General features: G+C 39.4%; 5 protein-coding genes and 2 long non-coding RNA genes across 17 annotated transcripts; 3 read left to right on the top strand and 4 right to left on the bottom strand.

The window, feature by feature from the left end:
• Positions 1-7,360: 7,360 nt before the first annotated feature.
• MSMO1 (methylsterol monooxygenase 1) lies at positions 7,361-14,916 on the bottom strand. Of its 3 annotated transcripts, none has more exons than XM_048076202.2 (6): positions 14,763-14,916; positions 13,906-14,215; positions 12,699-12,847; positions 11,737-11,863; positions 9,846-10,000; positions 7,361-8,362 (listed from the first exon to the last, which is right to left on the bottom strand). In XM_048076202.2, the coding sequence occupies exons 2-6, from the start codon at positions 14,158-14,160 to the stop codon at positions 8,158-8,160; spliced, it is 891 nt and encodes a 296-aa protein (XP_047932159.2). In that variant the 5' UTR covers positions 14,161-14,215; positions 14,763-14,916; the 3' UTR covers positions 7,361-8,157. The 3 variants fall into 3 exon arrangements, with proteins under 3 accessions (XP_047932159.2, XP_047932158.2, XP_047932160.2); XM_048076201.2 differs by having other exon boundaries at positions 14,708-14,854; XM_048076203.2 differs by having other exon boundaries at positions 14,726-14,814.
• Positions 14,917-15,537: 621 nt separating this feature from the next.
• Positions 15,538-73,255, bottom strand: KLHL2 (kelch like family member 2). Of its 5 annotated transcripts, XM_066996132.1 has the most exons (15): positions 73,123-73,255; positions 70,759-70,884; positions 66,196-66,302; positions 61,586-61,707; positions 38,495-38,657; positions 28,295-28,404; positions 26,762-26,878; positions 25,629-25,778; positions 24,830-24,947; positions 24,017-24,214; positions 23,160-23,261; positions 22,103-22,231; positions 17,669-17,809; positions 17,350-17,493; positions 15,538-16,659 (listed from the first exon to the last, which is right to left on the bottom strand). In XM_066996132.1, exons 1-15 carry the CDS (start codon positions 73,143-73,145, stop codon positions 16,631-16,633), a joined length of 1,779 nt encoding a protein of 592 aa, XP_066852233.1. In that variant the 5' UTR covers positions 73,146-73,255; the 3' UTR covers positions 15,538-16,630. The 5 variants fall into 5 exon arrangements, 4 of the variants coding, with proteins under 4 accessions (XP_066852233.1, XP_066852234.1, XP_013030703.1 ...); XM_066996133.1 differs by lacking the exons at positions 70,759-70,884; positions 73,123-73,255 and adding an exon at positions 69,813-69,831; XR_010831167.1 differs by lacking the exons at positions 15,538-16,659; positions 17,350-17,493 and adding an exon at positions 20,194-21,533 and having other exon boundaries at positions 17,673-17,809.
• Positions 72,264-75,863, top strand: LOC125184314 (cyclin-dependent kinase inhibitor 1C-like). Of its 2 annotated transcripts, none has more exons than XR_007168131.2 (2): positions 72,264-72,401; positions 75,775-75,863. XR_007168131.2 is itself a non-coding variant. In XM_066996134.1 (2 exons), exon 1 carries the CDS (start codon positions 73,067-73,069, stop codon positions 73,514-73,516), a length of 450 nt encoding a protein of 149 aa, XP_066852235.1. In that variant the 5' UTR covers positions 72,731-73,066; the 3' UTR covers positions 73,517-73,575; positions 75,775-75,863. The 2 variants fall into 2 exon arrangements, 1 of the variants encoding a protein (XP_066852235.1); XM_066996134.1 differs by lacking the exon at positions 72,264-72,401 and adding an exon at positions 72,731-73,575.
• A 446-nt stretch (positions 75,864-76,309) lies between these two features.
• LOC106032321 (uncharacterized) lies at positions 76,310-84,198 on the bottom strand. 3 transcript variants are annotated; one of them, XR_007168135.2, is made up of 5 exons: positions 83,515-84,198; positions 81,777-81,862; positions 81,367-81,452; positions 80,407-80,510; positions 76,310-77,528 (listed from the first exon to the last, which is right to left on the bottom strand). It is a non-coding gene; the product is annotated as an uncharacterized lncRNA (long non-coding RNA). The 3 variants fall into 3 exon arrangements; XR_001204787.3 differs by lacking the exon at positions 83,515-84,198 and having other exon boundaries at positions 76,311-76,908; positions 77,434-77,528; positions 81,777-82,515; XR_001204785.3 differs by lacking the exon at positions 83,515-84,198 and having other exon boundaries at positions 81,777-82,513.
• TMEM192 (transmembrane protein 192) lies at positions 83,696-102,019 on the top strand. The gene is made up of 6 exons (XM_048076204.2): positions 83,696-83,811; positions 87,127-87,273; positions 91,072-91,336; positions 94,148-94,282; positions 98,552-98,654; positions 100,382-102,019. The coding sequence occupies exons 1-6, from the start codon at positions 83,779-83,781 to the stop codon at positions 100,503-100,505; spliced, it is 807 nt and encodes a 268-aa protein (XP_047932161.1). The 5' UTR covers positions 83,696-83,778; the 3' UTR covers positions 100,506-102,019.
• Positions 102,020-105,785: 3,766 nt separating this feature from the next.
• Positions 105,786-110,926, bottom strand: APELA (apelin receptor early endogenous ligand). Its single transcript, XM_048076205.2, has 3 exons — positions 110,500-110,926; positions 110,149-110,261; positions 105,786-107,840 (listed from the first exon to the last, which is right to left on the bottom strand). Exons 1-2 carry the CDS (start codon positions 110,573-110,575, stop codon positions 110,173-110,175), a joined length of 165 nt encoding a protein of 54 aa, XP_047932162.1. The 5' UTR covers positions 110,576-110,926; the 3' UTR covers positions 105,786-107,840; positions 110,149-110,172.
• Positions 110,927-111,031: 105 nt separating this feature from the next.
• Positions 111,032-116,715, top strand: LOC106032318 (uncharacterized). Of its 2 annotated transcripts, none has more exons than XR_007168132.2 (4): positions 111,032-111,152; positions 112,060-112,173; positions 114,426-114,507; positions 115,074-116,714. It is a non-coding gene; the product is annotated as an uncharacterized lncRNA (long non-coding RNA). The 2 variants fall into 2 exon arrangements; XR_001204783.3 differs by having other exon boundaries at positions 111,085-111,222; positions 115,074-116,715.
• Positions 116,716-117,114: the final 399 nt, after the last annotated feature.

Here is a 117,114-nt window from a genome sequence, read left to right as displayed (position 1 = left end):
ACCGCAGAAAGCCGCGGGTAAGGCACGACCTGGTGCTGGAGGCTTCTCACACGGAGAAGACATCCTGGGTTGCTCCATGGGGCTCTGGGGGAGCCACTTGCAATGGAATCACGGAATCATTAGGGTTGGAAGAGACCTCCGAGATCATCTGGTCCAACCATCCCCCTACTACCAATGTCACCCACTAAACCATGTCCCCAAGCACCACGTCCAACCTTTCCCTGAACACCCCCAGGGATGGTGACTCCACCACCTCCATGGGCAACCCATCCCAATGCCTGACTGCTCTTTCTGAGAAGAAATGTCTCCTCATTTCCAACTGAAACCTCCCCTGGCGCAACTTGTGGCCTTTCCCTCTGGTCCTATCACTAGTTATCTGTGAGAAGAGGCCGACCCCCAGCTCCCCACACCTTCCTTTCAGGTAGTTACAGAGAGCCACCACCACCGCCACTGAGCTCTGATGCTGCAGGACAGCAGAAACCACCCATTTTTTCAACCTGCTTTTACCAGTGTAGCTGTTTAGACTACATCAAAACTGCCCCAAAACAACAACCCATAAAAGAAAAATGCTAAAGAGCAATTTCTGTAGCAGATTTTTTTTAAAGGACACAAAGCCTCACTTGAAAATTTTCAGAGGTTCAAAATACTGAAGAGTTTGAAAATCGCACATCCAACCCATCTCTACAAAGCGAACCTCGTCCCCAGTTTGACACCTCTTTTACCCCCATCTTCTAACTTAAATGGGTGAGCCTGTGTAACATCCTTTTCCGCTGAATCCATTCTCAGGCAGTTTTGGTAATAATCCTTTTTGACCCTATGGATATTTTCCTGAATTACGGGTTGTCTAGTTACAACCAAGAGGATAATGGAAATAATGTTTCTAGGAGAACATCTGCACGGCCACTTGGCGATACCAGCTTGGAAACTCAGCCAGCATCTGAAACTCACACCTGAAAATGCAATTACGATATATAAATACTTGAATATCTAAATGTGTATATTCATATGCACTCAGTATGTTTCAGTGTCCTGACTGTCAGCCCCGGGTTTTTCGATGTGTATCTTCATAGCAAGAACCAAAAATCACCTCACCCAGTCCTTACCATCTTTCAAAGCCAACATGTTCAACTTCCCTGCCCAGTTTAATTCCAGGAGCACAACTGTGTACAAAAACACCTTCTGAGCAGTCCTTGGAGCCTTCAGCTTTCCTTTCTTATTGCTGGAAAACTGTGTGAGATGCCCATCACATTCTATCATGTTAGCTCTGGGTTTGTGACAACACAAATTCAAGCCCACTTTAAGCGTTTTGCGGGATTTGGATGTAGAGACAACCCGGTATGTTGTTTCCTCATTCCACAATCTCTGTCTAGACCTAGAATCACTGAACAGCCATCCCTCTGACTTTCTCCTCCCAAGCAGCACGAATTGCCTTACAAATTTGTTTATGACTTCAGGCCACTTCAAAATTACATGCAAATGTGCAACACCCTCCAAGCTCCAAGATGAATTGCAAATAAAGGTAGCTGACAAAGCCTTCAAAAGATTTATATTCTTTATCTGTTTTGTGGGCTATGTATGCTGCAGGCTAAATATTCTTTTCTCTGCCATTTTCCTTTATGCCTTATACATAAAGTAAATAAATCTGCTGATGCTGTGATTTTAGACTTACAGTGTCATTTCCTGGAGAACTTTCTGATCAGTCAAACAGAACTTTGTGCAGTGTAGCAACTCCCATTGGCTTCCCTTTGGATTTGTTCCTCCAAAATGCAATGTCATTAAAAGATAGGAGTGGGCTCAGAAATCAGCTTTTTCTTCTAATCTATTCAAGCAGTGAATTCCACTACATGAAATTAGTATCACGACTAGACCTGAATGGGTTTACATTAATTTCCACATTTATTAACACTTCCCCTTCAAAAAACAAACAAATCAGAGAATGAGTACTTATAAAAACACATGCACATATATTTCTTTTGTAGAACAGGGCATTATATTCTATGAAATATGTCATTTTGAGTTCACATACAGAATTGAGTAGGAGGAATAAATTGATGTCTTCCACTCTATCCAACCCCTCCCCATATTTTCCAGTTCAGAGACAATGAGCATCTTCACAGCCAATGGCCAAATTTCTTTGTAGCGTGGAAAAAGGTTTTGCACTTGCTTTAGTCTTAGAGGAATACTCCAACCACAAAGGCATTCCCAGGCTGTACTCATAACCAGGCTCCTGGGTCTGGCCTTGGTAAGTTACTAATACTCATTAGAGCACGGAACAGATCTCAAGGGCTCCCTGCCCAGAAAATCAGCAGGTTTCAAATCAGTTTTACTTCTCCTTTATGCCTGTATATGACACCTACTGAATAGTAGATTATATTTCATTAACAGATGCAGCCTAAATAATTTGGTAATGGTGAAAAAACTTCATTGCCATATACATATATATCTGTATATAGACATATCCATTCTAAATGTTGGCTAAAACAAATTGGTGAATGTGATTCAAATTTTCAGATATTTTTGACTTGCCTGAATATGTCCTCTTCAACAAGTCATGACTCACCAGCAAGTATATAAATAAATGGTGCTAAAAAAGCTCCTCACGCTCACAGAGTTCTACTTACAAGACTTTAGCAACTGTGCTTTATTTCTGAGGCAAGATGAGAAGTCTGAGGCAATTATTTTCTTTTCTAAACCCAAAATAGAACCAGAAAGCTGTGTACAGTTTTTAAAGTATATTAGGAATAACAGAAAACCTAAAAACACCCTATGATGGAGATCAGATTTTTACATTATTAATACTGTTAATAATGATTTTGTGGAAACAATACTGTTATTAATGTTATTAAATAACAATACTGTTAATAATGATTTTGTGGAAATACTCAGTAAACTCCTCTGGTTTACATTTGGACAGAACTAAGAGGGTGCGTGAAGAAGACTTTTCTAGCATACAACTGAGTAGGATGCTCATAACATGTAAGGGAGAAGCATGTTTGGAGTGAGACTGAACCACTAGCTGGTCTTTGATGAGTTCTTTCTTAGAAGAGTTATCTGCTAATACTCAGTTATATCACATTTTGGATTCTTGAAAAAATTCTGAAAGACTCGTTAGAGTATTAACACTGCACAGCTATTCAGTAAGAACAGCAACAGGACATGTATGTCCTAAAAGATCAAGACAAATAACGAAAAGCTGCCAAGAGTTTCAATGAATCAAGACATTAATGATAGGACATTAGCACAGTTCCAATCATTTTTTTAAAATATTTCAGTCTTGATTACCAGGCAAATAGGTAGAGATAACTGAAGATGTAGGAAGCTTTTACAAAACCTCTTTGACAGCTGGCTGTATACACATATCATACCTGACAGCGCTGGTCACTTGAAGGTAAGCCTGCCTTCAAGACAGGAGCTTCTAGTACCAACCTCCAAATGCCTTGCACAACTCAGCTCGTCTGTCTCCTGGGTGTCTGCAAAACAGGGCTGAGAAATGGGACGTCATGGCTTCTGCAGTACTTTGAGAATGGTCTTAATACAAGGCAGGTCAACACAGATGTAAACACATATAGAAAGAATTTTTAAAAATCCAAACGTAGGAGTTACAGAGAGGGGAAAGGAAATAAAATCACCTTCAAGTTATGTATTCCAAGACTGACTCATTTACTGTGTCTCCACCTGTTAGGTGACTCACCCATACTACTGGAACTCAGCCCTATCAGTTATTTAAAAGCTTACCATGCTTGCTGGGGCACGGAGTTGAACGTGCTATACGTGTAACAATTCGGGGCTGAGCCTTTTTATAGACCACAACTTGAATTTCATACAAAACGGATCTGACACATACGTGGGGATACCTACACCAGTGGCAGTAGCTTATTACTGCCCCATTTTGGATCACAGCAACAGCCTGCTCCTGGGATGATGCTAGGTTTTGACCACAGAAGTCCTGAGCTGTCTCTGATAGATCACAGCTGTGCTGCCAAACACTAGTACAGAGAACCTGCCATGCAGCACCGTTTTGAGGGTACTCAGAACTGGCTGTCAGCTTTGTTAAAAAACAAACAACAAAAAAAACCAAAGTGGTGAGTCATCATCTAATGGAGTGTTCTTCCACAGGGAGCAGTATTTCAAGTCTGGGGTCTAATTTATTCAGTGGTTACATAAATATGAATCAAAAATGGTGAAATTTACAGATGGCCAAGGTCAGCAGAACAGGGAATAAGGATACAGTAGTGCTGGAAAGTGATTTAAATTACCTGGTAAGTCAAGCCTATTTAAATAAGCAATATTTCAGCACAGCAATTAGCAAATTACACTTCAGAACAAGAAATACAAAACACAGAGCAGTCTGGCAAATGGCATTGCTAGGAGCACACAGAGACCACAACAGGTGGGTAACTCACCTGCACTTCCCAGCGCAGTGCTGTGGAACAGCTAATTTTATCTCTGAATGTTTCGACAGAAGCCCAGTGGTTGAGAAGAAGGATGCAATTATACCATCGAGGTGGTATTAGTGAGAGTGGTCCAGGACCACTGCCAGCAGAACTGACAGGCACATTGGAATCAAGGTGTTGAAAACTCAGAGACAAAGCCACAGAAGCGATGTGAGAAATAAAGGAAACATCTCGCTGAGAAGGACGTGATGTAACTTGGTTAGTTGACGAAAAATACAATTGAAAAGCAATTTGATAAGTGTGTTTATTACCCTCAAGGACAGAAAACCACAGCAAGAGCCAATGGCAAGGAGTTGCCTCTTTCCTGGGCCTGCCAGTTACAGGCTTCAGTAGCTACGGTTTACCAGTAGGCTAAAACTGGCAGGGAGAGAGGAAGCAGCAATGGGACTGAGCTTTGGAGACAATGGACTATAATAACTAATAACTATATAACATCTATCTAATAACTATAATATCTAATAACTATAATAATATCTAATGCTATAGTTAGCAATAAATAGCTGTAGCCAACATGGAGATTTCACTGATACCGTTTTTCAATATAAATGAATGTTAAAATTCTATAAATATATCACATTTTGCTTTTCAATCATCTTGAAACACTCAGCAGTTATTAATTACAAACCAGGTGAGGAAAATGAAATCTAACATTTACAAATATCGTACCTTATGGCAAGATGTGCTGTAGCATAATGTAAGCTACCTTACTCCTATCAGCAGCCAAAGGGAGTTTATTGTTGTGCAGTCCCAATTTTAACAGTTTCTTCTCTCTAAGTTTCCAAAAACCAAGCAGTTACTTCTCATCACTCTCAGAGAAATCAATTATTTATCACAGCCCAGAGGACAGTACAAGCTGTTACTTCTCACAGATGAACCTTACTTAAACCAAGCTGGACTTCCATGAAAAGATTAGGTTTTGAAAAACGTTGCTACCCTGCTTATTCCCCTTTGCTATCACTTTTAAGAGTTAAATCTGTCTCCTTGCTAAAGAGGATAAAGGAGACAACAGATTGTGTAAGGCTTTGTCAAGCCTTGTGAAGAGCCAAAAACTGTTCCCTGTATGTTGCTTCAGTTTTTTTTCCTACTGCACAAACTGTTAGTTTTCAGAACTGCACATACTAGTCTCCCACACTACATATGCAGGGGAAAAAAAAATCAGCAAATTCTTATTAAATAAAGGCCTACACCCTCAAAAATTTGATTACCTAACACCATTCTTGATAATGCACAAAAGATAAATGAGTTCATTTACTGGCGAGCGTCATGTTCAGTACTAAATACAAGAAAGGTTCTGCATATGAAAAGGTGTGGTGGTAGAGGGAGAATGCAAGCCTATTTGAGTCCTGCAGCAAAACACACCCGTGGTTTTTGAGTGCAAATTCCTGTGTTGAGAGAGGTCCAGTAAGCACATTTTTTCCAATGATTTTTTTTTTAAAACACAAGTTGCATAGTTCTCTAGGAATTTGTTAAGGAAAGAGAATCCAAGTAATCATATGCTTAAAATAATCCAAAATATAACCTATCAATGGGTGTCAGAGAAAAATAGGGATCCCACTCATGAAAAACAAAACAAAACAAACAAAAACAAGACATACGCTGGCCAAACCTAAAGAGATTGTATAAGTAATGTTACTGATGCTTTCATTACTCTTAGAACTTTTTGAGGAATGGAATTTACATTACAACTTCACTTATCATCACAAATTTTTACTGCTGTGATTGAGCTCTCCAACAGTTGATGAGACAAGCTTTTACAAGTAACTTTACTGGAGTATTTAAGCAATTGGCTCATAGTCATACATAATGTGACAGCGTATGTACAGGCACCGACCAATGGGCTAAGAATCAATGAATAGAATCACGTATACAAGGAAAATCTGAAGCACTGAGAGCTCCTTGTATTTTTAGGCTAGGAGTTCAATACAGTAAGGCTAAGCATAGCTGCAGCTGCAGGATGAGAGTGGGAGTTGACAAAGGGGATAAAGGCAGTCTTTGAAACCGGATTAAAGAGGTTGCTTCCACCATGGAGATTTCAGGCTGGTAGTGCATATGGATTCAGGAAGTCTTAGGTCTGTGCTAAAAACTGAACAATACTGGGTTTTCAACTTCCACTCACCTGCCACAGCCAAGTATTTTTGCTTTCTTTCAGAGGAAAGGGGAGAAAGGGAGAACAACATATTTCAGCAGGGATAGAGACAGAAGTAAAAGGTTGCATGTTTTTTAGTAAAAGGTTCCACAGCACAACATCCAGAAGAGTAATCTGAACTACTCCTACACCTCAAGTATTATTTCAATCACTGTTTGAATATCATTAACATTTCTTTTTTTTTTTTGTTAGAAGCCTGATCTGATCTGCACTTCTATGGTTTTAACAACTTTACAGGATTACAGCAGACTGTATGTGAGGCAGCATCAAGATTCAGGTGGTCTTGAGCATGGAAAAAAACCTGCAAGCATCTCTAAAGAAGTTATAGAGTAAATGAAATGACATTTGAAATCTGAAAAGCATCAGACATTAAAATACAAAGTGCAAGATGTTTATAAGGCTTTAAGCCCTTCTTAAATGCTTCCACCATTGTTTCCTGTGCAACAGACACGTTTACAGAATAGATTCAACAATATTAGAATACTGTTTCTGTTACTAGTGCAACTCGAGTAGTAGATGTTAAGATACTGGTTTGTGAAAGCTATAGCTTAATTTGAAAATGCACTTGTCCCAGAAGTTGTGGCTACACTGAATAGGTCCAAGTATTCAAGTCCCTCAAAACACAAACCAGCAGATCTTACAAGATGCTCTGTTTCCATTTCTTATTGCTGTCTCCGTACAAGTTCTACCTGTAAACTATTTAGACGATAGAAATAATGCTTCCTTATTAGAGAGATCAACAAAGTAAAACACTATATCCTACGTGTTCTTCACCAGTTTTTATTAACATGAGAAGTATAATACACGTATCAAACCAAACCACATTTATTTCATCAGTCACAAGTGCAAATATAGCAACAAGTCAGTTCAGCAAATTACAACACAGAAAAGAATGTAATGTAAATGCTAAGTACACTGACAGAGCAACTTCAGAGAGCAGCAAAAACAGTTTGTTCAAATAAAAACTTCTATTCTTTTTATTTGTAATCTAAAAAAAAAACAGTAAGTCTAGATCAGGAATGTCTGCTAACTCACGTCTTGATAGGTATTCTCGTATATACAGTTCGCATTATCCAGTGTGCAAATGGCCTGTCCAAGCTTCTTATTAACAGATGTTTTGGTTTAAAGCAAATTGGACCCAATATTTAAATACAGTGCTGATACCAGTTAACGTTCTATTTGATATTACAAATTTAAGTATCTATATTTTAAAAAATTAAGTTCAATTTCAGAGTATGTGTACAGTTCTACCTGGAACCAAAGTGGGCAACTTTAAAGATAAAATTGAATAATTTTTGCAAAAAAAACGGACAGACACGAGTCATCTCAGTTTTTTTTGCATCTTCTTTAAATCTGTAGTTAAAATATATGCAGTACTTACATATAAAATAGAAAGCATTCCCATTAGGAAGATACTGCAATTTAATTAGCATTTTTTTCCCTACCACTTAGTAGCCAAGGAACATGATTTCTGCTTAATACCCGATCACTATTTTGCTTTAAAGAAAAGCAAAAGTTGACTACCAGTATTAGCATCAGAATTTTTACACTGGATTTTTAGTTAGCCTTCTTTGTCATGAGCTGCTGCTGCTTCTCTTTTTCTTTATAGGCAATGAATTGAGAGTCTGTGCCAAAGATTCTGTCCCACCACGTGAAGGTTGAAGCATAATTGCCAATAAAGTTCATGTGATGGAAATCATGAAAACGGGCCCCAGCATAGAAAGGCACCAAATGAAGAGGGTTCAGTGGAACATCATAGCCACTGTGGAGGGGAGAAAAAAAAAAGGCAGTTATAGTAAGGATTCTTCCCAGATATAAACCACATAATACAGACACTAACTTGTCCTTTTTAGAATATCAAAGAATTTTTATTTTATGAAGTCCTAAAGCAATCACTTGAACACTAGCTCAACAGGAAAACAAAATCCCCACCCATCTTAGGCAAATGCTTCTGTTAACTATCCCACAACAGCTTTGGCACTCAGTGACCTTTTTAGCTCAGCTTTCTAAGCAACACAAAAAATCTAACCAAGACACCTAGGAGATCAGTGACTGACTTCCCGCTGGCTTAGTGGATTTAACTGGCTCAAGAGTGATGTTAGGAAAGCAGAACAGAAACCAAAATCTTAGTGACAGCAAGCTATAAACACCAATCAGCTCATCTGCTCATCAAACAGCAGCTCAAATCATCTACAGTTGTAGTATTCCTGTTCTTAATCATTTTCTGCTTACTGCAAGTTCTTCAAGTGTTTAAAACTCAAAATACAAAATTAAAATAATATTAAAACCAGAAGAGTTTGCTTTACAGGGATTTCAGGTCTTGCTTAGGAGTAATGGAAAGCATCTTACCACCACCTAGTGGGGAGAGCACGAGGCAATTTGTTATGAACACCTCATATGTACAACAAACCACCATTATAATTGTCAAAGACTCATACTCTGCACGCGTTAATTTCGTATGTCACAACATACACTTCTCACTCTGCCCAACAGACCCCTAAATTGGCAATGATTTGTACAGTGAGCCAGTTATTAGCTCATGTTCCACAAAAACACTTGACACAGCTTACAATACGACACTATATGCTTCATAATGTATTTACAGGCACAAGGTCAAGTGTGATGCTAACATTTCAAAAGTGACCTCTTTCCCTTGGACACAAAAAAGAAAAGGTCATTCATTTGCAGATTAACCCAACTAAGCCTTCTTGGATTTGCATTACCATTTTGGAGCCAAATTTGAAAGAGGTCTATTTTACTACACAGATGAGTAGTCTTGTCCTTCACATCTACCATAAAGAAATAAAAGGAGTTGTTTTTTTTTTACTTTTAAGATGGTCAGTTGTATACCCTGAAGTTTCTCTTATCCAGCGACAAAGCACTAAAAAGCTCTTGGCTGGAGCATCATGTTCTGTAATTGATTTTTGACATTCTAATATGCCTAAGATCAACCAACTATACACCAAACATCTAGAGCCAGACAGCCTAATAAGACACCTAACTCCTGAAACCCTCCTCAGGATGATCTAACTAATGGTCTGTAGTACTCTTTTAATCAACAAGATTTGCAGACAATACTACCTCAAAAATAGAAGACAGTATAACTGTTCAGACTGTTATTCTTTGTACGATGCATAAAGGCATTTCAGTACAAAACAAACAGTAAAGCTCCATGACAGAGACAGTTAATCTTAAGACAGACATAGGGAAAAGTAAAACTATTTAAAAAGCAATGAGGATTTCACCTGTGTACATCAATGGTTTCCATCAAGCGGCATATTACCCATGCCCAGAGAAGAATCACATGGTTGCAGAAAACAACAATTCCAATGAAAAAGCCAGTTCCGAGGATAAGCGTTTCCAGAGGATGTGCATATTCTGCTTGCATTCCAAAAGGAGACTACAAAAAGATAACAGACAGGAAAACTGTCACCATTTTCAATTTTCTACACCCCCAAATCAGCATCACCATTCTGTGGTACTCTCCCCTTCCCCGCAGGACTCCAGAAGGAAAAGCAGAATAATGCTGTGGGAAAAGGACGTGGTCTGATTGAGCACAGGCCTTAACCCGAGTGCTCAGCTCCTCCTTGGCAAACCAGGAGAGCAGTATTCCAAGTTCGTAATGACTTCGATTCCAACGGTAGCAATTCCAAGCACTTCACTATTAAAGTCAAAAGCTTTTGTTTAGGCTTATCACAACCCCAGGCCAAAGAGTTATTTCAGGAATACTGAAGTGTTTGGCAAGCTCCCATCAGCTTTGCTATACATCCAGTCTTGGAAGCAGAACAAAGCAGAAGGGAGCCAAAATACTCTCAGCATCAGGATTCACTTGGAAGGTTATTTAAAATATAAAAAAATTTAAAAAAAATTCTTTTAAATAAACTCTTATCATAGAAAATGCTATTATGAAATCTAAAAAACTTTTTTTTATATATATACACCAGCCATTCCTATATTTGATTTACCAGGAAAGAAATTCCACAGAGAGTTTTCAACAGTGGAACTGTTATAGAAAGATAATTAAAAAAAAAAAAGCAAAAGTTACACCTTCAACATTAGGCTATTGGAAGAAAAAAAAAATAAAGTCCACCAAGTGGCTTAAGGATGGTTTAGAAGTAATCAGCTTTTATTATCAGGGAAAGTTTTTTAGTGAAACAGCCATCAGCCTACAGATCGCTTCTGTAGGAACTGCTGGATACACAAGAACACCAGCCAGAAGCTGCTCCTGCTAGAAACCTGAGGGGCTGCCAAGAGAAAGAGGAGAACAGTAGCTGCTGCAGCAGACGTATGTACACGGACACGTCTGCATGCACAAATCCATACCAAACTTCTTTACTATGAGCAGCCTGTACAAAGCACCCCAGACACAGCAGCCTGCAGTTTACCTCAAGCACGGTACAGCTTACGTGCTGAAACACAGCTCTAGGCAAACAGCAGCACTGAGCCCTGTACTCCAGAAACAGTGCCACCGAAACAGAGAGGTATTAACTAGGTATTACCTACACCGTGTAAGCTCAGCACAGTGCCACCTCCAGTCAAGCACGGCTCATTACCTTGTGCTCACTGTCAGCTTCAATGCCGATAAATGCAGAACCACCCAAATATTTCTGTACTGGGAGCACTGTGTTCCCAATGCAGTATCACACGAATACCTACACTGCTTCCAGAGCTACGATCCTCCCCCAAATCAAGTGCCCTGCCCGGGTGATGCGGGCACCCAGGCAGTGCAGGAGCAGCCTGTGTGGACAGCGTTCTGAGGGTTGCTGCGCTCTGAATGATGCCCAAGGGGTGGAGAACTGACAAAGCCAGAAACCTACCATTTCCTCCTCCCCTAACAAGCAGGCTTATAATAGGTTTTTAAAAGCTTGCTTTCCCCCACCTCAACAGATAGGACTAAACTTCAGCAAGAACTGAGTGCACCCTATCGTTCTCAGAAATGAAATGAAATAAATTTACAGGAGGTGATTTCAGAAACAAAATGGATGACTGTTTTGACAAAGAGCTCAGGAAAAGACATCAATCTCCCTGTCAGAAGGATGTAAAACTCTTAAGTCTGCAACATAAGCCCTTTAAACAAACTGTATGAGTCTGCATATACTAAAAACAAACAAAAAAAAAAAATCAAGAAATACGTACTACAAACTCATGATGAACTTTATGGATGTACTTGTATATTCTCTTGTGATGCAGCAATCTATGCAGGAAGTAGTGCCACGCATCCTCAATCACTGCACATCCGAAACACTGGGCAAGCAGAACGTACCTTTAACAAACAGAAAGAGGTATTAGCTGCAGAATATACTAGCAGATGCAGTCTTGAAACATGAAATAGTTTACACACTAATAGGGGTAAGAAATGTTTATGTATGTTTCTGACTGACTAACAGTGCATTGATGCTACCTTTTTATATAAAAATACACGTTAGTCCTCCTACCTATCAGCTCATCTGTTGGCATGCTGGAGGTAACGTGCAGCATAGCAAGCTGCCATTTCAATATTATACATACGGTCGGTAACAAAAATCCATAGTGTGTGTAAGACCTAGATATAGAAACCATATCAGCTATCTAAACCAGATAGAAAGTAACTCTAAGAAAGATGATCTTCTATTATAAAGAACTACTACTGGGGGGAAGGAGGGTATAACTTTTTTTTCTTTTCTTAAGTATCTCAACAGTTTAGGGCAAAAAAGGAGAATGTGGAACAGGTTCCTCTCCCTGGAAGAATACACTGCTGCTGTGAAATAAAACAAGGTGGGGGGAAAAAAACACTTAGGAGGAACCACTGAGAATCAAAAAAGAAAGATTTTTAAAAAGTCCAATATTTAACCCAAGCCATTATAAACCTTCCTTTGCTTCCATAAACTCCCTCCTAATTTCCTTTCTTCTCCAAACACCAGAACAATTTGGGGCCACTTAAAAAAAAAAAAAAAAAAATCTACTAAGCTGTACAGCAGATAAGCCTGTGGAGTGATTAGCAAACACAGTCTGTTAGCCAAAAAAGTTACGTTAGCATCATCAACTTTTTCACACAGTATTTGTTAAATATATAACTGTACTCCCCATTCAGCATGAACATAAGTGAAATATCTACCTACCATCTAGGCATCTGTTCCCATTCATATGGAATGTTAAAATACTCTGTGAAGTAATAGGTGCCACAAATTAGAGGAAGTTGAATGAAAAAGTGATTGAAGAGGAGCGTTTTGAAACACTTCCACTGTTTTTCCCATGTTTCTGGTTTATCCTAAGAAGAGAAAACGATCAGTTGTGTTAGGCGCTTCTATTGCGCATAACTGACGTGCTGCAAAAATTATTTCAGAGGCAGTTTCATTTCACCTTAACAGGTGAGTAGCAGGTCCTTCATGACACACATTAACGCAGGTAATACAAATTACATGGGATTACATTCAGTTTCATCGAAGGCTCTCATTTTTCTAAGCTAGCTTCTTGTAAAAAGTTTCTATTACCAGAAGCTGTCTTCGCCAGTCACCTCAAATTGTTTTTGTTAGTTCAGTATTTGTAGTTAGGAAGAACATTTCAGATTCAACAATTTAACACAAATATATGTTAACTATTCTTCTTCACGCCACACAGAGTTTTTCCATAGCTTAAAGAATACACAGATGAGTTGAAGATAAAAGCTTGTGAAGAAATACCCTGTCTTGAAAAAACAGTTTTTGCAGGGAGACGTTTTACCAATTATCACAGTAATTTCAGGAACGGGTATTATTTCCTTTCCAATTAATATTACAAAGAACCTGGGGAAGACAATCACCTTTAGATGCCAGATGCGCCTTTGCTTCTCATTAATAAGCAAAACCCAATTAAGAGCGTGCAGTCTGTTCTAGACTTTCTCCATCATTAAAATACTTCAAAATCATGAACATGTGCACCGACATATTTCAAAAGGAACACTTGCTAGCAAATAAGCACAACATACAATTCCTTCAAAATACCAAGGCTCATCTCTACCAACAGATATTGCAATCCCACTGTACCTTCCCCTGTTGAATTTACTTGTAGAAAATTTAACTTGGTAACCACACAGACTGACAGACCTTGTTCTCTCTATACCACCACAATGGACCAATCACCCTCCCTAAAAAAAACTCCTTTGCTTCTCCAAATCTCCTTATGTTCATCTCCTCACAAACGGCGTAATTTTTCTCTCTCATTTCCAGGTTGCCCATAGTGATAGAGACAAATGCGTTCACATAAACTGGAAGCTAACTGCAGCCCTGTGTCCTACTTTACACGTTCCATGACAAATCAGGCAACGTCAACATCACAACCCTGTCTCACCTGTTGAATTTTATACTTTTGCATGTACGGTATAAACTGAAAGACAAATCCGGGTACGCATAGCAAGAAGTACGAAGCTTCATGAACTATAAGCGACCCCCAGGTCGCAATCTGGAACTTGGTGTAGTTGTCCAGCATGTAGTTCCAAGCATTTTTAAACGGCTGCTGCAGGGGGTTGTCGGGCAGGAAAGAGTCTATGTATTCCACCGCCAGATAGGCAGAGTTCAAGATGTTAACGCTGTCGTTCGTTGCCATTGCTCAGGCACAGACCATCACAGTCACCCTTCCTCCACAGCTGTCGGCGAGCAACCTGAAAATTTTGAGGAGAAAGGAACAGATAGCAGTTAACCTTCGGAAAAATTGCTACCTCAGTTGTTAATCACCTTGAGGGTAACAGCAGGGAGGGGAGGGGAAAGGCCGATGTTATTTCTAGAGAATGGTGTAAGCGAACCAAGGTTGAGGTCAGTTTGGGAGGCGACTGTCCCTCAGACTTTGAGACTTAAGCAAAGAATGAAGACACATTTTCGTTGTTGTCACCCATAGTAAGTCACATTTAATTAAATACTGTACTACAGCAGCAACGAGAGGTCCAGACGAGGCTCACAAATAACGTTATCCCGGGCAACCCCGGCATGGCGGCTGGCCCCAGGCTGCAGGCACGGGGCTCCCTGCCACCCACCCACCCCAGCGGGATCCCCGCATGCGGTGCCCGGCCCCCGGCGCCCTCCGCCGCCCACCCGAGGCCCCGACTCAGACCCAGCCGCGGCCCCGCGCCGCACTCCCCCGCAGCGGCCCCGCTCACCCGCCGCGGGACTCGAACCTGGGTCCCTCGGTCCCGCAGCCCCCTAGCCCCTCACCTCGGTGCCTCCGGCAGCAATAACAAGCGCCGCGCCCGCCGGCTCCTCAAGCGCGCCCGCCCATTGGCCGCGGGGTAACCCCCGGCGCGGCGCCCATTGGCTGGCCGGCGGCAGCGGCGGAGAGTCAGGCGTGAGGAGGCACGGGAGGCGGCCGCCGCGCGCGGGCAGCGATTGGCTGAAGGCGTGGAGTGAGGATAGTGAGACCGCGGCGCGCGGCCAATGAGGCGGGGGGGACGGCGGGTGACGTCAACGACGTGATGGGGAGGAGACGGGGCCCGCTGCTGCGCAGAGGCGGGAGGGGCGGGGCGGGGCAGGAGAGGCCACGCCCCTTCGTGTCAGGCCCCGCCCCCTGTGTAATGGCGCCTGGGGAGGCAGCGCCAAGGGAGGCCGAGGGGAGGCCGCTGGGCCCCTGGTGCCGCTGCGGGGAGGCCGCGGGGCACGGGCGGGGCTCGGAGCCTCCCCCACGCCCCGCAGAGCAATGCAGGGGCAGTGGCTGCACCGCAACCCCCCGGGCGTAGGCGAGCAGCCGCTGAGCTCTGGCCTCAACCATGGTTCAGCCATGAGCCTGCTGGCACTGCGCACGTAGTTCCTCCACAGGAACTTCCACAGTCCCAAAAGTGGCACAGACACAGCTGTCAGCATCAAACAGCACCACACGTCCCAGCCCCAAGCCTTACTACTAATTCCCCTGAGGTGGTCTCTCCCCTGACCTCTCTTCGGTGATAGCAGAGTGCTTTTGAGGCTCGTGTTGACAAACAAAGCTTTAAGCAAAGTGTTAGCATTAGGAAACAAAATACAAATTTTTATTCGAAGAAAATATCTTGGATATGACAATAACTTTGGTCATGTTAAAAGGAGGCCATCCAGGAACAAATCAAAGTCAGCTGCTCTAAAGAGCGTGGCCACATAACAGTATATGCAGATATTAGGTTACAGAAGCTAAGGTTACACGCATAAATAGACCTTAGTACCATGCAAGTTTCAACTTAATTTCATACATTCATTATAAATTTTCAGTTATTTTCATGCCAAATTGCCTTTTGCATAAAAAGTTAAGAAAGAAGTTACATTTAAATGTGACCAAAATTGAACAGAAAAAAAAATCCTAAGTACAGACAACATTTTTATTAAAAAGATCTTGAAATTACACCTGTTCAAGAATCGATATGCCATCTCTGATCTCCTTCAGTGGGAATTAGTAGTGTTAAGCATTGTTAAATATCAAAAAATACAACTCTGTTTTACAACATAGTACCGGCATATTCAAAGTACTCTGCCAAATTTTAAATAATAAAATCAGGTTTTGAAGAACTTCAATAGAAAGCATCTTATGCTCACACATACATATGCACGTATTAGAATTATGTAACAAAAGTTTTATAAAAGGAAACAAGTTTACCCCATGCCAGCTTGAATTACTGAGGTGGGATTCGATACCTACTATGAAGACTGACGGTTCATTTCTTTAAATACATTTATTAGTCTCTGGAAAAAATGAGACAAAAATTTACTTTCACCAGAATACACACCATTCTTCACCAACGATCTGTTTCTCAGTCATGACTGACACAAGTCAATCCTTATGAAAGTGGCTTTTGTGTTTGAAGACCTTGCAATAAAAAAAAAAATGGTCCACTAGACTTCAAAAAATTCAATCAGCTCCTGTTCAACCGCAGAATAATCCTACGCATTGCTTCTACCTAGAGTAATCTTCATCATCCGTCATCTGTAATTGTAGACAGTCACGTCTTCCACTGTGACTCAAGGTGCAGCTACAAGTAGAGAAGTGCTTAGATACTCAGTCACTTCAAATACACTTGTTGAAGACTGCTTCTAGTGCATAATCAAGTTGAAAATCCCTTTACTGATCATAATGGTTTGTCAATAACTGTAACACCTAGAGTGAGGGAAAAAAAAGGCATAAATCTTTAGGTAGTATTTTCGTTGAAAAAAAAATTTAAGAATATCAAAGTCAATAATATACTGCAACTAGCATAGGACTGAAAAACAGCACATCAGCATCAATTTTTCATATTTTCCATAATTTATCTGACAGAAAGTTGTCTGAATCAATGAAGTGTTTTTGAAAGTTTCTATGATTTGAAAAAAAAAAATCAGCCATTGCTCAACTCTACTTACCCTTACAGTTAATATATCTTTTACATAAACTTAAATAACTCATTTGAGAGACTGCAGTTATTAAAGGAAAAGATTCCTCAAACAACTCTCATTTTCTAAATAGCAAATCCCCACAAAGAACTTCAGAATTGGACCCCCGCAGATTGAGACACAATTGCAAAGCTCTTGTTTTAAAAAAAAAAAAAAAAAAACTGGTCACACTACAATCTTCTTTCTGACTCATCACTTATATGCTAAATCCCTCTTGAATACAGCTTAATACCTTTTTCATTTTAGTGAATAGTTGTTTGAATTCATCATTCAAAATGAACCAGCAGATTCTTCATACCCATACTAGTATCTTAGGTTTTATTTTAGACAGTACTTGGTTTGAATATTTTGCCAAATATCGCAGCTACTCTTCAGCATATTGTAAAAAGCCCGTTTAAAAAAAAAAATTATACATTACCTGCATAGCTCCTTCCTGTACTCATACAAGATGACACAACTGTCCATTTATCAGTTGTTGGATTATAATATTCCACTGTTGATAAATTACAGGAACCATCATCTCCTCCAACTACATACAAGAGACCATTTACAGCACAAACACCTAAAGAATACAGGAAACCAATTGGGAAAATTAATATTTGGATTGTTCCCCTCATTAAATCATGATTTCTATGCTGTGACATCATCAAAGCAGCAGAAATCCATTTAAACGAAAAGGAACATGCCATTTGCACCAAATGATACCACTGGTATTTTGAAGTAATTGCTGCGTATACCTGCATTCCTTCTGCACATGTTCATATCCGCAACCTGCTTCCATGTACTGGTGACAGGATCAAACACTTCCACGCTTTTTCTTACCAAAGGACCATCATGACCACCTACCGCATACAATAAATTGTTTAACACACCAACACCTGTGAATATATGAAAATACTCAAAATTAACTGGAGCATGGTTTGACTGATACAAAGAAACAACAAATACATCCATTAACATAAAACCTTCACCCAATGTTAGGAACTATTTCAGAAGACATTTGAGTGAGGATACATTAAAGCAACTAAAGCAAGACACTGATAAAAATGTCCTGCATGCCCAATACAGTTGCAGCATTCAATGACCAGAGCTGCTCTGCAACACAACATTTAGAAAACTTTGGAGAAAAATAAATAAATTTGCAGGAAAATGAGGACTGTTGAAATTTAGGACTAATTAGAAATGACAGTAAATGACACAGTATGCTTGGGCAGCATATGGCAATTTGACAATATGATAAAGTGAAAGTGAATTTTTAGAAAATAAGAGCTATGCACTATGGAGGATAAAAACTGAATGCACAGACATTAAACAATAGGATTGTTTCCACTGAAGTGCTGGAATACCTTATAAACATATATGAAACATATGTGAACAATTACAGTGAGTACCTTCCTCTTCCAGATCTGGAAGACACCAAACTTCCTTGAACCAAGCTTCAATGATCAAAATACTCAAAAGTATATTTTGTGTCTCCTTTACTTTACAATAAAAGGGTTGGTTTTTTTTTGTTTAACCAATATATAAGCTTGGGATGAAGGAATAAATAAGGCTAGTCTAGATCTACTTGCCAGTTAGGCAGCACGTATGGACAAGATGGCAACGGGAAACAAAAAGGAAGGCCTGTTTATTTATTCCTCACTTTATAATGCGCTATTATAACCCAAGCATAACAGGCTTCAGAAGTGGAATATTTTGGTATTAAAACTGTGAGTGATGGACAACAAAGACAATTAAACATCACTCCTATGAAAGTACATTGGGAAATACTTGTCCATATTTAAGATTATGAAACTCAAAGCATGAGATACAGATTTGTTAATTATTTAATTACTTCTTAAAGGGCTCTGTGGAAAGGGCACTGCTTAAAATCTCTATTGAAAAGTAAGGGAAACAGCAAATATGAATACAAAACATCAGTTAAGACTTTCAGAGGAAAAAAAATGCTGTGTTAAAAAAAAAAAAAAGCTCTGAGACCTTAAAAGCCAGCTGAAACATCTCTGAAAATATATCACTTAGATTGTGTTTATGGGCCACTCCTATATGGGAAGAGAAATGACTCCTGATGAAATAATTAAATTATCTTACTAAAAGGACAGATTTCAATAATTAAAAGAAAAGGGGAAGTAAACATGGAAGAGTTAATTGGTACTACAAATCTGAAAAACAGCTTCTTAGTATGACACTGATTTATAAATCATGCTATCTAAAGCTTCATCAGTGACATTCAGTAGTGATATTTCCCTGTATCCATCCCAGTTAATTTAATTCCTCTGTGATTGCTATTATTTCTAGCTATCATGTCACAGAACAGTTTGACAGCTTTTCTTTCTCCCACTCTGATCTCACTTTATTCGACAGGATAATACAACATTCATCTTTTGTAGCATTAAACATTACAGAGATAGAAAGAGAGCTACGATTTTTAGTTTAAATGTGTGATGTGATATAAATCAAGTAGATAAGTAAAAGAATGTGCTTGTTATTTTTCCTCCCCACCTGTTTTTTGTGGTTTTGTATGGTTTTTTTTCCCCTGTATAATTACTGACCTTCCTATTTAGTGTATATAGTTTTCCTTCTGCTACATTGCCATTTTTTTATTTGGCAGATCCTTATTTTTAGTAACATTCTTCATTTCTTGGTTTCTTCATTCTCCCTTAATCCTACACCCAGGTTCCAAGCCCTACCTTATTTCTTGCTCCTTCCGTCTGTATCTTCTTGTTGCTGTCTGAGTTCTCCTCTGTTCCTTTTCTTTCCTGCCCATTTTTTAGGGCCCTGCCTTATCTGTCTCATCCCTCCCAAATGGCCTATATCTGGATCTGAGGTTCCTCATCCCAACACGTTGCTAGAAACAGATCTGTCTCCACTCTGATCAACTGAGATGCAATTGGTACTGGAGAAGAGTAACTGAGGGTTAACCTCTGAAGTTGCTTTTGAAAGAAGATGGAGCAGTAGGAACAGAATAGATGGGTCTAAGTTCCTGGAGATGACCAGAGATACATAGTTTTAATGCAGGAAGCTAAATTATCTTTAGTTGGTACCTACTAGTCCAACACCAGGACTGCTGCCAGGTGAAACAGCCCCAGTGTTTTGAGATATCTGGCGGCTACAGCCAAGCTCAGTCAACAGTCATGATTTTCACATTACCACCCCCTCCTCCCCCAAGTACAAGCAAAATGTTCCATGTATTTAACAGAGTGGCACTCTGAATATTGATTCTTTTCCTCAATTATATGAACCTGAAATAACTGACTAGATTTACCTTTTTCCTCTCCATTTCTTTTTTAAACAGCAGCAGAGCTGAGTAAACAGCCAAGGTCCTCAACTGTAGGGCAAGTGAATAGGGAAGAGCGGCAGAAAGATCCCTGTAGTTATTGTATCTAAGGCACTACATTTTAGGCTTGTAGAATTAACTCAACATCAAAAAAAAAAGAAAAAAGAAAAAAGTCAAATATCTAGTATAGGACCTTTTTTTTCATTTTTTTTTAAGAGAGAGAAAACAGGATTGCTGGCAGATTGCAAAATGAACCTTTGTCAGAACCAAACAACACTATTTGTCTTTACGATAATTCAAGTAATTTGCCCATTTTATGTAAACATTTTCCTCTAAACTTGCCAATATTAGACAACTGCCTTACTGCAACTCTGGCTGTTTTTTAATCCAGCATTTATTAACAAGATACACAAACTGAACTAGAAGTTTCACAAGACAACCCTGTTTTATCAAGATGCACCATATTGTGCTTCCTTTATTACTGGGATGTTTTTTGTTTAAAAACAATCAAAATGTTAATTTTTAGCAATAAGAGACCTATCAGCTTGCTGATTTGTAAGGATATTAACTGAAATTAAGTTACCAACTAAGTATTTTAATTTTAGTAATGAGGTTAATACTGTCACGTAAAACCTACTGAAATAATTTGGACTGACTTTAAACATTATTGTGCATATTAAAAACTACTCAGAGTTGATAAATAAAGAATAATGGGAGGCATTATAATAATGTAAAGCTGGGATAGCTATCAATCATGTACAGAGTGTCCTGGAAGTCCCTCCAGTTTTATTTGTAGCAACATCTCTTTCAATTTTGAAGCATGTGAACACAATCCGGTGATATTTGAAACGTGTTGCTAAAAAGCACCACTGAGTACTTGGCAAAGAAGTAATCTAAACAATTGAAAAAAAATAAATGTAGAAAAATAATATCATGCAACATGACTTGAAAAAGTTCGTGTGAATGCATCTAGAGAAATAAATTCAGCGAGTTGAAAAAACCTGAAATACCAAAAGACAAATAGAGGACAGTGAACAGTAAATAAGACTTGAATCCATAATAGATAATGAAAACGCTAGCTTCGATTTGGAGCTCTGGAAATAACATTTCATTAAACAAGAGCAGAATACCACAGGCACTTTTGATGTCTCTGAAGAGAAATATGCATACTCAGAATCCCAAGAGGGAAAAAAATATATAAAAATACAGAAGGGATTTTTAAGATTATAAAAGAAATGGATATACCTTGGCTAAACGATAAGGAAGGATAACATGCAGTAGCCTATACATATCCAAAGGATGTAAACATCAGGTGATGAGAAGAATTACTGAAGATGAAACAAAGGGTACATAAGTGGAAGTAATAAGATGAAACCAGTAATACAAACTTAAGAATGAACAAGGACAATATTTCCTGCAGTGAATCAGAATGCAAAACAAGTCCTCCAGGGAGCTGGAAATCTAGTCACAATTCACATGTAAAGTCCACCTGAAAACACTACTAGAAAAATCAGACCTATACTGGCAAAGAGACATCTTTGAAGACATAACATTGTCTCATCCTGAACATCTAGATTTTGATAATTCAGTATTTAGCAGATACTACATTGATTGTTACAAGCCATGCATATTCATGTATATGTTAACAACATCAGACAGTATGGGAAGAAAAGGAATATTGAAAGTATGGGAAAGCAAGGAAAGATATCTACTATCAGCAAACTGAATCTTACTCTGTAGGAAGTTTTGTAATTATAACCTACAATATGTCAGCCATTTAAGGCTAGCACATTCCATTAAGCCTCAGACTTTAGCTTACCTTTTACATTTTCAGATAAATTTTAAAACCACAAATCTGTTTCACTTTTACTATGATCACTGAGTCTCGTTCACCCACCTGCTCCACTCCGTCTAGTGCTCATTTCTGCAACATAGCTCCACTCATTTGTATTGGCATCATAGCATTCGACTGAACTAAGGCACTGACGCGATGCCCCATCGTAGCCCCCAACAGCATACAGTTTACCTAGAAGGGTAACCAACAGAAATCTGCAAATTTCTGATGCACACAGACTGTACTGTCACACATGTAGAGGGGAAATCATTGTTCTCTGAATTAGCTACTACTCAGTACCTGTCATCAATCAGTTATAGTGAGATTGTATTTTTGTCAGTTGTTTAGGATAGCACTCTATGGTTCTTGTCATTTTTAGGAGGCAAGAGGCAGACTATACCTTGCAAAAGCAACGTGAGTCAAAAGATTTTGAATTGCCTAGCTGAAATACAAAGGTACTTTATTCTGTTTATAATTTAGGAATTGTCCAAAGGCAAACTAATTCAAGTATGTCCAACATTGGAAGTTCACCGATAGGCTTCCTAGAAACATCAAAAAATTTCCTATGAAAATTAGCTGTACAGTTTGCATTTTCAGATGAGAAAGAGCAGTGGTTCCTATGCAGTTAAAAAAAAAAAAAAACTTGCCTAAAAACATTTCAGGAGCTATTAGCCAGCCCACGTCTGCATTGTGCAAGCAATATCCAAGCTATTCACCACCAAGTTGCCCTTGAAAGTCAGCAGTTTTCCTGGCACTGTCCTTGACATTGTTCTGGCATGTAACCAGCAAAGTCAGTCACAGATAACGTAACTGACAACAGTGCAGTGCTACATCACTATCAGGCTCTCTAGCTTTGCTGACATGCCTGCATGGTTAGCACAGTTTTTGTCAGCTGGCCTCTGACACACCTGATGCACAGTTCAAGCTCTGGAAAAAGTTAAAGCACCTATGCTAAAAGCTTGACAAAACAAAGTAGAATGATTATGTATTTCTCCTACCATTTGAATGTCAAGGTTGAGTAGAAACCTAAATCTGAAGTACATTTTCTAAAATGGGGAAAGATAATAAGGTAAAGGATTGCATTCCTCTTCCTCCTTTTTAATATAATTTGTCAACTTACCTCCAACAACACCTACTCCAACACTACTTCTTCTTGTGTTCATTGGAGCTACATGAAACCACTCATTAGTCTTTAAGTTGTAAACTTCAACTGATGATAAACCTGTGAAAACAATATAACATTATTTGCTCCACAAATCTAGGTGCAATGTACTGTCTACCTTCCAGAAAATTCATCATACCTGTAAATTCAAATTATTTTGATTTAAGAACTGTTAAATACTATGCAAAAGGCATAACAAGTATCCTTTAGATAGTCAAATACAGTCATCATATTCCTGGTGTCTGAAAATGGGCAAATTAGTAAAAACTTTTGGGGTACTCTGAAAAAATTCTTCTTTTTTTTTAGATTTTTAACTAAGTCACAGTGCTCTCTCACACATGCACATGCTCATCAATAATAATTATTAAGGAAAAGGGTCATCTCTGCACAAAAGGTTTAATGCATCTGTGAAGAGAATGAACTGTGTATGTACAACATCTTCCCACAATTCAAAGAACACTGTTCATAATCCTATTTACACTACATGAAAATGCAGAATTATACTTCACATGCAAACAGGACAAAAAAGACCAGAAAATTTTTCTGCTCTCATGTTCCTTGAGGTAGGAACTTGGACTACTGAAAGGGAACTTGTCAAAGATTCACCAGTCATGATGCCTGAAGTCTTAGATTGGAGAGAACAGCCCACTGTTCAGTACTGGGTGGAAGGATATGACAACTAATGCATGTTCCGCACCACAAGGTGCTAGGCTACCCTCATGCTTGGTTTTCTCACTGCTAAGAGTCATTCAAATTTGATGCATTTATGTCAAGAATAATGAAAAGTAATAGGCAGTGTATAAAGGCCAAAATACCTGTACTCCCATCAAATCCTCCCACAGCATAAAGAAGTCCATTTAATACGGCTGCTCCCAGGGTGCTTCTCCTGTCTTGCATATTAGCAACACTTGTCCACTGGTCCTTCACCGGATCATAGGAATCTACTGTGCGAACTCTCAAAGAACCATTGAAACCACCGACAGCATAAACCATGCCTCCCATGTACACCATTCCTAGAGAAGGAAAATGGTGAGGAAAGTTAAGCATTTTTTTTTCTCTTTGTCAATTATTTTATTCCGTACTATCTTAAACATGCAGATACTTGACACAATTTACAGTACTCACTACACAGGCTTTTGACAGTGTCAAAAAGCCACACTCCCTTCAGATTAAGTACTAGAAGTTCTGATGGTTTTTTTTGTTACTAATGTCTCATACTCCTGAAAATCATGCTTGCAGAATTTCTTCTTGATTAGGTATCTCAGCTATTTTAAGATTTTCACATTTTTAGTATCAGGTGGTCACCTCATATTCTTCATCTAATTTAATAATAAGGTATTTTAATAATAAAATTGCTCATTATTATAACACATTAATATTTTAGTACTTTTAGCCCCTGTATCTGTGGCAGGTGAAGAAGCAGTTTATTCTACAGATTACAAAACAAAACACAAATTAAGATTAAGTAAACAAACCTGTATAGATCCGGACTAGCAAATCTGTCATTCGAATTTGAAGGACAACCACTGAAGTCAACACTTAGCCCTTCTCAGATAAGTATCTTAATTACTGTTCCAAGGAACATAGGGTGCTTTATATTGACGCCTTAATTCTGAAGCATTACGTACCTGCTCTACATCTTCTGGAAGGCAACTCAGCCACCTGATGCCAGCGTTCTTCTTTAAAATCATAGCATTCGACACTGCGAATTGCCTTTGGTGCCTGTCCTCCAACTACCATCATCAACTGAAAGGGAGATAATATTTGTTAATTATTTCCGTATGTATGATAGCACCTGAAAGATCAAAAAAGTTTTAAAAAATAAAGGATGGTTCTCCTAAATAAGCAAGTTGAGTCTTGCAAAGTAGGAAACTTTTTTTTTTTTTTTGAAAAATACAAGCAATTTGAAATTATTGTGTCTAGATGAAATATTTGAGGTAGAAAAGCAGGAAGCAATCTAGGCAGACCTCCCATGAATGAAGCAGATTCTGCTATATCTTCACATCCTAGTACGACTGTAGATATGAGAATTCACTATCTATGATATTCAAAGGAAATGTGAAATTCTATCACAAAACAGCCTTCTTTGGTTCCTTTGAGGTAAATGTGCTAAATCTGCTGAATGAAGTCTCCTAGTCCATTACTATAGTTGCCACAATACTATGACAAAACTTCTTGATCATTGGAAAGAAGACGTTTGTTTTGTTTTCTTCTAAAATGAAGGAAAGATCATACTTAGCTAAAAAAAATAAAATAAAATGCCACAACTCAGAAGCATCTGTGCATTTTTTTTTTATTTTTATGTTTTTGTGACAAATAATTCCGATATGGAAATTTTTACTGGAATAAGTGATGGTAATGCTGTCATCAAATCTGTTAAAGTAGAGTTTAAAGAAATAAGTACATTGGAAAAAATAAGTGTCTTACTTTTGGAAGGCTAGCAGGCGTTCTCAATTTTGTTCGAGTGCTTTTCATCAATGCTCGTTGCTCAGTTGGCAGCAAGTGATACTTCATAGCTTCAATGAGGTAATCTTTACAAGCACTGCTGTTCTTAACCAATATTTCCTCTTCAACTCTCTGTTTGTTAATAGAAGTTTAACAAGGTCTGAGCATGTTAAGGAAGTAAAACACAAATCACAATCTGAAGTGTAATAAAGCCTTTATCACAGGAACAAATGCATATCACTGAATTTTTAGAATGTAGTTTAACCACATTTAGACATAAATTTATGTGATGACAATATGCAGTCATTGACAAGAAATCAGGAGATGTAGACTCTCTTAATTAGTATGTGGAAGAAACAGTGTTAGACAACAGTGAGACTGCTCACAATCAGACATGTTTCTTGACTTTTCAAATACAAGACTGTACAGAACACCTGCAGGTGGGGGTGGAGGGGAGATTTTAACAAACCACAACAACAACAAAAACAAAGTGGAAGAAATTCATATCACAAAGATAGATTTCTAAAACTAAACACCTACCAACCATTCAATGTTAATGGTGAGCTGATTTTTTTTTTAATCTTAAATATTTGATCTAACACTAAAATAGTCAAAATGATGTCACAGAACTTTAAAAATAAAAATAAATAACAACCATTATATCTGAACCAGGTAAAGAAATGTTTACGTTGTCATTTAAGTCCTAACCAACTTAATAGATACAATTCTGAAATTTAAGTGTTGTATCAAACATCGTGGTTGGACCAGATGATCCTGAAGGTCTTTTCCAACCTTAAAGATTCTATCCTATGATCATATTACAAATGAAATGTAACTTGACCTCAGCAAATTAGATCATTCAAATTACTAGTGTGCCATGACAAGGAGTCACCCGAACAAACAAATTACATGCATGTGGCTTCCCCTGTTTGACAATCCCCCATTTGACTGTAAGAATGCACGTGCACGCACATACAGTGGTGGTTTCTTGTTTATTTTTACCATCAGTAACACAATACATTACACTGTTTAAATTTAAAAATATTCACCTGGCATTAAAAAAAAATAAACAGAAATGTTCACATGCTCAAGAATCACTATTCCTTTTTGCTTACCTGAACTAAATATTCCCGGGAAAGCAAAGGCAGCCGAACATGCTCCATCAGGCGTGCCATTAGCTCCTGCCTTACATCTTTGTCATGGTTTACCCATGCTATCACAGCTTCAAATACCTTCCAGAAAACAAACAAATGTGAGTCCCTTGACTTACAGATTCATGACTATGAAAGTATCACTGTCTCCCCAAAAATAGCTTTTACTTTACTACAATTCCTAATGTAAGAAAAAAAAAAAAACCCTAGCAGTTACAACTCTCATTATTTGCATATTTATCCAATAAAAAGTTCTTAAGATGCATTAGGCAGTCTCTTTCTACACCACATCTCTACTAGTGTTTCAAGGCTAGTTGACAAAATGCACACAATAATTAATACATTAATACTGTAAATCCAATAAAAACTATGTAAACAAACAATAAAACAGCAGAGATATTGTAATTCTCTTATTTTTCTTCCTGTCTTGGAGGATTGACATGCCACATCATCACTCAGATGACTGATCATCGAATCTTACTAGAAGAAGCAGTACCAAGCTTGGTTTCTCCTATATTGCACAACAGCTGATCATATGCTTGAGCATTAAAACTTTAATTATACTCCACAGAAGTAGCATTGCTTGTATCAGTCCGGCCCTTCAGATTATTATGGGGACAGCAATGTGACCTCGCTAATTACAGGTTAAACAGATCATTCTTACATTCAGAGTTTCTCCAATGTATAAAAAAAAGAGTTTAGCACGAAACACTATCTAGCCATCAAATCAATATCCAAACATGCTTTTGAATACAGTTTAGGCTCATTTGAGCAGAGTTGGTACAGCTACATACTCCTTGGACAAAGGAAGACAATGTATTTTTAACTGATAATATCTGGATTCAAAAGCTCAGAACAAATGCATCTACACAGAAAAATCATTAGAGGTTCAAGGACATCTGCTGGCCTCACTGAAGATCAGTTTCACAAATGAAATGATGAGATCTAGCTAAAGGTGAGCCAAGCCGTATTCAAACTTAAGTTTGGCTATACCAAGCTACCTAGCCATCTCCTTTGCAACACATATTGTTCAGTTAATCTAAACAGCCCCACACATACAAGTGCCCATTTTTAATTCCTTTGTGGGAGTGCTTACGTTGAAGTTAGTAGAGGGCATATACTTGTTCTTCAAACTACTATTTCTAAGTTATTTATCCCTTGGTATCCCAAGGGATAAGTTGGTTAAACCTGTGACATATCATGTGTTCTCTGTTCTGCTGAAGCTGAGAGAGAACTTCCATTCAACTGAGTTTCCAGTTTTTTCAAGGAACAGAGGATTATGTGATTTAATACAGTTTTAGGATTTTTAAGAGTGGAGATTAATTTTCAGCATCAAACTGACAACACTTGGGGGAAATAAATCCTTTAAATAAACACAATACATGCTTAATTTCACCAAGGAAACAAAGAATGCATCCAGTCTACAGAAACAGTAAGAACAAGCTCACTCTCTTATACAAAAGGATAAAAAGAATACTGTGGAACAGGTGCTCTTACCTTCTCTTCTGAGGCAATTGTAAGTTTGTCGCTAGATATCAAACTGCACACCTGCTCTACACCGAGATTGAGGTATTCTTCACTAAGTACAACATCAGAAAAGTGCTGTTCTGTTTGGAGGGAAAAAAAAGTACTCTTAACGTACAGCACTACATGTATACAAGAATGAACATTACAGCAGTAGAGGAAAAAGAGGGAAACAATTCAATATGCATGCTATTTAGTCACATTTAGATGCAATACCTTAATACATTTTACATAGGTTAAAGCTTGGTCTCGAACACAGCATTTATATTTAAATATAAACCCAGAAGTCCCATCGTTCTTGGATTCTGTGAAGGTACTTTAAAAATGTAGGGTGCTTCCAGATCAAGAAGTTGAATTTTTCAGGGTACGACAGCTTTTCTGAGCTTTAGTAAAGACTAGTGAGCATAAAAAGATAAATCTAATGCAGCATGGCAACTCCTGTCCTCTATCTAGTTCAGCATCCTGTTCCTTCAAACAAGCAACATAAATAGCTTCAGACAAAAGTCCAAGAACACATATGAGAAGTAAATATGCTAAGACCTCCTCTCATAATAATCTCACTATAATCATGAAAAATTAGAGACTGGAAGTCAGAATGATGATATTTTACCTTGCCAGCACTCCACTAAACAATGAGTTTCAGTGAGATGCAATCCACCCCCCCCGCACCTTGTTAAATTCTTGACTTTAATACCTTTCTGCAGCAATAATCTGTTTCCTTGAACAAAAACCCACATCTAAACTTAACACACAGTTTACCATTCATTAATCAGTCTTCAGTGAATATCACCACGTTCTACTGCTGAACACAATGACAGGAAAAGCCACAATCTGTCTACTCAAAATCATTCGTTATTCCTTTTATCCTTCATCTCTATTTTAATTAGATAGTCCTCGTCTTTTCTCTTATCCCATCAGCTTTTCCATTCATGAAGACATAATCCCCACAAGTCCCTCCAGTTCTGCAGCATTCTCTTATCATGATAGACAGGTAGTACTTTCTGCAGCATTTCAAGCTATGGGAGAGAAAGCATGAGGAGAAGTACTATCAAGTTTCGTAACACTACCATTACTGTTCTACCCCTTACCAATCTTTATGTCCAACTCTGTTTTTCAGATGACAAATTTGCAGTTCATTGAGCTGAAGTAGAATTTTCTGAGAGATACACTTACTGAAATAAATATCTGCTGAATTTTACTATTTGCACATTGCAAATAGAAATTGAAAACTGTAATTTGCATAAATTAAGCTTTATCATAAACTCCAAATTTTAAGTGACGGTCCCACAAAACAGCATATCTGACTGAACTCAGAAGCTGAGTTAAGAGGGAAGCAAAAAGGGGAAGCAAAACACATCCAAATCTCAGAAGCTTTATTCATCTTCCCTTGAGAAAGCCAATCCAACACTGCATCATATCCAACAAGATATGGTTCATAAACTAGAAATGCGTGGATAAATTTATATATACAAAAGCCTTCTATTTCAAAAGGGGATTTAGATTTATGACATGCTCTAAAGAACAGGAAGAGATCCAGCCCTAACAAAAAGAGGGAAAGTTGAGAATCTACATTTGTTGTATTACTTTGAAAAGCTGAATTCTGTCTTCACGCTAGGAAGAGAACTGTAGGAGAAAATAAGTAAATAAATAAATAAATAAATAAATAAATAAATAAAGTACTTGAACAAAAACTAAGGGATTGTTTTAATGGATGCCAGCCTCTGTGCTTCAAGCATGAAATAAGGCATATGGTCAAGAGCTAAGAGATGAGAGGAGTGAAAAAAGGAGAAGCTAAAACAAACTACTCGGTCAATAGCTACATGCTCAGGTTTTTCAAGCAATACCTCGAAACAAATTCTCAGCTGAATTAAATGAAAAAAAAAAAAGGCGGGGGGAGGAATAGGAGAATAGGAGGGCAGACTGCTATATAAATTTTAGCCATCAAAAAAAAAAGTGGGAGTGTAAGTTGAAATCATTTGCCTCTTAAGAACCAGACTTCTTGTTGCCAAGGAAACCATCTTAACTGACTGATAGATAACCTTTTGACAGAAGCCAACTGAAATTACAGCTAAATGGATTATTCAAAATAATAAGAAACAAAACAAGAATAAGGAAACTCAGAAACACCAATTAAATCCGCCAACAGCAATTTATCTAACACTTCAAGCACTGAAGACAAGAGGCATTTTTTTTTTTATATATATACATACATAAAAATAATTCTTATGAAATTCAAACCGTTCTACTTCCCTTTAACAAGAAGGATATCAGCATCTTACTTTGAAATAATATGATTTGGCACTAGGAGTCAAAAAAACTTTATATTTTCTTTTCTAATAATTCTGAGAGAAAAACAGTATTGGGGATATGTTTTTGCCTTCTGGATTAGGATTTGTATTATCCCATCGTATTGCTAAAAATCTGAAAGATCAGATAATCTGAGATAATAACATCAAACTGAACATTTCATGCATCTAACCCCTGCAAAATCTCAAACTAGCTATGTTTTTTATTTGTCGCAATGTACTACTTCATGAACATCCCCTAGATAAGCAGACAGAACTATCTGGCTGGAACTTTTCATAAGAGAAAAATACCTACTCCCCCCCCCACCACCACCAAACAAGAATTTTCCACACAACGTGCAGCTTTGACAAATTCATGCTGGAATCCTGCCTGACTTCTTGCCACTTTACCCAGATATTGAAGCCAGCTGGCTTGAGAATCAGGCAGCCTGGTAACAAGCTGTCTTAAGAGCTTGCAGGGTCTTGGCTTCCAAATTCCCACTTTCTGAGCAAGTACAATTCTAATTTTTTATCCTCAAAACTTAAATCTGCCTTAAAAAAAAAAAATCCCTTCCATTTTAGGAAGCTTCTAAAATATCTGTTCCAATAGCATATGAAAACCAGATTTTCACATTTTCGCAACTGGTAGAGACAGTTTGTATCTGGATAGCTGACGATCTGTCCTCATCTGCCCTGTACCAGTAGGATGGGACTTCAGCTTCAGGGACACACTAAAAGGACAAAAAAGAAGTTCTTAAAAACATGAAAGGAGCTAGTAACAAAATGTTTGGAAATGCAATAAATGAAGATATCTTGCAGAGCAAAGGAAGATAAAAGGAGCTATAAAAGTACCACGTTTTGTTATTTTTCGTCAGGAGTCTGGAGATGTGTATTCTACATAGACACAGCAGCAGCAAGTGCTTGACCTACCTCTTCTGTCTAAAACGTACGTGGTCTGGTCTTGGTAGTACTACAGATATTGCCACTGCCTTTGTATTTCTCAATTCCATAGAAAAGAATGCTATATCTGAAGTTTGCACTGGACATTTCATGCTACAATTGTTTGTGGATTAACTCACAAACACTACTTCTCTCATTTATATACCTACAGTCAAACCTTACCTGCCTTAACTGCCTTTACTAAATGGAATAAACAAATAGAGATGCAAAAGTCTCTATTAAGTTCCCTCAGATGAAAAACCTTTCAGAGAATATTGGTGGTAAAAAATAAAAGCCTGTAACCCATCTTCTACTTTGTTTTATGACAATGGCCTTTCTCAATGTTTGTCTCTGTGTGTGTTGAAAACCGCTCCATTTATTTTCCATCAGCAATGGGCTTCAGCCATTTACTAACATCTTTTTGATGTGTTCCAGCAGTTGATGACACTCCAGAAAACTTTTTAATATTTTGTTCACTTCCAGAAATCTCCCAAAGATCTTCCCAAAGCTGCACTAACACACATGAAAAATGTGGCCAGAACTTATCAGTGCGCCATAGGCTGCAGCTAAAAGGACAACAACCCTCACATTTCCTAGATCTTTGTATGACAGTGATCTGGTGTCTTATTAGTTTGTGAAACAAAAGATCACAAACAAATATCTCAATTCTCATAAGCATCTTCTGTGTTTTAGGCCAACTGCTTCTACTCCACAAAATAGATTAATTTATTTATTAATAAACTAAAAAGAGTACTTGCATTTTTTTCTGATGTGCTAGCACTACAAAAACAGTTGGAATGTTCCAGAAACATTGAGAAAAAATTATCAGTTCAGAAAGAAGCTTTTTTTTAAACAGAGATGCAAAGCATGGAACTCGGAACTGAGCCTTATGCTCACTTACAAGGACAATGATAATTTCTCAAGGAAATGAAACAAATAGTTTTTAAACTTTTTTTTTTGTTGTTACTGCTTCAATTCCCAATGTCACATCGTTGGCTTGGGACAAAAGGTCTTTGCTAACGGCATAACATAAGGCAGTGGTCAAGAGTGCCTTATAACCAGCCTTATAGCAGAGGGATAGACACAAGCTCTGCCAACTTAACTGGCAGAAGCTAAACGCTGCAGAAGCCAATTTTTTACAATCTGATTTACTTGTCAATTTTATGCTTAAATAACTGCCTTTTAGAACACCATGAAATTCATAGCAGCCAAGGTAACAGAAGCATAGCAACAGACGTTGCTACTCAGAATAGAATTGTAAGAAAGATTCTGCTATATAAGTCCTTTAAATCTCTTGAGTACAAATGCACACCAGAATAGTCTGCAGAAGGCGCACGTACTTCCCAAATCCAGTCAGGGCTCAAAGTTTTAGCCAGAGCACCAGAACACAACATGCAGCATCCCACAGTTCAGTACAATACAGCAATCCATGCTTGTGGTAAGGTTCCCTAACAAAGGTTTCTGTGACCTCTCAGCATGATGCTAAAAGCCAAGCAGCATTGGTCACCAAGATACACTTCTTCCACAGAGAATCCAATCTTTCCAAACCCAGCGCATTTATGCAATTAGTGAAATTACATTTATCATATTTGCTTGCAACAAAGATGCATTTCAAGAGCTAAGCTCTGCATGAGAGCTCTAGTGCTGTGGTGCTACAGACCATGTTTGTAGAACTTCACCAGATAAGTGGAATATATTCATAAGATTACTGGAAATCCACTTTATCTTTTCACAAGATTACAGAAGACCTCTTCTAGCTAAAAGCATTGTAATGAAACATTACAAAAAAGATAACAGAACAGAAAAATTTTTAGCATCTAAGATGACAATAAGCATTTCTTCTGCTTCAGAATACCAGCTGGCTTGTTGGGCTGTCCCATTAGCCTTTCCAGTTTTATCCCTAAGTCTGGCATGACCTAGAGAGGTGTGGAGCTACATTTCCTCTCTCTCTTGTTAAAAATCGCTTGAAAAGACATTGAGATTGACCCCAGTCCAAGATGGCATAGCCCTTTTAACTCTATTCTCTTGTAGTTCTCTTTCTTTTTAACTGTGGATTAATCATGTTCTTCCCTTAAGATTTTCTATTTAGCATTCCTACTGCTTGTCTTACTTAAGAAATTCCTGGAATCAAACCACTTTCCTTGATTAAAAAGCCTCACCGATCTATCCTGAGGTTATAATTAACATTATGACAACTGTAAAACACACCATGGACAATTCTTAATTTATGTGCATGCCCTAAGACTACCTAAGGTATATCACAGGCTAAAACCGCGAAGAGATGCTTACTAACAGCATTCATGCCACATACTCTTAGTAGAAATCTTAGCAAAAGAAAGATCTCAGCTTGATCTACTACCCACCTGTGGAAGAGGTGCAAGACCCAGACTAGGACTGCACTAGGGAACATCACCAGAACAGTTGGCATCTCAGAAAGTTTAATTGTAACAGAAGTCAACTCCAAGAAATTTGCATCAAGTGCATACTATTTTCAGCTCTCTCAATAGGCATCAGATACATATAAATGGCTTCCCTAAATTATAGAAATCCAATAGTCTGCTACAGGAGGACCAGCCCCATCACAAGATTATGAAGCTCCAATTTTAATGGAAGTTGGGTTTTCACTCCCACTGGAAGGAAGTTCCAGAGTCTCGATAACTTCTTATCTATGTTTGCATCAATTTGTTTTTATGCCACCATTATCTATTAGCAGTGTCTAACTGCCTCTTTTTCCTAAATATAAAATAGCAAGTAAAACAAAGAGTGGAAGAAGTCAAAGAGCCAGGTGCTTTTCATTTTCTCTATTTTCACTGTTCTTTCAATCAAATAGTCCTCTCTTCTGTACTCATTCTAGCTTCTGTAACCTGTAATCCTAAAATGTAGGCTCACAGGAGTTCAGCTGTCTGTGACACAAGGTCTGATACTGAAATGGCACAGCCACTTATCTTTGGCTCAAACTTCTGAGAAAACAAAAAAAATCTTTAAATTGTGAGAAAGAGCCTTGACAAAGAGAGTTGCTCAAGAACAGAGGGAAAAAAAAGATGGTATGATGGCTATGATGGCATTTAGATTATTGAGAATTCAAGAGGGAAAACATTAACCTACAAAGGGATAAAATTGTTTGTTGATAATTAAGGGTTACAAGTTGTACATAATTCCCGTACTCTCAAACACATTCAACAAATATTGCACTCACGGTCTTGCCAATGTCTTTGTTTTTATATTTCTAGACAGTAATCTATATAAATATTAACTTCAACTATTAAATTGAACAAAGTTTAAAAGTGAAGCAGTTTAGCATTTGTTAAGGCATAGTCAATGTAGAAGTTGGAAAAAAAAATAAAATTAAAAATTAAGCCATTGTTACATGAAAATGCATTCCCTAAAACATTAACCACCTAAACTTTAGCTAATAAATGTAAGCCTGGATTCCTACTGCATAAAAGATCAAAAATATGACAGCCTTTTCGAGTTGATATGGTGTTACTCAAAGGCAGAAAAGTTTTAATTAAAACCTTTTGCATAACAGTTTAAAATACAGTTATCACAGAAAGTACTGAGTTGCATCTACACTAGAACTTCTCCCCTAAGACATGCATCACAAAATTTAGTCCTTTCAAAAGCAACCTGAATAGCTCTTGAATTGAGTTTTGGGGTTCTTTTTTATTTTTAATTGATATATAAATAGTTTTAATACAATTTCACTTGGTTAAAATAATGAAATATTACTGAAAATGGCTGATTTGTATTCCTCAGTTTCACACTTAAGACAGCAACCAAGAATTCTCTCAATGGACACCTAATCATATGAGTTTACTGAGTTTGTTTTTTCCTTAAATATCCAGTCTTAACAGAGAAACTATAATCTTCTGAAAGTGAGGGAAAAAGATCTATATAGGAAAACAGATTTTCTTGAAATTACGGTAATTGAAAACATTCATCAAAATCTTTCTTTTTATGAGGTCTAAAATTACTCATGACAATAAAAAGGCTATTATTTGGACCTGGACATCTGAATTAAGCACTTAGTGCTCTATTCAAGGAAAATTGCCATTTTTAACTCTGTACTAAGTTGTTAATTATGTTAATTTGTCATTGTATATTTTAGAAAAGCTATGAAAAGCAATATAGTTTTTTTTTCCCTCCCTGCAGCATTTTCAGGATAATTCGTTTTTGGTTTTTTTTCCTTCTCTTTTCTGTACTGCTCTCATACTAAGTCTGACAGACTGCTAGGGATTAACGAAGGCAGGGCAGAAAGTGCCAGGCAATGAGGTATCTCACACCCTAACCATCCACAGTATATTATCTTAAGAGTAAGAACAGAATGTGCATTGCTTTAAAATTCACCACACAGATACTGCAAAAACACAGTAGGAGTGGAGCTGGCAGCTCATGGTATGGGCCAGCAGGACTCTAGGAATACGATGATAAAAAAGGAAACATATATGAGGAAAGTACTTTCTGGAGGAATCCGACAGAAATAGAAGGTGGTTTTATTATGGAGGAAAGAGAAAGAAAGGTTAGTTCCAAGCACAAAAGAAGTAGGAAAGAAATACGAGAGAGGTACAAGTGGGGGTAATTCTGCTGAATTGGAAAAGCCAAGGGTGAGAGGTTGGAATTTTATCCGGAGGGGTGGGGGGAAGGAATACGGCAAAAGTGATACAATTACCTTAGCAGACAGAGAGGAAGTTGAGGCAGAGGTAGATTTACAATGCAACAAATGAGAAATTTGACATAGCACAGATTTGATGGGGAGGGAAGAAACAAAATAAAGGACTAAGTAACAGAGTAGTTGAGAGAAAATGGCAGGGGAGAGTTAAAGTTGTTAAGTTCACAAACCTGAATGACTAGGAGAACACTGAAGTCACCAGTGAGTGGAAGACAGGGGGAAGGGAAAGATATTTAGATGAAAAGCAATTCAATTTTGCTGAACCTGAAGTAGGAATGAAACATCCAAGAGACACTGAAAGACAGGAAAAGATCCATGACTGGACAAATAGAGGCATACCTGAGACCAACTCTCAACCTCTGACAATCCATGATTTCTGAATTAGAAGCATATTCTAAAACAAATTTGTCCTATTCTTTGAATATTCACTCCTGTTGCTCTAATCAAAATATACTTCTTTGCTAGCTACCAAGTTTAATCCCTATAAAAGGGTGGGTTTTTTTGTTCACCATAAAAAGTTTCCATTAAAAATTAATCCTTCAGTGTAATGTCTTCAGTCTTTACTTAAACATCAAAATCCCAACACATTCTACAATGCTACTTGAATAAATTGAAGCATTAGTTTTAGTTACAGTGTTACGATAAAAATTCACTGCTTTGCGCAAAGCTTACACAATGGCTTTAAGGATTTGTTTCTTTTTTTTAGTAATCTACATTATGCAACCTTTACCGGTGTCAAAAGCAGTTAAACAAGGGAATCCAGGTGTACTAGATTATGTTAACAATTACTGATTTGGTAATACTTTCCCTGTATTATCATTTTCCAACAGCAGAAAATGTATTTGGAAAGTAAAGAGGGGAAAAAAGGATTTTAGCCTTCACAGTCATAGAAACGCAAGCTACAAAGCACTTCAGATCATCTAGATTTGCACACAGGTGTGATCTAGATCAGCCTAAATCTGATGTTGGTCTAACCAGTTCTTTATAGCTGCCCAGCAGCAGAGAGTTCATAACTTCCATAGACAGCTTGCCTGATCAGTGTTACTTTTACAGTAAGATTTTTCTTAATGCGTGAAACTACTTTAAAAATACCTCACAAATGAAGCTTACTCATTCTCATCTCTTTACGTACAGGAAGATTTGTGCCTTCTCGTACTCCTAGCCTTTTAGTTTCTTGACTGAATGGACCCTTTTCTCTCACAGTCTTTGTCATAGGTCAGTCTGTTTTCTTAATATGTTCTTGTTAGACTTCCTTGGATTCACTTCAGCTTGTTTGCATCTGTCTTAAAGGTTGATTCAGCATTTTTCCACCTGAGGCCTCACGAGCATCAAGAAAAAGGGAATAATTATTCTCCCTTGTCCCTGCAACAACACTTCTGTTAGTTCACCAAAGAATCAGAATTGCTTTTTTATTAACAATGGCAAGCAAAATGAGAACTTAAATTTGAAAATGTGAAGACTTGACACGAACTAGTCCTCTTACAGGTAGGACAAACAGCCTTTAAGATGACAATGGCAATGTACTTTTAGTAATAAAATTAAGAATTCTACGAACATTTTTCAGCAAAGAATGAGAAACAATGACAAGTGTTCTTCAAAGGCAAGTAGAAATTAGACTAATAAAACATTTTGTTGGTTGAGCTATATTGTTACTTAGAAGACATATCTCTATCCACTTTGTGTCAAGACAGAAGAATAAAATTACAGGTATCCTTTATAGTAGGAAATTTAAAGTTTTGGGCTAGATATGTAGGATTCTCAGAAGACAAATTACTCAAGACACAATATTCATATATGTTTCTTGTCAGTGTCTACTTTGCCAGTACAGTACAGGCGCTACAGATAGCCTCCCTTCATGCCCTCATCTTCTTTCTTCCCCCACGTTCTTCCAACAGTCCTGAAAATCATAGATGGAACTTTGGTTCTTGCCAATTGTTTCTCTAATGCCAGAATTTTAATTCTTCTTTCCTGCTTTCTCCCCTAAACTATGGCGCAAAATTTTAAACAAGATGGATTATTTCTGGTTTATAAATTGTATGGTCCTGATAGGCCACAAAAATACTGCCCCTGTCTGCAGTTACTATAACCATGTTTCAGCCAGGAGACGTCTCTTTCCTTCTCTGACAGACATTCATATTAAATACACTCTTCAGAAGATGTATACCTGGATAAAATTGAATTTCCTTTGGGCAAGTGTGGGTGGATTGGCATGGAATCCACATGTGTGTGTAACCCCCACACACAGACATCAAGCTAACTTCTATGACAACGATAACTTGCCTGCATATGTGTTGGCCTTGTTCAAGAGATCTGTGCATGCATGCATGTCAGCAAAAGCACGAATTCCCAAGCAGTTGACAGGATGAAGCTGGGATTCCAAAAATTCACAGCAAGTCCTTTTCACATCCTGCAGTTGCAAGAGACCAGCTGCTGGGAGCAGTACCTGAAAGAAGCAACAGGTGTTTAATATCCCAGTTCAGTTCTGACCTGATACAAGAGTACTGGTCAACATTAATAAAAATAAGTAAATAAATAAAACCAAGAGAGGAAAATTTCAGAACCACAAGACTCAAAAACTTAAAACCCAACATCAAAATTATTTATGTCTCTGCAAATGCCATTTAAGATTTAAAATCACAAACACCTCTGTCACCATGTTCACTGGGAAATCATTCCATAGATTACAATTCTCACACATCATGTAAACTCTCCCCAGTATTTATTCACAAGTTCCCTAGTTACTCTTCCCAACACTCCACACTTGCACCTCACCTTCAACCCTTCAACATTGGAAGGGTTCACTTTCTTAAAATCAAAGTTTTCTAGACCATGATAATACACTTGTTTGCATGCAAGCACTGGACATTGTCCAAATTATTGATTTGTTTAGCATCAATAATAAGCATATTTATGCAACTGATTCTAACAGGGACTCAATTCAGTTTCCAAAGAAGTCTGAAGAATGACAATTCAGGAATTTAAAAGCCTGAGTATATAAAACATTTCATAGGTCACTGAAAGTCCATACCAGTAAAGAACTAGTGTAAATGGAATATTTGTCCTTCCAACTTTCACAAAGAAAAGCGAAAAAGGCAGGAAGAATTTCCAGAACAGTATAACATGCATTTTATTTGACCAGTAAAATTTAAACATGAGGTTTAGGTGAAATATAAGTAAAATTCCCTACTGCTAACTACAATTTCTTCTTCATAATACCTTTTATATTTGGTGTTTTTGACAGTTACTTTAATGTGATTTCTATTTTAAAACATTCAAATACGAAATTAATGTTAGTTTGCATCTTCAGTGGATGACAACAGGAGAGATTTGAACCCAAGTCTTGCAATTTTTTACTTACACACAGAGAAAACATATACTCTAGGGCTGCATCAATAATAAGCCAGCAAAATATACACCGAAGAAAATGGCTGCACTACTCTTGTTAACTATTACTTTTTTTAAAGTTACCTGGCTAGAATTAAAAAGAGTCAGGCAAGAACAAAACTGGAAGATCAAGAAGAGAGCTGGAAGAGCTGGGTGAAGTAAAAAAAGACCTGTGTAACTCATACGAAATGAAAGCGGCAGAATATACATATAACTATTGCTCTTGGGAACAAGTTTTAATTTTAGTAACTGTCTGCAGAATCAACTATTTGCCATCATCAAGGACTATGTGATACAATCTTGTAAAACTGAAATCTGTTTTAAACTTTTTTGCTGTTCCTCTCCCTTCAGCCTGCCACGCATGAAGCCGGCTTGAAAACCATCTTTCTGTTCCACAAGGTATTAATCCCTAACTCAGAGCAATAACCCACTATAGCCAAATGTGTAAAACAGGATATCAGTGTAGACAGCAAAAAGGAAGGATATCTTTAATAAAGTTTGCTTCAGGTATCAACTGTTAATGAAAGAAATTAAGGCAAAAAATGTGACTGCACTGATACACCACCAGAGGGTGATGAGGCCTTGCAGAGAGATCTGGACAAATTAAGAGAGCTTGGGCAACACCAACAGTATGAAGTTTAACAAGATCAAGTGCTGGATTCTGCACCCGGGAAGGGACAGCCCTGGCTGTATGTACAGGCTGGGGGACGAGAGGATGGAGAGCAGCCCTGCAGAGAGGGATCTAGGGGTTTTGGTTGATAGCAAGCTGAATATAAGCCAGCAGCGTGCTCTGACAGCCAAGAGGGCCAGCCATACCCTTGGGTGCATCAAGCATGGCACTGCTAGTCGGTCAAGGGAAGGGGTTGTGCCACTCTGCTCTGCACTGGCGTTGCCTCAAGCACTGTGTGTGGTTTTGAGCATCACAACATCAGATATAAAACTGTTAGAGAGTGTCAAAAGGAGGGCAACAGAGATAGTGAGGGGTCTGGAGGGGAAGACGTATGAGGAGCTGCTGAAGTCCCTTTGTCTGTTCAGAGCAGAGCAGGCTGAGGGGAGGCCTCATGGCGGCCTGCAGCTCCCTCACGAGGGGAGCAGAGGGGCAGGCGCTGAGCTCTGCTCTCTGGGGACAGCGACAGGACCCGAGGGAATGGCATGGAGCTGGGACAGGGGAGGGTCAGGCTGGGGGTTAGGGAAAGGTTCTGCACCAAGAGCGTGGTTGGGCGTCCAAGAAGCATTTGGATAATGTTCTCAGACATATGGTCTGATTTTTGGCTGGTCCTGTGTGGAGCCAGGAGTTGGACTCGGTGATTCTTGTTGGTCCCTTCCAACTCAGGATATTCTATGCTACTAAGCAACGCAACTGAAGACTAGTTTAAGTCTTAGATAGTACTTGAAAATATCAAATAAGTCTAACAAAATAAATGGGGAAGATATGCATGAAGAATTAGGAACAAGTGTCAGAAAAAGTCACACAATTCAAAAACAAATTCAGTTAAGCTTGAAGTCTACAATTGACAAGGTTAAAACAGTCTAGCAAACTCATTTTATATTAGCATATATGTTTATGAAAATGTGATAATTCTGGCAATAGAAATTACATTACTGGAACTAGAGTATGATTAGTTAAAACAGCGTAATAATTCATTGATAGAGAATTGTAGCATAAGATACAATCATTACATTATGTATCAAAAATCAGGGCTAAAAATCTAACACAAGCATTTCACACCTGCTTACAAAAAAATTCAGTAATCCAAACAGTCTCAGGTAATTTTAAGTGGGTTATCAGTATAGTTGAACAAATAACTCTGACATCAATTCCTGACTGTGTAAGTAGATTTAGTAGAAAAATATATAGAATAGTCAAATCAGTTAAAGAAATGGAAAGATGAAATTTGAGAATGTTATGCAGAAAACAATTTAATATTTCTAATATTTCTATGCATAAACAGTCAGACTGAAAAGCTTGCTCACTAATAAAATCAGGAAACAAATGCTACAATAACTAGAAAGTCTTTCTTAATTATATGAAACTCCAGTCAGCTCTTATATTATGGCAATTGAGTTTGTAAAGTTAGAGATTTGAATATATTTTAGCTATCAGATGATGACATATTTTAGTCTAAATACATGTATGTGCATTCCACTAGAAAAAAGGGAAAGACAGACAAGGTGCATCAAATTCAGCCCCATTGAAATTATACATTGAGCTTTAGTTACTAGGCAACAAGAGCTGTGATAACATCTAGCTATTTCCTTTGGTACTACAGAACCCCTCAGCCTGTACAACCACCTGCGTTTAAAACAGCTGCACTGCAGGTACATTCACCCTGCTAAAAGCTACCAAGCTACCGGGGGGGAACACTGCTCTAAAACCTACTAAAAATATATTAAAACTGCAGTATGGATTAAACTCAGCTGTTGCTCACTCTAAAGTAGTAGGTTATAGCTCAGCTTTATTTCCAAAAATAGCCAGTAGGGGGTACCCTAACTTTCCTCTAAAAATCAAAAATACTTCAATATGCATACTGCTTCCTACTGCAAGAAATGCAGAGGGAAAAAAACCCTTTCCAATGTTTTATTCTATGAAAAAAAAATCTCATCACAGTAGTTGTTTTTATAATCAGAAAAACTGAACAGATTATTATTACAGATGGCAAATAAGAAATCATGTATTCTCTTCTTTGCATCAAAGTAGTAGTGATGAATCTTGGAATGACTGCTAGATTTCCTAGAACATATCACTTAACCCTTACAGGCCTCTGACGACAATTTCCTGATTATCTTCTCCTGATTCTCCTTTCTGCAGAGACATTCCTGTTCCCAAAGCTACGTGTACCTGGCACAACAACCACCTTTCCAATTCCACGGAGATAACAAGGACTGTGACCAGGTACTGTGTGGTCACCTGTGTATTCAGGAGAGATCCACCTAAAGCCCTCAACTTTCAGTGGAGTATTCATGTACTTCAAAGTAACTCATCTAGGTCATCAACCTATTTTTGAGGCTGCTGCCCTCTCTCGTGGCCCTTCAGATACCTGGCAGGATTCTGATGAGGGCTGGAGTACACTGATGTTGCCTGCAGCAATTCTCCCTCCTCTTTTTCCAGTTCACCCTCATGTGGCTGGATGTACTTACCTCATGTGACCAAAATACACATCTATTGAGTTCTGAGATGACGAGCAGCTCTTACAGGCAGGCACCCATCTAGTTATTTGTGACCTATCAATTCAGAAGGAACATATCTACAACAGTCTGGGAGATACAACAGGGGCTGTGTGACTAGCCAACAAACCTCTACCATGGAAGAAGGCTCAGAGATGGATAAGGGCAATGAGTTCAGCAAAGAACACAAGGAATGACCGCCCAGTGCTGTTAAGCAAACTGAACTTATCTCAGCACAAGGTGGGGGTAACCTTTGTTTTCAGAGTACAGCTGTACCAGTAGGTCATCAAGTCATGTAAACAGCCTTCCTTGAGATAATTAGTAGAGAGCAATGCCTTCCCCAGCTAGACAGCCCAGCAAAGCAGGAGAAGTATACATGTAACTCAGTCCAACTGGAATTATAAAAACTGAATAACAAAAAAAAAAAAAAAAAGACCTCTGAAGAAAGCAATGGGCTCGAGCTGGCTTTAACCCATGTATTCCTTCCTAGTAACTGGGACAACCCGTCATGCTGTGCATGAGCATTATAGAGACCAGTAATGGGAATCACGTTTGTATAGTGATCCAGCTGTATACTGCAGTTGCTATATTGTGCTTTTGTTCTGATTTCAGTATGTTGCTGTCTCTCTGCTAAATCAAGATGTAGCATGATGCAGCACCAAGTATCTTAAAGACCTTACATTAACCCTCCTCACGTGGACTACCTTAAAGAACCTGGTCAGAGCGTACTGAGCTGTGACAGCCTTGCACACAGCCTTGGCCTGCCTCCACACCAGACAAGGGGGTTTGTCCTGCCTGAAAACTGCTGGATGACTTATTACAGGAATCTCTTCACAGCATTTCCACTTCATGACATTCAGTGCTATGCTCCACCTCATGCAGCCCCTAGCTCCCAAAGTAACAAGCGCAAGTTGGTACCGCTTTACACAACAGGTGCTTTTAGTATCTGTCCTGCTAGGTGACAATGGAGAAAAACTGGCTTACTGGAACAACTCCAGACGAAGGGGCCGTCGAGACAATCAGGGGACTGGAGCATGTGTTATTACAAAGAGAGGCTCTGAATTTGTTCAGCCATAAAATAGAAGGTGAAGGGGGAGAGCTTATTACTGTCCACAACTATTTAATGGGAGGGGAGAGAGAACAGAACCAGGCTGTTCTTGAAGCTGCACAGCAATTGCACAGAAAGCAATATACAAGTAAGAAGTTTGGAAAGTCTGATTAGAGAAAAGGAGTTAGGCTTTTTGTTTGTTAAGCCATGAGGGTGATTAAGCTCCAGGACAGGTCACCCCAACAAGTTGCAGAATTTCCATCCTTAGAGATACGCAAAATACAGTGGACAGGTCCCTCTGCAATCTGCTTCCACTGGGCCTGCTTTAAAAATAACAAAGTTCAATGCAAGGTAAAATTTAAATTGATTAAAGTTTTTTTTTTTTTTCCTCTGCTGGTTTAAATCAATTTGCTACAATAATTGAGTAATTGGGCTTTTTTTTTTTTTATTCAACCCATGCTCTTATCTTTGCATTCATCTTTCCACTAACAGATTCTCCCGACGTGTTGTGCTACCTGCAATACAAAGATGCTTAAGCCAATATTTTTATCTTATTATTTTGAGATTTCCTGGAATTTCTTTGAGATGTTATTTCATGAATCCTTGCCTAAATTCAAATCGATACCTGACAATGATGCATTGAAAGAACATATTGCAGGTTTTGGGAACAAGATCATATTTTTTTCATAGAATAAACAAAAAAAATTCTCTGAACATTGTTTTGCACACAGATAAGCCAATAAAAATCAAAGCAGCTTACAAGAGAAATGAACAGTGTGCTGCTTAAAATAGAAAAAAAAAATTTTTTATAACACGCAGAGAAAAAAAAACACATCAGCAACATTGGGAAAGAGACTAACCTAGGAAAGCAAATGCCTGAGAATCCAATCACAATACAAGCACTCAAGACAGCGAGTTACATCCTTGCTAATTATAGATATTCCATATTTCCACTTCTGACATTAAAATGAAATCAATTTCAAAGAGCAGCAGTTATGTTAATACAAGTCACAAAACAAATCTTGAGGAGATATAGTAAAATGTAACATCTATTTCTAGGGTTTAAATACCTATTTCAGATAGCTAAATTCCTGAAATTTCTGTTTGTGCCATGGCACAAGGAAGAATGAAATTAAGAGATTCGTCAGAGATCATCAAAATCAGCTGCTTTTTTATTATTATTATTCCTATCTAAATGCATCTGTAATATAATTAAAACTGTGGTTTGTAACAAATTAATTTAGTCAAATTTCTAGTGAAATAACTGTGCTGCACTGAAATTATGCTGCTTATGAGTATGTATATAAAACCACTAAAAGATACAAATATTTTAACACTTGCATCCGTGGGATAAAATGTAGAAGTTCCAATTTTAGGAAATTCAGCTCTGCTAGAATTTTTACAAGGACAAGATGTGCAAGTTAAATGTACTGTTCCAGTGTTAAAATACACACAAATCAGATGCTATACTGGATTTAAAAATGTCCATGAGCTGCAAGTTTAGAATATAATGCCATGCATCTTACAAATATATATATCTTTAGAGTCTTTGAGTTTATAGGCTATTGTGCAGTGAAGACTTGGATGTGCAAATTTATCCTTTATCTTAAATGAGCCCAATCCAATTAAAAATACAGGTGTGGGTGGCAGTTTTATAGTATCAGAGGAAGATATCAGACTCTTAATTGAGATACAGTCCTGTTCCTTCACATTCCCTTAGTACTAGCTACATTATTGGCAGAACACTTTCAGTTGAAAACAAGCAAACAATCAAGATAATGGAGTATTTTGAATGACTGACATGATCTCTAAAAATACTAAGCAGCTCCTGACTTGGAAAGTAGTGCTAATTAAAATGGAATGTAAGGAAAAAGTAACTGTTTTACATACCTGCCATTTAACTAGCATCACTGTCTGTACTTAAGCATTCAAGACAATTACAACCACATGCAGTTTATGGAAAGTATCTGGTTTGCTGCAAAACTGTCTTTAGAAGAGAAACCACTTTAGAAGATTAGTCTGAATGAAATACTAATTATTATTTAAAACATTTGTGGGGGAGGTTTTTGTTTTGTTTTGGTTTTTGAGGGGTGTGGAAGTTTGGGGATGGATCTGGGAGGATGTTCTGGGTTGCAAAGTGCAGACGCAAAGCAAAGCAAAGCAAACAAAATGACAGAAGGGTCACTTTGATTAAGTAATGTACTATGATTAATGGTGCCCATCTGATCTACAAGGGAGAACCATGCTGTCATGTTTGCCTTGAGGATTTTCCTGCATCACCTTGATCAGAACCGTGCTCAAACCACCATGTAAAAGCATATTTTGGCTTAAGTCTCCACGCAAGAGATAGTTATGATGGTTATTTTTGTTAACAGTGACGAGCTTAGTCTTTCATATCATCTTCTGTTAAAGTTTCTCAAAATAGGATAGCAACATTGTTCCACTTCAAGTGTAAAATTCTTGAACCTGAAATATTTTTAGTTAGAATTTTAGATTTTTCTTTCAGTGAAGAAAAATCCTAGACATTTCAACTCAATAGAAATAGTTTTTGATTCTAAGTTTGGTCACTGAATTTAAGTATATGCACAGTAAGTCATCTAAAATGACAGCTCAGAATCATTCATCTTGCTGTAATTCAGGACTTAAAATATAATAGAGTTGCATTAAAAATGTCTTCATATTTTCTTAGGGACAAGAAAATTTAACCAAGTCTAACTAGCATCAGAACAAAGCCAGTTGCTGCTGATACTTCAGAAACTTCCATTCAGAAACCGCACAATTTACTCTCTATGGGATCTGAAGCGCTAGCTAGTCAAATAATATACAAAGGATCTCTGTTGAAGGATTTTAAAAGTTGAAAATATTGAGGCAGGACACCGTAACTCGCCCTGTGTGGTCTTCCATCCTTCTGTAAAGGCTGAGCCACATTAAGAATCGCTGTATCAGCTGATGCTTTTAGCTAGCATGCTTAATCTATAGGACTTGACCATAACATCTCACACCTTTAGTACTGGACCACCCCCAGTCTCAGACCCCACTGACAGATACACAGTGCTTGGTTATAAAGAAAAGATCATTATGACAAACATTAAAAAAATATCCCCTGATTACACACATTTCCTTTTTACATTACAGGCGGAGTGATTTGTAACACACAAGGCTTGTTCTCCTACCATAACTGAATATTTGCTGGCAAACTTGAAAGAGGAATCAAAACACCATTTCCAAACCCTGAAAAGCCTGCTCTGGAAATAAACAGCAATGTAACTGGGATAGTAGATTATGAGCCTCTGCTTTCTCTATCTTCTCGTTCTCTGGTACAGAAGATGTATCCATACCACTGATTTTTATATTAATAGAAAACTAGGGAACTAAGAGCAACAGAAATAGCACCAAGTAAAAATACTTTGTGTGCATGGTGCTTATCTTTAGTACAAAAATTGAGACAAGAATAACATCTAATGTGCAATAAATGGCCCTTTCAGTAGATTGAAAAGATATTTGATTGCACTGAACTTTTAGCATTAGTTATGTTTTTATATTTCGAGAACATCTTTTACTCATCACTTAGTTTCTTACAGCAGACTGTATTTATAATCTTCTAGAAATGTCACAGGGGAATACCTTCTCAAAAGGAGTGCTTCAGTGACAAAATTCATAATCACTTTAATCTGGATGTTGTGCTTCTAAGATTCATGTATTTGGGGGACAGAATTCTCCAAGCAAATGACATCTGTAGCCTCCCATGCAAACATTTTTTTTTTCATATGAAGGTTTTATGCATACTTTTCGTGATTTAAAGCATAATTAATTTCCAAAAACCCAAACATTTTCAAGAAAGTCTTTATTCCTGCCTCCACAGATTTCATCTTACATGTAGCAAGGCATTGTTGAACACACGTGCAAGTGAGAGAGGTCAAACATGCACTCTCCTCTGTAACTGGTTTCATTTACTCATAATAACCACCTTGCATTTTGCAGGGAGGTAAATGGGCACACATGCTTTCATTTGCATAGAACACTTTAAAGAATAAGCAAATGCCCTCTACTCTTCAAGTTGTCCAGGGCTGTCTTTCAAGTTTTGCAGCAGGTAGCTTTATTGTCATCACTGGAAATAGATACATGGGTGCCTATAGTAAAGGTCAGAGCTGAGATGAAAGAAGCTGATTCATTCAAGGTGGCAAAGAAGAACCTAACACAGCCTAGGAACATGATGATTTTGAAGATCACAGACGCAGAGAAGTTGCACAAGCTGTTCTGTCTAAGAAGACAGTTTATATACAGAAGTTCTTATTTATTAATACCTAGTTAAAGGGCAACGACGTTAGAGAGGCAGAATGAAGGCACCAGGTTCCAGAATCAGAGAACTTGTGATCTCAGTCCTGACTACTTCTGACCTACCTGGTATCACATCTGTTTCCCTTCCGCTCTGCAACACCCCCCACCTTTCTTCTTTTGGGCCACGGCAAACTTATAGCTTGTTGCTATAACACTTGTTTTAACAGAATCCCAGTTCTAGCTGCCTACTGCTCATAAAACAGAGCTAAAATATTGTTCAGGCTAACCTAAAACTTCACAATTTTGCAGCTAAATGGATGTTCAAACGATGCATAAAATTCATGTCTTAAAAAGAAAAAGCAAGGCATGCCTTCCAAGTCAACTGCTTGAAAACATTATATATATATAAAATAATATTTTATATATTTATATATATATATAAACTCTCCAAGTTTCCTTCTGCATGCTCTTCCATTTGCATGTTCTTCTCACCCTACTTTTTAAGACATTTTTAGAACACTAACATCTTTCTGGTGCAGAAGCTAAGCACTTTCATTCAGTTCCAAGACCAACCTTACATTATGTTAACACAGAAAACACAGGGATAACTATATATTAGACCCAAACAATAGTCCATTCATCCCAGGTAATCTAGGAACATCCATCTTCATCCACCATCAGAGAAAGGTGCATGAAACCCCACAGTCTGAAGTAAATCAGCAACAACAAAGAATATTTCCTTGAAACATAAAGAATAGCTTGTTCTTGAAACACCAGGATACATCTCATCTTTTAGAACATTTTAGAGCCAGTACTTCTAGTTAAAGCCAAACTTCACTTGAGAAAAAATGGCAGCATTCAGTGCTTCCAGGAAAATAAACATAAGGACTTCAACAGGACAAGAGCCTGGCTTTCCAAATTTGTAAGAACACAGTAAGAGATCGTGGTGGTGACTAAAGTTCTTGGTGGTGTGTCAGGCACACAGGCTTCTTTAAGATGAGGGGAGGAAGAGAAGATAAAGAGGAACAAATCACAAAAATTCATCCTTGTAACTATTTTTGTCTACCTCCGCCAGAAGCAGTCAGGGATCTCACCCAGTCTCAGCTGCACAGGAAGCGAGTTTGGCAGCTGCTTCAAGACAGAACCTGTTATGTCCTCCCTCCCTTCCCCGATACGTGGCTAAACCCAGTATTACGGGGCTGCAGCTTCACAGCACCACGCTGCTTTCCGTCAGCACTCCCCATCCCTTCCTCCCTCTCTTCTTTTTTTCCTTCCGAGGAAAAATGACAGAGGAAACCTAGGAGGAAGGAGTGTACAGCAGGTGAATCCAACACAGAAACAGACCTGCTATGCTCTCAACTAATTACAGAGGGAAACTTCACTGAGTGAAAACACCTGCTTTGAAACACTATCAAATGGTAACCCGAGGTCCACAGGTGAGGTACGTATTTCCAAGCCAACCAGTAGAGCCAGAAAAGCACACTGCTCACATTCTGCATCTTAAGCAGCTCCTCTCATATGCATTTTGCAGCAACAGGCTCCACCCATCAACCACCCGCTGTTTAAGCATGCCAAGTAATAACATGTTAAGCATGTTAAATAACAACAACACGTATACACACAAATGTTTTGTGCATTCCTCTCTAGGTACCCTAAAGAAAAACGTGTTGCCTTTCAGCATAAGTAAATAACTCATCCTTTTACCATTAAAAAGGGTAAAGTGGAATCTTTGAAACAAACAGATTTTGGAGGAAAAATACTGAGTCGTCCTTTAGTCATCTCACAGTCACCCTAAAAAAGGCCTGAATTCTCTCCCTCTCCTAAATGATAGCTTTTCCATGGCTTCAACAGCTTTTTAAGCCTAATGTGCTATTCCTGTCATATGTCAGACCATCCAGCAAAGCGTTACAGGTGAGAACACTGATTTTTATGATGCACACAAGCTGCTACACCACTTTGTAAGCTCCTTTTTAAAGCCACCCTTTCACAATGAGCAGAAGCTTTTCTGAAGTGGCTACAGTATGCTGGTCTATTCTGGGAAAAGTTGTCAATGTAGAACGCAGCAACATGTAGGAGTAATTCAAACTTCTCTTTTCATGCATTACCTTACACTTTCCAACATTTAATTTGGTCTGCCATCATGCTAGCCCAACATCTAGCTGAGCTAGAAAGCAGTGAAATCTTCTGGTTTTGTCTGGCCTTGGAAAATCTTTAAATCAGTTTATCATCTGCATCTTCTGCTTCTCTTAAAAAATAATTTAAAAATCTGTCCTTCTGTGGAAGCTTGTGACACAATACAACCATTCTGATCCAGTGAAAACCTAGTATTTATTCCTATTTCCTCCTGTGCTCCCTAGGAATTTTTGATCTATTTATTGCTCATCACATGACAATTTAGGAGGGACTACAACTAACTTGACTTTCAGAAGCCTTTGAAGCAGTTATTTCTGGACCACTCAAAGAACTCAAACCTCATAGGAGGATTTTAGGAGCTATGCACAACTCGGAGTTTGAAAACACATACAGTTTGAACTTCCTTCACGTTACCTGACACTAACTAAAAAAAAAAAAAAAACTTGTCTCTTTAATACTCGGGATCACTAGTGGCATTGTACTGATTTACTAAAAGCGTAAACTGAAACTGCAACGAATAGCCAGCTAGAAAATAAAACATTTCTATGCAATCTCAGCCACCTCACTTTAGAGGTTTCTTTTCCTTATGGGTATGGCAAGAATTTTTTAGGTGTCTATAAAATTCTTTTTGCCCTAGTGATCTGATGTTCTTATTCATTTGCTTCAGTCCTCATCTTCTGACCCATTCTCTCAACCTATCATTGATCTGTAATAGCACGCACCTTGCACAGTCCACTGGCATAACTGGGACTTTCTACCTTAATTAGTTCTTGGCACCTTGCTCATGCGCGGCCCTGGCAGCCTACACACTTTCTAAATCACTCATTAAAGAAACAATATGCAGGAAATGAACAGCTGTTCTATTTAGAGCTGCAGTGATGAGTAAAAGTGTTTTATTATTTTTATAATTTAAATAAAACATGCCTGTTTAAATCCCTCAGTGACTTCCCCTTCACCTCCCACAGGAATCAGAATCACATGCTTACCAAAAACAGGATTACAGATCAGTATCTGCTCTATAATGTACTCCTGTCTCAACCCCACTTCTGTCTCACCTCATCACCTCCTCCATGAGTTTCTGATTCATTCCTTGAATCCTACTTAGACCATTCTGACAAAGTCAAGCTACAAGCCTCCTCATCTTCTCTGCCCAAAAATCTCTTTTCCAAATAAGCAGAAACAAGTCTGGTTTTTTTTTTTTTTTTCCCTGACCCTCAAAACACCTTCTGAAGGAACAAAGATTTCAAGATAGGGAAATTCTGTGATTCAGCCTGTAAAACTGAATTCAGATTAAGATTTAAGATTCATCTTTATCTCTTGTGCTACATCTCAGTTCTGTTTGTCCCTTATGCATTTCTTTTTATCACAATTTCTAGCTGCTAAGACAGATCTGATTTCCATCCAGATTTCTCTTCATTCTTCCAAGGCTCATTCCCTTCTACCTACCCAATCTTCTTTATGAACAAAGTTCTGGGATCTCCCATTCAGCCAGACAACAGGAAAAAGAAAATGTTATAAAAAGATTAATCGGCTGGAGAATGCCAGCAAGATGTGAGTAAAGCATCACTTAGAGAAGAGAGAAACAGCAGAGGTATCTAGAGGAAATAAAGGTCAGGGACGTAAAAACGTGAATATCTGAGGGAACAGCAGATGCCATATCAGTATAACACCTGCTTTTCCTGGTTCTCATGCTCCTGTCATCATTTATTTCTGTCTTAACCAAAGCTAAATCTGTACAGAAACAGCAGTTGCCTTCTCTACAAATCCCTTTTGCTCCCTCCCTCCTGGAACTTCAGCCTGTCATCCATAACCAATGAAATGAGGAGAGGGAACAGTAAAGAATGTTATCAATAAATGAAGAAGCAGGAATAATGAACTGGGGGAGGAGGGGAGCACTTGTTGCACAAAATGGAACGTGGGAAGGTCTTCTCTAGGTCTAGCACCACAATGCAAGAAGTGTTTGTTGCACAGTTGTGTACAGGAGACTTTGAGGGAATACAGTCCAACTGAAGACAGAAGTGAGGAAAAGGAAGGGATTATGGTGGTTTTGGAAAGAACAAATGAGACCCCCACTTGTATGGGGCACATAGGGAAAGCAAGGATCCTGGGCCAGGTACTAGACAGACCAAGTACCTTAGTACAATTACTGGAGGGATGCACACACATGTGTAGTTGTGTCCAAGGCTAGGGCTGCAGGCCTTGAGGCTCATGTGCCCAGGTGCCAGCACTTCAAGAGAGCCAGGATCCACCAGGGACAGCTACACTGAGTGCGTAAGCCAGCTACTGAGGGGTAAGGGTGCGTTTGTGTACACGTATGTATGTGCCACTAACGCACCTTCACCCTTCATCAGCCAGAGTCCTCCATGGGTGAAGCTTTTGGTGCTGCTTGTGCTTGCGTGAGTGCAAAATATTTCTGCCTGCATTCATTTCTGCAGTTGGCCACACTGTATAGAAGTACGTCTGTATCGAAAAGACAGCTCAGCCTCCCTGCTGGCTGGACCCTGGGGACATGGAGGTGCAGCAGCCTTGCTACCAGATTCAGCAGGCCCCAATACCTTCCTATTGCAAAGTACACAGCGTGCTATCCATCCTTCCATCACGTCACCAAGGGGAAAAAAAAAAGGAAACGTTTTAGCAGGGCATCAAACATTTATCAGCACGGTGTGTGGCTCTGGAGCGTACCGTCAGCCAAACCAAACACACCAGTTTTGCACTCCTAGGAAAATAAAAACATAGAAAGGAGAGTGACAATATGTATACTGCAGAATAGATAGGGTTTACATAATAAATGAATATTGTGCACCAGAAACCAGGCAGTTTCTACTTCACACATACATAATAGATAAAGCCACAGAAGATATGCTACGGGGAAAAAAATGTAGTCAAAACATACTATTCAGTACATATTTAAAAACTGACACGCAACAAAATATTAAGGTTCCCCACAAAGCTGTTTCCTCTTTATTTTACTTAGCACAAGACCACAGATCTTTTATGCAGAGCTTACTCACTTAAAGCACAAATTAATGAAGCTTTCATTGGTAATAAGATACACCTGTAGAAAGATCACCATTCTCCTTTCCCTTCCCTCCTACATGCACTTTCTTGAAACGTAGCCACATACAAGCAAATGAAGAATGCATGGTAGGATTTTTTCACTGCAAAAATTAGCTCTTTTACTGCTGCCTAACTTGTGTTACAATATGTACAAACTCCAGAAATGTGACACTGTCTCTCCTCCAGCTAAGTCACATATTAGTTTTGCCCCCGTATTATTAAAATCCTCAAAGCTTTTGTCACAAATACAACAAAATGGGTCAAAAGAGGTAACCAGACAGTTGCTTGAGGCATAACATCTAAAATATGTATAAAAGCAAAATACAGTGGTGCTCCACTGGTACACTTCCAAGACGACCAAGACATTTAAAGAGGCATACTGTCAAGTCCAACATTAAATTCTTGCCCACTAAAATTTAATGTTTCTATTAATAGATTTTGTAATCAAACTCATCATATGTGCTTGGATCTAAATGCCTCTGTGCGGTGTAAGCTATCCCCTAATGTTATTGAAACTCTGCAGGCGTAAAATAATAAAAATGAAAGTTTGGATTACTATATAAAGAGAGGTTTCAATCCACATCAGGATTAAGTGATTTTATAATTCAGTTTCAATCATGAAGTCATTAATTTTATAAAATATTTTAACTTGAACGACTTTGGTTACAACTTTGTAAATTGCAAGAATTTCCAGAATTTAGTAGCAATGCCATCACAGCCATGATAGTCAGAAAAACCAAAACCCTGTTTATTTTTAAAGCTCTGTAAGATGATCCTATAAAGAATTTCATCTCCTCCTAAAGCTCCAATACTACCTGTGTCAAGGAAATAAGATCACCAACGAATGATAACTTTTGATACTCAATATCTCTATTACATAAAACTCAATTTAAAAGAAAAATACTTTCAAGAATCAGTGGAGTTGCCAGAAACCACATAATAAAAAAAAAAAAAAGAGCTTATTTATGGACAGAAAGCTCTAGCTTTCCATTGAGGAAGTATAAAAATGATGGTAAACTGAAATAGGATGAGGAACAGCAAAAAAAATTAAAAAAAGGTTTCAAGATCAAGTCAAGTCCAGCAAACACCCACTGGTGCAGGCTACAGAACCTGAGGGAGCTGAGAATCACAAGCAGCTTTGTAATTCCTTCAGAACCAAGCAGGACTGCAACCCATCACATCAAGGTTCAGTAGTTAGCACCTAGCCATTCATATAGCATTGGTGGGATGCAGGGGGAGGAGGGCTGGTTTCAAACATTTTACACAAATTATCACCTAAAAGATTGATAAAGAAACACTAAAGATGTTTCATCAACCAAGAAGTTGAAAGAATAGTAGTCTAGATACCCTCTCCCTCTGTCCTTAAGATCTCTATATATACTGCTGTCGTTCAGCCTTCCCTTTTTCTTTCTTCCCCAAATGTTCTCCCAGGGGCAAAACCCATGAAATTCAGGAAAGGAGCAAGCAGTAAGGCTGGGTGACTGCGCTCTAGGACACACCAGTCTTCAAATACCTTGGTGCTATTAAGAGAAATGTTTGGTATTGGCATTCCTGAAGTTTAGCCCTGATTCTAAGTTGATAGTCCAGTAGCTGAAGCAGTAGTTACAGACAACGGTGTTAATCACACGTATCTGACAGAGATATTTCATCTAAAATGAAAAGTAATGCAACTCACAATTTAGTCAGAGCATTAACTGCTTCTGCTTGATGAGACGTGGTGTGCCTGTACCTCATTTATAAAAGCTGTATCTTGAAAAAAATATCTTGTACCCACGGGAACTCACAGAAGAAGGGCTCAGGTATATGGTTTAACACTTGGCCCTTCACGTTAGCTAACATTTTCCAGACATGTACTTGCTGCAGGGTTGCAGCATGGAGGATGATTATCACATCTTTAACAGGTCAAAATATTGACACAAGATTTCATTTGTGCCAATTTGAGGCACCAGACCACAGTACAAAAGACCACTTTTGTTTGGGTGGTGCTGACAAGTCACATAGTATGACAATTTCACATTTCATGTTATTTAACCTTACATGGAAATAAAAACCATTTTAGAGCAACTCCATCAATTGTCATCAGCCAAACCTGTCCAAAATGTTAAGTTTACAGCACATTCAATATCAGTTCAGAAAAATAAAACTATATGAACAGCTTGAAAAATGGCTGTATAGTCTTAATGAACATTTGGCCTAACAGTCTGTCTAAAAAACTGTGTGCCGAGAGTTACTGTCAAGTTAAATCCCCATCACAGGAAATACCAACTCACAGATTTCAGCTCAAAAGATGTTGTCAATGATATTTATAAACTTTACATTACAGTCAGAGATATTTCTATAAAAAAAAAATCTAACGCAACTACCACAAAGAAATCAGTGTGATACTGCTTCACCTTTTCTGTTGCTATTTCAGGAGGGCTTAAGAAACAGATTACAGTAAACGTATTCACTCCAAAAAATGTGTCATTTACAAGGGGAAAAAAAAAAAGTATCACTGTTTTATTCAATAGCAATAGTATTTTCTGACCAATAACTTCATTCTCCTTTACAAGCATGCCAAACTTAGCAAGAAGCCTCTTAAGAAAAGCCCTGCTGGCTCAAAACGATGCTTGCGTGGCCCAGGATGTTGCTTCCAACAGCAGCAGCTAAACAGCAAGAATACACGGCCACAAGTTTGGCTGTGCTCTTTTCTCATCACAAAAACATTCAAGTGGCATTTCTAGAAAGGCTTTGGAAGCTAAACCAAGATCAAAAAGTTGACCTGGTACTGTGGGGAGAGACATGATGGCACTGTCTTAAAAGATACATCTGCTAACTCAAAACTTTTATTCAATTGATAAATAATATAGCCAAGACTTCAATAGGAAGTACAAGTATTGTCTGAAGAATAATTTCAAAATGCTGTCACCAAGTAATTGTGGTCAGTAAATAAAGGCAAATTGAGGTAAACAGAAAGCCTTTATCAACAGCCAGCCTGCAAACTTAGGCGATATCAAATTCAACCTGTGGTACAGCAGTAACAGTTCTATTGAGTTACATGCATCTGCTAGAAGACTGACTGTTTCTAGCCACGAAATTTGCTATCATTACCCACACTGTCATCACCAAGCTGCACTGTCTGGTGTATAACACTCTATTTGAAAACCATTCAGAGATTGCTGTTAATTCACGATAAGCTTATCTTCTGGAGTACCGCATTTCAGTGGCGAGTCTGACTGGGGAGGTTTTGGACCTATATAAATTGTTGGTCTTGGTGACATTCAGAGTGTTAATTATGACCAGTAGGGATTTACTTATGATCATCACTTACAGCACGATCATCAAGACCAAAATCATTCCCTCCCTACCCTTCTTAGGTTCCTAAACCAACTGCAGCATTTTTTTCCAGGCAACTCTTTCATAGGCTCTCTAAAGGAGAACAGCCAAGTTCCTGTGGAAGCAGTTTCAGCATTCCCTTGGCTCAAAGCAGTTACACACACACACTTTTATTTATATATATATATATATATATATGGCGATATATTTAAAACAGAACCAACCTACCTTATGATAAGATTCAATGAAAGCTTCACAGCATTCAGTTCTGTAGAATAAATATTTCTTTTATCTCTCCCACCCACTTACACAGCAGCAGGCACACTTCCAGGACACAGAATGCATGTCTCTGCTCAAGCACCTAAATGAACTCTCTCCTCTTACGATGCCCAGTCATGAGTTTGTAAAGTACAGGCAGCTTTCAGTTCTAGAAAGGAAAAGTCTACCTCATCTAAACTGGAAAATCTGCTACGTTCAAAAGAAAACTGAATATAACCCTTTGGAAGGTAATGGGCATCCATTCATCCAATACAGGAAATGAGATGCTCTTCAGTGTTCAAAGGGTATAATTTAATGGCAGGCTTTAGAAACTCTTGAAAACATTCAAAGTTGGGTACCTGAAACAAATCTAGTTTCAAGAAACATGCAGCATGTGTTTTATGCTCTTTCTAACGTCACAATTCTGCTAACTTACAAAAAGACTGCTAGTTTAATCACCAGTTTGTATACACAATATCTCGTCTGAGGATAAAGCTTGGTAAGCATCAAAATATACCCAGAAGTATTTTGACTCTGAGCTCAAATACAAAGACAGTACTGCTCTGAAGCTCACTGGAATTTCAACTATACTAATTTGATCAGTAAGCGCTCAAAGACTAGCAAATACAAAGTAGAGTAATGCGAGTCTTACAAACTGTCTTACACTAAATAATTTTTATATTTTGTTGAAGGTAAAACCACAAGCAGCTGCTGTTGTGTAGCTGATGTACCATAATTTGTTGAACTGGTAATCCCATTGTGATTACATTGCCCAGCGAAGCTGTGGATGCCCCACTCCTGGAGGTGTTCAAGGCCAGGCTCGATGGGGCTTTGGGCAACCTGGTCTGGTGGGAGGTGTCCCTGTCCATGGCAGGGGGTTGGAAGTGGATGGGCTTTAAGGTCCCTTCCAACCCAAGCCATTCTATGATCCTGACCCCCCTTTTGAATTAAAATCCAATAAACTGGTGTATCTGTCCCTTAGTGGAAAGGGTACTGAAGGAGGGAATCTAAAATCACCACAAAAGACAGGCTTAAGGAAAAACACAATTTTGTGACCAATTTGGATATTCTGGTAATACAGCAGTTTCAGAAGAAACTGTTAGCCCTGAAACAGAGATCATTTTTACATGTCCAACCCACATAAAACTGTAGGTGATGCATCACAAACAGACCACTTCTAAACATAAAAATTTATTCTCAGTATTTTGACCCTGAGTCATCTTAATGTTCAGGAGAGGAACAAACAAGGAATGTAACATGCTGCACAAAATTTTATTTTTGCCTTTCAGTCAGTATCCAGTAAAGATCAGGAATGGTAAAAGTAGCACTGTCCTTAGAGCACCTCGAGTGAAGCATGCTGGAAACTCTCATCACCATGCCCTAGGACACAATATGAATGGAAGCATGCCTTATGCCTCAGATGGCAATCTGTGCACAAACAGTTGAGAGTTATAAAGGAAACATACACCTATATTGTGTGTTCATGTATTTGCAATATATATTATTCAGGAATATATAATATGCAGGAATTTCTTCTCATGTTCCTGCCCTGATACATTTTTGCTCGGCTTACCCTAGGTGTAAGGCTGACTAAATACATGCTGAAATGCATACGCATCGTGTGGGAGAGTTACTCATGCATGAGCTTCTTATAGTAACTAACTCCCCCACGTTGTGCACTGCGTGTAGTTAGTACCTATATGGGAACTGAAAAAATTTCATGTGCAAGAAAGTTGATTTGCCTTCTGAAAACATTAAGTTTTATGATCCCTTCTTAAAACGTGATACAGCATCAGGTCTGACAGTTAATGCCATTTCTGGGAAAAAAAAGGAGAACAGAGGTGAGTATGTAGGAAAATGTGACATAATAAGTAAAAATGACAGAAACACTGGTATAGCATTATGCTACGTGAGTGCCATTACTGAGGAACGATAAAATAAGTAACTTTAAATGAAGGACAAATACTAGAAGAAAATGGAGAACATACATCTCTTTCATATACCAGCTGTCTAACTGTTGGGGGCGTGGGGAAAACTGATTGACACTGAACTAAGAACAACTGTTTTCTTCTACATTTAACTTATGTAGGAAATAATAACCAGCGCTGAGGGCCTCCTCCAGTGTTGACAGTTTGATGCACTAAGTAAAATTTTTTCTCCTCGTTCACTGATTACACCCGACTTTTCTAAATCCTTCTTGCTCAAAAACATACAAGTGAGAACACAATAGTGGGGAACAAAAGAATGGTTCTTACTTGGAACTTCCAAAGAAGCTTTAAGGGACAACTCTCCTGTTCATGTCTAAATCAAGTAAGGTATTAATGAAAGAAGCTTCTCGTTACTCACCTGTTGACAAAGACCAGTGAGATTGGCTACTCCATTAAATATTCATTTATAATCAGTTATTCATAAATACACAGTGTAGCTGTTTTCGTGCCAAAGGCTGCTTAGCAATTCTGCATCACTTGAATGTGAAGCGTTCACACCCTTTCCAAACATCCCATATTAGAAATGAATTCAACACTAATTCTTACTATGCATAACCTGAAAAGGCAGAGTAACACACTTGAAATCCCATGAAGGATATCAGAATGAGAATCATAAGATGCTACCTCCAAGCTGAAGCTCCAGTCAAGCACATTAGCACAAATACAAAGTTAGGGTGACATGGCATAGGTTTTCATGGAACTATATTTCAACAAAATAAATTCTGAACCATTACGGTAGTTCACAACACCTTCTAGCAATACATATGGACACAAAATTGAGCACTAAAGCATGCAACACGTTTATGGAGAGAACACAGCTTTAACTGAAGCCTGAGAGCCTGTGCTAGGATTCTAAGTTTTCAGAAATTCACAGTTTTGCCACCTTGACTTTCAAACTTGAGGAAAAAGACTTGCTTCAGTGTATTGGTGTTTTGCCATTGTGTTTGTTCCTGCCATAATGCAAATAAACAGTACATGCTAGCACTAATAAAACAAAGATGATGAAGGTGACAAAGGAAGGAAAGTTTTACATTCATTACAATATTACAAGTATATTCAATACTGACATTAAAACACAACTATATTGCCATAAATCCAAATTCACTTAAAAGCTTGACTGTCTTCCCAGTACTTAAGTAACCACAAATGTGTAATATCCCTCACCACACCATATTACTTATTTTACCAACCCCAAAATCATTATTTATCTTCAAGCAGCAGGCAATCTGGAGCTATGAAAATAAAAGCCATATCAGACTTAGGAGTTTTAAACCTGGAAGTTTCTGGTCTTGAATGGGTCTTGTATGAGAAAGAAAGAGAATGCTGGCTTTTACTCCCCATGAACAAAGAAGAGCTATCATTGACAGTATCAGGTTAAACTGCCTCCTCCTAGGCAATACCTACAGCCAGAACACAGTAGGCTGCCTCTGAAACCCAGTCTGATGTTACACATCAGAAGTACCAGATTACGGCCATTAAGATGTGCCAGCAAGACAGAATATTCTGCTTTAAGGATGAAAAGCCAGCAAGATCAAGCCCAAAAGATCTACTCGGCAACCTCTGACACCTTTGGATTTTGCCCAGGGTTTGTACAAACACAGGATGGGCAAGACAGCATAATTTCAGAAAGATTTTTCACTACATACACCCATCATCAGACCAGAAGTAAACAGTTCTTTAAGAAGGTAACAAACTAACCTTATGGTATGATCTAAAACTTGGAAGGCTTAGTAGTAGGATATTTGAGTTAGTAGTATGAAACCCCATTTCTAGGCCTTCAGTCAAGCATAGGTAAAACTAGCAGTGACTCCATCTGATTCGACAGTCAGTAAGAAGCTATTTATTTCAGCCTAATGCCCACTAAAAGCCAATAATTTCAGAATGCACAATCACAAGAGAAGTTTTCAATGCCAAATATAGCAACATTATTCGTGCCCTGCAAGAGCAACAAAATGACTGCTAGCATTGAACAAAAGCAGAAACAAGGGCATAGAAGCAAGAAGGAAAACAAGAAAATTAAGTGTATCACCTGTTATGTAACTACTTTTAAACTTACCAAAAAATCTAAGCTGAATCTCAGAAGATAGTGGAAGTAAAATCTACCTTGTCTTCAGGATCTGTGGTTAGAAAACATAAGCTCTGTTTTTCTAAGCTTATGTTTGTTCTATTCTAATTGAAGTTTTAGCTTTTGGCACAGCTGAATAGAAAAACTGATTAGCTCTACTTGTGTGGGATGAGCAAAAACCTTCATGCTAGATATTGGTTGATTTAAAAAAAATAATCAGAACAAGCTAAAAATTCCTGCATGACAGGCCATTGGCAAGGTACAGGATTGAGCAGGAAAAATAATTTATTCTGAAGGCTAGCAAAAAAAATAATTCTGACAAACAGAACACTAATTGGAAGACAAGTTTTACATTTAAGAGCAGATCTACCTCTCTTTAAGCAAATTACACTAAAGTATCAGAGAGGGGCTGGTACAGAGGTGGCTGACAGCATTAATTTTTAGGCTGAGTAGACCATCTATATTATTGTATTACATGAGGCTTGATTCTTAAGCCCATTAAAATCAACAGACTTCATTTATTTCAACGGTCCTTCAACATGACCCAGAATTTAAACAGTACGACTTTGTAGGCACAGAGTCTGAAAAACTTCTGGTTTGCAGAAGAGATTTCCCTCAGAGTTGAACCACACTGGCAAACTAAGTGACTCTGTGGTTGCAGAAAATATTCTCACTCTTACCTGCACATTTTCTTCTGTAACTTGAATTTCAGCAGTGTAAATATAATCAATAAGCATCCTGAGGGTCCAACCATCGACTTCCTTTATTCGAACTCTCTTTGCTCGGCTTTCACTCATCTCACCTACAAATACAGTTTGGTAGTCAAGTAAATTAGGTAGAAATACAGGTCAAATTTAATAGTTTAATAGTAATTACTCCTGTCTAAAATAGAAATGTTTGTGTATGATCAGTTGTAACAATAAGGCAACTTTAATAAGAAATCAATTTTCCCTCCCTTCATCTCTCCCAAGGAGAAAAGAAGACTGTTACTATCATGTGAATGCTACCTGCGTTAGACTTTTACTACTGTTGACCTATTTTTGCCAGTATACAATATCAGTAAAATGTTGTTATCAAACCTAAATAAGACTCTTCAATTCAAACACATACAAAAACATTTTGCCGGCAAAAAATCAATTAAATGCACTTGCTTTATTAACTTCTTAATAGAAGGAGCGTACGAAATGCAGTCTGGGGTCATTTTACTTTAAAAAAGAAAAATTCTATCCCCACAGAAGAATTAACATACATACTTGGCTTGCCTACTTATTATTCCCTCTGCTACAGATCTGATTTAAGAATTAAAACTCAAACTAAGATAAAATGGAAAGCAAGGGAAAACTTGTTAGATCTTGTTTTGTGGAGGCTGACACGTTGGCTGTATGCCATAACTGATCTTCATAGAAAGTCCTGCAAATAGCTTCCACCTTCTAAAATATGATGTTTCTCAAAATGCAACATTCTGTTTGCATCCAAAGTAATTGCCTAAGGATACATTGTGAAGAAAGGACTACACCTTCTCTGTGACTACCAACCACACATCTGGGCATCTCAGACCTTTAACCCTTTATTGCACCAAATTGCACTGAGAAGTGAAATACGAACTACACTGGTGACATTGACAGATATACATAAACTCTCACTTTGGAAAAGTAAATCCCTATCTCTGGATACATCCATTTGTTCTTCTTCTACACTGGATAAGTCTTTATTTTTTCCCCAGTAACATCTAGAGAAAAGGGAATTGAAGGTAACATTTAACCTACACAACCATAGAGCAGACAGTGAGGAAGAGAACCATAAGATGCTTATCGTTGCTGATACTTCTTGAGGAAGTACACACATTTTCATTGTTTCTTACCCTATGTCCTCTAGGATCGATGACAGACAGCGTACTTTACCCAGAGCATCACTAAGAAATTTGTTACTGTTATTCATGCTGCTTTTTGACCTCAAGGCTAAGGAATTTATTTTAAATCAAAGGCTAAGGAATTTATTTTAAATCAACTAAAGTTGGTAGGCAGTGCAGAAGACCACCTACAGCAATGTACTACTATTTAATGTCAGCACCAGTTGCTAGCATTCTGGAAAGCCCTGATGATGAATCACAAGAAAAAGAGTAAAATCCAGCCCCTACAGCCTTCTTCCACCTTCTCTTCTGAAACATTTCCCTACACCTGTAAAAGATGATTGTAGCATGTTCTTTGCAGGGCCCTGTGTTCTAAGTTCAAACTTCTTTGACACAGATTAAACCTATTGATCTTCAGAGCATGCATGCAGCAAGTTATTTATTATGCAAGCTGCTGTGGAGGTGGTCCCTTCGGAAAATCATGTGTGTGGGAGAGCAGAGTTGGATATTCTGCAAGCACATTGGTTTCATTTTCAGATTTTGTGTAAAGGCTTCTGAAGCCATGGATAGGCATCTTCTCTGTTTAACAATACTGCCCGGTACCTACAGGAAAAAAAGGAGGCTTCTACTTTTTGTGCTAAAAGGAGATGCGGTCTTACTACGATGCTGAATGAGTCCTCTCATGATCCAGACTTTGACCGACCATATGCAGAAAACCATCGACTCACTTGCTAGGCATTCTCAGTCTAGAATTCAGCCTTCTGAAGCACTTGTGTCATGGACAGCTGTACCACAATATCCTCATAGAGTTGTTAGTGAGATGGAAAGGAAAGTGCTGGGCTACTCCAACCTCCCAAGCAGGAGCTGCAGAGCAATTGGGGAGCTGAAATTACTAAAGGCTATCTAAAAGCTAATATGGTTAGCTCGCAACAGTAACGTAAGGAAGGTGTGGGGTTTTGTTTTGTTTGTTTTATTTAAAAAAACAACAACAATTTTACAATTGGAGAATAGAAATGAAGAGAGCAGGTAAGTGCCTAGCGATAGGCAATTTTCTCCACACATAGGTTGTGGCAAAAGAGAATAATAAACTCAGGTCACCCACTGAAGTGCCCCTTCAATGATGTTTCATCATTCTTTCCTCTAATCATTTAGGCATATTTGATTCAGGATCATGATAAATATTTCTGAAGAATTTCACTGAAGAATTCTCAAAAAAACTATTCCTGGTAACATACTCCTGGATGGTTGATTTTTCTTCCCCATTTGCCCTGGCTTACAAGATAATTGTTACTAACTTACTAAATTTTGTAACTTTAAAAGGCCCTATTAAATACCCAGAAAAAAAAGTTACTGCTACTTCTACTATTAGAAGTGCAAACAGGGAAAAAAAAGTCAGAGGTTTTGATCGCAGTTTATGCTAAACCCTACAATGCGCAGCCACGAGTACCTAATGACTCAGAGAAAGATGGAAGTAACCTGCAAATATGTGCCTAAATATAATCTTCTAATTTCTAGTCAAGAACAAGTAACCCTGTAGCTGGTTAAGGGATCAAATTTACTTATTTGAACTTGCAGATTGCTGGATCAGAGTACAACTCCACCTGAGAGGTGTGAATCACAGGATTCTCAGAGATAATTATGAAGAACTTCAGGATCATTTCTGTGAAGAATAGATGAAATCTACTGACAGGACACTTGGTCCTTGCTGAGAACAGCATGTAATAGTAGTATAAAATCTGTTGATACATTTTGAAGCCACACATAAATTCTATTTAAACTCTCACTGATGTGGTTCACCAACTACACCCTTTCCTCAAGTGAGCATTCCCACCTCCCACTCCACAGGGGGTCAATGAAGATCTATGTCTGAAAACATAAAACAAGCAAAACTTCAAGAGGGAGTGAAGTAAGGGAAGAACCATGATTTCAGTGATTCCACCTGGAGAGTGGCCACAGACACTACTGCATTGGCACTCCTGAAGGGCAATAAACTTCCTCACAGAAAGGGCACTCAGACAAGCAGAAATGTCGTAACCAGGCTGCTGTATGCCACAGAAAGCAGAAAATGAACCTGTACGACGAGTAAAGAATATTTTCAATGTGACAGTCGACAATAATTAATCTTTAATGCAGAACTAATTTAAGAGGCTTGTGTTTCTCCATTACTTAGGTGATGAACTGTATAAACATCTGTTTTCATTTTAAAATTAAAGAAATCAGTGAAGTTAAGAAGGAATGTATTAGTCACCTGGAATGTCTGTCTCAACTATGCACACAAACTTGAAGAACTATTAGAAGAACAGCTATTTAAGTGGAAGCTTTGTGAGGTTTTATACACAACTTGAAAGCATTTGTTTCTGCTCCTAGTGACTCCTCTCCTACCTTTGGTTGTGTCATAACATTTGTGTACAGAATCAAAACTATCCTGAACTCTATACTTATTCAGTTTCAGTAAAGTGCTTGCTAATAATCAGCTGTTTCCCCAGGACACAACAGTATTTCAAATTATATCAGTCTTCCAGTTACATACAATTAGAGTTATTAAAACTCCATTTTGCTTGCATACTGGCATGCCAAGAGTCACATTTTTTACTCCGTTTGACCTGGTGCTCTGAAATAATACATTGCAGAGAATTCTTTTAATTTCAAACAGGCAACATTAAGGACCAAACCAGCACAAGATTTGAAAAGGAATAGACAAAACTTTCAAAATTAATTTTAACAAGCATTTAGTAGCATTCTCTTTTTGACTCCAAGTTCCGCATGATTTCAATGTGCTTTATAACCGTCACGGAATTAAACCCACAGTAAAGGAATTCAGCTGTAGGGTACTATAAATCCAACTCTGTTTTAGCTTAGCAAGCCTTCTGGCATTCCTATTGTAGCAACAACTTGATCAGCGCAGAGCAAGCAGAGGCAGAATCAAGCCTGCACAGAAAAGTTGTGGCAATGATGCAGAGTACCTCTGTCACAGAGAATTATCCTAAGTGGACTGAAACATGCACTCCAGCTACAGGCAGCCAAAGCCACAGAAAGCTTTCTTATCTACTAAAAGCCTAGAATACTCATGAACTGAAGAATGCAGCAATGGTAGTTGTTAAAGGACATAATTTACTTCAGAATTCACATGAAAGTTGTTTTAATCTTCTTTTGTACAAGTCAAATTACTACAGTCTTCAAGAGTATAACAACTCTACTATTTCCAGCTTACTGAAGTTATTAAACTTAAATGAGTTTAAATAAAGAAGGCTTTAAAAATTATTTGCCATGCTACCAGAGGTTTAATTGCCAGTATGTCCTCAGATAGCACATAAATTCATAAAAAGTTCCTATTGTCTTAACTAAAAATAAAATGAGATCCTAAAAGCAAAAGTTATTTAATTTTGTGCATTATACAATTGGATTGGATTAGAACATAGTAAATATTGAAACATTTGGTACCTGTAAACATGGCATGGAAGTAGGGACTGCAGGCGGCTAGCACAACTCTATGCGCTGCAATTTCCATGTCTTCAGCTACTATCGTCACATCACACAGCAAGTTTTGACTATTTAGAAATATCAGAGAAAGCAATTTCACATATGCGAACCATAGTAGGAAAGTACAAAATAACACGATTTCTCCCTTCATGCCCTCAGAAGAGGCAGGCAGACAGCATTGTTTTTAAATTTGCTACAAAACCTCATGGCGATTACTCAGTAGGATTACAGATGGTGCTTGGGTACACAGAACTTTACAAAAGCAAACAACTGAATTGTGATTTCTTCCACAGATAATAAGTTTTCTGCACTGAATAACAAAAATTCATATCAGCGCAATTTATAAGCCTTCTCCCTGGAAGTCTGGGCTTCTTTGGATACCTGTAAACAATTTGACATACACAAAACTAAAAAATTGAGGTAAAAAATAAGACTTTACAGATAACACAGAATCCAAACTTTAGTTTTGATGCCTGTGTCACATTACTCTGGAAGCTCACGCCTACTTAATTGTCCAAAAATCAGTACCCAATCATCTCTATATTTACTGCTTTCCAAGCATTTTTCATACATAGTTCTTGTATAAAATAGCAATTATTTTTTCACTCAACCTAGTTTAGAATGTATTGTGTTTAATTTCTTGTCTTGCCTGACTCCACCTTCCTTCACTACATCCATTTGCTTTCTTGTCCTTTACAATCACAATCTGCATTTCCTCCCTCTTCTGTTGCAATAAAGTAGTATTTCATTGAGAGCCATTGCTGGCACAGATGTTTCCAACACAGTTTACAAGTATCGGATATACCTCTTCCAGTTAAATCCACCGCCAAGTGTACTCTTCATAATCCGATTTTCTTGATGGAAAGACAAAAAACACCAAAAGCCTGAAATTCCTCACCATCTAAATAGTCCAAGTCAAAGACACCTTTTCTTCCCCTCCTATTCCAGCAGTCTCTCTGCACCAGTAGCATACAACTGACAAAACTCAGAGCTGGAGCAACAAGTAATCAAGGACGGGGAAGACAGTACACTTTAACAGCACATATTCCTTAGGGACAGTGTTAGACCTATGTGTCAATCCAGCAGTCCTTATTCTCAGTGCTTTGGAAAACATAACTTTTTACCTTTCCTGAACAAATATTGCAACCAGAAAGCAGACCTTCTCACGGTCTGCAACTACCACACAGAGTAGCAGCACAGACTGGGTAAGCAGTTGCATTTTTGCTCTTATAGAGAATTGGAGCTGTCAGCCAAACTGCTCAGATATTCACCTTCGTCCCAAGAAAACACTATAGCTGCCCAGCCACTGCAACCATCCAATTTCTTTGAGCACAGCCTCAAGAAAGAAGGCCTAGTGCAGGTTACACACCAAAAATTCTGGCAGCCACAACTAACCTTCGGGGCCATACAGCAAACCAAGCACCAGATATTTTTTTTTTTTTTTAACCTCTTTCAGCTCATAATGCCTACAGCAATCATCTAAGTCTCCTAAGTTTAGTATGCAGTATGGTTATTATCAAAAAAAAAGCCATATAATGTAAGGTAATGGCCATATCCAGACGAACCAGAGGAGCTTGAGAAAAACCATCACATTTATTATACAAAAATTGACACTGAAAGCTACAAATGAGAGGTCATCAGTTACCAAAGGCAAATTATCCAATTTTTTGGGATTCTTGCACTTATCCTGACAACAGCAAGAAAAGGTTTTATCCTTAGCTGCACAGAAATACCAAAGCTACCTGTGAAGCCAGAAGCAACAGAACTACATCAATGCAAAACTGCAGCCAGTTAACAACATTGCACAATATAGACGAAGCAACTTAGGGGTAGTCCAGATTCATCCCTAGCTTGGAATTGCATTAGGTGAACATGCCATTAGGTGAACATGAACATTGGGTGAATGCTACTACAAGCTGACAAGCTACATAAACCACTAAACAAAGAAACAATTTATGAACTAGTTCATGTGCTCCAGTGCAAGCATCCTGTGGCTCCCACAGCAACTCAGCACATCCATTTCACCAGGACACACTAACATATTTTAGAAAAGCTTGCCTTTTGAAGCAATATTGTAACAAGTTTCTTGTATAGACTGACCGAACAAACATAGTCATGGTGCTACATCATCTTGGTAGATGAAAAGAGAAAATGAGAAATGGGAAAAAATAAGAATAGATTTCAAAATAATTACTGTTTACTAACTTTCAGGTTATTTTGGTTTATATGGAGGAAGGTCGTTACCCACATCTTCAAAAGATTCTGATAAAGTCTTGTTTGTAAGAATGAGAATTTAAATAAACATAGGCAAGGTCAGATTCCATTGTCATAAAAGCAAGTTATAATGAAGAGCGAAGATAGGCATTAGAGGTTAATTTCTTCGTGTGTCAAGAACTAATTAGCTATCCTAATGATCCCTCTGACTCAGTGCTGAGGTGACGGTGAGTAATGAAATGATAAAAATTACCAAGGACAAAATTATTCAAGTTTGTCAAAATTTGAAGGCACAGAAAAATCCTCTTAGGGGCAAATAGAACTGGGTAAGTCGGTATCAGCCAAAAAAGTAATGTGAACTCACAGACTTGAGCATTGCAAACACAACGCGTTTCAAACACTTAAGCAGACAATTTCTTCACTAGTTATCTACTTTCTGGAGAGCACACCTCTGGCAAATGCCTTCTTGTGCTACACTAATGAAAAGAACTGAGATAGAATCCACTTTAAGTAGTCAATAATATCAAAAATATCATTTACTTGATTAATGCTAGGTCTTCATTTAGAGCAACGAAGTCTGAAACATATGTAAAATATTTCAGCTGATTATTTCAATTTGAAATACATGCAAAAATTGATGTTTATAATCTCATCTAATTAGCACTTACCATTTTAAAAGCCATGCTAAGCTTAAACAGTAAACATCGCTGCATCAACTACCTTATTTAATAAGAACTATGGTTAGGGTTTGCATGGCATTGCTCTTGTTCAAACTTCAACTATTTATATATGTAGGAAAATTGCTCAGATTGCTTCTACTGCAATCCCAATTGAAGTAACCATGGAAATGAAAGTATATTCTGAAAATAATCCATGCCCTTCAACAATGCACTCTGCTAGAAGACCATGCATATTTTACTTGCAAGGCGACAAAATGCAGGTAACATTTCTCCCTGCTCAAATTGCTGTATGCCAAGATTCCTTCTCAGAAATTGGTCTTCATCTAAACTCTTACTCATCGTTAGGAAGTCAGGGGCCAGTGACTCTAGCTAGGCTCTACCGTGCTCCTCAGGACAGTGAATGTGGTTTCTGGGATCCTTGGAAAAGCCAAGAGTGCATAAGTAAGGTGAAGCAACAAACATCAGTCTTTCCAGCATAAGGTAATTAGGCTGTAACATACTAGAAAAGCAGCTTCTGCTTCCATCCCATTATCCTCAAGTATGGAAGTCTTCGAGGGGTCTTCAAATCATTTATAGCCAATGCATGATTTTCTCCAGTCTTCCAGTACCGTACAAACTGTCACAGCTATATAAATACATTGATCTCATCCCAGTATCTAAACTACCATAGTATTAAAGACTTACCCATACAGATCAAAGATCTGAAGATCAAAGGCAGTGGCACACTTTAATACGGTATCAGTTACTGTCGTTGTCTAAGGTGAAGCCTCTCCAACTGTTAATCTCGTATGGGAAATAACAATCGGCTACAGGATTTTAACACCCTCCGCTACTGTCTATGCTGCAGAAACATTTATTTAATTTCTCTATTGTTGCTGTTAGCTATAAAGCTGAACTACTGTCAGTGATAGCTGTGAGTCCTAATTACCAGAGCTCAGTTGTGAGCTCTAATTACCAGCTGTCACAGTTTTCAACACCATCTCACCTACTCATATGTAGAAAATAAATCAATATGGGTGCTAAGAACAGCATTAGCACCAGTCCTCCAGTTTTGCTGAAATTGATGGTAGCATCACTCATGGTCTTACAAAACTTATCAAGTGACTTTCAGCATTTGACTTGGGAGTTCATAAATTGTTCCTAGGGGACCATGCAAAAGAAAGATACTTAAGCAAAGAAAGCCTACTGTCAGTTAGTTTTACATTTGTTAGACTGTGACCTACGTCTCCGGATTAGAAAATTTTAACATTTTTCTAGCTCGTAGACCTTTACAAAAGTCAACAACAGACACGAAGAGCCTTGGCCTCGATTCATGGAGTCACTTTGAATCTACCTGGGATCAACTACTTAAAAGACAGGATCAGTAGGTGTAACTCCTTAAATACATCCTCTAAGCATTTTTCAAGCCTCAGAAACCTAGTTCGATTAACCTACGAAAAGCAGAAACATACTGTACCCATTACAGCTATTATCACGTGACTATCATTCATCTGTCACTTCATTGTATATCTAATCTTCCCCATCAGCTACTCTTCTGAAATTGCTCATTCCATTTTTAGAACTTAATAAATGTAATTGAAACTAAAGGTGTATTACAGACTCCAGGCAGGTGTATACAGTGAAGTAATACCTTCTTAATTCATTCATAACTTTAAAAGCTTTCTTCATGTGCCATGGATTCACTGTAACAGGACAGTGAATTTCAGTGTTATCATCTTTCAGATCCAAGGGCTTCTGATGGCAAAGTTTGGTGCATCTGAAAGAAAAAAATAAAAAGTAAAAAGGTTAATACTTCTTTCTACACCCCCATATCATCACTCTGGTTTTGCCACCTTTATTTTTGGAAGGGAGTGAATGGGACTTGCAGCTCAGCTTATTCTTTACTCCAGGTAATTTTAGTTTCCCTTCTACCAGCAGCATATGGTGGGAGGAGAAGTAGGTAGAATTCCCTAGGAGCAATGAGTTGGTGACCAACGCTAGTGAGTTTGACAGAGGCAGTCAGAGCTAACAATAAGCTCCATTACAGAAGACACAAACGATGCCCTAGAATATTTCAAATATACTCTGAAACGAGGGGAGAAGCAGCAGCTCTGCAACTACTAGCCTAGTACCAGTACAGACGGATGGCAGAACACACCACCCATCACCTCGGTCTTTGAACACTTTTGCCACCTGCAATAACAGAGCAGAGCTCTGCCCTTGCACCAGCACCTCGCTTACTGGTTCATGCAGCTTCCAGGTCATCTCCTCTGACAGGAAGGCCACATGATGGCTACTTTAATTCTTTGGGCTTTCCCTAGCAGCAGCATGAAACATTAATGAAGGTGACAAAAAATTGGTTGGTTTTGCTTATCCACTCAACGTGGAAAACAAAAGCGACCAATCTTAGATTTTCTCACTCTCAAAAACCCACCCAAAATAGCAGGAGAAAAACTGAGCAGTGTGAAGAATCATTAGCTCCATCTACAATGAACTCTTTATATAAGAAACACCTCAGTTCTACAGGTGGTTAGTTCTGTAGCAAAATGATTACGTATACCTCTCAGTCACTACAACTGTCTAAGTGGCAAGTGGATTTTTCAAGCCAAGCCAATGAGTTCTACATTTACAATCACAACGCTACCTTTACAAGATAAATGTGATTATTGTTCTACTTTGAAAATCCTTAACATAAGTGATGTGCTCACCTATACTAATACAACTTTATTCCTGAACCTCCGAACTAGAAATAAGCAAAATATATTGGGCACTATAGTCTCTTGGTGGGGCAACTGACCCTGGTACATCAGAGATCTGATGAAATAAAAACCCGACTTGCTCGCTTGCTTGAAGTAAGAATAGTCGAACTGAGCATATGGATGGGCTCCCAGAAACCCAACGTCCCTTCTACCATACCCGAAACTTTTTACTTGGGCACGTCTAAGGAAGCTTTAAAGAAAACTTCAAAGATCATTAATTTAAGATTTTCACTTGTACCACTATATTTGGTGCACTGCAACAACTTGTAAAGCAAAGTTGCGGGCTCTACTTATCATCATCCCAAAACTAGCTACAATATTTTGGAGCAAAAGAGCACAAAAGCGCATCAGGCAGTAACGGACAGCTAACAAGTGAGGCCCATCTACTGGACTCAAACTAGCAGTCAACGGCCGCACTGCACCACGGAGCCGGTAAGAATTAAAAGTTTGAAGCTCATGGACGTGACAGGACTCAGGACTGCAAGGAGCCCAGCAGCAGGGAGCAGTATTGCATCGGTGGGGAAAAAGAAATCAGGTGAGATGTTACAGCACGCACACACATGTTGCTGTGCGGAGGATCCATCCCATCTAACACACTTCTTCAGGCAGACTACTGACTGAATTCACCCCCAAACCGACAGGGAGGACGGGTGACATCAGGGGGCACTAATACCCCGCCGGCTGCCCGCGACCTGCTTTTAAAAGGCACCCAGACACCAAGCCCCCCGCAGCGGCGCCGAGCGAGCCGGGAGGGCCGGGGCCGTCCCCACAGAGCCCTGCGACAACCCCCAGAGCCCTGCGACCAGCCGGGGACGGGGTTTTAGGGGCGGCGGGGCCGGCGGCAGCGCCTCCCCACGGGCACCCGGGGCCGGCGGCTGGCCCGGGGCGCTGCGGAGGGGAGCGGGCAGGGGCGGGATGCGGTGCGCCGCTGCCTCCAAAGGGAAGAAAAGGGAAAAAAATGAAAATGAAAAAGAAAAAAAAAAGAGAGAGAGAGAAATAAAGAAAAGAAAGAAAAAGGGGGGAAAGGGAACAAAAATAAAAAGGGAAAAGGGGAAAAAAAAGGAAAAAAGGAAAAAAAAGAAAAAAAGAGAAAAAAAGGGGGGAGGGAATGGAGGACGGGGGGAAAGGGGGGAAAAAGGGGGGAAAAGGGAAAAAAGCAAATCCCGCCGCTGCAAGCCGTGAGGCTCCCGGGGCGCCGCGATGCCCGCAGCCAGCAGCCCCCCGCCCCGCGCCCCCCGCCCCCGTCCCGCACTCACACGGGCGGCAGCAGCATCTCCATGGCGGCTCGTCCCGGGCTGGCTGCGGGTGCGGCGGGCGGCCGCCAGCACCATGCCAGCCGCTGCCCGGCCCGGCCCTGCCCCTGCCCCTGCCCCTGCCCCTGCCCCTGCCCCGGCGCCGGGTGCGGCCGGCGGAGCCCCGCTGCCTGCGGCCCGCCGGGAGCCGCCGGCGCTGCCGCTTCCGGGGCCGCCACACGGCGCCTGCGTGCTGCGGGGGGAGGAGGAGGAGGAGGAGGAAGAGCAGGAGGAGGAGCGGGTGGTGCGGGACCCCTGCCATCAGTCGTGTCGAGGAGCTCACTGCACTTCAGCCTCTGTAAGGTGCTGCTCAGCCTTAAGGAGAAAGCTGCATACGACCCCAATGCTCCATTTCTAGCAGCGAGAGGAGGTTGAGGGCAGTGCGTTTCAAGCAGGAGGCAAAGCAGAAAATGGCAGGTGATTTTTGGGTGAAGGATGTTACATGTGAATACCTAAAGTCTTCACCAACGTGTCTAATGAAATCACGCTACTAAAACTAAACGCATTTTAATTTTTCTCTTAATGTTTGCAAATCTCTAGTAATATTCCCCTCTAGGAAAAGGCAGTTTTAGTTTCCTCCTCAAGTTCTCTCAGTTAATGTTCGATTTGGGAACACTTCAAAAAATTTTAAATGGGGTTCCACTGAAGGCTTTTCTAAATGAAATCATCACAATTGCCAGTGCCTGCTTTTACAAAGTCTGTGCTTCACATCCGCTGAATTAGTCTGTTCTCAATAGACAACCAGGTTTGCCTCTGGGTTGTACTGGAGAAGACGAGCTACTGGTTAAAGATTTGAAAGAAACACCAAAACCTGCTTGCATGGCAGTCCGCCCCACAGGGACCAGCCTGCAATAACGCATTCTCAAATGAAGCTTTAAAAGTATTCCTTTCAGCCTGCTCCCCGGGGCACGGTATAGATGGATGAGGTCCGAATTCATCAGCAGGTCTGGCCGTGGTGGATTGGGTAGTGCTGATCACTGTCGAGTCATCTCTTCAGGTTTCCGCATCCCAGGGTAAACTTGTGCACTGTTACTTCATGAGACAAGTGTCCTAGCTTTTACTGTCTGCAAAACCTGCGCGAATCTTACCAGTAATAGACTGCACTGTGGTGAAGGATCCCCATTAGACTATGAAGTCATTGTAAACTTCTCTAGAACCTAACGAGGAAACATTTCTGCATATTACCTGCGTATAGATCCTACGAGCACGCAGGCAGTTGCAGATTCTGCCACTTGTTAACACGGCAGAACTATTCAGTAGTATTCATTCTTAAGCAAACATTAAGCATTTCCAAACTGATTTTTTTTCATTTTCTTGCAGAGTTCTTTGGCTTTTGAGCCAAATGTTTTATGTTAGCTGAAGTTACCTTTGATGCAGAACATCAAAAAGAAACAAAAATAGGACAGGGATCTATTTTTTCCTAAATTTTGTCTTTGTACTTCAGTAATCTTGAAAGGACTCATATACAGCTGTAACAGAAATGATTGTATCCGAAATACATTGTGTGGTTATGGCAAAACAACTGAGATACCTAACCATGAGAAAAGATATTTGAATACAGTATTTGGATTTTTACGGGATTACACCTGATCCAATCTCTCTTAAGCTTAGGAAAGACCTTTTAGAGAAAAAAAAATGGATTTAAATATATGCGGGGGTGTACAAGTAGTTTTGAAAGGAAATAGTCTAAGTTTATTGACTATGATAAAACAGCTGCCATTTTTGTTTATGCAGCAGCAATTCAAATCACTGCATTTACTGAGAAAATTCACTGCTGTGGTTACGTCTCCCCCTGTAACAACACTTGGGCCCTTCCCACTTGTTTTAGAGTACAATGCTAAGGAATGCTGCCAATGCTTATTAACAACTGCACGGTTCTTCAGATACATGGACACTGGAGGTGCTTTACTGATAAAGAAATGCTACACATGTCAGCAAAGTACATCCACTGAAAATGAAGCTATGCCTGCAAAGCTCTGCTTTCTGGCAAGATAGTTCCACAAGTTACAGAGACCTACAAATGACAAGGAATCCTGGTAAAACTCTAAGTATCTGCACACATATATGCCATCCTATCAGCATTTTTAAGGGATCACATGCCATGCTGCCATGGTCGTGCTAGAAGAAATCTCTGTTAGGTTTAGTCACAGGGAACACTGAAATAAGCCCTTACTAGTATTTTTAATTGACAAACCCAGGTTAAGAAGACATTTCCAAAAAGGACAAAAATATGCCTGTAAGAACATTTACTCTTTTAAGATATTAGAAGTCATAGCTCCTAACAGTTTTGGCAGAATACTTGTGAGAAGATACATGATGTAAGATGCTACTAAGGCTGGGATTTATTTCGTGAAAAAGGAAGAGGAAAGGAAAGGGCTAGAACTGGAGGCTTAAATACCTGTCTAAATTGCTGCTGCTGCAAACAGAAAAAAAAAACAGGCCCATCCTCACTTCCTGATCTGTTGGGTTGTTCACTACATTTGTATCTTACTGAACTTAGTTGTAGGTAATTTCTGTATAAAAATTATGTAAAAATAAATTGTTTTTATCCAAAAATCTTTCAGGGTACTTATCCTTTTTTTTTTTTTTTTGCCTGTGCACTTCACCCCCAATAAGATTACCATCCTGCAGCAGAATTCTCTACAAGCAAGAGCCCTGCATCTGTATAGATCCACCAGGATTTATGTGCAATTCGTGACAGGACTTGAGGTCAACACAGACATCACCCATTACCGCATTCTTTTCTCTAAGATTCTAGCACTAATATCACCATTAAATAATCTTACTCTTACTCTAGTGTAAGAGACATTTTTCCAGAAGAATGCAATATTTAAAATTTCAGAGAACCACTGAAATAAAGACATGAATGCATTTGAGAAGATTTACATTGGAAAGTAATGTGAAAATGAAAAGCAAAGAAGTGCATGCAGCAGACAGAGAAAGGGACCAGACTGCAGAAGAATATGTATCGGAGAGTAGGCAGAGAGAGAAAAAGTAAAATGTGTCAGCTGGAAATGTTAAATAAGCAATAGCAAAGCAGCTGCTATCAAAAATAACCTGTACTGTGACCAAAGTCAGTTAAATATGATTAAATGTGGATAAAAATATTTAGTCTTTTCTCACATTATTCTTCCATGTAAGCAATTGCAGGAGCACCAAAAATGATGCATACTTAATGAAAACAGGTGAAGAATAATATTTATTCTGTAAAGTTCATGGATCTTATAACTATGATGAAAATTTGTAACTATGAACTGGCTTTTCAGTTTTTAAAACCAGACATGGTGTAATTCCCCAAGAGACTTGATATAACACATGTTCTAGTAAACAGGCTTTAAGTACTCCAGCCCTAGTTTTGGAAAAGAGCAAACAGTAAGAAGCTTCTGAGTTCTTCACAACAGAGAAGTTAGGCACTTGTGGTCAGTGCTGAACAGTACAGTGTTCTTGGTAAATTACACATCTATTTTAGTGCCATGGGAAAAAGGAAGTCCTAGCTCAAGCAAGCATTACAAAAGAAATTAAGCGTAGGTCATCACTTTGGCTTGTATTAGTACTGCAGATTACTCAGGCCCAAATCTTGATGAGCAGGTCTGATGCCCAGTGCTGCAAAGGTTTATGTTTCACTTATGATGTATCCCTGAGATGTCTATGAAAGGGGTGATCCAGCTCTTACTCTCATACTTGTAAACTTGAGTTGCTTCCTCTGCATTGGATAAGGCAATTGTATCTCTGTTCAGTGTGCTCGGTTTACTGAAACAGCAGAAAACACACCAAAAATTACTAGATTTCAACTTGTAGCCATGTGATCCCTTAGACATGATGCAAAGGTAGCAATGGAAAACTACAGCAGGGATTTCACAGGGAAAGCTGAACCGTTCCCATCATCATCAGCCCATACGCAAGTCAGGCAGAGCTGATGCTCCACCCTTCAATATAGAGTTACGCCTTACTGAAATAAATTCTATACAGTTTTTGTGTACTGACTACACACACATACACAGCACACGCACACAGAAGGGATTTACAAGATCCAGTTCTCAGCAAATTGTATATCACGTGGATAAGCAGAACAGTCACAGTAGCCTTTTTGTTCTGAGAATTCATCCCAGTCAGGTTTTTTTTTTATGATCACTTTATTCAAAAAAAAAAAAAGTGTAGAGTATTGTTATGTTCGTTCCCACTTGTTTAACATGTCAAAACATTATTTTATTGCAGAATGAAGCAAAAGTAGTCTTCTACATAGATAATAGCTGTAAGGTATTGTACTTCGCTTACCAGATGCAAGTCCATCAAAGTCAGCATACTTCTTTTCCATCATAATTATTCCCCACTGTAACAGCAGTGTTATAAGATAGTCCTAACCTATTCAACTATTACACAGAGAGAATTTTTGAGAAGAAAACAGGAACAGCAAATGAAATAAATTAAAATTACGTTAAATCAATTGTTATACTGCCATCTAGTGCATATTGAATGATCAACCATACAGAGAAATGCTATTAATTTCATAGAAGCACAGAATATCCCAGGTTGGAAGAGACCCACAAAGGTCATTGAGTCAAACTGGCTCCACACAGGACTACCTACATATTACACCTTATGTCTGAGAGAGCTATCCTCCTGAGAGCTTCTTGAACTCCTGCAGGCTCGGTGCTGTGACCGCTGCCCTGGGGAGCCTGCTCCAGTGCCTGACCACCCTCTCAATTTCAATAGTTCATGGTACCTACGATTGGCCTATAGCAAAAGAAGAGTTAAACTCACCAATTTGAATGTAGTCATGCATATAGTGAGCTTACCTAAGAACAGTAATTGGGAGCAATTTGAACTGTGAAAAGTGACAGAGTACAATGAAAGAATAAATTTGAATATATATTGTTTCATATGCATATGAATGAGACTGGAGGAACAGTACCTGTGGACTCTACTGGAGGGGCATTCAGCAAATGAAAAATAGTGTAGATGGGGAAGGAGCAGGTGGAATATAGTTCACACATTGTACAAATTCTTTTGTTGCACAAAGGAACAATGAAATCAAAGACATTGAAATGTTAAAAGATGAGATCAGGGATTTTGCACAGACAGGTTGTTCATAGAAAGTGAAAACCGTATCATGCTGCTGTGCAGGAAATTGAGTAAACCGTTGCTTGGAATAATCTTACTTTTGGTGTAAGAAAGACAAAGAGTGACTGAAAATTCATTGCAAAGATTTAAGGAAGGAAAGAGCTCAGGATCAGTACACTTAACTATGCAACACATCTAGTAAAACTGGACTTCTATTATATTAAATAAAAAATGAAGGGGAAATTTAAGTCAAAGTATGGAAAGGTTTAGTTAAATAATTCTGGTACAAGCAGATGCTCAGCCAACGAGTAGTGTTCCTGGAGTACAATTTTCAGCGGCATCAGGAAAAGTCTCTTGCCAATTTTTGTATGCAAAAGAAGAACATTGTGATCCAGGCAAATGTACTGGGGGGGAAAACGGGTATCCTCAGAATCTAAAATATTCAAAAGACTACCTTTATCAGAATGCTAATATTTAGCCATACAGCCTAAAACTTTAATTTATACAAGCCAGTTCCTGACAAGTTCATTTGATGATTTTCAGATAAAATATTTGGAAAGTTGGAAAAAAATGTGGAAAACAAAATCTATTTTTCCTTGAAAATTCATCCCCTATCTTTATTTTAATTTTATCAGTAGTTTTCTTGAGTCAAATCATCTCAGATGTTCCTCTTTTTCCAGGAAAATCAGACTCCATATAATCTAAACCCAAATATTTTCAGAAATAGGTCTGCATTTCAGTTCCCCTATATAGTTCAGGTAAATGCTTGTTCTATTCTGATGGCTTTATAACACAATATAAACAAAGCTGTGATTTTGAAAAATCAGAAGAAAGTGAAATCCATAATTAAAAAGTACTCTGCAGAGGGAAAACTTTGCACCCTGCAAATTAGGTGTTTCCTTAAGCCCTAAATCATTTAAAACTAACTCACCTTTAATTTAAATAAGATACATTGTTATACTCAGTTTCAAAGTTTCATTTATACTTCTTGCATATATTTCTAAAAATAAATGTGAAATCAAGAGTTGTATACCTTCATTAACCTCATCTTATTTGCTTTTGAATGCAGCTGGAAATTCGGTACAATTTAAAAAAAAAAAAAGGTAAGCAAGTATGCACATTCTGTTCTTCACAATTCTTTAATTTACTGCTACTGTTATATCCTGCTGTCTCATCTGCATCAAGCAGTCCAAATTCTCTTTCTACAGATTTAATAACTTTTATTTACCTATTTTCATCAGTCCTATCTTTGAACTCATTCATTGACACATAGGACAATTTGCCAAATAATTTGTACTAATAAAACAGCAGAATTATGCAATGGCCCCAGTAAGCCTCCAGCATTCAAATTTGTATACTAATTTATGAATGATTGAAAGAGTTATTTATTAAAACTAGTGTTCAATAGCTTGCATTGAAAGATGTCAGAAATTTTAATAGTTTTTTTATTTATGAAGTCAAAGCTTCGTAGCAAGTGTCAATTTTTGATTAGATGATTATACCATGTATACAGTCCACAAAAAGCTTAGACGAAATGCAGTTTGCAGGGTTCCTTTTACATGTATTCAGCGGTCCACCGTTTTTTTAATCTCCATGGGATTTTAAAAACTTACAGATGCTTGAAATAAAACAAGTACCTGTGAAGTGTCTGTAATTTGAGGTTAGAATATAGACTTCACTTACTAAGTCTGACTGTCAGGACTGTTACAACCAATTCATGCAAATACAATTGTCTTTACTGTTATTTTTACCATTTCACTTCCCATTTCTATTTTTATTCACTGTAGGACGTTTCACAAGCCCATATTCTCAGAGCAGAGACTTTTTTATACCAAGCTGAATACAGTTTAAGTACTAATTGCACCTGCAATATGAATAAGAAACAGTAATAATAATTACACCTTATAACTTGATGTGAAAAGGTTGTGAGCTTACTCCTGTTTCCATTCATGCCAAATTTTAAATAAAACTGAGAAAGAAAAGTAGATATTAGACCTCTTTGTGAGGATACAATTCCAAAAGTTAATCCCCAAATATTGTAATTATTACTGATATGAAAAAGGTTATGCCTAAGTATAGGATTTAATCCTAGGTGTCTAGTCTATGCTATCTTTCCTTATAAGCTGTCTGCAAATAAGGTTATCGTAGCATGGCATTATTGGGCCATACTACATCTTTTTACCTTACCTGTAATATAAGAATGGGGCATATCTCAATCTGTTTAAACTCCCCAACAATGGATCTGCCCTCAGGAGGGGACTTTCAAGTCAGGTGCACAAAAATGACCATGTCTGCAACACAGATAAAAAATGCAGTTACTTGAGATGGTGTTTCCGAGTGATTAATCAAATCCCTGATTCTAGGTTTCAAACAACTGTTCTAAATCACTTCATGTTTTTGATTAATATCTCTGTCCCCCGTACCTTTTCACCTCATATATCATGCTTGCCAAACTCAGAATCCAACCCCTCCCCAAACCCCAAAAAAAGAACAAAAACATATGTGCGTGTAAGCAAGCAAGCAAAATGTGGGCAGATAAATGTGCAGTTGAACACTTTATTTGGTTGTAAATGAAAGCAATGGTAGCTAAGCAACCCAAGATGATGTGTCACTATTTTTTATTTTAAATGAAACTTTTTTTGATTTCTTCAAAAAATTTTAATGCTGTTTTGGTTAAAAAAAAAAACAACTCTGCTCTAAAGTATGTTTTTAAAATCAATCTAGATGTATTTATAGTCAAAAAATATTCTAGCTGTTGTCATTGACCGGCACTCGCTACCTTCTTGGCTATGTGACTCAGTACAGTATACCCACCAGCATTTCTGTTTATTCCAGGACAGATACGTTAACCAGAGCACTGACAATGTTGCTCCTTGCACATCAGACAAAAGGCAAACACTTCATGATTTTCAAGCTGAGCACAAGCTTAGTGGCATTATCCAAGTACGTTATATAGTCATGCAAAGAATAGGGAGCCTCCGGCAGTAAATTTTTACTCCTTGTAAAAATTGCACCATCAAGTTTCAGACTGGTCTATTGAAATATCCTTAAAGTAGCTGGTCATTAGATCTGTTTAGATGTAGACCACACTGGCCAAGCTAACGTCTTTTCAAGGCAGAACACCTTCATAAAAGTAACACTACTTACTTGAACAGAAACCAGTGAATTGTGGCCTCACTTGTGTTTCACAGAAAAGGTTTGTCCTGTGACTGCTGATCAGTAGGATTTGTGTTCTTGAGAGAAAGGAAAAAAGAGGAAGCACAATAAGGAACACAAATAAAGAACATTCGGGTAGAGCAGGTGGCACTGAGCAGACTCATATCACGGGAGCTGGACTTAATCTTACTGAAACCAGTAAGTTTAATCTGTTTTTAAGGCAATTGACCAGATAGTTGAATATCTGTATCCATACAAACCAAGAACAAATGAATGCAAGTCTGGAATGTAAATATTCTGGGTAGAAAGTGTCAGCTGAGTATTTTTCTACAGAAAGATACCTGATAGAAGTCACAGAAAAAGAGATGAAAAAATTTAAGACAACCAGAAGAAGTTCATACCTCAAAAGCAGCTTTTTCCCTTTGGCACTTCGGCACTCTTCTAATGGAAGCAGAGCCAAGCACACTGTTCAGGGTGACAATCTTGGCTTCTCATAAGTAAAGAACAAAGAACAACTCTGACTTGGAGAACATAATATCTTGTGTTCTTTCAAACCCATTACAGCTTTCACAGAATCACAGAATGGTTTGGTTTGGAAGGGACCTTAAAGCCCATCCAGTTCCTACCCCCTGCCATGGGCAGGGATACCTCTCACCAGAGCAGATTGCTCAAAGCCTGGCCTTGAACGCCTCCAGGGGCATCCACAGCTTCTCTGGGCAACCTGTGCCAGTGCCTCATCACGCTCAGAGTAAAGAATTTCTTCCTTATATCTAACCTAAATCTACCCTCTGTTAGTTCAAAGCTATTCCCCCTTGTCCTATCACTACACCCCCTGACAAAAAGTCCCTCCCCAGCTTTCCTGTAGGCCCCCTTTATGCCTGGAAGGCCGCTGTAAGGTCTCCCCAGAGCCTTCCCTTCTCCGGGCTGAACAACCCCAACTCCCTCAGCCTGTCTTCGTCCAATGGCCTCCCATAAGCTCAAGGCTCAGGGATGGTCAAATAAAGTAAACAGAAGGTTAAGAAACATGAGCAGATGAACAGGGCACGAGAGATAATAAACGCGCCACTTTGTAAACTCCTATTAGGCACACACTTGAATACTGCAGCCAGTTCTGATCCTTCCTGTTTCAGAAAGGATATAGCTGAAAAAGGTCAGAGAAGCTAACAAAGGTTATCAAAGGCTGGAAGAACATCTGTATGATTAATAACTAAACATTACAGGAGTATTCAGCATACAAAAGGGTGGCATGGAGTAGTAAGTCAGAGATCAGTACGGATACCATGAGTGGCCATTGCCTTTCCTACTGGAAGAACAAGGAATTATTAAATGAAATTAGCAGTGGGCAGGTTTTAATGAAAGTATTTTTCTTCACAAGATTCACAACCATGATAGAAACAATGTTGACCAAGACCCTGTGTGCACTTAAGCACAGTCCGAAGGGGCAACTGGACAAATCCACTGCAGAGAAATCCACTAGAAATAACTAAGTGGATCCCTTCCTCAGGAAGTCCCTATAACACAGAAGCATTCCGCACAGCAAGCCGTGCTACATTCATTCCCATACTTTCTTCTGGACAGTTGCTGTTGTTCATTTTTAGGGACAAGAGGGTACAGGAACAAACTGCAGGGCTGGGCTCTGTGTCCGTGAGACCACTCTCACTAACCTCCCAAATTCTGTTCTCTGCAAATTCCATTCTCATCAGCCACATACACCCTGAAGGAAGAGGAACTGCTCCAACAGGGGGGAAGCATGTGCTGCACTCACAGTGCCAGCAGCCCTTCCCCTTCCGCAGTGCCACCAGGGCATGAGGGACACCTCTGGGCCTGCTCTCGTTAGTTGCAGAACCATTAAGGTTGGAAAAGACCTCCAGGATCATCTGGTCCAACCATCCCCCTACCACCAATATCTCCCACTAAACCATGCCCCCAAGCACCACGTCCAGCCTTTCCTTGAACACTCCCAGGGACAGTGACTCCACCACCTCCCTGGACAACCCGTCCCAATGCCTGACTGCTCTTTCTGAGAAGAAATGTCTCCTCATTTCCAACTGAAACCTCCCCTGGCGCAACTTGTGGCCTTTCCCTCTGGTCCTATCACTAGTTATCTGTGAGAAGAGGCCGACCCCCAGCTCCCCACACCTTCCTTTCAGGCAGTTGTGAAGAGCATTAAGATCTCCCCTGAGCCTCCTCTTCTCCAGACTAAACAACCCCAGTTCCCTCAGCAGCTCCCTATAAGACTTGTATCCCAGTCCCTTCACGGGCTTTTAGCCCGTGATGGGACGACGGGGGCCGGGCCCCGAGCACTGCGGCTCCTCCCCGGGGCGTGGCGGAGGGGACGGGGCCTGCGCCCGGCCGCGGGGCGCCGCTTAAAGGCGGCGGGGCGAGGCGGGGCGGAGCACCGAGATGGCGGCCAGGCGGCAGTCGGAGGTGGACAACGTGAGTGCGGGGCGGCCGGGCGGGGCACCGCCAGTGCGCGGCGGCTGTCACTGGGGGCGAGCGCTGCGCGGGTTCATCTTCTTCTCCCCCCCTCTTGTTGTTTATTTTTGCCTTCAGCCAGCGCTTCGGGCCTCCTTTTTCTCCCCGCTTTGGTCGGGGGCAGGCAGGTGCCGGCAGGGAAGTAGGAGCCCCCCCGCCGAGCGCTGGGGGTATGGAGCCACGGCGGGGTGTGGGCGGCTCCTCCTAGCCCCGGGCCGCCGTCTCCAGCCTGCCCCTAGTGCATGGGCTTTACCGGGTGGGGCTTCGGCTCAGCCCGGTGAGGCTGGTGCTCGCTCTAATTAGGGCGCTTCCTGGGTTTCCTGAAGGGGAGGAAATGCTCGCACGCTGTTCCCGTCCTCCCCGCGCTGCCTGGAGGTCATGCCGCCTAGTGCTTCCTGATGGTGGCCCCGTTTCGGTGGGTGGTAGCCGGCCCCGCTGTAAGGGACCTGCTCACACGTGCTCTGGAGCTTTGCCACTGTATTTTGGAAGCGAGGAGCTCACCTGCTCCCAGCAGGCAGAGGATGTTGTCCTGCCGAAGGAGGCTTGCTGCCTGGTGGAGGAGTGCACTGTTAGCTCCTCTGGGTGCTCAGGAGGAATGAGGCTGGATGGCCTGGCCACTGGTGTGCATGACCTGTGGCTGGTTTGCTTTCAGGCTTTAAAAGTCACACCTGGGAATGGGGCACAGAGCTTTTTTTGCACTCCTACTTATAGGTCTTATACTAGTAACATGAAAAGAGCAATAGCATTTCTAAATCTTTAGGTCTGCAGTAAAAGGTCATCTTACTAGGTGGGTGTTCCAGCAAGGATGGCTCATGGTCAAAGGCTAGGTAATGAGAGGCAGAAATGAGTGAGGAAAAGCCTGGTTGCTCACCTTTGGTTGTGTGAGTGTGGCACTCGCTGTACGACAATAAAACTGAATGCTGGCTGAGATAACGCTGGGTGACTATCTCTTTTGTTGCAGGCAGCTGTCTGTAGGTGAAACAACATGAGGGAGCCAGTCTGGGCTGTTGTGGTTAATGTGAAGTGTGAACCTACATAATGCAGTGAGTCAGGAATTGACTGGTAGGCTGGGCTCAGAGTTAGAGTAAATGGGGTTACATTAAGCTTGCGGCAAGTCGCTAGTGGGGTCCCCCAGGGTTCTACTTTAGGGCCAGTTCTTGTCAATGTTTTTGTAAGTGATCTGACACAGGAGTCAAAGGCATATACTGAGTTCCCAGATGACACTAAACTGGGAAGAGCTCTTGATTCCCTCAATGGTAGAGAGGCATTGCAGAGAAATCTCTACAAACTAGAGTATTGAGAAATCATCAGCACTGTGAAATTCAATGAGAGCAAGTGCCAGATTCCCCACCTGGTATGGGGTTATCCTGGCTAAATGTACAGACTGGGGGACAGGAGGCTGGAGAGCAGCCCCACAGAAAGGGTTTGAGGGAAAGGATTGTCCTGCTCAGCTCTGTGCTGCTGCAGCCTTACCTCAAGTACTGTGTGCAGGTTTGGGCACCACAGTATAAGAAGGACATAAAACTACTGGAGAATATTCAAAGGAGGGCTATGAGGATAGTGAAAGCTCTGGAGGGGAAGATGTATGAGGAACAGCTGAGGTCCTTTGGTTTCTTCAGAGCAAGCTGAGGGGAGGCCTCATGGTGGCCTGCAGCTCCCTCATGAGGGGAGCGGAGGGGCAGGTGCTGAGCTCTGCTCTCTTGGGACAGTGACAGCACCTGAAGGAACAGCATGGAGCTGGGACAGGGGAGGGTCAGGCTGGGTGTTAAGGAAAGGTTCTTCACAGGGAGGGGGGTCAGGTATGGGGACAGGCTCCTCAGGGATGTGGTCATGGTACTGAGCCTGCCCAGCCCATTTGAGGAAGTGTTTGGGTAATGTTTTCAGACATATGGTCTGACTTTTTTTTTGAGTGGTCCTTTGGGGAGTTTGAGTCCATCAAGTTGTACTCTGATCTTTGTGGGTGTCTTCCAACCTGCTTTGTTTATCTATTTTAATCTATTTTAACAACTCATCTCTCTTCTCATTCTCATATCTAGGAGAATATGCTTATTTGTCTTGATAGACTACTGTCTGTCATGGCAATGAGGACTCCTCAATTTAACAGAAATCCCAGTGGGCTCTGACATGTCATTTTGAATACTTGGATCTCTGGAGTGGGATGGGTGGAAGGGCTTGCAGCAGAAAGCAAGGTTCTGTAGCGTGTCCTCAATGGATGGTTTCTGACTGTTGATCATCTCTGAATGTCTGTGCTGTAATGCCATCACAGGCTGGTGTTATTCTGTTCTGTATACTTTATTCTGGGCTGTAGTTACTACCACTCCAGAGAAGAGTAGTCAAAACTTGATTGAAACCTTAAGTGGTTTTAACTATCAAATCAAACAAGCTATAGCATGGGATACAGCGATGCTAAGAGGAGAAACTTGAGCAGTTTGAGTTGCTGGCAAGCTTGTCATTTGTTCAGCATGCCTGTGCACGATCAGCTTCAGATGTATTGAAGGGCTGAGTTCTAGCCTGGAATGGGCAAAGACTGCACTGGGGTAAGTTTCTTCTCCACAAGAAAAGACTTTCTCTCCACTCAAGCTTAGCTGTAGCTTTAAAAAAAGGCACTACAGGAAAATTACATGGCTGAAACATGCAAGCTGAATGTGGAGGAGAAGAAAGACCTGAATATATGTCACCAATGTGACAAGTAAGGGCTGCATGTGCTCTACTGAAAGCAGAGTCTTGACCAGTCCCTAATTGCATCTTCCCTCTAAATTGCTTTTTTCTTTCCTGGATTCAACTTGAACTATTGCTGGGATGCACACAGTGAGACGTACTGGGTGTCAGTGGCTGGCTCAATTTAAATTGAGATTACATCTGTTACTGGTACACTGCATTTGTCCTTGTCATTCCCTTGAACTTGTCTGGACAAAGACAAGAATAACAACAGACTTCTGAAGTACCTGTATAGGATATATGAAATGGGCTTTAACTGTAATTTCTTGGACCTTCTCATGTGAATGTACTATACTTGTGGCCTCACTTGGGAATGGTGCTCAAATATTTCTAAAGATTGAAAGACTGAGGGCAATGCTGGGAGGTATACTGGTGTCAGATTCCTTAGGGATTGAATACCTACCACAGAAAGATGTGAAGAGTTTGCTTAGAACATAAAGTATCTCCTGAAATACTCATCCTGTTCTTTTTTCAAAGATGGAGTTGCTAACAAGAAATTGCTGTAACTTTGATTCTTTTAGAGCTTACCTGTTTTCACTTCTTCCCTCTCTGTTCCAGGGGTCCTTGGAAATAACACAGAGTTTAGATGATGATCCTCTGCTGGATGCACCTCTTATTTTGTCTCATACACTGCATTCACAACTGCGGCCAAGATTTCATGCTATCCCAGCAGTTTTTCTTGCCAATTTTCTGTTGCTAATACATGTAAGTTCAGTAACCATGACTTTCTTATGAAAATGTACTCTTTATTCTGAATTGTTACCCTTCATGTGGACAGAATTCTCCCAAGACTTGAACGTGCTTTTTTTCCCCCAACCAAGCGAAACCTTCCAGTGAATTTTGATAATCTTTATGTTACATGATACTTGATGAATTTTAATTCCAATTTGTTTTTCAGTGCTAACATGCTGCAGCCTTCCTTTTTAGAAAGGAAAGCCTTTTAAATAATGGTTGTTCTATGCTGTTGGAAATGTACTTTTAAAACACTATTGATTCATAAGTGCCTAAGACTAGATGTAGACAGCTAAGATCAGGTTTATGGCACTGCCCTTTGGAGGATGAACTTAATTTCACAGGGAAGACTTAAGGTATTTCTTTCCATGGTAACCAAGCAAGTCAAGCTGGAGTTGCTCCAGGGTTTTTTACATGGTAATGAATGGAGGAATAAGGAATCCATGTTATTTCCTGCCCTGACTGACCTTTGGAGGTTAAGGTGGAAAAGCACAAAGGAAAATCTTGTACCTAACAGCGTGAAGGTCATGCTGAGGCTCATAGACAAATAGAGACTCCTGCATAGTGGTGAGTTTATTCTTCAAAAGCTGAAGACGTGTATTGCTGCTTATGAGCACATGGAAATGAAATGTGAAGAAGATCAGGTAGAAAGCTCAGGCCATAGTACCTAACTGAAATTGTACTTACATAGCATAATGCCACTAATGTAGATATGAAGATGGTGCATACGTAAAGCCAGGGTACTCAAGATGAGATGGTTAGTTTTTTCATAAATGAAAAAATGCTATCCTCAGTGCTCTACAAAACGTTCTCTGCTAAAACTTATCTCAGCTTCTGAGGTCTCCTTAGGTAGCTATGTAAAGCTATTCAAACAATATGCCCTGGCCTCCTAACTTGAGAACTAAAAATCTCCCTCTGTCTAAGCAGACTTATGAAGGACCACTACTGCAGTTCTGCTGAATGAACTGCAAAAATTTCCAATGGAAACTGCGTATCCAGCCATATTCACTTTGCCTACCAGAACATCACTCTGGTGTCCATCCCTCAGCACTTCTGCATTATGAAGGTAGACACTGCTACTGGTGGTAGAGCAGAATCCTGGGACTGCTAATGTATACTGACATAACTGATGTAGCCAAATGTCAGTCACTCTGACCCTAGAAAAATGCTGCTGCTTCTGTACCTATCACTACTTTTTCTTCCTGAAAGTAGAGAAGTAAAGGCAGGGTGAAGAGTCCTGTCCATGTGCAATCTTCCAGGTCAAGTCTTGCTGCTATTCCTGAACCTGAGCAAGTAGCAAGTCAGTCCTTGGAGCAAAATGAAAAAAAACTTTTCTGTTGGTGCAATACAGCAATATGAAATTGCACCCATGAAATGGTGCTGTCTCTTGCTGAAAAGAAGCATGTTGATGGATGGAGAAAACAAGCTTATAGGATTTTTTTCCTTCCCCTGTGCTTCTGTGAATGTGTATAAACTGTGTGGAATATGAAGGATGTTAGGTTAGCTTCCAACAGATGTCTAACTAAAGTAGCAGGTATCCTGGAGAAGGTAACTGTAGGATATGAGTATGTATGAGGAAAAGTTGTAATGCATCTCTAAAATAATTCATGTGCAACTTGGAGTATTTTTTTCTTCTCCTTCCTGTGCCAAGAAATTGGCTTATGCAGCAAATGGCTTCTTCAGTGCAGTTGCTTAGTTACATTAAATTCTAGAGTATCCTTATGCTGGTGTGTGGCTGGGCTGAGTGTTTGAGTGGCGTTTGCCAAGCCTTGCTTTTCTTCAAGGCTTTTGGTTCCTGTCAAAAGACTCGGCAGAACAGTGTAACACATACAGGCTATAAATAATTCCTTTGTATTAACCCTGTTTTTCTTCTGCATATGTACATACATAAAGCTGAGCTTCTTGAATACTTTCTAAGAATATTTTTCTGTATATAAAATTCCTCTGACCTGAGGTGAAAAACCTGTTGTTGGACTACCCTAGAATGTAAGCAAGTTGTTGTCAATAAATGCCACTTAGTAATGCAAGTTGTCAACTTCCTCATGTGTGCATTGCCATAGATTAATAAAGCTGCTAATTGTATCACAGAACTTAATATAGCCATTTGCTGTACTGACATACATTCCTGACGCCAGGAGGGAGTTGAACTAGATGTGTTGCTGTTGTGAAATGGCAATCCTAACAGTAATGGAATGATTTGAGTTAGCTGAGTTATTCTTAGCTCTGTAAGAAAAGGAGGTGGTTAAATAATAGCCTAAATGTTATGCTGATAATCATTCTCCTATTTCATTTTCCCAGTTGGGTTACTTATCTCCAAGAAAACTTTTTGAATTTAATGTGTTTAAAGTAATATCCGTATGGATAACATACTCTTTGCTCCCCTTTTCTTTTGCTCCCCTTTTCTTTCACCTTTACTCTACCTATCCTCTATGACATGGTGTTGCTTTTATGAACTGATGATTGTGTGCAAATTGTTCCCTCCCCTTTCTTGCCTCCGTAGCCCCTCCATCACTTACTGCATTCACCACTCAAGAAGCAAGCTAAGGGCAGTTCATATCAGATTACATTCTGTGAACTTTTAAAGTTGCTTGGGAAATGACAAAATAGCAAAATGAGTTCAAGGGAGTAGGAAAGGAGGGTAGGTTCTTGGATATCCATGGAGTTAAATACAGGTAAACTCATGAGGTAAAGCAGCTTTGAAAATAAGATGTTCCTCCATCTTCAGTCCTGTTTTCTGTGAAGTATAATATACGATAATATACAGAATCTTGGAAGCTCATTTTAAGCTAAGAGTATGAGGGGGTATTAAAGCTTTGTAGGCTTAAGTAAAGTGGTTTTTTATCTATATAGAAGCTTTCAATTTTCTTTTGTGTTGGTGATTTTTTTTCAGTCTGAAGAATGAAACAGTATTGGAAAGTACCATACTTTGTTGTTTAGTGAAAGAAAATGATGGATACCATCTTCTATGACTAAATATTCCGCAAGGGTCTGAAAAATAAAAAAAACTGTCCCTCTGTGCTTACATATACCCCCAGATAATCTGCACTAGAAGATAAGACTGCCTTCTAGTTGGCCAAAGGATTGCATATGCTGCTCTTAACTACTGAAGCTGAAAGTTCAGTAAAAAGTCTAGAAGACAAGTTATAATGCCACTAGCCTGGTCATTCTGACATAAATTCTGAGCAAAATGGAAAAATCTGGTAGTAATCATTCTTCAGTGTATTTACTAGCTCACAGAGGTATTTACCTGGTGTTGATTACGTGCTCTGTAAGGTAGAATGTTTGTTTCACTTGCTTTAATGTTAACTTAGAGATTCTCGAATGGATTTAAGAAAGTTAATCTTTATTTATGAAATGTCGAACTCCCTCTGTTTGGAGAAAAATGTAGACTATTCCAACAAGATGAGACAGTCCTGGAGAGCAGTAACAAGTACAAATGAGTGAGTTGAAAAACTTTTATGTACATCTTTTTTCCGTTAAAGTAAAAAACAGATTAAAAAGTGTCCAGGACTCAAATTCATTTACTTTGAAAGGGGTACTCATTTAACAGTGTAATCAATCTGGAGGAAATGCTAAGAAGAATGGTTCTCAAGTTTGTTCAACTCTGCTCAGTCATGAGTGTTACTGGAATGATATGTAGTCATTGTGGTAAGAGCATCTAATGTTTGTAACTTCAATAAAATCAATTCAGAAGGTAATGCACAATTACAGAAGTCTTTTTATTGTTAGATGTTGACTTTTAAGAGTGTTTTCTCTTCCTTTCTCTTCTAGGTTGCTTTTGTTGTTCTAGCATTTTTAGCAGCTATGTTTTGTTCTTACCCTAATCCAAACCAGGATAAGTGCCCTGGAAACTATACTCACCCACTTAAAGTGCAGACTGTCATAATCATTGCAAAAGTAATTCTGTGGATTCTGCACGTGTTTTTTGAACGATACATCCACCACCACCACAGTAAAGTCAGAAGCAGAGGTTACTTCTCAATATATCGATCAACAAGACATCTAAAAAGTCTTCCACTTGTGATTCACTCTACAGGTAAAGTCAACTTGTTTTTCTGTTCTTTTGTAAAGCCTTAAATTTTGATAGGAGGAAAGACTGAAGAGTTATTTAACATACATTATGAACTTGTTACAAATACTCATAGCCAAATCTTTAAATGCTATTTTAGTCAGATGGGCTGTCTGAGTGTTCTGTCCTGCCAGATGCATGTCGTAAAGAACATAGTGAAAAAGTGCCCAGAAGTGTGAGGCTGAGTAAGACATCTAGTGATTTGTAGTCTTCAGCCATAGAATACTTAGCCAGCAAGGTCTTTGGCTGCTAGTGATAGCAATTTGCATACTGATTTATCTAGTTGGGTAAGTGGCATGACTGCTAATCTGTTAATCCTTCTGAGGAGTGTAGTCTTCTTTGCTTTTCAAGCTGCGTTTTAAGTAGAAATGGGTGGATCACCTGTTGCTCAACAACTGTCTCAAACTAGTCAAACAATTTTCTAATCTTCAACAGGGCTCTATAACATTTGGCTCTACTTCCTACGGCTTTTTCTTTGTTTGAACAGTGTGATGTATGACAGTGTTCTATCTTCGTATATTCTATGCTACACCACTGGCCAGTAAAGCTGAAAGAAGTTTCAGCAATTAGCTGTTTTTGCTTTTAAAAAAAAAAACACTGCAATAAACTGCAGTATCTGCCTAATTTCATAGAATCATAGAATATCCTGAGTTGGAAGGGACCCTGAAGGATCATCAAGTCCAACTCTTGATACCGCACGGGTCTACCCAAAAGTTCAGACCATGTGACTAAGTGCACAGTCCAATCTCTTCTTAAATTCAGACAGGCTCGGTGCAGTGACCACTTCCCTGGGGAGCCTGTTCCAGTGTGCAACCACCCTCTCTGTGAAGAACCCCCTCCTGATGTCGAGCCTAAATTTCCCCTGCCTCAGCTTAACCCCGTTCCTGCGGGTCCTGTCACTGGTGTTAATGGAGAAAAGGTCTCCTGCCTCTCGACACCCCCTTATGAGGAAGTTGTAGACTGTGATGAGGTCTCCCCTCAGCCTCCTCTTCTCCAGGCTGAACAGGCCCAGTGACCTCAGCCGTTCCTCGTACGTCTTCCCCTCCAGGCCTTTCACCATCTTCGTAGCCCTCCTCTGTACACTCTCCAACAGTTTCATGTCCTTTTTATACTGTGGTGCCCAGAACTGCACACAGTACTCGAGGTGAGGCCGCACCAGCGCAGAGTAGAGCGGGACAATCACCTCCCTTGACCTACTAGCGATGCCGTGCTTGATGCACCCCAGGACACGGTTGGCCCTCCTGGCCGCCAGGGCACACTGCTGGCTCATATTCAACTTGCTGTCTACCACAACCCCCAGATCCCTCTCTTCTAGGCTGCTCCCCAGCGTCTCATCGCCCAGTCTGTACGTGCAGCCAGGATTTCCCCGTCCCAGGTGCAGGACCCGGCACTTGCTCTTATTGAACTTCATGCGGTTGGTGATCGCCCAGCTCTCCAACCTATCCAGATCCCTCTGCAAGGCCTTTCCACCCTCATTCGAGTCCACAACTCCTCCAAGTTTGGTGTCATCAGCAAACTTGCTCAAAATACCTTCTATTCCTACATCCAGATCGTTTATAAATTTGAGGGGCTTTTTCACATTTTAGTGGTAGGGGAACAGGAAAGAATGGTCTTTCACAATATTTTTCTTATCTGTAAATCTGAATAACTGGAGTATAATTTTTTTACCAGCCTTGATAAATTGTGGTACTACTGCTCTGCTAGCTTTCCACCCAGTCACTAAAAGATCTAGTCACCTTGAGTGTAAAACTTCAGGCTATGGCCACTAGGTAGAGCTCTGAAGATAAAAGATGTTTTTGGAGCATGTTTTTGGAGTGAAAAGATTAGGCTACAGCAGGCTTATGGATGTTTCAAAATAGTAAAAGGACTATTCTACCTGTTGAAATCTGGATTATTAAACTCAAAAGCCCTGCTTCCTGTCCTAGGTTGAGTCCGTGTCTCCTCTTCTGTACCAGCTGTGGGCAAGTGTAAAAGTTCAGGTGCAATCAGATCTATGCTATGAACTTATGTAAATCACTTCTAGATCAGAAGGTGGTGAGCATTGCTGAGAACTTCCTGCTGTGCTAACTGCTGCTGCTATCACTTCCATCCTGACAGTTCAGTTGCCTAATGTAGTACAAAAGAACTTGAGTTCCCTAGACACTTCAATGGTCTTAATAAATTGAATGCTTTATCCAGACTGGTTATAGCATTTCTAGGGGGGGAGGGAACCTTTTTGTATTCTGCATCAGAAGTATGCTGCACTGTATGAGAAGAGGGGCTTTAAAGAACTCAGAACAATTCTTAGGTCTATAACTAAATGTTTATTATCCCTGACTAATTGTACTCACTTCAAATTTCTGTAATCTGCAAGTGTTAAAATAATAGCCAGGCAACTGGAAGCCTGTGTAGATATATCTCTGTGTAAGGAAGGGGTTAGCAGTTGTGGTTTCTTTTATTTAATAACCTTATATTTTTTTATTTAATAACCTTATATTTAAATACACTGAAGGAAAATACTTCTCATTTTGAATTATGACTGGTGTTACCTTCTAGGAATTGGGGAAAAAACTATAATCTTGAAGCAGTTTTGAGGATGGATAGTAGCTACAAGGTTAGAAACTGTTTAAGTGAACACATATCTATTAGGTGTGCCTAGTCCACTTCTTCACCCTTCTTTTAAGTTGGAAAAATCAGTAAGAACTCATTCTGTACCATTACAATGAAATGCTGAAAGAAAACTTCATTTCGTTGCCAGCAGTTGTGATCTTGCATCAAATGTAACACTTGTTTTTCTAGGTAATGCAGCCCTGCTTTTGATTCTGTCAACCCAGCATTCCTTCCCTGATCACAGTAAAGTGTACCTGTATCTTATCTTGGGAGTCCTCGGTGTGGAGCTGATTAGTTCACTGACCTGCCTGGTGATTTACACAGGTGAGATGAGCTTTGCCTTGTTGAGGAGTGCTATAATGGCTACTGAGCTCTTTTGTTTGCCCTCAGAGTAGTGCAGCTGGGGTACCCCAGGATGTTTAACTGCAACTATAAATACAACATAGTTTTGTGCCTGTAGAGGAACCAAGGCAAATTCCTGACAAATGGGTAGGTTGTCAGGCTTGGTTTGGTTTTGTGGTGTTGTAGATAAAAGCTGTTAGCTTAAAGCTGTTGATCCAGTGAAGTGGCAATAAAAACAATTGTTGCAGAAGTATTCTCTGAACAGGATTGTTGGTTTGGGAGTGTGTCCTCAAATGCAGTTGTGAGCTGTGAAGCAGTGAGAGATGGCTTTATCAGATGTTCTAGGATTTACAGTTGGAACTTGAATAGCTGGTAGCGTGGTGTGCCTTCATCTACAGACTTCTAATTCTATATTCCCTTATTTTCCTCTTTACGTGGTCTTACCTCAAAAGCTGCAGTCTCTCCATCACTGAAAGTGAAGAATTCCCTCTGTTTTCTAAATATAATGTCTCTTATTTTAGTGTTAGCAAATATTCTAAAACACTGCATAAAATTGATGCACTGCTTTGTGCTGTCCCTTTCTTGTAAGGCTGTCTTCTTTTAGGTTTGGTATAACTTAGCAGGACTTCATAAGCTTCCTTCTATAAAACTACAGTAATAGTATCTAAAATGCTGGTTGATAAGTGTTTGAAACAAATGATGTTCTAATCTCATCTTAAAAGCTATGTGGGTTTATGGGTCATGTAGCTGCATTGAAAACACTGGAAAAGGTACATAACACACAAAAAAGCAATTATCCGTAGTTTTCTTTGTAAAACAAATGCTTAAATGCAATGTGTCTGACATGACATTCTGGGTCTTGAGTTAGATGGTTTGTATTTCTGCTTCTGAGGTGCTGCTTTTTATTTACAGCTACAAACAAGGAGATGACAGCTTAGTTTAAATAGCCTCAGTAGCACTGGTTTCTCTAGTGGAAGGAAAAAAAGATGAACAAAACTTAAGTTTGCTCCTGACTTTTAATCAAATAGCAGGAAGGTGGAAATACCTGAAAACACCTCCTTCAGGACTGCATCCTTCCGGACTGCGTGCAGCTTAAAGGAAAAGCTATTTCTACAGTCAGTGTTTTTGTCATAATCTGACTTCTTTGTGGCTCTGTTATATATTGATTTAGAATAGTTTTTCTTGTAGAAGAGTTTTGGTGTGTTCTTACTGATGTGGTTGATGCAAATACTGCCAAATGGCTCGGTCATCTGGGACCTAAAACTAGTCAAGACTCTTCCTGGCACACTATTGAAGTCAAAACTCAGCAAGAAATAAGGTTGCAGCTCTAAACTACATATCTCTTCCATAAGGGTGCGGAGGCCTGAAGGCATGTAGTCTTGTCAGGCTTTGCCCATTTAGATGGGCAAAAGAAGAATGAAGAGAGCAATGAGGAGACATGAGCACGGCCATCCTAGAGAGCTATTCCAAGAATGCTGGAAATCATCCTGTCTTAGCATAAGCATACTTACTTTGCTGGGAAACTCCAAGTAGAGATAAGCTACAGAACTTCAGTGGAACTTCAGGAACTCCAGTGAAACAGTATTTCTTACTGAGGTCTCTTATAGTTCAGAGGTATAATATGCATCTCTTACCTTATTAAAATAGAATAAGTCAAGGTCAAATTCCTTGTAAATAAGTCTGAGACTGGAGTTTCTAAGGAGTTTCTAAGAGCTCTCAAATGACCTGTCACCAGGCAGGTTATCTCCCCTAGCTTGTACTACCAGTGCTTGTAAAATCCATTACCAGTTTATACTAGGAAGATACAGGGTGTGATGTTTTTCCAGATTGAGCTGAAGGAGGCTTGAAGGGTCCAGTGAGTGGTGGAACCAAGGCAAAGGAGGGATGGAGCTGCACCTCAAGTAGGGAGCAAACTGTCCCTTCTGGCAACAGCTACCTTCCTTCCTTCCTTAGCAGCCCCAGGAGAGTAGTCTACGCTTCATTCTCTAAAGCTTGATTGCTGTACAAAGCAAGGGTTATTTTATATAACTAGAGTTTAAGTTATATAAACAAATTTATGTAACTTGCCTCAAGATGGGGAAAACTTCTCTAATCAATCTAGATTGCCTTTTCTAGTGGGTGGTATAACTTTTCTTCCATCCCAAAACATGTTGAGGTAAGCTAACAGACTGCCTGTATATCTCTTGGATGTAATGGTTGTTTCTGAGGGTTTTGCCTTTAACCTTTTAGGCATCAAACTAAAGCTCTCCTGATGTACACAAAAGTATTTGGTCAGTTTTTGGAAGACTGTTGTGACTGATACACTTTTCTGTCTCAGAGCCCTCTGTGACAGGAAACATGAAGCCTCCTTTGTAGGATACTCTAAGGACAGTCCCCTGCTGTGTTGGAGCGTCTCTCTAAGGCAAACACTTAGATACCACTAACTGTTCAGATTTTATCACTAATGTAGCTCTAACTCAAGGAGCAACCCTGGGGAGATTAATGTGACTCCACTGTGAACTCATGATGATCAACCCCTTTTTTGTGTTAGTATATTACTCAGAAAGTTTTTCCTCTTCTGTGGAATCATTTCTTAACTGCTAGTGATGTGTAAACAGTTACCTGTGGAATGTTATAATGTACGTGACTACTGAATGTTATAATGTACCTGACTACTTTTTGTTTAACTATTACTATATTTAATGCCTCACAAATGAAAGTTGCATGGAATACCTGATTGTGAATTTTCTGAAACACAAAATAGCTCCATCAAGCAAGAAGTCTCCAGAATTGCAATGGCCCTTGAAATATAACTGCTGTTCTTAAAACATCCTCGGTTAGCAGTGTATGCCTACATGGATGTAGGATCCAGAGGTGAGGGATCAAATCTACATGGAATTTCTAGGATTATCCTATAACAGACTTGACATACATAAATCCTTCAAGTGAGGTAAATGTGCCTGGAATGAAGTATGATATAGATAGCTCTAAATGTCAGCGTAATATCTTAAGTTCCTAACTGGTAGGGCAGAGTTGAATGTTCAAAGGTTTACTAAATATATGTATCTAATGACTTCCTCGCATATTTCTAATATCACTTTAATAAAAGACTAACATTCCCACAAGTAAAGTATGTTGGAAACTTCTCATCTATTCTGTTGTGGTTTTATTTGTAGAGGAATACGGTCAAAGAAATAACTAACCTTTGAGCCCAACTTGTAGCTAACCTCTGGAGGGTCTTAGCATTGTTTTAGGAGGGTGGCCTATAGTAAACCCTGTGATACTATTGACTTCTAAGGACAGCCTTTCTCTGCTGTAGTGTAGATTTCTCATGGAGCCAGACTGAATTTTTTTAGTGGTATTAGATGTATTGCTTCACAAGTACCCCTAACTACATAGTTGAAAATATGTAATCTGGATCTCTGCAGTACATTCCCTTCAATATCAGCTCCTGATTAAGGAATAACTTCAAATATTTCCAGCTTCCTTCCACAAATAATGCGAGGGGTTCCTGCAGCTTCTTCCATCCCCATGGTACATGTGTTAAATTTAGTCTTAAACTTTATTCACAGATGCCGAGGAGTGACTTGGTTTTGATAACCCAACGTTGTGAGGCTCACAATATGAAGCTGATCAAAGAGCCACTCTGTTTCAAATATTTAATAGATTTCTGTACCAAGTCTGCCCTAGTTTTGGAGCATGCAGACAAGCTGCTGCTTCATTGCAGGTAGTCTAGTTAAAATACTATTTGAGAGCTCAAAGTGGAAGTTCTGACCTAGATACTAAGTCAGAAGTTCTGACCTAGATACTAGTATAAAAACTTTCTCCTATTTTTATTGCACATTGCTTGATTTGTGGCCTGAATTTGGAGATCAAATCTCAAGCTTCCTCTGAGGAAACTAGATCTCTTTTCCTTCCCTTAGGTGACAGACTGTGCTTTACAAGCTAAGCAGCAGGTTCAGGTCTTCACTCATTCAGGTCTTCACTCAGTCTTTTGAGGGGCAGGACTGAAAAAAAGGTGTGTGGAGGGGTGGAAGCAAAAAAAACCTCAATTTGTAATCCCAGCTATACCAGAGAATAAGTAGAGATTAGGTTCTGCTTTTATTCTTTTTTTACTTTTTTTCTACCTAATCCCATGACTTATTGCCTTTCCATCTCATATTCTAAGGTGAGCATATATTCATCTGTTATGGATTTGTTTTTAACTTGGAGCCTGGTGATAAAATTTCTTGGTGGTGGTAGTTTCCTAATACTTTATTAAACTTTTTTCAGTGAAAATAAGCAACTTCAATCGTGCAAAGCCAAGACCTGACATAATTGAAGAAGAAAAGATGTATGCTTACCCTAGTCACATTACTTCCGAAGTTGGATTCAGGTAAGATTTTTCTGTATTAATCTTGCCATGTGTTCAACTATGGTATATAGTCAACACTGACTAGTGTAATTTTACTACTTCATGTAGAAATACTTGTATAGTTTTCAGTTTGTCAACCAAAACAGGTAAGTGAAGCTATTTCAGAAAGTTCGTTGAGGCAAGAAAATGTGGGCAGTTGATAGATGAAGAAAAACTTTGTAGCTTTGTCCTGTATTAGCAGTTAGACATGAGATTCTAGCAAGGGATTTGGAATATATTTCTAGTTTGCAGGGTAATTAATGTGGGTAAGCCACTTGAGAGAAAGATTGTCAATAATACAGGGAAGCTATCCAGCATTAGCCTCACTCACAAGTAGTGAGTCTTGTCCTACACAAAGACTGTCCTTTGTGTACCTTCTCACTGCTTGAACGTCTTCCAGTTGCTGAAATGAGATTGGTAATGACAACATGAAGTCAAAGTTAGCTTGGATTTCCACACATGAATTTATTTTGAAACTTTGTAATAAAGCATGACTTACTTAGTAAAAAATTGAAGTGCAGAAGTCTAGGGATGCTGATATTTCAGCACTTCCCCAGGTGTCACAAATGCAGGCTGTACATGCTCTTACCGAACTTGGAATTAGGTATCCAGGATACAGGAAGGATTTAGAGTTGTCTTGATATTTTGATACAATGTCTGACTTCCATATTGATATCAACATCATGGTGAATGCATGGGGGACCTCATTCCTTTCTCATTCAGCTTTTCCCCTGAGAAATCCTCAAGTGCCCAGAAAACAAGTTTGCAACAATGACCAGCTGAGGAAAAGACTCTGATCTCTTGATTAAAGAGTGCAAACTTCCTGTGAGAACTGATTGCAAAATAGTTATTTTAATTCAAATCTATACAGCTCTGACTCTCTTTCCCTGGAGAGCTAAGGTCTATTGAAAAGTGAATCCTGTCAGCCCTTCAGCTGACCTTGAATGCTTTTTTAATACTGTGACCTCTACAACCTAAGCTACTGACCAGGAGCTGTTCTGGTGCTTTAAGTTGGTAGTGCAGATTACCAGTTAGGGTTGCAAATTTTGTCAGACTTTTTTCCCAGCTTGACCACGGTAGGTTTTTAATTGGACTCAAGTCTTTTTCCACTTAATCATAGTTCTTATAAAGTACTCAGAATAACAACTTAAGGGCGATGTTACTCCATAAAGTGCTGCAAGGCTGGGGTGCAACTTCCTGAGTTCTGAGATACTCACCTGTGTGCTGAGAGCAGACTTCCAAGTCAATCAGCAGCAAATAGTGAGTGAGGGAAGGCAGGAGTATTTGCCAAAATTTCAGTGCTTGTCCTTGCTGTTTTAAGTTTCTAATGTCAGGTTTGACAATTCCATACAGAAAAGGTGGCATGGCTTTCTTAGTTGGTACAATTCTGGCATGTAGTCTAGCTCACCAACTTAAGTTGGTTAAAACAAGTAAGCAGCCTTATTATTTTTCTGTAACTGCCTTACAGGAAATATGTAAATATTGCTTATGCAAACATGTCATGAAGTTTAGCCAGATCTTTTGCTCTTTCTCATTATCCAAAAATGAGGCTAGACAGATTGCTTCATCCCTGAGAAGCAGTCAAGATCAACACAAGTAAAACTGAAGAGCAGCTTGTTACAGTATGGGTTAATCAGCAGTGACCTTTCTTATATCAGAAAGCTATTATCTCTTACTGAAACATGTATTTACTCTCTTTTTCTTTCAAGGGAAAATTCAAGTTTAGAAGAGATAGTTGAGAAGCAAGGAGATGTAATAGAGTATCTTCAGCGACACAATGCACTGCTCAGCAAGAGACTATTGGCGCTAACATCTCAGCAAATAAAAAGTTAAACTTTGGAAAACTGTTGTTGGAGCACGAGGGAATATGAGGCAATGCAATATCCAAACCGTTTTGTACAGATGACTCTCTGATCATCTTTCACACTTCAAAATAGAAGTTAAACTGGAAGCATGAGCTCTGCATATGCTGTAAGCCTGTTACAATTGGACATTCTGGCTTCTTTCACATCAGTTCTGAAAGATCTGGAGCTTCAAGGATTTTTAAATCCTAATAGGCTATGCTGCAGTTGGACTTGATGTAATGGTTTAACTTCTTTCAGTTGTTGCTATTATTTTGCCCTGCTGTAGTCTTGAAGTACTTTATATTTCAAGAATACAAATTTGTTCTCAAGGAAAAGGTAATTTTGCAGAGGATGTCTTCACGGTTTTCAGTGCTGAAGTTGGGGACAAGACATGTTCTATTGCAGAATTCCATTACTTTCAGTGTTAGAGATGGTATACTTCATGAATTCTATACAAAATGTACTTGCTTTCTAGATCTGCCCCCTTTTCTCCTCTGCCAAGAAAAGGAATGAATTGTTGCCCATGCCAGCAGTGAAACTTGGCATCCTGTTAAGAAAAACAAAGGCACTGAGTGTCCTAAAATGGTATATTTCACATGTGGTACAAAAGAAGGTCATGATAAGCAATCTGAGCAGCTCTTCAGAATGCTGGCTCTAAATCCCCCAAGAGGTGTCTTCAGGGCTGCTGACATTCTTTTTACTGAGATTCTGTGTCAGCAAAGACTAAACAGATCCTTGTTCTGCCTTCTCTGCCTACTGAACTAACACAAATACTTGAAGCAAGCTCTCAATGACCTGGTAAGCAATTTGTGTTGAGTGGCGTTTCAAGTTAGATCCTGTACAAGATGCTATCACAACTGCACTTACACTTGCTCTACGTTTTGATTCTTCAAAAATGACAGCATCTTAATGAAAATGTTGCAATGTGTATGTGGGTGGTGTAAAAAATAAAGAAGTCTTCTGGAAGTTGAAGAAACAAGAGTCTGCAGATCTAATAGCATGGATTTATTGGGAAGGGTGGTAAAAGAACCATTCTCTTCCAGGTACTACTTTGTCTACCAATGTAGACTAAGCATTATTTTAGAAGCCAATATCTATGGGAAGACAGGGTAATTGCTGGTCAAAACTCAGAAGAATGTTTTCATGGGAAGTGGTCTTGTGGTTGAATGGGGGTGGGAGGGAAGACAATCTTTCTATTTTGGTACTGGGGCACAACTTTAGAAATAACTGTTCAGTTTGTAACAAATATGGAGGTTGATAAACAAATATTGGGGATTTTGCTGCTATCCAACACTAAACTGTTCCCCTTAGTTGTTGTTGGTTTTTTGTTTTTGAAAGTAAAACCAAGATTTTATAATAAACATGTGAGGGATACAAATGTTTTTGGTTTTAGAACTCAGGTTTTGATGTGACTGTGTATTGATTTATATAACTTCTATGAAAAACAGTGAAATGTGACTGTGAAGTTCATGCACAATAAATGCAACTAAGGAAAGTGTGAAATCTGTCATTAAAATCTTCTCTTCAAGACCCTGGAATACTACTCTGAACAACTGTAAGTTGCTGAGACAAAAGTATTTTAACATAGAGCTCTAAGTGAATCAAGGCTGAGATGTCTGAACCTGATTTGTATATTACTTCCCCTCTTTCTCTTTCTTGAGGGCAGGGAGGCTATCAATGGGATATAAAGAGTTCTAAGAAAAGCTGAGAAACCAGTAAGCCTGATGTCTGCATGCTGGTCGAGTGAATGAGAACCTGAGAAAGTAGAATTAGGGGACACAGGTCAGCATGCCTTACAGTAAAGGGAAATCCTGCTTTACAAAAAGCCATTACCGTCTATAAAGTAAATTAAGTTCAGGGGGAGGCAGTGATAATTTGCTTGGATTTCTAAAAACAAACATGGGGAAAAATCCTTAAAGGAAGCAGCTTTAGAGTAAAAGCAAAGGCCCTTTCATATCTAAATCTTGCCTTAGAAAGGAAAGAAGTAGGGTTATGAGACAATTACTGAGCTTGGTAAGGACAAGAACAATGAAGGAAAACAGTAAAATAAACTAGTGACTAATAAAATGATGGATGAAAATATAGACAGATGTGTAAATTTTCTACAAATTTAGGGTGACAATTTGTGCAATTGTTTTGAGATCCTGATAGTTTGGTTTCATCTTCCTTTTTTTTAAGATGTCATGGAGCAGATCATCTTGAGTGCCATCACACAGGACAATGAAGTGATCAGAAACCTCCATGGGTTCATGAAGGGCAGGTCCTGCCTGACTAGCTTTATCTGCTATGACAAGATGACCCACTTAGTGGATGAGGGAAAAGCTGTAGATGTTGTGTACTTGGATTTTGGTTAAGTGTTTGACACCATCTCCCACAGCATTCTCCTGGAGAAGCTGGCTATTCAGGGCTTGGACCAGTATATGGTTGGCTGGGCTCCGAGAGTCCTAGTGAGTAGACTAGTGTGTCTAGTTAGTGGCTGGTCACCTGTAGCGCTGCTCAGTACTGGGCCCAGTTTTTAGCGTTTTTCTTTATCATGGATCTGGATGAGGGGATTGAGTACACCCTCAGTATGTTTACAGAGGACACCAAGTTGGTGGGATTGTTGGTCGGCTTGAGGGTAGGAAGGCTCTTGCGGAGGGACTGGGGTAGGCTGGACCCATGGGCCACATCCACTTGCCTGGCATTCAGTAAGATAAGTGCCAGGTCCTGCCCTTGGGGTACAACAACCTGCTGTGGGCTTGGGGACAAGTGGCTGGAAAGCTGCCAGCAGAAAAGGACCAGCAGAAAGGGGCTGGTCAACAGCCAGATGAATGTGAACCCACAGTGCAGCCAAGGCCCAGTGGCAACCTGGCCTGCATCAGAAGCATTATGACCAGCAGGATGAGGGAAGTGATTGTTCCTCTATACTTGGCTCCAGTATGGCAGCTGAGGGGATGGGGGCTGTTTAGTAAGGAGAAGAGGGAGCTGCAGCGAGGAGGATGTCAGTCAGCAGGACAGCAGGGATGTGGTGGAGTCACCACCTCAGGCGGGGTGTGGAGGTGGCACTGGTGGACACAGTTCAGCGATGGGACCCGGTAGGTCAGGGTGGTGCTGGGTGAGCCTGAGGACCCTTCTCCACCCCATGGCAGCCAAGCCCCTGTCTGCAGCCAGAGACTGAGGGGCACCTCCTGCCCTGGTGACAGGGCTGGCACAGGGCACACTGGGTGTTGTAGGCACTGCTAGGCTGCAGCACCTGCGGGTGGCCAGGGGTCTGCTGGATACTGAGGTGGCCAATGCCATCTCATTGCTGTGCTGGGGCACAGGTGGTTATCCACTTTGCTTTGCAGATCTGCAGGAAAGCCACCCGTAGGTTTGGGAGGCTTGAGAAGTATTTCCTAGTGCCAGGCAAAAAGTTCAGGGCTGCCCCAAAACAGTCGCATCATGGGAGTTTTTAAAATCTCTGAATGGGCTGCTGGTATGGGCTAAATACCTTCTATACATCAAAGAGACGTGGTGAGGATCTCTTGTGAATGCACATCATATGCAAGGGAAAGGCTCTCAGCGTTTGTGTTTTGTTTCTCAGTAGCTCATCATGGAAATTACTCTGGCAAACACCTCATCTCACAAAGGAAATCAGTGACTCCAAAAGACTTGAACAGAATTCTCATCTTTTAAGGCTCTGTTCAAATATACAGCAAGCAGGCTTTCCCCATGGAAGGTCATTCTTAATCGAAAAAAGGAAAGTGGTGTCAAGGCACAAAGGCATGTGGGTAGACAACGATCTGACCTTGAGGTGGCTTGGGAGACATAAAAAAGCATCATCAGCACTGGAATTTGTTAGCCTTTTAGGCATCACGGCTAACTAAAGACAGGCTGCTGGAGTTGTTTCCCACTTTGCACAAATATTTTGCAAGCTGATGGCTAGCAAGAAAGATAAAGGCCATCTACAGCAGTAAGAGATCAGTATGCTAATTGCACTTGTCTGATGGTAGTCAGACACTTGGAACTTATTTACCATACTAATGCTTCTCCCGATTGACATTGATAAAAATCTTACGTGACCCTTAACAAAATATGGCTTTGCGTGTCCAGATACGGAGGTATTTATAGCATATGTATGTGGCGTAAGGGAAATATTTCCAGTCTTTATTCTTCTATAATTTCCTTTTTTCCATTCTGGAAAGGGAAGAGGTGAATTGTTTATTATCCTTTGGGAACATACTAATCTGCTGTTTCTCACAACAGGCTTACATTTACCTTCATTTCCTGTTGACCTGCTGTTACATCATTTTACTTTTCATGGTAAAATAGCCAATATAATGTAAAGACTTAGTGAAGTTGAGTTTCAAATAAAAATCTCTTTATTCCCATGTAACTGTAAGACAAGGAATTAGTTCCGAGTTTTAGAAACTCGCATTTTGGCTTTGAGAATTTGAGGGCAGAACATAACTTCAGATCAGGTCTTTTGATCATTAGATTACATCCATGTGAACCTCAGTTCTGACTTTCAACAGACAGCAATTTGTACTCAAATTTCTTTTAAACGTACACCCACACGTGCATATGGAGAATCCAATCAGTTCAGGTGTTGTAGCACCATGTCCACATACTGCATGTTTATACGTCTAATCACCCTGTGTCATGTAAAACCGATTTTACCAGATTAAGCTTATATTGCACAAATCAAATACAAAAATTTCAACAAAGTCAAGGGCAAGTCCGACTCAGCTGAAAACAAGGTCCTTTGAAGCCCTGCTCCCACTGAGATTAATGACAACACAATAATGTGCTGTGGCAGCACCACTAGCCACTTAATTCTACTGTGCAAGACACATAGCACTTGGAAATTTATTTATAGTATATGACCTGTAAAGGAAGAAATCACTGCTACTCTTCAGACTAATTCTGGACTCTCTTTTTGTCCTGAAATAAGGTCCTTTACTTTAATTTGTAAGAACATTCAGATTTCAAGACCCAGCACTCTGAACTAATTAAAAATCTTGCTTACTTTAGACATAGAGACAATGCAGTCTATATTCTACTGTAATCTTACGGTACTGTGTCATGTCATTACATTAAACAGTAGTTATTTTAAAATAAGTTCTTTTTATATGGCTTGTATCAGAATTTAGTACTTCTAGAAAGATAGAAAATGTGAGAAAAATGCTTACAATAAATAAGTACTATTTATCAGAAATTGAGTAAGAAAAGGTTTTACACACTGATCCCATATGAATTTACAGTGAAACTAGACAAACTTTCAGTTTTCTTTAGAAGCATCACCTTTGACGTCTGAAGAATGTTGTAGTTTATTTAAAATGAGACATTGTTATTTGAAGTGCATAATTTTTTACAAAATATACAATCAATTATCTGGTTTATAAACATATCTATCAAATATCACCATCAATGTCTGTTTCAAAGAAAATGTTATCAGCATGTCTAAAAAGAACAGGCGTTTAAGATAATTTTGTAGAGACTGACATCGGGCTTCTTAGGACACTTTGGTACTTTTATTTATTTTTACATTTGTAAAGGAACATGCATATATAGCCCTCTGATAGATACTTTTTTATGACTTCAAAGTTAATTGAATAATTATGCTTATATAAAAAATCCAGTGCCACACTATATCCATATACTCATTTTTAAGACATAACTGTTACTCTCGAGATTTCTTGCTTTTCCATAGTCTTTGCCTTTATTTCTAAACAGAGATAGCTGTGGATACAAATGAATGGTAAGTTAAATAGCTAATTTTGATTTTCCAAAAATCCAGAAGAGGGTGATTATAAACTCTTTTTTTTTAATATAAAAATAAATTTGAAACTTTGTCATGTTTTGCAAGTTTGAATCTGATTATGGTTTCAAATTCTTAGAGATGAAGGGTTACATGTGGACACTGATTGGAAAGTTTCAGCTACCTGATTTTCAAGATTGCTGAAACTTTCACTTATTAGAAATTGTTTTTTGAGACAGAACTCTAATACTGAATTTAAATCATTACACTGCTAATTTTCGCTCATCTTTATAACAATTCCCTCTATTTACAAAACTTTTGACATTTAAAGACTTAAATCTGGGTATGACTTCATTTTGCTTTATATGTAGTTTGCAATTTCTGTTGATATAAAAAGTTGTCAACAGTTTATTTTTAAAAACAAAAAGAAAAATAAAAGCTAAGTGTATTCTTGACCTCTCTTTCTGAAAAGAACAGCCTGTTTTTCTGCTTTAAGTTCTCATTCATTGTAGTGTTATGTTCTAAATGTTCCATTCATTTTAATTACAGGAATAACATACTACAGAACACTGGGGTTGCCCAGACAAAGGTTTCTTTTCAATGGTCTATTTTTATGCTCTATTTATAATACTGTCATGGGTATTTTAGGAAGACTACTATGAAGCAAATAGATTTGCATTAACTGAATTTTCAAATCTGTTTTAGCTCTCTGGTCTGACGGACCAGTTTAAGAAAACAAATGATAGGCTTTGCAGTAACAGCTCATTAGACAGAAGGATGGGCTTGACCTTAAGGCCTAACGTGGGAGATTTGAGTTATCAGTTTTGCAGTAGGTTTTGCGTGACCCTTGGCTAATCTCTTATCTCAGTGTGCTTCAATTCTCTATCTACAGAATGACAGATAATACTCCCTTTACCTTCTTATACCTTCAACTCTTCATTGGGGTATTGCTTGCTATACACGAAGCTGGTAGGACCAGAAGCATGGTGCTGACTTTGATACAATTACAGTAGTACATACTACATTACTATTACGATAAATCCATAAAGATGAAATGTTAGGTGTTAAAACATATATATTTATCATTAATATATGAAATTATTAACTAAAAATGGACTTTCGCAGTTCTTTGTTTAAGTCTGACATCGCACTAAATAATGCCTTGCATGCACAGCCTGAGTTGGACATGGTCAACAGCATGTCCAAATTCTCTCAGTCTTAACAGTACAGACCATGAAGAATCCCCCTTGGACAGAGCCTTCTTAAGATCATGGGAAATCCATTTCAGGTATCAGATGTTTGATTTGGTCTTTAACTTCCACCGATCATTATGAGATTCAAAGAATTTGTATGAAATGTTTCAACCAGGTAAGTTTCAGGTACATCTTCCCATCACCACCATTTCTCCCTCCCCCCACTTCTAGGATGTGAGTCATGGGCATTTGTTCCAGGTCTTGCAGAATGTGACACACAGGACTGTTGAAAATGTTCATTTCAGATGGATTGCCTCAAAACAGGACTGTTGTGGCTGTATCAGGTCAGCTGTTGTTGAGCTGTACTTACTTCTCTATCAGTTTAGTTGTTGCAGCTTCCACCTTCAAAACACTGAAAAGCCCATTATGAAATTGATGGGAAAAAAAGAAAGCAAAAGAAATAGCTATTAATGAGAGATTTAGTAATCCAATATCTTATTCAAAATACAATATATTATTTATGAAATGCATGGCTGAAATCTAAGGAAATTCCTCATAACTGGGAAACTTAAGCCAAAAGCTTTTGTTTTTTTTCATCTTTTTGTCCCAATTTTTCTGTATGTAAATGATGAAAAATCAAGTTCAATCGCTTCATCACTTCAAATGTTGTGAAAAAGCGAGGCTGCTACGTTTCCAACTACCTGTTGAAATTCAGGATTAAGGGTCCACCCTGTTTGCATCTGCAAATAGCTTTATCCATATGTACAACTCCATTGAGATCAGTAAGATTACTTGAGTGAGTCAAGTTACCCAGGCATGTAAATATTTGCTGAATTAGCACTAAAACTGGAAGGGAATGTAAATGTAGATGGTAAATCCTGCTTAAGATAAAGAAGCTGAGCACCCACAATGCTGACTGGAGTTAACCGAGTTAGTTCAGGTGCCTGTCAGCCCCTACTCCCCAGTCAAGCTTTAGGGATTTCTAAACAACTTTATAAAACAGAATTCTCTTTTAACTAAATGCCTACAAAATATATTACGTATTAATAACTACACTGTTTCGCTTCATCACTGACTTTCGTTACAAGAAATCAGCTCCCTACATAAAAGGAGACAACTATGAAAATAGCTTTTAGATTGATATTCTCTTGGGAAAACAATTCCAGTGTAAGTGCATATGTATCATGCAACTAATGCAGTCTCAAACAAAGTGCATTATATAACATTTCAGAGGACATTAGAAAAAATGTAAGTGTTCTCCAGGCAGACAATCCCCAGACTACTGACAGTTGAACTGCAAGAAGGGAGGTTAAATTACTTTTTAGAAACTGAAGCAAGCCATTCAGAAGTCATTCAAGAAATCCCTGAACCTAAATTCCACTGTCCCTGTCATTCAGCTCATTTAGTTTCTGCATGCCAAGTGAATTGATCTGATTATCCGTCTTTTTAGATTTATATTTAAACTGATGAGGGAATCTCATTTAATCTGCCTCTTGTTGAAATGAGCACAATGAGACAGGGCATTCAGTAGTAAAGCATCCTCTTCACACATCCCTATCTACTTGTAGTTCTGCCACTTAGTCTGCAGCAAGACTGAGATTAAACCTAAGATATGATAAACTTTCTTGAGTCTCTGAAATTTGTCAGTTTAACATCCCATATGCACTTTCCATGTGTTTATAGGACAGCACTATACGGTAGAATGGTACCTTTTTGAATGGTTGTTTCGGGAGGGCTACAGGCTCTTTAAGCAAGGCAGTTTCTGCATTGACAAAGATTCTTGGTGTAGCATTGTTAAAAGTTTGACTTCGGTCTCCTTTTCACTGTTAACTGCTTAGTAAATCGAAACATCTTGGCTCCACAGAGCACAGGTTGTGCCATCAGTTACTTATGATGCTCTCGAGCCTGGGGCTACATTATTTTGATATATAAGGAGTTTACAAGATGCAAAACTATTGACTGCATGTTTTATTCATCCTTAAATTGCAAGAGCGCCTCGGTTTTCTTTTGATGCCTAGCCAATTTGCATATGCTACCTGTGTGCTTCTACAGGCACTTACTATTTGAATGTATATGCCCTCATCAGCTATAAAGCATTAATGTTTTGCACTTCTATAGCCTTTCATCCGAGGATCTCAAAGTCTTTCACTGACGAGAATTACAGTCCCCTTTGAAGTGGGTAAGTGCCACTACCTTCATGTTACTGACAGCAGTCAGTGGCTAGAAAGCCCAGCCGCCTCCTGCTCCAGTCAGGGCTCTGCGCCTCCCTGGGGGCCGTAATGCCTCAGTTTACCTCACAGGCTCCAGTGCTCGCTGTGCCTCCCTCAGGCTCGCTCTGTGCCTCCCTGAAGGCTGTTTTGCCTCAGTTTACCTCACAGACCCGTGCTTGGTGCTGGGCTCAGGGCTTGCGAGGCCACGTCCCTGGCGGGGCTGGGCTCCCGCCAGCAGGTTTGGGCGAAGCGCACGTACCCCGCGCCTCGCCAAAGCCCTATTTTCGGCACAAATCCCTCGAGCCCGGAGACCAGACGAAACCAAGCCTGTGGTTTGGTTAGTAAAAACGCGCCCTGAAGCGTCTGGAAACGTAGGTGCAATTAGCAAACGCGCTTACTCTGCCGAGCGCCGGCCACAACCCACACGGTTTCTCCATAGAAGTGCTGCGGCGGGGCCGGTGCCTGCACCCCGCCGGCGCCTGGCTGTGCTAGCGACCACACACGCCTTACCTTGCCCGAGCTCGGCCGGGGGGCTCAGGGGAAGGGCACCCGGGAGTGGAGCGGCATGAACCGCCGGTGGGAGCAGCCGTGCCGGTGGAGCTTCCTGCACAGGGCCACGTTGGCTGCGGGAGAAGAAGGCAGAGAGTCGGGGGTCCCCCGTTGCAAAAGGGGCGCCCCGTCCCGTCCTATCCCGTCCCACCGGCTGGGACCCGCTCCCTCACAGCCCCCTTATCGCCTCGGCTATTTTCGGGGTGCCGGGCTCCTGGAGCGGGTTAGCAGCACCTGCCTCCCCGGCCGGCAGAAAGACGTGGGGGGACCGAGGGGAAGAGGAGCGAGAGGACGCGCCGAGGGGCTGCTTACCTGGCCTCTGGCCGGTGGCGCGCAGGAGGCTGGCCAGCAGGACGACGACGAGGCACAGCAGCCTCTGGAGCCTCATCCCCGCGGCCCCGTGTGCCGGGGGGTGCCGGGGGGTGCCGGTGGGGCGCCGGGCAGCGGAGGACAGGGAGAGCAGCGCCCTGCGTCCGGCCGTCTCACACAGCGCAGGGCAGCCCGCTCCCCAGCCGGGTTAATGGCCACACGGGACGGCCGGTGCCTCCCTCTGCCTTGCTTCCCTCCTCTTCTTTTTTCCTCTTTTTTTTTTTTCCTGTCACTCCCCCTTATTTTCCATAAGCAAACAATGCGGGGATGAAAAGCCCGTGTAAACACCAGCTCCCGTCAAGGCGTTCGGGGCAAGGAGCCTCCCGAACAATGCCTCCGCTCCCCTTTAAATTCAACCCAGGCATGGAAAAAAAATATGCAAAACGAGACCCGCTCTGCCCTCCTCCATTTGCAACTGTTTAAACTTCGCATTGCCCATGCCGTCCCCACATGCTGAAAGCCCCGGCGGGGGCAGGAAGCGGCCCCCGGGGCCCCCCGACCCTTACGGGCGTCCCCGGCCTGGGCACGGCCGGGCTGAGTCCCGCCGCCCTCAAGTAGCTGCGAAGCGGCGCCCATTCGAAGTGGAACTGCTCGCAGTTAAGGCTAATGGGAGCCTTTTGTGCTAGCAAGCGTTTCTAAAGGCTCAGAATATTCTGGAATTAATTTGTGAGCTTGGGGGGGTTCGGTGGTTTTTTTGTTCTCCACAGAGTGGGGTAAAAGGGGGGGGGGGTGCTGCCGTGTGACAGGCACAACAAAGCGACGTTGGGGGAAGCTTAGGTAGGACCTAAGGTGTACATAAACCCACCTGCGCCTTGCGGTATGTTTTTATGAGATGACAGGGATAGCTAGCTTTAACTTTCACAACCTACGCTGACGAGAGGTGCTGTGAGAAGATGGCGGTGCAGGTACGCACCCTGAGGAGAAGATGGACGTGAGGAGATGGACAAACCTCACAAAATGTTTTACAGAAGCGATGGGTTTGAAATCTGGTGACTTACTGGAGTCAGTGACAAATTGACCCGTTCCTTTTTTTTTTTTTTTTTTTTTTTTGTTTCTTTTTTTCAACCTGCAGGTTTCTTGGCAGGGTACACCACCCACGGATGTGGCAAATGAGAATTTGTGCCTTTGGGGAAAAGGATTGTGGTTTGAAATAGACAGGATTGAGTACATTTCTGCACATATGAACTACTATTAGTAGAAAAGTATCATCTAAAGTGGTCTAAAGTTCTAAAGAATGAAGTATCTCCTTTTTAATTCAAGTACCCCAGTATTTTTTTTCCTCATTGTAGGGTTTCCCATTTTCTTTAAAAGCCTGTTTAACTCAATAGCAAATTCTAGTCCCTCCTCTTACAGGGTTTTACGTCATTGCTGGGTTACTCGATTTGTCTAGGTAAAGCATGTGTATATGGACTAAAAGACAACTTGCAGCTTTAATACATAGAGCACATAGTTATTAGATGTTATTTTGAAATTTTATAATCATTTAAAATTGTCTTTAAAAAGATTGCTGAGGAAGGTGTATCTGACAGAAGAGTAACAAGGGAAACCCTCTGCTTATTGATCACATTGGTCTGTCATAAACAGCACATGCTTCCCAGTGTTCATCCATACAAGTTGGTATGTTGTCTCTGTCCAATCTCTGGCTTTTATACCAAACTTCTAATTAATATTTATGCCTTGATTTCTCTACTGAAGTCGGGATCCCATGGTGCCAGTGACAGAATTGTCCTAAAGAATGTTTGTGTCTCAGATATAAAGGTGGTGGAGAGGGAACTGAGACAGTGGAGAAGCAGTGTGTTTGGGTCACACAGGGAGTTTGTGACAGTCAGAGTTGCATCCTCAATATCCTAAACCTCACTCCACTGGGCTGCCTTTAGGGACACATCACCACAAATTAGGACATGCTGACCACCTCTTTCATACGGCCCTGTAAATGATGATGACTTTCAATCACCATTGAGCTATATTAGATTCAGATTCATAACCTTAAAGTGAAAGGTAGTAAACACTTCAAAGTGATAGGGACTCTGTAAATAGTTAAAAGGGTAAAAAGAATGCATAGACCATTGCCAGTCCCTCAGGCTGTCTAGGCCTCTTCTACACCTGTATTTGTTGAAGTTTACAGACATTCTGAGGAGACAGCATTTACAAGGATTTGAATAAGATACGATACTTAAGTGCAATATTTACTTTTTTTTTTTTTAACCTTAGCATAGTATGAGGTATTCATTCTGCAGCTACTCTGTGCAAAAGCTTACAGAGATTTATTTGAATAATAAAGTCCAAGTCACTATAGCATGTGAATCACAGGTTCCTTGTAATTTTGATGTGAGCTAGAAGTGATTTTTGGATGCTTACCTGCTGAAGCAATTTCTGAAATATATTATAGTCTCACTCTAGAATTAATTGTTCTTTTGATTTCCTTCAGGTACTTACGTTCATATTGCATACCACTACTTGAAATTAGGCAAAGGACAACCAGACAAAATGTAGCAATGTATTATTTCAGCCTTTTCTGCCCTGTGTTTTTGTTGTTGTTGTTGTTTTCTGTATCTGTGTTGTTGTTGATGGGTTTTGTTTGTTTTGTTTTGTTTAATTGTCTTAAGAGGAAAGGCAATGTAAAGTATATAGGAAAGCTCGAGGTGCTTTATGAACTGGAAGTGGTAGTTCTTTGAGCCAAAAGCTGCCCTTCTCTTCTGTAATCTGGAAGAAACATATCAAAGGGATGATGATTTAATCATTTATTACCTATATTGCTGCTATTTTGCCAGCAGGCACTGCATTCCCTCCCTGCGCTTTGGTAGGATCAAAATAGTCAAATTATCAGATTACTTTCAGAAAGTGAAAAACACAGTCAGTACTTACCAGAAATTATGTCAAAAGTTACAACAAGGAAAATTTAGGACTGCCTTTCCTGTACATCAAATGTTAACCAGAAGCAAGACGTAGGCCATTGTCTTTTAGTTAAGACTGCGTGACACATTTCAGTAGCTCATATTTGGTACTTTATCAATTCAAACGGTATGTACAGTGTTCTACATGACATTTTCCATACAATTACAGCCTATTTATTATTTTTTGGGAAAAAAAATGATATCATTGTGCCATTTCTAAGAAGATTGGGAGAAATAAGGGAAAAGTGAATATCAAATTATTTTCTCAAATATAATTTTTTTTGTGTTAATTTAAGTGAGAGAGCAAGTGCTGTTATGTTTTGAAGTCAATTTTTTTGGCGAAATTGGAAAGCAATAGAACGTAGATACTTTTTTACAGAAAGATGTCTGAGGACAGGTGGTATATATGACAAGAGTTATACTGAGAGATGAAATAGTGGGAAGGAGCTGGAAAATCAATAGGCAAAGCTGGATGATAACAGAAGAAAATGATAACTGGGCACTCCCTCGTAAGGACTAATAAGGGATTAATAAGCATTCCCAATTGGACTGGTAGTTAGACTCCTTTTCTGAATCCTACCTTTCCTTTTAAGGCTGGCACATAACCACATACTCTAGGAAAGGATAATGCATCTTGCTAATCTTTGAGAACGGCTTTTGAGTATTATCAGGATAAAATAGTAAATAAAGCTTATCAAGTACAGGAATTGATCATTATATATGGAAACGCTGCTTTCAGTCTCTCTATCTCAGTTTCTCTGCTTGGAATAATATATCTTTCTATCCTAAAGATGCTATAAAAATACAACGATCATTGTAAATCTCTATTGTGCTTGCTGTGCTACGCAAAGACATGCAGAATGCTCAGCAGACTGATGATAAAAATGAAAATTCTTATTTATTTTGACTTAGAGCTTTCAGATAAGATTTAATGTCAGAGTTTCTAATCAAATTTTCTACCTTTGTATTCCCCAGATTCATCTATCCTGCTGATCTTGAGGAATTATTCCACTAACCAGACAAGATCAGGATAGAACATCGACTCTAAAATTACTTGGTAATCCAAATTATCAAGTCCAGTGACAAATGTCATTAGGGTAAATTCTAGATAGTTTATGAGCTATGCATCAAAAAAAAAAAAAAAAAAAAAAGAGTTGCTGCTTGAGGGGAAAAAAGTTGGCAAAGAAATGCTCAAAGGGATAAATTTTGAAACGTCGTTTAAGTAGTTGTAATGCCTTTTTTTTTTTTTTTTCCACAAATGTCATTGGGTTTATTATCTCATGGTTTTATTGGGCCTATGTGCCAGCCACTGATATACAGGATAGTTGGTATGGTTTTTTTTTTTCAGACCAGGGTGTAGAATCAGAAGCCACATATAGTGTTTGCCTCCTTTCTTGACTGTAATTGTGAAGACTACTTTTTCTAGACAAAATTCATCAGCTTGAGAATTATGATTTCATGAGAATATGATGCACTTTCTGTTGTGATTTTAACCTGTGCTTGGAAACTAAATCCTACACAGAAATTAAAACTCATTCATTCTCTTTTGCATTTTATGCTTTTTCTTGGGGGGAAAAACAACAACAACAACAACAAACAGTTTCCCTGACTTTTTGTGCTCAGCTGCATTTCCTGCTTGGGGGATGCCAGTGCTCCGGAAGGAGATGGTGTGTGAGCTGTTCATCAAGCAGAAGGAATGCTTACCAGTTGGGGCCGTAACCCGACACTGGAGACAGATGTGCTCAAGCAAAGGAAATGGAGGATGGCTCAGATTAGGTTAAACCAACTTCTCTTTTTTGAGAGAGAGAGAGGTTTTCCACATAAATTGCAGAGATGCATAATTTAGAAAGTACCTTTTCTTTAGTTTTAAACTGTGAAGAAAGTTTGCTGTGTCTGTGATCTTCTGGGTTTTCCTGCAGTACAAGACATATTTGGAATTAATAAAATAGTAATAAAAAAGAACATCCTCTGGTAGACTTCAGTCTTTCTTACTTCTATTGTGTATATCTAGGCAATCAATTTAATTTAATCCAGTGAAAGTAATACTAGCCATGCACCTGAATACTCATGAAGGCCCTCCCAGACAAATGATGTTTTTATCAATTACGTATGGAGCTGCATTGGTGGATTTCCTTTTTTTTTTCTTTAAGAAAACATGTATGTACATGAGCTTGAAGTTACATTTATTTTTCAGCTGCTTTCCAGGCTTAACAAACAAATTTGATTCTAAGATTCATCTCAGAAATATATATATATATATATTTAACAGGAAAATGAACAGGCGAACTCTCAAGAAACAGTGCTTTTGATCCAACCTAGAGTGACCACATGTTCTGTTTCAGCCCTGAGCAGCAACTGATCGGTCAGATTCTTTTCTGGCACTAGTCATAATTTCAGAACTTTTTTTTAACTTAAGGAGACTTTTATGTTGTCTTGAATTAATGGTATTCAAGAAAAAATGCAATGCTTGTACAGCACAAAGTTCTGTAATTAATTTTTATTTGCCATTTTACATTCAAATATGTAACTGCCTTACTTATTTGGACCCTTCGTGCCCTAGGATTCAGCAGGGGAAGTCTTTAAAAAGCTATTTTTCATGTTATAATGAAAACTCTCATAAGTGATCATGTAAATAAGAAGAACAAGGTTACCTTTCTGCTACAGCTTCTAGCATATGCATTTAGGAAGGAGAGATGCTTACTACAGTATTCAATATACGTTAGTGTTTATATTTGCTACGAAAAAATCAGAAATGTAGATATATTCTTTTTCTAAACTCTTAAAAACTCTTTAAGTTTTAGAGGTTCACATGCAATTGGAAAATCACGATTTTTATCAAAATGTATCCATTTACTTGTACAAATTTCAGTAAGTTTTTCAGAGAGAAAGATTTAATTTCCTGGAGATAGTTTTCTACATAATTGATCTTCTGTTTTGAATCTGGGCAGCCAGTAGCCAGATGCTTTAATGTGAATTTCTATGGTGATTAGATGAGTAATTACTTGAGGGAGAATTTCAAATGACTCTCCAGCTCTTTGCACGTTTATACTTCAGACTTTGGATACTAAATTTCCTTTGCAGTTTCAGTAGAATTTTTCTGTGTTGCCTGCAGTTTATCATTAGGGATATGGTGTCACATAAAGCAGCACTGCAGGAGGAAAAAGCTCATCTTCCCATAAGGGGGTCTGCTGTGGTGTTTTACTATTCTGTATAGTTGTCTTCGTTAATCTCCTATTAACCCTCTGCAACCCCAGTCACTGCTGTGGGGAAATGTGCACTTTATGCATGAGTTTTCCCACGAGGGTTTGGACCTTTCTAGTGTAATCCTTTGAACTTTGCCTCCTGGAAAAAAGATTGCTGCTCTGTCTTGCCCTTCATCACCAGCTAGACTGTGGTCTTTTTATAATTTTCCTGTCTGATTTGTTTCTTTTATCTGCTGTGGTCAGGAAGGTTAGCCTTTCTCTTGCTCACACAACTGGTAAGAAGTGCAAAGGCAGAGAAGGTATGTATGATTTTTTACTTTTCCAACCTTCGTGCAAGCTGAGAAGCAGGAATTCCAAGCTTACATCCAAATAAAAAACATCAACAAATGGAAAAGAACAAAGGCAAAAAAATCAAAAGCTTTTGTTTAGGAAAATATTTAATTCCTACGTTGTTTGTCCCT

The sequence above is a fragment of the Anser cygnoides genome, chromosome 4 (genome assembly GCF_040182565.1).
Source record: "Anser cygnoides isolate HZ-2024a breed goose chromosome 4, Taihu_goose_T2T_genome, whole genome shotgun sequence".
Taxonomy (NCBI): Eukaryota; Metazoa; Chordata; class Aves; order Anseriformes; family Anatidae; genus Anser; species Anser cygnoides.
This window is presented reverse-complemented; position numbering and strand designations above follow the sequence as displayed.

Excerpts from the sequence above, each read along its gene's own strand:
- MSMO1 (XM_048076202.2), bottom strand. The coding sequence starts at position 14,160 with ATGGCAACGAACGACAGCGTTAACATCTTGAACTCTGCCTATCTGGCG. Across the intron at positions 12,848-13,905 it reads AAAAGTATAAAATTCAACAG|GATAAACCAGAAACATGGGA; the intron begins GTGAGACAGGGT and ends TTCTCTTCTTAG. Across the intron at positions 8,363-9,845 it reads GAAACCATTGATGTACACAG|TGGCTATGATGTTCCACTGA; the intron begins GTGAAATCCTCA and ends TCCCCTCCACAG.
- LOC125184314 (XM_066996134.1), top strand. The coding sequence starts at position 73,067 with ATGCCCGCAGCCAGCAGCCCCCCGCCCCGCGCCCCCCGCCCCCGTCCC.
- KLHL2 (XM_066996132.1), bottom strand. The coding sequence starts at position 73,145 with ATGGAGATGCTGCTGCCGCCCGT. Across the intron at positions 38,658-61,585 it reads TTACAGAAGAAAATGTGCAG|GTACTGCTCCCAGCAGCTGG; the intron begins GTAAGAGTGAGA and ends TGCTTCTTTCAG. Across the intron at positions 25,779-26,761 it reads CCCGGGAATATTTAGTTCAG|AGAGTTGAAGAGGAAATATT; the intron begins GTAAGCAAAAAG and ends ATTAACAAACAG.
- TMEM192 (XM_048076204.2), top strand. The coding sequence starts at position 83,779 with ATGGCGGCCAGGCGGCAGTCGGAGGTGGACAAC. Across the intron at positions 83,812-87,126 it reads GGCAGTCGGAGGTGGACAAC|GGGTCCTTGGAAATAACACA; the intron begins GTGAGTGCGGGG and ends TCTCTGTTCCAG. Across the intron at positions 94,283-98,551 it reads CTGCCTGGTGATTTACACAG|TGAAAATAAGCAACTTCAAT; the intron begins GTGAGATGAGCT and ends AACTTTTTTCAG.
- APELA (XM_048076205.2), bottom strand. The coding sequence starts at position 110,575 with ATGAGGCTCCAGAGGCTGCTGTGCCTCGTCGTCGTCCTGCTGGCCAGC. Across the intron at positions 110,262-110,499 it reads CGCCACCGGCCAGAGGCCAG|CCAACGTGGCCCTGTGCAGG; the intron begins GTAAGCAGCCCC and ends CTTCTCCCGCAG.